Here is a 144,179-nt window from a genome sequence, read left to right on the forward strand (position 1 = left end):
CCCCGGCCGAATGGCCCCCCGCTCAGTCCCGCTCCTGAACTTCAACTCGCAGGGGGAATGGGACTGAGGGGGGTGGGGGAATGGGACTGAGGGGGGTGGGGGAGTGGGACTGAAGGGGGGTGACTGAGGGGGGGGGGGGGAGTGGGACTGAGGGGGGTGGGGGGAGCAGTCCTTTCGGCCTGGAAATCTTCCCTTGTTCCAAAAAGAGTTCCCTGTGGGGAAAAAAAAAGGTATTTTGTTGTGTATTCTTATTGCCTTGCTCCTATTCTGTTGTGCGCCGCGCCGATTCCTTAAGTTAACACACCGGTTTATTTTGTGCGGCTTTTGGGCAGTGTGCGCCACTCTGAAAAAAATTGTGGACCGTCAAAATCGATTAAGTCCACAGAAACGGCGCCCGATCCCGTTTTGACTCGTGTCTGCGCCAAAAAGTTTTAAACTGTTGCACATGGTCGCGCCAGTGTCCAAACATTGGCGAGAGTTGGAAAGTGAGTATTTCACGCCAAAACAACGCACAATTGTGGCAAAAATTGGCGCCCTAGTCTCTGCAAAAATAGGTATGTACACGTTCGGTGAATAAACAATCTTTTCCTTGGTCTTGGTTTTCCTCTCTTACTGTCTATTCTATTCAGCCTATTTGGGAGGATTTATATATTTTTTCCTACACTTATTTGGTAGGCCTATGTTCTTTGGTGGCCTAGGGCTGCAGCCCCACCCGCCCCACGGTTAATTCGCCCCTGCCAACAGCACTTTACAACAAATGAAGCACCGAAGCATTGATATCATAGTTCCATTCTCTCAATTCTGATAAAGTCCTTGTAAGCAAAGTGATGGAAGGAGTTATCAACTGTACAATCAAACATCTCTTCATCACCAATAACCTGCTCATCCATGCCCAGTTTGGATTGCGTCAGGGCCTCATTACAGGCTTGAAACAGGGGTAAGGTGAGAGTGACTGCCTGGACATCAAGGAAGCATTCGACTGAGGAGCCCTAGTAAAACCAAAATCAATGGGGAACAGGGAGAAAACTCTCCAGTGACTGGAGCCATACCTGGTATGAAGATGGTTTGGTTGTTGGAGATCAATCATCTCAGCACCAGGACATTGCTGCAGGAGTTCATCAGGATAGCATCCTTGGTCCAACTATCTTCAGCTGTTTCATCAATGACCTTTCCACTATCATAAGGTCAGAACTGGGACTGTTTGCTGATGATTGCACAGTGTTCAGCTCCATTCACAACTATCAGATAATGAAGCAGTACGTGTCTGCAAGCAGCAAGACCTGGCCAACATCCACACTTCGGCTGACATGTGGTAAGTAACACTTGCCCGACACAAGCGACAGGCAATAACTATCTCCAACAAGAATCTAACCACCTCCCCTTGACATTCAATGGCATTACCTCATTGAGTCCCCCACTTTCAATATCCTGGGCAGGGGCGTCACATTTGATGAGAAGCTCAACTGGACAAGCCACATAAATGCTGTGGGTACTAGATAGGTCAGAGGCTGAGTAACACCAGCCTCCTAGCAGCTTTGCTGATGCCACTCGGGGAGCACCTTGTAGGAATAACAGAGTTAGTAAATCTATTAAGTAAAGTATTATGGATTGATCACTTGCATGAGAAATGAATAGAGGGCAATTATTATGTTGGTCATTAAATTAATTACATTTGTCACATTTAACATTTTGGTCTGCAGTGTAGTATAATATGAGCTTGTGATTCTGCATTGTCAGTATGTTATTAATACAGAATTTGTCTGAATGATTTAAATGGTCTATAATACAGGATAAATGAAGTGGTGAAGGATGTAACACGGACTGTTAAGCAGAAGAGCTCTGTATGTTTTGAGGGCATGGGAATGGGCAGACCACCGAAATTGTTGAGCAATTAGCTCACCCCTTGCATCTCTTGCTGCAAGGCTTATTTGATACCCTTACCTAACAAATCTATTGCTCTCAGTCTTGAAAATTTCAATTGACCCAGCATCCACAGCCTTTTGGGGGAGAGATTTCTACTACCCTTTGCATGATCGGGGCCCAGGGGAGATGCCAGTTTGGTACCAGGGGCCCAGGGGCAGCACAGACAAGCCCACACTGCGATATGTGTGCGCACTAGGTTCGTGCAGCAGAGCTAGTCTCCAGTTGTCTTGGGTAATCCTTGCCATTGGACCAAGACCTAGCTCTGTCAAGCTCGTGTGGTGGCTGGTGTGTAATGGCCACCCCACATTAAAAAAAATGCACGCACAGACATCGTCCACCCTTCGGGATGTAGTTCGGGTCCTTCATTGAAACACCCGTGAACTCATCCTTTCTTTGGCGTGGAAGCAAGTCATCCTCGTTTCGAGGGACCACCGATGATGATGATGATGATGGCTCTAACTTTAAGATTATACCTCTTTGTTCTGGATTCTCCCACCAGAGGAAATAGTGGCCTAGAAATTCATTGGCGCCAAACCAGTTTGGCTGCTGAGCGCCTGAAGAAACTGACCAGCATGCATGGCGCATACTGCATTCATTTTCAGACAAATTTAGCTAAGGGGCCTGAAACAGGCATTAGGCCCCTGATTGGCATATACAACGGGCCTAATATCAGTTTCAGGTGCGTAACCGGACACCTACTGAACAGCCTTAATCGGCCTTCCGCGAGAGGTGGGCGCCGGAGGGACTGGAGTGCATCGTCACCCCCGGCAACCAAATTTTAATTTGATTTTATATGTTTTAAAGTTTAATTTGTTTTAATTGCCGGGTTCTTAGTGTCCCCCTCCCCTTTTATAGGGGGCACTTGTAAAATATATGGTTTTAATGCCCCCCAAAAAATCACACAAAAACCCCCAAAAAAACAAAAAAAAAACATTTATTAGAAAAAGGGGCAGTTAAGTGTCTGGAGTGTCCCCCAGATCGGGGGGCACTTGATCTAATGTTTATTTTGTTCCCCCCCCCCCCCCAAAAGAATTGTGGAGCTGTTGGAGGCATAAGAAAACGAACAGTCTTAATTGGCCTTCTGCAAGAGGTGGGCGCCGGAGGGACTGGAGTGCATCATCACCCCCCGCAACCAAATTTTAATTTGATCATGTAAGTTTAAAATTTAATTTGCCGGTTTTAGTGCCCCCATCCCCCCCACCCCCCTTTTAGCCAGGGGGCACTTGTATAATTTCTGTTTTTAGTGCCCTAAAACACCCCCCCCAAAAAATGGGGCACTGGAAATTTTTTTTGGAGTGTGCCCCCCTTGCAGGAGGCATTTGTTTAAAGTGTACAACTAAAATAGTTGAACAGCCTTAATCGATCGGCCTTCCGCGAGAGGTGGAGGGACTGGAATGCATCATCACCCCCGGCAACCAAATTTTAATTTGATCATTTAAGTTTAAAGTTTAATTTGTTTAATTTGCCGGTTTTAGGGTTTTAGTCCCCCCCCCCCACTTTTAGCCAGGGGGCACTTGTATAATTTCCCTCTCCCTTTCTTCCTCCCGCTCCCCTTTCCCCTCCGTCTTCCCCCCTTTCCCCACCCCTCCATCTCCCTCACTTTCCCCTCCCCTCCTCTCCCCTCCATCTCCCTCCCTCCCCCCTCCCCCCTCTCCTCTCTCCCCCTCCCCCTCCCCTCCCCTCTCCCCTCCCCTCTCTCTCCCCTCCCCTCTCTCTCCCCTCCCCTCTCCCTCTCTCCCTACTCCCTCCCTCCTCCCTCCCTCCTCCCCTCCTCCCTCCCTCCTCCCCCTCCCTCCTGTCTCCCTTTTCCCTCTCCCTCCTGCCTCCCTTTCCCCCTCCCTCCTGCCTCCCTTTTCCCCTCCCTCCTGCCTCCCTTTTCCCCCTCCCTCCTGCCTCCTTTTTCCCCCTCCACCCCCTCCCTTTCTCCCTCCCTCTCCCCTCCCTTTCTCCCTCCCTCTCCCCTCCCTTTCCCCTCCCTTTCTCCCTCCCTCTCCCCTCCCTTTCTCCCTCCCTCTCCCCTCCCTTTCTCCCTCCCTCTCCTCTCCCTTTCTCCCTCCCTCCTTCCTCCCTTTCCCCCTCCCGCCTCCTCCCTCCCTTTCCCCCTCCCGCCTCCTCCCTCCCTTTCCCCCTCCCGCCTCCTCCCTCCCTCTCTCTCCCCTTCCATCTCCCTCTCTCTCCCCTTCCATCTCCCTCTCTTTACCCCTCCCTCTCTCTCCCCTTATCCCTCTCTCTCTCTCCCTTTCCCCCTCCCCCTCTCCCCTTGCCCCTCCCTTCCTCTCTCCCCCTCCCCCTCTCTGTAAAGTCCTGTCCCCTCAGTACAGATTCACACAAGGCATGTAGTGAAGTCAAGGTCACTCTGGACCTGCACCTTTATTTCACAGCTCTGGAATGCTGCACTTGCCTGAGACCTGTCCTTATATATCTCTCTCTTGCATGTGCACCCCTGGTGGTAAGGTATGCTGGTGGTTTCAGGTCATATCTTATTACAGTCATGTATAGCATGTTAGAATACAATTATATATAATAATGTAAGATACATGATATCACCCTCCCCCAAGGGTGATGTTGTCTTTATAGGTTCAGTCTCTCAGGTGGTCTACGCTCTCGCGTGGAGCATCTGAGTTGTGGTTCAGTTGTTTGCCTTGGTGTCTGTTTTTCTTTGGGTGTGGTCGCTGGTATCTCGCCTGGGCTGTCTGTTTCGATTGGTGTGATTGTTGTTGACTTGCCTGGGCTGTCTGTTGGGATTGCCCTTTCCTCAGGTTGTTCCCTCTGTCTGTCCACCAGGTGTGGTGCGAGTTCCATATTGTAGTCTGCCTCTGGTTCCGCAGTGTTGTTGGTAAATCTGCATCTGACTTGGTCTACATGCCTCCGGCAGGTTTTGCCATTGTCCATTTGTACTACCAGTAGCCTGTTTTCTTCCTTGCCCATTACTGTCTCTGCAAGCCATTTGGGACCCTGCCATAGTTTAGTACAAACACTTTGTCTCCTATCTCATTCCATCTCCCCCTCGAATTTCTGTCATGGTACTCAGTCAGCTTACGGCGCTTTGCCTCAACGATTTCGTGCATGTCTGGGAGGATTAATGAGAGCCTTGTTTTTAAAGTCCTTTTCATCAACAGTTGCACGGGGGGGATCCCAGTCAAAGAGTGCGAACGAGATTTGTATGCCAGCAGCAGTCGCGACAGACGACCATGCAGCGTGGGACCTTGGATTTTAAGCATGCCTTGTTTAATGGCCGTTGGAGGCCGGCTTGAACGGTGCTGTCTTGACGTGATTTATGCCGTGGTCAATTATAAAGTCTTGGAATTCTGCGCTGGTGAAGCACAGACCATTGTCACTGACCAATATGTCAGGGATTCCGTGCGTTGCAACCATGGTTGCGAGGCTCTCCACAGTGGTGGAGGTTGTGCTCGAGTTTAAAATGGTGCATTCGATCCACTTTGAAAATGCATCTACAACTACGAGGAACATTTTGCCCATGAATGGGCCCGCATAGTCTACGTGCACGCGCGACCACAGTTTGGTAGGCCAGGGCCAGGGGCTCAGTGGAGCCTCCCTGGGGACATTGCTGAGTTGGGCACAAATGGTGCACCTTCGGACGCAGAGCTCCAAGTCCGCGTCAATACCAGGCCACCAAACATGGGATCTGGCTATGGCCTTCATGAGAACGGTGCTCGCGGTGGAGCTCCCGGACAAATGCCTCTCTGCCTCACAGAGGCATGACTATTCGGCTGCCCCACATCAGGCAGTCTGCTTGTAGTGATAGCTCATGCATGCGCCTGTGAAAGGGTTTTAATTCCTCGGGGCAGGCATCGCGAGCCTCTGCCCAGTCACCGGTTAGGACACATCTTTTTACTAAGGATAACATGGGGTCGCTGGCCGTCCAGGCTCTGATTTGGCGAGCCGTCATGGGCGAACCTGTGGACTCAAAGGCATTGATTGCCATGACTATCTCACAGTCCTGTTCGTCAGACCCTTCCGTGGTCGCCAGGGGTAGCCCGCTGAGCGCGTCGGCACAGTTGTCTGTGCCTGGTCTGTGCCTTATGGTATCGTCATAGGACACCAGCATGAGTGCCCACCGATGAATTCGCGCCGAGGCGTTGCCGTTTATTGCCTTGCTCTTCGATAGGAGGGACGTGAGGGGCTTGTGGTCGGTTTCTAACGCGAACTTGGCCCCGAAAAGGTATTGGTGCATCTTTTTGACACCGTACACACACGCGAGCGCCTCCTTTTCTACCATTCCGTACCCGTGCTCCGCCCGCGAAAGTGACCTGGAGGCATAAGCTATGGATTGTAATTTGCCTGCATTATTGACATGTTGCAAAATGCACTCGACCCCATATGCTGACGCAGCGCATGTGAGAACTAGCTTTTTACCTGGATCAAAGAAAGTCAAAACACTGTTGGAACACAGAAGGTTGCATGCCTTATTGAAGGCGCGGCCCTGGGCGTCCCCCCAAAACCAATCACACCCCTTCCTGAGTAGCACGTGGAGAGGCTCCAGCAGCATGCTTAAGTTCTGCATAAAGTTCCCAAAGTAATTGAGTAGCCCGAGAAAGGTGTGCAGTTCTGAGACATTCTGGGGCCTGGGTGCCAGGCGAATTGCTTCTATTTTGGACTCTGTTGGGCGGATTCCATCAGCGGCAATCCTTCTGCCCAAAAATTCAACCTCGGGTGCGAGAAACAGGCACTTGGATTTCTTGACTCGTAGGCCTACCCTATCCAACCACTCTAACACTTCCTCCAAATTACAGAGATGGGAGTCGGTGTCCCTGCCCGTGATAAGTATGTCGTCTTGAAATACAACCGTCCCCGGGATGGACTTGAGCAGACTCTCCATGTTGCGCTGGAATATGGCAGCTGCCGACCTGATGCCGAATGGGCATCGATTGTACATGAAAAGGCCTCGATGTGTGTTGATGGTGGTGAGTAGCTTGGATTCCTCGGTCAATTCTTGTGTCATATACGCAGATGTGAGGTCTAATTTTGAGAAAAGTTTACCTCCAGCCAATGTGACAAATAAGTCCTCCGCTCTGGGCAGCGGGTACTGGTCCTGTAGGGAGACTCTGTTTATGGTAGATTTTTAGTCCCCACAGATTCGTACGGATCCATCAGGCTTCATGACTGGGACGGTGGGACTTGCCAAATCGCTAAATTCCACAGGTGATGTAATGCCTTCCCGCAGAAGCCTGTCTAGTTTGTGTTCAATCTTTTCCCTCATCACATAGGGTACAGCTCTGGCCTTGTGATGGACCGGTCTAGCATCCTGTGTGATGTAGATTTTGACTTTGGCCCCTTTGAAAGTGCCCACACCTGGCTGAAAGAGATGTTCAAATCGCTTTATAACTGTTGAGCAGGAGGTCTGTTCCTCTAATGACATGGCATGGACATCATCCCATTTCCAGTTTAGTTTTGCCAGCCAGCTTCTCCCCAGCAGTGCTGGGGGGTCTCCAGGGACAATCCACAGGGGAAGTCGGTTCACTGTCCCTTTGTGTGTGACAGAGAGCATGGTGCTGCCGAGGACTGGTACGATTTCTTTGGTATAGGTCCTTAGTGTGGTGTTGACCCTTGTGAGTTTTGGTCTGTCTCTTTTATGCAGCCACAGTTGTTCAAATTGTTGAACGCCCATGAGAGATTGACTCGCTCCTGTATCCAGCTCCATGTTGACAGATATCCCGTTGAGTAGGACCCTCATCATTATAGGAGGCGTCCTGTTATAGGAGCAGCAGCCATTGATCGTGTTGACCCGCTGTACATCGGTGTCCCGGGTACTGTCTCTCAGCATTTCTCTCCTCAGTTCATCGGAGAACTCACATAAACTAGCCAACCTCCGAAGTTCCGCCACAAAGTCTGATATGCTCTGGCCCACACAGCGTCTGTAGTTGTAGAACCTGTGTCTGGCCATGTGTAGGCTGCTCGCTGGCTTCAGATGGTCTCTTACCAGTGTGCTCAATTCTTCAAACGACTTGCTTGCTGGTTTCTCGGGTGCCAACAGATTCTTCATCAAAGCGTATATTTTCGAGCCACAGCTGGTCAAGAGATGGGCTCTTCTCTTGTCTGCCTTATCGTCACCTAACCAGTCTTTGGTTACAAAGCTTTGCTGGAGCCTTCCTATAAAGTCCTCCCAATTGTCTCCCGCATTGTACTTTTCATCTGATCCGTTCGCCATTCTGTGGATTCTGTAATCCCGTAACTCGTCGCCACTGTAAAGTCCTGTCCCCTCAGTACAGATTGACACGAGGCATGTAGTGAAGTCAAGATCATTCTGGACCTGCACCTTTATTTCACAGCTCTGGAATGCTGCACTTGCCTGAGACCTGTCCTTATATACCTCTCTCTTGTAAGTGCACCCCTGGTGGTAAGGTATGCTGGTGGTTTCAGGTCATATCTTATTACAGTCATGTATAGCATGTTAGGATACAGTTATATATAATAATGTAAGATACATGACACTCCTTTCCTCTCTCCCCCTTCCCCTCTCCCGTTTCCCCCCTTCCCCCTCCCCCTCTCCCCTTCCCTCTCCCCTCCCTCTCTTCACTCTCCCTACATTAACCTCCCCTCCCTCTGTCCCCTCTCTTTTAAAGAAGGCTTGACAAACATAATCTGACATGCACATGGATTTCTGATGTTGTGCATAAAAGCTTTAAGAGCCAGAGAGTCGTTTTCTGGGATAACACAGCATTTACACATTAACTCTAATTTACACATTACTCATCACGAAATAACTGCAACACAGTGAATAATTTTGCCCCTAAATTGTTAACCCTGCTTCAATTAGTCCAAGTCAATTTCAAAGTGATTTAAGACGAAGTATCTAATACATCAGCAGCAGAAGGAATGTCTTCTTTAACAATGTTGCCCGTTGAGGAGGACTTTCGAAATGTGGATCACATAGAAACACAGACACTAGGAGCAATAGTAGGCCATTCGAGTCTGCACCGCCATTCAATATGATCATGGCTGATCTTTCTCAACACCATTTCCCCATATCCCCTGATGTCTTTTGTTTCTAGAAATCTATCTATCTCCCTCTTAAATATATTCAGTGACTTGGCTTCCACAACCTTCTGTGGTAGAGAATTCCACAGGTTCACCACCCTCTGAGTGAAAAAAATTCTCCTCATCTCAGTCCTAAATTTCCTACCCCGTGTCCTGAGACTGTATTTAATTGCAACTTTCTAAAAATTATTGCAAAAAGGATACCTGAGCCATGAATTCAGAGTACAGATTTTCTTTAATCCTCCATTTAATTCAGATCCCACAATCATGCGAAGAAGAACACATCAAAGTATAGGAATGCACTTAAACTTACTTGTTCAACCTTTATGCACAAATATAAAGCTTTATATTTGCCAAGCATGTTTGCTTTACACCATACAAACTTTAAAACAAGTGCTGCCAGTGGAAAGTGATTGAGGACTTTGACAACAAACACTTGTACACATTTTTGACTTTTTTGCAAATAAAGATTACGATTTGTCACTTGGCAACATATATACATAAACATGAGGAGTGGAAAAAAAGACAAACAGTCCATTTTTCAAAGAATGATTAATTTACTAAGATTCCCTTCCTGTTAGTCCAATTAACTCTTGGTGGGATCAATGTTTAGGGGGCACTAGGGTGAACGACAAGCTTGCATGATGAGATCCAAAAGATTTTAGTTTCCAGGCCTCAATTACACATGCACAATCAGACTCCCACCAAAAGTCACTGTCCGGTCAGCAGTGGGGAATTAGGGTGGCAGGAGGCCACTGTGGGGGACCCAACACAAAGTGTATCCATTGGGTGACTCCGGGAAGGGAATCCTCTTCAAGGGGTTTGGTGGGGAAGCCCGAGGCACGGGTGGTCCAAGGTTTCCTTGTGGGGCTCAGAGGAGCACTTCTGCTGCCCTGAGTGGAGCAGGTGTTGGGTCTAATCTTCTCAGGTTTTCTAGACATAAATGTGGCCTAGCCAGCGGTGGCCACCAAAAAGGTAACTTTAAATTCATGAGAAACCAGGAGGAGCAGGAATGCTCCTCTTGGCTCCACATCATCATCATCATCATAGGCAGTCCCTCAGAATCGAGGAGGACTTGCTTCCACTTCCAAAGTGAGTTCTTTGATGGCTGAACAGTCCAATACCAGAGCAACAGACCCTGTTACAGGTGGGACAGACATCCGTCGAGGGAAGGGGTCGGTGGGGCTGGTTTGCCGTGCTCTCCTTCCGCTGCCTGCGCTTGGCCTTTTCATGCTCTTTGCGTTGAGACTCGAAGAGCTCAATGCCCTTCCGGATGGACTTTCTCCACCTCGGGCGGTCTACGGCCAGGGTCTCCCAGGTGTCAGTGGTGATGTCGCACTTTACCAGAGAGGTTTTGAGGGTGGTCCTTATAATGTTTCCGCTGTCCTCCTTTGGCTTGTTTACCATGAAGGAGCTCCGCATAAAGCATTTGCTTAGGGAGTCTTGTATCTGGCATGCATACTATGTGGCCTGCCCAGCGAAGCTGATCGAGTGTGGTCAGTGCTTCAATACTGGGGATGTTAGCCTGGTCGAGGACACTGATGTTGGTGCACCCGTCCTCCCAGGGGATTTGCAGGATCTTGCGGAGACATCGTTGGTGATCTATCTCCAGTGACTTGAGGTGCCTTCTATACATCGTCCATGCCTCAGATCCATACAGGAGGGCGGCTATTACTACAGCCCTGTAGACCATGAGTTTGGTTTTTGAGGGCCTGGTCTTCAAACACTCTTTTCCTCAGACGGCCGAAGGCTGCGCTGGCGCACTGGAGGCGATGCTGAATCTCCGCATCAATGTCTGCCTTTGTTGATAAGAGGCTTCCGAGATATGGGAAATGGTCCACGTTGTCCAGGGCCACGCCTTGGATCTTGATGATTGGAGGGTAGTGCTGTGCGGTGGTGACAGGCTGGTGGAGGACCTTTGTCTTACAGAAGTTAAGCGTAAGGTCCATGCTTTCATATGCCTCAGTGAATACATTGACTATATCCTGGAGTTCAACCTCTGAATGTGCACAGGCACAGGCGTCGTCCGCATACTGCAGCTCAACGACAGAGGTTGGGGTGATCTTGGATCTAGCCTGGAAGCGGCGTAGATTAAACAGCTTCCCACTGGTTCTGTAGTTTAGTTCCACTCCAGCGGGGAGCTTGTTGATTGTGAGGTGGAGCATGGCGGCGAGGAAGATTGAGAAGAGGATTGGAGTGATAACGCAGTCCTGTTTGACCCTGGTCCGGCTCTGTAATGGATCCGTTGGTAAGGATCACAGCCTGCATGTCATCGTGAAGCAAGCAAAGGATGTTGACAAACTTTTGGGGGCATTCGAAACGGAGGAGGACGCTCCATAGACCCTCACGGTTGACAGTGTCAAAGGCCTTTGTAAGATCGAAAAAGGCCATGTGTAAGGTCTGGCGCTGCTCCCTGCATTTTTCCTGCAACTGGCGCGCTGCAAAGATCATGTCTGTTGTGCCCTGTAGGGGACGAAATCTGCATTGTGATTCTGGGAGGAGCTCCTCGGCCACAGGGAGAAGACGATTGAGGAGAACTCGAGCAACAAACTTTCCCAGTGGCTGAAAGCAGGGAGATTCGCCTGTAGTTGCTGCAGTCGGACTTGTCCCCCTTTTAAAAAATGGTCACAATCACTGCGTCTCTCAGATCTCCCGGCATGCTCTCCTTCCTCCAGTTGAGAGAGATGAGGTCATGAATCTGCGCCAACAGCGCCTCTCCGCCATATTTTAGCGCCTCAGCAGGGATTCCATCCGCACCCGTAGTCTTGTTATTCTTAAGCTGTTTTATTGGCTCCACAGCACTCCTGATGGCCACTTCCAGCTGCAATGTACGCCCGCCCTCCTGGAATTTACCTGAGGGCCACTGCTGATGCGGCAAGTAGCCCAAACTTTATTTCGCGAGATGGGAGAGTTTCCTGTGGATTGGAGCATCAATACAGAGCACCACTGAGCAGAGGGGTGATTATTTGACTACCTAGTCCAGTGAGTTTCTAATCCTAGTTCTGCTGTGAGGGAAGACATTAGGTGAAGGCAAGTCAGCTTCTCATAGAAATGAGGGAAAATCAAACAGGGGTGTCTCCACCAGATCATTCTTGCACACATCTGTTGGCAGTCGGTTAAGTGCAGAATTAGTAATGACCTGCAAAATAGGCTTCCCATCCACTCATCTGTGGGGTACCTGGCCCAAAGGGAACATGCAAGGAAATCAAAAAAGGAAAGGGATATAGAGCTAGATTTTCCATTATTTTTGCATGCATAATGCCCACTTAACGTCCATTTTAATGCTGAAATGAGGTATAATGCCCAGATATCGCCCATTTAGCCACAAAATAGAAACTTATGCCCATTTTTCGGACACTTATCGCCAAGCGCAACGCCGGGAAAAAATAATACCGCCTGCCCACTTTTTGTTGAGCGGAATCATCAGAATGGGCGAACCCAACGCCCATAATATCGGCCAGCATTACTTTCGGCACAAAATTAACGGCGAGATTCAATAATACCGACCGCCCACTTTTTTTGTCGTAAAGATCACATTTGCCGAAACTAGCGCCCAGTATATCGCCCAGCATCACTTTCAGCACCTCGCACACATCTCGCCCACAATATCGCTCGCCGAAAATACTGCTCCGAAAAAGTTGAACTGTTCTGAGCTAATCACAGCTGTGTGGACGCCATTTTGTAAATCGCAGGTCACTTCATTGAAAAGGCTGCTTCAACTTTGGGGGAGTTTGGATTTACTCTGGAGTTCTTCTCAGGTGATGTGACCATCTGAACAGACATATTTTCATACTGTGAACGGTTGGGTTTTACTGAAGGTGTCTTAGTGGGGAAATTTACTGCTTGTGAACAATCGGCATTATACTTTTATTGAAATGGGGCCAGTCATTTCTCAGCCTGTATTGATTACAACGCAGATGCTGCAGAGTGCAAATGGCACAACGTCTAATCCACAGCATTATGTGCCCAATCTATGACATGTCAGACTGATGACGAGGTCCAGACCATACACACCCCACACTTACAGGGAGAAGAGGTCTTACCACGACTTATCCAAGAACACCTGCCTTCGGAGACCGCGCTTCCACAATGTGGTCATCAGTGAGATATGCCAGCTCATCAGGGCAGATCTGCAGCCTGCCAGCACCTTCAGGACGTCACTGTCTGTTGAGATCAAAGTCACTCCGGCACTGTCGTTCTACGTGTCCAGTTCCTTTCAGGACTCCGCGGTCGACATTTCCCCTTTGTCTCAGCATGCCACACATTGCTGCATTAGACAGGTCACGGAGGCCCTGTACGCGTGTAGGATGGACTTTGTCAGCTTCCCTATGACCACGGAGGCTCAGACTGACAGGGCTGGAGCATTCTACCGCATTGCTAAGTTCCCCAAGGTGCAGGGAGCAATACAGTTGTCATGTATCCTACATGGCTACCATGTGTACTATCACAAGGTGTGCCACCAGAGGGCACAGCATTGGGAGACTTGTAGGTTACCTGTACAGGTGTGCCTGGCCTAGTATAAAAGGCAGGCCACCATGTGTGATCCTCACTCTGGAGTTATCAATAAAGGACTAAGGTCACTACAGTTCAAGTACAACACATTGCTACGTGGAGTCATTATCAGAGCATCTAAGGACATAACAATTGGCAATGAGATTATGGACTTTCACGCGAAAATGGCTACACTTGGTACGTTGCAAGCAGTTTGCCGATGGTAATGATTGGGACATCTTTGTGGAGAGGCTCGACCATTTCTTCACAGCAAACGACCTGGCAGACGACAATCCGGCCACACTGGCTGGTAAGCGCAGAGCTATCCAGCTAACCAGTTGTGGGCCCACCATCTATGGCTTCATCAGGGACTTGCTGGCACCAGCGAAGACAACGGCCAAGACGTACGAGCAGCTCGTAACATTGATCCAAGAGCAACTCAAGCCCAAGGAGAGCATCTTCACAGCCAGACACTGGTTCTACACCCACTGATGGCCCGAAGGCCAGGAAATCGCAAAATACGCTGCAGACCTCAGGAGGCTGGCGGTACCGTGTGATTTCGGCGACCACCTCACCGAAGCGCTGCAGGCCTTCTTCATAAGCTACTGTCGGTGGATAACACAGTCACACTGCAGAAGGCCATCTCTGTGAGCCAGGCATTCATGACCTTGACCTGAGGCTCTAGACTGATGACTCATCCTCAGGACTCAAACACGGCTGGACTGTAGAACACGAACCTTCTCAGGGAAGAGAGAATAGGCCCCCGAGTCCCTTAACTCAGAGTCCGCCGAGGGGGGCTAACTGAGTAGCCCCATGCTGGCGTTGTGGAGGGAATCACAGGGCTCACCAGTGCTGTTTTAAAGACTATGTATGTAAAGGCTGCAGCGCAAAGGGCCACCTCGAGTGAATGTGTAAGAGAAATATGACTCACTGTGTCGATAAAGAATCTGCAGATGGCCATTGTCATATATGTAACCACAATGTAACATCACTGTATTACTGTATACATTCAACCTAGATGCACACCTTGACCACAAGGGGTGAACTTGTGGGAGACACTCCTTACCTGATCACACAGGTATAAAAAGGGAGGTCTCATGCAGGGTCATCATCTTTGGAGTCCTGTGAATAAAGAGTTAAGGTCACAGAATGACCTTGTCCTCAGAATGTGCCTTGTGTGGTTTCATACGGTAGAGTAAGGACTTTACATTGGCGACGAGAAACGGGAATTCATGACCCACATGAATGGCCACCGGTAGCACAGAGGAATGGTACTGTGTTGGGGAGGACTGGGACGATTTTGTCGAGAGGCTTCAGCAAAGCTTCGTTATGAAAGAATGGCTGGGGGATGCAGCGGCCGACAAGCGAAGGGCTCATCTTTTGACCAGCTGCGGACCAAAGGCTTACGCGCTCATGAAGGACTTACTAGCACCCGAAAAGCCGGCGGACAAAACCTTTGAAGAACTTAGCAAATTGATCGGGGAGCACCTCAAACTGATGAGTAGCATACATATGGCCCAGCACAGATTCTACACCCATGAAGGACAGAGCATACCGGACTTCATAGCAGACCTCCGGCGTTTGGCCAGCCTCTGTAAGTTCACAGACACCTGCAGGGGGGAGATGCTAAGGGACTTCTTTATTGAGGGCATCGGTCATGCGGGAATTTTCTGTAAATTAATTGAGACCAAGGATTTGACCTTGGAAGTGGCGGCGTTGATGGCTCAAACTTTCATGGCGGGGGAGGAAGAGATGAAAATAATATACGCGCGCAATTCAGTCTCTAACGCGGCGATGGATCAGGGAGTCAACATCATTATTGCGACTCAGAGCCTCGCAGGCAGGCAGGGGCAGTCTGAAGCAATAGACCTCAGAGGACTTCAACACAGACAATGGCAGGCTGGACGGACATCCTCGCCATCACAGTGGACAATGCGGCCCGGGATGGGGCCACTGACACCCACCAATAGGGTACTTAAGAGCAGTCAAAGGGACAGTCAGCACGGAATGCCTGGCCATAGTCCCCTTGTTCCCAACAATGGAAACTTTAACTCATGCTGGAGGTGTGGGGGAAAACACTCAGCTAGATCTTGCAGATTTCAACAGTTTGTCTGCAGAAACTGCAATCTCAGTGGCCACTTAGCTCGAGTGTGCAGGAAGTCTGCAACCAGACTAATATATGAGGCGGATGGACCAGAAGAGGGTTCTTTGAGGCAGGATGACTTTTGGGGCGAATCGAAGGACGCTGAGGTTCAGCGAGCCCATGTGGCGAATATTCACAGTTCATACACCAAAACGCCACCAATGATGATGAGAGTTTTATTAAACGATATCCCTGTATGCATGGAGCTGGACACTGGGGCCAGCCAGTCAATCATGGGTGTTCAGCAATTTGAGAAGCTATGGTCACTTAAAGCCAGTAGACCCAAATTAGCACGTATTGAGACACAATTATGGACTTACACTAAAGAAATCATTCCGGTGCTAGGCAGTGCAATGTTGTCTGTCACACACAATGGGTTAGTGAATTGGCTGCCGCTCTGGATTGTCCCGGGCAATGGTCCCGCACTGTTGGGGAGGAGCTGGTTAGCCGAGATGAACTGGAAATGGGGGGATGTTCACGCAATGTCATCTGTGGAGCGAAGTTCGTGCTCACAAGTCTTACAACAATTCGATTCACTATTCCAACCTGGCGTCGGGACTTTCAAAGGCACTAAAGTAGTGATACACATCACCCCGGACGCCAGGCCAGTGCACCACAAAGCCAGAGCGGTGCCGTATGTGATGCGGGAAAAGATCGAGAGCGAACTGGACCGGCTGTTGAGAGAGGGCATCATCTCGCCTGTTGAATTCAGCGACTGGGCGAGCCCCATCGTTCCCGTCCTAAAAGCGGATGGCTCTGTCAGGATCTGTGGCGATACAAGGCCACCATCAATTGGGTGTCCCTACAAGATCAATACCCGCTCCCGAGAGCGGAGGACCTCTTCGCCACGCTGGCAGGCGGCAAGCTGTTCACCAAGTTGGACCTCACTTCAGCCTATATGACCCAGGAACTGGCCAACTAATCTAAACTACTGACCACCATCACCACACACAAGGGACTGTTCGTCTATAACAGGTGCCCATTTGGCATTCGATCAGCGGTCGCGATTTTTCAAAGAAACATGGAAAGCCTGCTTAAATCGATTCCTGGAACGATCGTATTCCAGGACGACATCCTCATCATGGGTCGAGACACCAAGGAACACCTCCACAACCTAGAAGAGGTGCTACGCCGACTGGACCGGGTAGGCCTGCGACTCAAGAAGTCTAAATGTGTGTTCTTAGCTCCTGAGGTTGAGTTTCTGGACAGGAGGGTTGCCGCAGATGGGATTCGGCCCACCGAAACCAAAAGAGAGGCGATTCGACGAGCACCCAGGCCCTGCAACACATCGGAGTTGCGTTCATTCCTGGGACTGTTGAACTATTTCGGGAACTTTCTGCCGAACTTGAGCACGTTGTTGGAGCTGCTACACGTGCTCCTGCGTAAGGGTTGCGATTGGTTTTGGGGGGACTGTCAGGAACGGGCTTTTGATTGGGCGCGAAACCTACTTTATTCAAACAAGTTGCTGACCCTGACGACCCCTGTAAAAAATTGATTCTGACATGTGATGCATCGTCATGTGGGGTTGGGTGCGTGTTGCAGCAGAGCAATGCTGAGGGTCAACTACAACCTGTGGCTTATGCCTCCAGGTCGCTCTCTCAAGCAGAACGGGGATATGGGATAGAAACATAGAAACATAGAAAATAGGTGCAGGAGTAGGCCATTCGGCCCTTCGTGCCTGCACTGCCATTCAATGAGTTCATGGCTGAACATGCAACTTCAGTACCCCATTCTTGCTTTCTTGCCATACCCCTTGATCCCCCTAGTAGTAAGGACTACACCTAACTCCTTTTTGAATATATTTAGTGAATTGGTCTCAACTACTTTCTGTGGTAGAGAATTCCATAGGTTCACCACTCTCTGGGTGAAGAAGTTTCTCCTCATCTCGGTCCTAAATGGCTTACCCCTTATCCTTAGACTGTGACCCCTGGTTCTGGACTTCCCCAACATTGGGAACATTCTTACTGCATCTAACCTGTCTAAACCCGTCAGAATTTTAAACGTTTCTATGAGATTCCCTCTCATTCTTCTGAACTCCAGTGAATACAAGCCCAGTTGATCCAGTCTTTCTTGATATGTCAGTCCCGCCATCCCGGGAATCAGTCTGGTGAACCTTCGCTGCACTCCCTCAATAGCAAGAATGTCCTTCGTCAAGTTAGGAGACCAAAACTGTACACAATACTTCAGGTGTGGCCACACCAAGGCCCTGTACAACTGTAGGAACACCTCCCTGCCCCTGTACTCAAATTCCCTCGCTATGAAGGCGTCCCTGACGACTACGTGTGCGGGAAGTGTGTCCACCTCCGGCTCCTGACGGTCCGCGTTGCGGAATTGGAGCTGAGGGTGGATTTACTCTGGAGCATCCACGATGCTGAGAATGACGTGAGTATCACGTGTAGTGAGTTGGTCTTACCGCAGGGAAAGGGTCCACAGCCAGATAGGGAATGGAAGACCAGCAGGAAGAGTAGTGCAAGGAAGGTAGTGCAGGGGTCCCCTGTGGTCATCCCCCTGCAAAACAGATACACCGCTTTGGGTACTGTTGAGGGGAATGACTCATCAGGGGAGGGCAGCAGCAGCCAAGTTCATGGCACCGTGGCTGGCTCTGCTGCACAGGAGAGCAAGAAAAAGAGTGGGAGAGCGATAGTGATAGGGGATTCAATTGTGAGGGGAATAGATAGGCGTTTCTGCGGCCGCAACCGAGACTCCAGGATGGTATGTTGCCTCCCTGGTGCAAGGGTCAAGGATGTCTCGGAGCGGGTGCAGGACATTCTGAAATGGGAGGGAGAACAGCCAGTTGTCGTGGTGCACATTGGTACCAACGACATAGGTAAAAAAAGGGATGAGGTCCTACGAAACGAATTTAAGGAGCTAGGAGCTAAATTAAAAAGTAGGACCTCAAAAGTAGTAATCTCGGGATTGCTACCAGTGCCACGTGATAGTCAGAGTAGGAATCGCAGAATAGCGCAGATGAATACGTGGCTTGAGCAGTGGTGCAGCAGGGAGGGATTCAAATTCCTGGGGCATTGGGACCGGTTCTGGGGGAGGTGGGACCAGTACAAACCGGACGGTCTGCACCTGGGCAGGACCGGAACCAATGTCCTAGGGGGAGTGTTTGCTAGTGCTGTTGGGGAGGATTTAAACTAATATGGCAGGGGGATGGGAACCAATGCAGGGAGACAGAGGGAAACAAAAAGGAGACAAAAGCAAAAGACAGAAAGGAGATGAGGAAAAGTGGAGGGCAGAGAAACCCAAGGCAAAGAACAAAAAGGGCCACTGTACAGCAAAATTCTAAAAGGACAAAGGGTGTTAATAAAACAAGCCTGAAGGCTTTGTGTCTTAATGCAAGGAGTATCCGCAATAAGGTGGATGAATTAATTGTGCAAATAGATGTTAACAAATATGATGTGATTGGGATTACGGAGACGTGGCTCCAGGATGATCAGGGCTGGGAACTCAACATTCAGGGGTATTCAACATTCAGGAAGGATACAATAAAAGGAAAAGGAGGTGGGGTAGCATTGCTGGTTAAAGAGGAGATTAATGCAATAGTTAGGAAAGACATTAGCTTGGATGATGTGGAATCTATATGGGTAGAGCTGCAGAACACCAAAGGGCAAAAAACGTTAGTAGGAGTTGTGTACAGACCTCCAAACAGTAATAGGGATGTTGGGGAGGGCATCAAACAGGAAATTAGGGGTGCATGCAATAAAGGTGTAGCAGTTATAATGGGTGACTTTAATATGCACATAGATTGGGCTAGCCAAACTGGAAGCAATACGGTGGAGGAGGATTTCCTGGAGTGCATAAGGGATGGTTTTCTAGACCAATATGTTGAGGAACCAACTAGGGGGGAGGCCATCTTAGACTGGGTGTTGTGTAATGAGAGAGGATTAATTAGAAATCTCATTGTGCGAGGCCCCTTGGGGAAGAGTGACCATAATATGGTGGAATTCTGCATTAGGATGGAGAATGAAACAGTAATTTCAGAGACCATGGTCCAGAACTTAAAGAAGGGTAACTTTGAAGGTATGAGGCGTGAATTGGCTAGGATAGATTGGCGAATGATACTTAGGGGGTTGACTGTGGATGGGCAATGGCAGACATTTAGAGACCGCATGGATGAATTACAACAATTGTACATTCCTGTCTGGCGTAAAAATAAAAAAGGGAAGGTGGCTCAACCGTGGCTATCTAGGGAAATCAGGGATAGTATTAAAGCCAAGGAAGTGGCATACAAATTGGCCAGAAATAGCAGCGAACCTGGGGACTGGGAGAAATTTAGAACTCAGCAGAGGAGGACAAAGGGTTTGATTAGGGCAGGGAAAATGGAGTACGAGAAGAAGCTTGCAGGGAACATTAAGGCGGATTGCAAAAGTTTCTATAGGTATGTAAAGAGAAAAAGGTTGGTGAAGACAAACGTAGGTCCCCTGCAGTCAGAATCAGGGGAAGTCATAACGGGGAACAAAGAAATGGCAGACCAATTGAACAAGTACTTTGGTTCGGTATTCACTAAGGAGGATACAAACAACCTTCCGGATATAAAAGGGGTCAGAGGGTCTAGTAAGGAGGGGGAACTGAGGGAAATCTTTATTAGTCGGGAAATTGTGTTGGGGAAATTGATGGGATTGAAGGCCGATAAATCCCCAGGGCCTGATGGACTGCATCCTAGAGTACTTAAGGAGGTGGCCTTGGAAATAGCGGATGCATTGACAGTCATTTTCCAACATTCCATTGACTCTGGATCAGTTCCTATGGAGTGGAGGGTAGCCAAGTAACCCCACTTTTTAAAAAAGGAGGGAGAGAGAAAACAGGGAATTATAGACCGGTCAGCCTGACCTCAGTAGTGGGTAAAATGATGGAATCAATTATTAAGGATGTCATAGCAGTGCATCTGGAAAATGGTGACATGATAGGTCCAAGTCAGCATGGATTTGTGAAAGGGAAATCATGCTTGACAAATCTTCTGGAATTTTTTGAGGATGTTTCCAGTAAAGTGGACAAAGGAGAACCAGTTGATGTGGTATATTTGGACTTTCAGAAGGCTTTCGACAAGGTCCCACACAAGAGATTAATGTGCAAAGTTAAAGCACATGGGATTGGGGGTAGTGTGCTGACGTGGATTGAGAACTGGTTGTCAGACAGGAAGCAAAGAGTAGGAGTAAACGGGTACTTTTCAGAATGGCAGGCAGTGACTAGTGGGGTACCGCAAGGTTCTGTGCTGGGGCCCCAGCTGTTTACATTGTACATTAATGATTTAGACGAGGGGATTAAATGCAGTATCTCCAACTTTGCGGATGATACTAAGTTGGGTGGCAGTGTGAGCTGCGAGGAGGATGCTATTAGGCTGCAGAGTGACTTGGATAGGTTAGGTGAGTGGGCAAATGCATGGCAGATGAAGTATAATGTGGATAAATGTGAGGTTATCCACTTTGGTGGTAAAAACAGAGAGACAGACTATTATCTGAATGGTGACAGATTAGGAAAAGGGAAGGTGCAACGAGACCTGGGTGTCATGGTACATCAGTCATTGAAGGTTAGCATGCAGGTACAGCAGGCGGTTAAGAAAGCAAATGGCATGTTGGCCTTCATAGCGAGGGGATTTGAATACAGGGGCAGGGAGGTGTTGCTACAGTTGTACAGGGCCTTGGTGAGGCCACACCTGGAGTATTGTGTACAGTTTTGGTCTCCTAACTTGAGGAAGGACATTCTTGCTAATGAGGGAGTGCAGCGAAGGTTCACCAGACTGATTCCCGGGATGGCGGGACTGACCTATCAAGAAAGATTGGATCAACTGGGCTTGTATTCACTGGAGTTCAGAAGAATGAGAGGGGACCTCATAGAAACGTTTAAAATTCTGACGGGTTTAGACAGGTTAGATGCAGAAAGAATGTTCCCAATGTTGGGGAAGTCCAGAACCAGGGGTCACAGTCTGAGGATAAGGGGTAAGCCATTTAGGACCGAGATGAGGAGAAACTTCTTCACCCAGAGAGTGGTGAACCTGTGGAATTCTCTACCACAGAAAGTAGTTGAGGCCAATTCACTAAATATATTCAAAAGGGAGTTAGATGAAGTCCTTACTACTCGGGGGATCAAGGGTTATGGCGAGAAAGCAGGAAGGGGGTACTGAAGTTTCATGTTCAGCCATGAACTCATTGAATGGCGGTGCAGGCTAGAAGGGCTGAATGGCCTGCTCCTGCACCTATTTTCTATGTTTCTATGTTTCTATGTTAACATGCCATTTGCTTTCTTAACCGCCTGCTGTACCTCCATGGCAACCTTCAATGACTGATGTGCCATGACACCCAAGTCTCGTTGCACCTCCCCTTTTCCTAATCTGTCACCATTCATATAATAGTCTGTCTCTCTGTTTTTACCACCAAAGTGGATAACCTCACATTTATCCACATTATACTTCATCTGCCATGCATTTGCCCACTCACCTAACCTATCCAAGTCACTCTGCAGCCTCATAGCATCCTCCTCGCAGCTCACACTGCCACCTAACTTAGTGTCATCTGCAGATTTGGAGATACTACATTTAATCCCCTCATCTAAATCATGAATGTACAATGTAAACAGCTGGGGCCCCAGCACAGAACCTGGTCGAGAAGGAAGCGCTTGCATGTGTCTATGGTGTAAAAAAAATGCATCAATACCTCTTTGGTAAGAAGTTTGAAATAGAGACGGACCACAAGCCATTAACATCCCTGTTGTCAGACAACAAGGCTATCAATGCCAACGCATCAGCTCGCATACAGCGATGGGCTCTCACACTGGCTGCGTATGACTACTCCATCCGGCACTGGCCCGGCACTGAAAATTGCGCTAACGCGCTCAGCAGGCTTCCACTGGCCACCACTGATGGATCAGTGGAGCAAAGCGCCGAGATGGTCGTGGCTATCGATGCCTTTGACAGTGCAGGCTCCCCCATCACAGCCCGCCAGATCAAAATCTGGACAGCGATCCCCTCCTATGCCTGATTAAGAAATGTGTCCTGACTGGGGATTGGGCGCCCGCACACGGAGCATGCCCTGAGGAGGTCAGATTGTTCCACAGACGGATGGATGAGCTCTCCGTCCAAGCCGACTGCCTACTATGGGGCAGCTGGGTAGTTATGCCCCAGAAAGGCAGGGAGGCATTCATCAGGGAACTCCACAGCGAGCACCCAGGCATTGTGCTGATGAAGGCCATTGCCCGGTCACACATTTGGTGGCCTGGAATTGATTCAGACCTGGAACACTGTGTGCGCAGGTGCACAACGTGTGCCCAGCTGGGTAATGCCCCCAGGGAGGCCCCGCTCAGCCGGTGGCCCTGGCCCGCCATGCCATGGTTATGCATTCATGTTGACTACGTGGGCCCGTTCATGGGTAATGTCATATTTGTAACCTTCACATAACTGGAACCCTTATGTAACAACACTGTACACTGTATACACCTGAGTAATGCACACCTTGACCACAGGGGTTGAACTTGTGGGAGACACTCCTCACCTGGTCATCCAGGTATATAAAGGGAGGTCCCACGCAGGGGCATTTCTTGGTCCTGGGAATAAAGGTTCAGGTCACGTACTGACTTTGTCTGCGGTACATGCCTCGTGTGATTCTATAGTAAGGTTTAAGGACACCACAGGTAAGATGTTCCTTATTGTAGTAGATGCATACTAGAAATGGATCGAGTTCATGCACGTCATCCACCACTGTGAAAAGCCTACGTGCGATCTTTGCAACCCATGGCTTGCCGGACATCCTGGTTAGTGATAATGGCCCATGTTTCACAAGCTATGAATTCCGAGAGTTTATGTCAGGCAATGGCATCAACCACGTCAGGACTGCACCGTTCAAGCCAGCCTCCAATGGCCAGGCGGAACGTGCGTTCCAAATCATTAAGCAAGGTATGCTCAGGATTCAAGGACCCCCACCTACAATGCCGCCTATCGCGCCTCCTGCTGGTCTATAGATCCCGACCGCACTCGCTCACGGGGGTCCCGCCTGCAGAGCTACTAATGAAACAGACAGTCAAAACTCGGTTGTCCCTCATTCACCCAGTCCTGACCGACATAGTTGAGGGGGAGATGTATAGAAATAAATGATCCTGTATTTGTCCTCAATTATGCCATGGGGCCCAAATGGCTTGAGGGCACTGTAATTGACAAAGAGGGGAGTAGGGTCATCATGGTAAAACTCAACAATGGTCAGATATGCCGTAAGCATCTGGACCAAGTAAAAAAAAGGTTTAGCATCGACACGGAGGAACCTGAAGAAGACCATGAGATGGAGCTCACAACACCGCCAGTGAACGAGCAACGAGAGCAATCAGAAGAATGCACAGTCCCTGCGGTCAGCCCGGACAGGCCAGAATCACTACAGGTGACAGACACTCACGTCAGTGTCCAACAACCAGAGCCCCAACTGCGGCGCTCCACGAGGGAGCGTTGACCACCTGAAAGACTAAACCTATGATTTCAAATAAGACTTTGTGGGGAGAGGTGATGTCATGTATGTAACCACAATATAACACCACTGTATTACTGCATACACCCAACCTAGATGCACACCTTGATCACAAGGGGTGAACTTGTGGGAGACACTCCTTATCTGATCATACAGGTATAAAAAGGGAGGTCCCACGCAGGGGCATCGTCTTTGGAGTCCTGTGAATAAAGAGTTAAGGTCATAGAGTGACCTTGTCCCCAGAATGTGCCTCGTGTGGTTTCACACTGTAGAGTAAGGACTTTACAGCTATGAATCCAGCGTGGATTATGAAATGATAGGCAGAGAGGCAGCTCAGCCCCACGTGTTTACCTGCACCACTGAGTGTTCCCCGTTGAGGATGGAAGTCGAGATAGATGGCGTTCCAGTCTTCATGAAAGTGGACACGGGGGCGAGCCAGTCAGTAATGAATCAAGAAGCCTTTGAGAGGCTATTGGACAATCAAGCTGAACAACCCAAATTGCTCCCGGTTCAGGCAAAGCTGCGCATCTACACCGATGAACTTATCCCAGTCGTTGGTAGTGCGGAGGTAAAGGTACTCCATGATAGCGCGGTGCACAAGTTACCTCTGTGGATTGTTGCAGGTGATGGGCCAACGCTACTCAGAAGAAGGTGAATGGAGAAGATCCATTGGAAGTGGGAAGACTTCACCCTTCAAGCGATCGACGTCCTCTGCACTCAGAGGCAAAGCAAGCCTCCACCTGAGGTTGGATCCAGCACCAGAGAGCAGACCAGCACAGCACCCGAGGCACAGACCGCTCAGCACAACTGCGTGGAGATGATCCAGCTGAGACGACCCGAACGCACCTTCCAGGCTCCAGCAGCAGGACTCCGGAGGAAGAAAATCGGATCCAAAGGCAACTCCCCAGCTGCGGTGGCAGAACCCGGGGAGAAGAGGATCACCGCAGTCGACATCGTGGATGATGGGAAGATGGCGCCCGAACCACGAGGTGATGCGCTGAAGAAAAAGATGGTGGTGGCCAGACCACGAGGTGCAGTGCTGATGGAGCAATACGTGGCACCAAACGGAGAAGAGGATTGGGGTAAAGAAAGCCAGGCTCTGTTAAAGGAGGCCTACAACTCACCACAATTAAAGGGACAGTTCCACATTCTCAATCAATGTAAGAACAACTGTGAGTTAGATGTAAAATGTGTAATTGATGATCAGAGTTGTGTACATGCAATAAGCAAGGAAAAGTCGCGCGATTGCGATCGGAGCTACAGGTTATTCACAATAAGTCATGAAACGTTGTGCGATGTAGGATTTCAACTGCATACAGCCAATGCAGCGGGCAAACACCCACTGGGGAGCACACAGGTCCAGTGAGCTACCCAACGCTGTAGCCTGCGTCCCTGGGACCAGAGTGATGCACCATGGAGAGTGGCCATAAGCAGCTAAAATATACAAGCTGCAGAGCAAGCGATCTCAGAAGGGCAACAGCACAGGTATCGATACCCTGCCCCCGATCGGCTCCACCTCTCAGGCACCCGATAGCACCAATTGCCACAAGCCTGAAAGACCAAAGTGTGCTAAGAGGCAGCCTCCAGACCCCGTCGCCACCAAGGCCATTTCTGGGAACAAAGGGCCACCCGCAACAGTTCCCCAAAAGGGGACCGGGACCAGCCAGGATCCCAACCGAAACAGTGCCCAGGCAAGCGAGTCAGCAATTCCCTGTGCACTGTTCAACGACAGCTCCTCAGGGATCAGCAGCAAACCAGGGCGCAAAGAAAGGACAGGGAGGTCACAGGCATCTGTGAACAGGCCCGACGATAGGAGCAACGGCAACAGCCCGAGAGCAGGCAACCTGAGCCAACTGGGTTCCCACTGCCAGCACTGGGCACCGCGCTACCACCAGACTATCTGGACACCATCCAGCAGTTCTGGAACTAGCCTGTCCTTACATACTTGTTACCGGCCCCCAGTATGTATCAATAATGTTTCTCACCAGTCGAATGTACTTGTCTCACAACTGAACCACAAATGCAAACTTGTTTTTCTGGACTTGAAAGTATATGAATGTAATGAGCCTCCGGCACAGTCGAAATGTGGTGGGGGCAGTGGGGAGAGAATGGAGTGGTCAGGAACACACACGAAACACCAACCACTCACCCAAGATAGAAACGACCTGCCAAGGGTCAACTAGATAGAGCTAAGCCCAGAGCACAGTCAATGCAGAGGCGATTTGCACTAAAGGCTTGGGGGAGAGTGATGTCAGTATCCTACATGGCTACTGTGTGTACTATCACAAGGTGTGCCCCCAGAGGGCACAGTAGTGGGAGACTTGTAGATTACCTGTACAGATGTGCCTGGCCTAGTATAAAAGGCAGGCCACCAGGTGTGATCCTCACTCTGGAGTTATCAATAAAGGACTAAGGTCACTACAGTTCAAGTACAACACATTGCCTCGTGGAGTCACTATCAGAGCATCTAAGGACATAACAACAGTGTACGCACATCGCCATGTGGGTACCTTCTCAGGACCCAGAGGTTTTTCGCAACAGAAAAGGATTTCACTCCCTGAAGGTCTAATTAGTTGTCGACCACAACCAGATAATTATGGCAGTGAATGCCAAATATCTGGGCAACTTCGATGAGGCTCACATCCTGCATGAGAGCGCTGTTTCTGACATGTTTACCTGTCAGCCACAGGGACAAGCTGGATGCTTGATGACAAACGATATGGCCTAGCCACCTGGCTGATGACCCCCCTGCGTGACCGCACACCGAGGCTGAGAAGCAATACAACGAGAGCCACAGAGCCACATGCAATGTGGTCCAGAAAACAATTAGTGTGCTTAAGCAGCGCTTTAGATGCTTAGAGCACTCAGGAGGGGAACTACAATATAACCCTAATCAGGTACCTCAATTCGTGGTCGTGTTCTCAATGCGGCACAACCTGGCTAACAGGAGGGGACAAGAATTGCCAGAAGAGACTGATGGTCCACCTCAGGAGAGAGAGGAAGAGGAGCACGAGGGGCTGGACACTGACCGAGGGCCAGACAATCAGGCTGACTATGCAACCATGCCCACGCCCTGCTCCAGACCGCAGGAAAGGGCCCGTGGTGGCTACATAGCTGCAAGACTCTTATGTCAGCAGCTCATAAATGAGCGATTTGCCTGAAAGAACATTGCTGTTATTGACAAAGCTGACACATTGCTGTGTGTGCAGCTCAGAAATCACTGGTGGGCATCACTTTGGTGCCAGTTAAAGTTTAAGTTGATTCAAGTTAACTGTAATTATACCCTTTCATGTTAAGGAATCATCAGTGTGTAACGGTCCAGCTATCTGAGACAATGCACAACAAGGTTATGTTGAATAAAAAAACATTTAATACGACCATTGGTCTTAAATCATAAGTATCACAGGCCAAAACATTCCATCCCCACCCCACTTTTTCGAACATTGACATCAATCAAATTGTCATGTATTCAACTGTCATTGTAATCCATGAATAAACTGACCTAAGTTGTACTCTGTGAGAACACTGACCACTAGGTGGTGAACTTGTGGGAGACACTCCTAACCTGGACTTTCAGGTCTAAAAGGGGAAGCTCCACCCACCTTCATCACTTGAGGTCTTGATAATAAAGATAACAGATCACAGAGTGACCTTCTCTCAAGTACGGGCCTCGTATGCATTTATATTGTATAATAAGGACATATCATTGGCGACGAGAAACTGGGATCTAAACCACGTGAGCATGGCCACTAGCAGCACAGATGAGAGATACTGTGTTGGTGATGATTGGGACGATTTTATTGAGAAACTACAGCAAAGTTTTGTCACTAAGGAATGGTTGGGACAGGATTCGGCCGACAAACGCAGGGCTCATCTCCTGACAATTTGTGGATCCAGGACGTACTCCCTGATGAAGGACCTTCTAGTGCCAGAGAAGCCGGCGGACAAGACTTTTGAAGAGCTCAGTAAGTTGATCGGGGAACACCTTAAACCGGCGAGCAGCATGCACGTGGTGAGACACCGGTTTTACACACACCGGCGGCGAGAAGGGCAAAGCGTTACTGACTTTGTGGCAGATCTCCGATGACTGGCGAGCCTATGTAAGTTCACAGATGCATGCAGAACGGAGATGCTGCGAGACTTTTTATTGAGGGAATCGGGCATGCTGGGGTTTTCAGGAAACTGACTGAGACCAAAGACTTGACCTTGGAAATGGCAGCTCTGATAGCCCAGACATTTATCTCAGGGGAGGAAGAGACCAGAATGATGTTTGACAAAAATCTTGGTTTAAATGCAGCAAATGGACAGGGAGTCAACATTGTTAACGCGGCACACAGTTTTCCAGGCAGACAGGGGCAATCGGACATGCCCGAGCATGTAGTCGAACCCAAAGGGGGAATTCAACAGAGACAATGGCTAGCTGAACGGCGATTCATGCCATCGCAAGGGACAATGCAGCCAGTAATAGGGCCATCAACACCTGTCAATGGTGCGCTTAAGGACAGTTACAGAGACAGTCAGAGACGATCGACTGGTAATGGACCTTTTGTTTCCAACAATGGCTCGTGTTGGAGGTCTGGAGGCAAACACACAGCCAGAGCTTGCAGGTATCAGCAATATACCTGCAGAAACTGCAACATCAGCAGTCACTTGGCGTGTATGTGCAGGAAGCCTGCAGCCAGGTTGATGTACGAGGAGGACGGGCCCGATGTAAGCCCTACGAGGCCAAATGGACACCGGGGGAAATCACTGGAAGCTGAAAGTTCAGCGAGTTCATGTGGAGCACATATACAGTTCATACACCAGGACGCCACCGATAATGATGGAAGTGCTCCTCAACGGCATCCCAGTATCAATGGAGCTAAAAACGGGGGCCAGCCAGTCCATGATGAATATCAAACAGTCCAAGGCCAGGAGGCCAAATTATTGCCGATTGACGCACAGCTATGGACATATACAAAGGAGATCATTTCGGTGTTAGGCAGCGCCACGGTAGTCGTGACCCACAAAGATTCAGAGAACAGGTTGCCACTCTGGATTGTCCCGGGGAACGGTCCCGCACTGCTGGGGAGGAGTTGGTTGGCTGTCATGAACTGGAAATGGGGCGATGTCAATGCAATTTCTTCTGTGGAGCGAATATCATGCTCACAGGTCCTGGACAAATTTGACTCACTATTTCAATCCAGCATTGGCACTTTCATGGGGACCAAGGTGGTGATTCATATAAACTCGGATGCCAGGCCAGTACACCACAAGGCCAGAGCGGTGCCGTATGTGATGCGGGAAAAGATAGAAGGCGAATTGGACCGCCTGCTGAGGGAAGGCGTCATCTCGTCAGTCGAATTCAGTGACTGGGCGAGCCCGATTGTGCCGGTGCTCAAGGTGGATGGGTCGGTCAGGATGTGTGGCGATTACAAGGCCACCATCAATTGGGTGTCACTCCAAGACCAGTACCCGCTACCGAGAGCGGAGAACCTCTTTGCGACGCTATCCGGTGGCAAACTTTTTTCAAAATTGGACCTGACCTCAGCTTACATGACCCAGGAGCTGGCGAGTGAGTCGAAGAAGCTGACCACCATCACGACACACAAGGGGTTGTTTGAGTACAACAGATGTCCGTTCGGGATTCGCTCAGCCGCCGTGATCTTTCAACGAAATATGGAAAGCCTCCACAAGTCGATTCCAAGGACGGTGGTTTTTCAAGACGACATCCTCATCACGGGTTGCGATACTAAAGAACACCTCCACAACCTGGAGGAGGTGCTACGCAGACTGACCGGGTAGGTCTGCGACTGAAAAAGGAGAAGTGCGTCTTCCTAGCTCCAGAGGTAGAATTCCTGGGGATGAGGGTAGCAGCAGACGGGATCAGACCTACTGCGTCCAAAATGGAAGCGATCTAGAGAGCACCCAGACCCTGTAACACGATGGAGCAGTGTTCGTTCCTGGGGCTCCTGAACTATTTTGGTAACTTTCTTCCCAAATTGAGCAGCTGTTAGAGCCGCTACACGTGCTCCTACGCAAAGGTCGCGAATGGGTCTGGGGGGGACAGCCAGGAAAGGGCTTTTGATAGAGCACGCAGTTTGTTATGCTCCAACAAACTGTTAACGCTATATGACCCATGTAAAAAACTTGTTTTAACGTGCAATGCGTCGTCCTATGTGGTCGGGTGTGTGTTGCAGCATGTTAATGCCAAGGGTCAATTACAGCCGGTAGCTTATGCCTCCAGAAGTTTGTCCCAGGCAGGAAGGGGCTACGAGATGGTAGAGAAGGAAGTGCTTGCATGTGTATATGCAGTAAAAAAAATGCACCAGTACCTGTTTGGCAGGAAATTTCAGCTCGAGACAGATCCCAAACCCCTAACATCCCTTTTTGGCCGACAACAAGGCCATAAATGCAAATGCGTCAGCCCGCATACAGAGCTGGGCACTCACGTTAGCCGCCTATGACTATACAATTTGGCACAGACCAGGCACTGAAAACTGTGCTGATGCACTCAGCAGGCTCCCACTAGCTACCACCGAGGGGGCAACCGAGTATGCTGCTGAGATGGTCATGGCTGTTGAAGCTTTCGAAAGCGAAGGCTCACCCGTGACTGCGCGTCAGATTAAAGTCTGGACAAATAGAGACCCGCTACTGTCTTTAGTCAAGAAATGTGTCCTTAATGGGGACTGGACAGCCACATACGGGGCATGCCCTGAGGAATTTAAACCATTTCACAGGCGCAAGGATGAACTCTCGATTCAGGCCGATTGCCTACTATGGGGAAACCGAGTAGTCATGCCCTAGATGGACAGAGATGTGTTCACCAGAGAACTCCACAATGAGCACCCGGGCATTGTCATGATGAAGGCAATTTGCAGGGTCACACGTTTGGTGGCCAGGGATAGATGCAGACCTGGAACTTTGTGTTCGCAGGTGCAACACGTGTGCCCAGCTGGACAATGCGCCCAGGGAAGCCCCCCTTAGCCCCTGGTCCTGGCCCGCCAAGCCATGGTCATGCATCCATGTGGACTACGCAGGTCCTTTCATAGGAAAAATGTTTTTGGTTGTAGTTGATGCCTACTCCAAATGGATCAAGTGTGACATTCTTAATTCAAGCACATCCTCTGCCATGGTAGAAAGTCTGCGGGCAATGTTCGCCACCCATGGTCTCTTGGACGTCTTGGTCAGCGACAATGGCTCGTGCTTTACAAGCATTGAATTCCAGGACTTCATGGCAGGAAATGGCATCAACCATGTCAGAGTGGCGCCGTTCAAGCCAGCCTCAAACGGCCAGGCAGAACGAGCAGTGCAGATAATCAAACGGGATGCTCAGAATCCAAGGGGGTTCCCTAAAAAGCCGCTTATCACGCCTCCTGTTGGCCAATAGATCCCGACCACACTCACTCACAGGGGTACCACCCATAGAGCTACAAATGAAAAGGATGCTCAAAACCAGGTTATCCCTTATACACCCCACCATGAAAGAAATTGTTGAGAGCAGGCGCCGGTAACAATGTGACTACCATGACGGGAATGCAAGGGTGCGATGCATTGCTGTCAATGACCCTGTCTTTGTCCTCAACTACGCTGCAGGGCCCAAATGGCTCGCAGGCACTGTGATTGCCAAAGAGGGAAATAGGATTCTGGTAGTTAAACTTATCAATGGACAAATCTGTCGCAAACACGTGGATCAAACAAAAAGGAGGTTCAGCAACCCCATAGAAGAAGCAGAGGAAGAACATGATGTAGAGTTTACTCCACCACAGGTGACCCAATAGAGGAACCAAAGGGAGGAGAGCCCAGTCAGTGTGGGCAGTCCAGACAGGCCTGAGGCACCGCAAACAACAACCGGAGCCCCAACTCAGGCGCTCTACAAGGGAGCGTAAACCACCAGAGACTTAACCTGCGATCCCAATAAGACTTTGGGGGGGAAGTAATGTCATGTATTCAACTGTCATTGTAATCCATGTATAAACTGACCTAAGTTGTACACCGTGAGAACATTGACCATTAGGTGGTGAACTTGTGGGAGACACTCCTAACCTGGACTTTCAGGTATAAAAGGGGAAGCTCCACCCACCTTCTTCACTTCACTGCTGGCTAATAAAGGTTACTGATCACAGAGTGACCTTCTCTCAAGTATGGACCTCGTGTGCATTTATACTGTATGGTAAGAACATATTACAAATGGTCAACATGTTCAGCAACACAGAAGACAAATGCAAACCAACAGGGTGGCCCCCTCCACCCATACATTACAACAAATTGCATACACCGAGATGGAGATATAACGCAGCCATCACCCGTGGACATGCACCTCACTTTCCTTCCCTCCTTCCTTTCTTCTCCCCACCTCTTTCCCTTCCCCTCCTTGCTCCCTGCCGCCTGGCCGAGGAGCTCCTCAGGTGGTGCCTCATTGGCGGGGGATGAAGGCAGAGCCGGTGGTTGCACAGATCCGAGAGCAGGCAGTACCGAAGTGGCAATATTATTGGATGCAGAAGCAGGATCTTGCTCCTGCCTCTCATGTGTCGTTGGCACTGGGGATGTGGAGCCTAGGGGTGGAGTGCCGTGTTCCGGGACCACTGGGAGGCCTGTGCCATGAGTGTTCCTGGCTATCGCCTCCGCCATCCGCGGAACATACTCCGTCATGGTGCTGAAGATTTTGGCCAGCTGACGGGATATGCCTCCCAATGCATATAGGATCTGGTCACCTATGTCTACAGTCCTCCTGCACAACTGTATCATCTCTCCGCTCTCATCTGGCGCTCGTGGAGCAGACCTGCCGCGTCCATGAAACCTCCGTGGGGTCGGCGCCGTCCGGGGGACACCTGGAGTGCCCTGTGGCGAGGTGCCTGGGCCCAGTACCTCCAGAGTGGAGGTGGGAATGGCCGGAGGAGCACTAGATGGCCTTGGGATGGAATGCCTTCTGGAGCCTGGTGATGCAGACTCCTCAAAGTCGGCGATCTCATCCGTAGAGAACAGACCCAGCAGATTGATGGACGAGAATCGGAGCTCCTCAGCAGCAGGTGTAGGAACGTCCGGCAAGTCCGGCCCCCCGCCCCCACCTTCTGACTTCTGTGTTCGAGCATGGAGCCGCGCTGCTGGCTCAGCTGCAAAACACAAACGAGGTTATTAGAGGAGAAGGGGGTGCTCGGGTCACAGGTGAGTCCAGCGCTACACACAGCATATGCACGACAAAAGCACCACCGCTATCAACATCATCGCAGACATCACATTTCATAACATTAACACATTCTGCATTACAATGATTCTCATGAGGCCAGCATTATTTATACGACACTTTTAGAAATCATCTATCATATATTATTGTTCAGATATGAGCAGGTGTGGCATCAATTGACTGTACATCACGCAATGGTGTATACTTTACTCACGTGGCATTACTTCAGGGTCTGCAGCTGACTGCATGGCCGTCCGGGAGTTGTTCTCCACTAGTGCGAGTACCCGCTCCTCCATGTCAGTGAGGTCGCTGATGACTGGTGGCCCTGCATTCATTCGCATCTGCTCGGAACTATTCATCTATAGCTTCTTCTGTAAAAGGTAACAGGACGACATGGCATGAAATAATTACATGATATCATTGCTAGGTACTGTCACAGAGACTGATACAACACATAACCGACAGATGTAATCCTGATTATTATGTTAATTATCATTCTTTATGTTTCATATGTAAACGTATTTACTCCAGCCACCAGAGGGCTCATCCCCTGGAGTCCCAAGTGATCCCATAATCCCTTGGGAGCACAGGTATTTAAGGAGGCCTCACAGGTTGGAGAGGCACTCTGGAGACCTGCAATAAAAGACTAAGATCACACTTTACTTTGAGCTCACAGTGTTCAGTCTGACTCTTTCTCCATACATAACAACTGGCAACGAGATACAGATAGCGAACTCAAAGATGCAGAGAACAGTGGGCATCCTGGAGAAATTCTCGGAGGGAGATGATTGGGAAACTTTTGTGGAGCGACCCGACCAATACTTCGTGGCCAACGAGCTAGATGGGGAAGAGAACGCTGCCAAACGAGGAGCGATCCTCCTCACCGTCTGTGGGGCACCAACGTATGGCCTCATGAAGAATCTGCTCATTCCAGTGAAACCCACGGAGAAATTGTACGACGATTTGTGCACACTAGTCCGAGAGCATTTGAACCCGAAGGAAAGTGTTCTGATGGCGAGGTACCGGTTCTACACCTACAGAAGGTCTGAAGGCCAGGAAGTGGCGAGTTATGTCGCCGAGCTAAGACGCCTTGCAGGACATTGCGAATTTGAAGGACATTTGGAGCACATGCTCAGAGACTTTTTTGTACTTGGCATTGGCCACGAAACCATACTTAGCAAACTTTTGACTGTAGAGACCCCAACCGTGAGTAAGGCCATAGCGATAGCCCAGGCGTTCATTGCCACCAGTGACAACACGAAGCAAATCTCTCAGCACACAAGAGCTGCTACAAGTACTGTGAACAAAGTGATGTTGTTTTCGAATCGTAACATACAGGGGAGGTCACACATTCCTGCAACTGCACGTCTGCAGATTTCTCAGAGTCCACCATCAAGGGTGATGAATGCAAAGCTATTAACACCTTGTTGGCACTGCGGGGGTGATCATCATTTCCATTCATGCCAATTCAAAGGGTACGTTTGCAAGGGCTGTTGAACAATGGGACACCTCCAATGAGCGTGCAGGCGAGCTGCAAATCCTGTTAAACCTGCAAACCACCATGTTGCAGAGGAGGACAGATCCACAGAGGATCACGACGAACCAGAGCCTTAGACCGAGGAGGCAGAGGTACATGGGGTGCACATATTCACCACGAATTGTCCCCCAATAATGCTGAATGTTAAACTGAATGGACTCCTGGTGTCAATGGAGCTGGACATGGGTGCGAGCCAGTCCATCATGGGCAAAAAGACTTTTGAAAGATTGTGGTGCAACAGGGCCTCAAGACCAGTCTTAACTCCAGTTCACATGAAACTAAGAACTTACACAAAAAACTGATTCCTGTAATCGTCAGTGCTAATGTAAAGGTCTCCTACGATGGAGCAGTGCACAAGCTACCACTCTGGGTGGTACCGGGCGATGGTCCCACGCTGCTCGGCGGGAGCTGGCTGGGAAAGATACGCTGGAACTGGGACGACATCCGAGCGCTATCACCCGCTGACGACACTTCATGTGCCCAGGTCTTAAACAGATTTCCTTCGCTGTACGAACCAGGCATCAGGAAATTCCAACGAGCAAAAGTGCAGATCCACCTAATTCCGGGGGCGCGCCCCTCCATCACAAGGCGAGAACAGTACCGTACATGATGAGGGAAAGGATAGAGATCGAGCTAGATGGGCTGCAAAGAGAGGGCATCATTTCACCGATCGAGTTCAATGAGTGGGCCAGTCCTATTGTCCCAGTCTTCAAGGGAGACGGCACCGTCAGAATCTGTGGCGATTACAAAGTAACTATCAATCGTTTCTCCCTGCAGGACCAATACCCACTACCAAAGGCCAACGACCTCTTTGCAACGCTGGCTGGAGGAACGACGTTCACAAAGCTGGATCTGACTTCAGCCTACATGATGCAGGAACTGGAGGAATCATCAAAGGCCCTCACCTGCATCAACACGCACAAAGGTCTTTTTGTATATAACAAATGCCCGTTTGGAATCCGATCAGCAGCGGCGATATTCCAGAGGAACATGGAAAGCTTACTGAAGTCAGTCCCGCTCACCGTGGTCTTCCAGGACGACATCTTGGTCACAGGTCGGAACACAGTCGAGCATCTGCAGCACCTAGAGGAGGTTCTTAGTCGATTCAACCGCGTGGGGCTCAGGTTAAAACGCTCGAATTGCATTTTCCTGGCACCTGAAGTAGAGTTCGAGGGAAGGAGGATTTTGACGGACGGTATCAGGCCCACCAACGCGAAGACGGATGCAATCGAGAACGCACCGAGGCCACAGAACATGACAGAGCTGCGGTCGTTTCTGGGACTCCTGAACTACTTTGGTAACTTCTTACTGGGTCTCAGCACCCTGTTAGAACCACTACATGTCTTACTACGGAAAGGGGACAAATGGGTTTGGGGCAAAAGCCAAGAAAATGCCTTTGGAAAAGCGAGAAAATTGTTATGCTCAAACAAATTGCTTGTGGTACTAGCATGTGATGCGTCGTCATATGGCGTCGGGTATGTATTGCAACAAGCTAATGATTTCGGGAACTGCAACTGGTTGCTTATGCATCCAGGAGTCTGCCTAAGGCTGAGAGAGCCTAAAGAAAATGCATCAATACCTGTTTGGGCTAAAATTCGAATTGGTAACTGACCGTAAGCCACTTATATCCCTGTTTTCCGAGAGTAAAGGGATAAATACCAACGCATCGACCCGCATCCAGAGACAGATGCTCACGTTGTCCGCATACAACTACGCCATCTGCCACAGGTCAGGCACAGAAAACTCCGCCGATGCTCTCAGTAGGCTGCCATTGCCGACCACGGGGGTGGAAATGGCGCAGCCCGCAGATCTAGCCATGGTTATGGAAGCATTTGAGAGTGAGTAATCACCTGTCACTGCCCGGCAGATCAAAACCTGGATAAGCCAGGACCCTTTATTATCTCTAGTCAAAAGCTGTGTGCTTCATGGGAGCTGGTCCAGTGTCCCAGTGGAAATGCAGGAAGAGATAAAGCCGTTCCAGCAGCGCAAAGATTAAATATCTATACAAGCAGACTGCCTTCTGTGGGGCAATTGAGTAGTGGTCCCCAAGAAGGGCAGAGACACCTTCATCAATGACCTCCACAGTATCCACCCAGGCATTGTAATGATGAAAGCGATAGCCAGATCCCATGTGTGGTGGCTCGGTATCGATGCGGACTTAGAGTCCTGCATTCACAGATGTAATACATGCTTGCAGTTAAGCAATGTACCCAGGGAGGCGCCACTAAGTTTATGGTCTTGGCCCTCCAAACCGTGGTCTAGGGTACACGTCAACTGTGCAGGCCCGTTCTTGGGTAAAATGTTCCTTGTGGTTGTAGACGCGTACTCCAAGTAGATTGAATGTGAGATAATGTCGGCTAGCACGTCCGCCGCCACTACTGAAAGCCTGTGGGTGATGTTTGCCACTCACGGCTTACCTGATGTCTCGGTGAGCGACAACGGGCCATGTTTTACCAGTGCTGAGTTCAAAGAATTAATGTCTCGTAACAGGATCAAACATGTCACATCTGCCCCGTTTAAACCAGCATCCAATGGTCAGGCAGAGAGAGCAGTGCAAATCATCAAGCAAGGCTTGAAGAGGGTAACTGAAGGCTCACTGCAGACTCGCCAATCCTGAGTCCTGCTTAGTTACCGCACGAGACCCCACTCGCTCACTGGGATCCCACCTGCTGAACTGCTTATGAAAAGAGCACTTAAGACAAGGCTGTCGTTAATTCACCCTGATCTACATGAACAGGTAGAGAGCAGGCGGCTTCAACAAAATGCAAATGTGTCACGCAAGATTGAAATCAATGATCCTGTATTTGTATTGAATTATGGACAAGGTCCCAAGTGGCTTCCCGGCACTGTCGTGGCCAAAGAGGGGAGCAGGGTGTATCGGGTCAAACTTTCAAGTGGACTCATTCACCGGAAACACTCGGACTAAATCAAACTCAGATTCACGGACTATCCTGAGCAGCCCACCTTGGACCCTACCTTTTTTGATCTCCCAACATACACACCAGTGGCAACCGGCACCATGGTTGACCACGAAGCAGAACCCATCATCCACAGCAACCCAGCAGGTCCCAACACACCAGGCAGCCCAGCAAGGCCAGATGCACAGCAGCCCAGCGAGGGCCCAACAAATGATTCAACAATACCAGCTTTCACACCGAGGCAATCAACCAGGGCAAGAAGGGCTCCAGATCGACTCACATTGTAAATAGTTACACTATTGACTTTGGAGGGGAGTGTTATATATGTAAACTTGTATTTACTCTGTACAGCCACCAGAGGGATCATCTACTGGAGTCCCAAGGATCCCATAATCCCTTGGGAGCACAGGTATTTAAGGAGGCGTCACAGGTTGGAGAGACAATCTAGAGACCTGCAATAAAAGATTACGGTCACACTTAACTTTGAGCTCACAGTGTTCAGTCTGACTCTTTCTCCATACATAACACTTTACCTAAAGACATGCACCATGATCGCAGGCTTTGAGCACAACATTCCTGGTAAAAGTGCAAGACCTCACATTTGATGATAGTCAGTCATGACGCTTACAAATCAAGTTATATAAATACATAATTACATATAAATAAATGTAATACTTATTCTTGCGGATCCGACAAGGTCGTTCCATTGCTTTCGGCATTGGTTGCCCTCACGCACCTTGTTGGTTGTCGACGAGACCACCTCTGCTATCTCAGCCCATCTCCTCTGGTAGGCCTTTGGGATGGGCTTCCTACGCCCTCCTTGTGTCAAATCACCCCAGCGTGACTCGACCTCCTGCATGAGGGAGGCATTTGCCTTGTCTGAGAACCTCCTCGCTCTTTTGCGTCCTCCAATGTGCTCCTCTCCCAGCTCACTGCTCTCCCCAGCGTCAGTCTCCACAGCGTGCTGTGTCGCCTCCTCCACTCCCTCCATTATAGGCACCAAATTTGAGAAAATATCTGGCTGGTAACAGCTAAGTTTTTTGGCACAATTTGCTACAAAGCTCGAAACTCTCCCTCCTTCCTCCCAAAGCAGCCACACCACACCCACATACGCCTTCACTCCCTCTCAGCGCCCTCTCTCTCTGTCTCCTCTTATGCGCATGTAATGATGACCCTTGACCACCTGAATCACGGGAATCGAATGTTGCCATGCCGTTGCTAAGGACGGCAACACTTTATGGCAGAAGGTCAGAGAGATTTAACACTACCGCCCATTTCAGATCGCTCGCGTTAACGTCCAATTTTCAAAATGGAGACTAGGGGCTTTGAAAATGGGCGACAAGCCGGCGGTCTGATAACCCATTTTTACCGCCCACACCGGAAATAACGCCCATTTTTGGGCGATCTGCACAAAAGTGTAACATCTAGCCCATACACCCTTATTGCACTGTGGCATACACTCAAAAATTTACAATATCTTTCTCTATTTAAATTTTTTTCCCATTAATTAACCCCAGTGCTCAAACATAACACATGAAGTTCAATTTATTGAAAAAAGTATCAGAAAATGATATCCTTATGATGATGATACAACAATTGGCCGCGTGGCTGATGATGAAGAAGAAAGCTGTAGACTGCAGGAAGATATCAATGGACTGGTCAGATGGGCAGAACAGTGGTAAATGGAATTCAATCCGGAGAAGTGTGAGGTAATGCAGTTGGGGAGGACTAACAAGGCAAGGGAATACAAAATAAATGGTAGGTCACTGAGAAATGTAGAGGGACAGATGGACCTTTGGAGTGCATGTCCACAGATCCCTGAAGGTAGCAGGAAAGGTAGATGAGGTGGTTAAGAAGGCATTCGGGATACTTGCCTTTTTTAGCTGAGCCGAGGCATATAAGAGCAGAGAAGTTATGCTTGAACTGTATGAAACATTGGTTAGGCCACAACTAGAGTACTGCAGTTCTGGTCACCACATTTACAGGAAAGATGTGATTGCACTCGAGACTAGAAAAGGTGCAGAGAAGATTTATGAGGATGTTGCCTGGACTGGGAAATTTTAGCTTTGAGGAAAGATTGAATAGACTGAGATTGTTTTCTTTGGAACAGAGGCTGAGGGGAGACCTAATTGAGTTAGAGTGGATAGGAAGGGCCTATTTCGTTTAGTAGAGGGGTCAACCAGGGGACATAGATTTAAAGTAATTGGTAGGAGGTTTAGAGGTGATTTGAGGAGAAATGTTTTCACTCAGAGAGTGGTGGGGTCTGGAACTCACTGCCTGAAAGGGTGGTAGAGGCAGAAACCCTCATAGCATTTAAAAAGTACTTGAATTGCCATAAACAATGGGCCAAATGGCTTCCTTCTGTGCTGTAAATGTCAAAGATTCTATGGGCCCAAACTTGGTCGAAGTTCCGCCCACAGCCGCCGAGGTTCTGCCGGAAATAGTTTTTTTTGGTGATTCCTCCGGTCCCGCCCATCTGCCGCCCGCCAGGAGATTCCTTGCGGAGATTCCATCAGCTGCTGCCCGCCCATGCCAGAGGCTGGAAATCCGGGATTTTCCTCAGGCACCATCGACTAAGATCGCCCTGCCGCCCACCAGAAGGACCGCTGGCAAAAAGCTGGTCTGAGCTGGCTGTGAGTTGGACGCGTGGGAGAATCGCTCAGAGTGCTGCAGCGCTTCACATCCCGGGAATCGTGCACAAGCAGCAGCATTATCAGTGGCACAGAAATAGTAAAGTGATGGACCTGAACCCGCACAGAAAGAGTTGTGATATGTAAATCCAGATTACTCTGTTGAAGGGAAGGGGTGGTAGAGGAAGCGACAATGAGTGTTGAAAGATGGTAAAGGGTCAATGGAAATGCACTAGAAGAGTTTTGACACCATTTCAGGGGGAACATATTTAGTGACAGATTGTGACTGCGCAGATGGTATGAGCTTATGTCAGAGTAAATACATGAAAGTTAGAAGATGTAAAGCTCTGGCATGTGATAGTGCGAACAGCATGACATGAGGTAGGGAAGGCGGAAAAATACATATAATGGACTGTAATGTCACTGATGCACGTCATCTTAGGGGTGGCACTACGCGATGTTTGGTGTCAGAAAAAATGGGCTGACGTGCAAGCCTTAATGTGTGCCCTGCAAGTAGTTCAACTGACTCTCATTGAATGGAAGCCTTCCTGCATTGGTGACCCTTACTTATTGTGTCGAGGTGGTCTGATGGCAGGACCCATTATACAGTAGAATCATATGTGGAGGGAAGATATTCCTCATACAGCAGAACACCTGAGGGAGAGCTGCGTTTTTCTCAGAAGGCACCACACATTATGTAAAAATGAGACACTGACCAAGAGTGGGTGATGTTATGTATTTACCCCCTTGCAACCTGTATCACACTACCACCAGAGGGCCTACCTGTTGGAGTCCCAAGAGGTCCCAGCATCCCTTGGGAGCATGGTATATAAGCAGGCCACCCATGAGGTACCTGCACTCTGGAGTCTTATTAAAGGAGCTAAGGTCACACTTGCTCATTGTTCACAGTACTCAGTTTCATCCTTTATTATGAACGCATCAATTGGCGACGAGGATACGAACAACTGCGCGAAAATGCAAATAACAGTTGGTATCCTGGAGAAGTTCTCAGAAGGGGACGATTGGGAGGCCTTCGTGGAGAGATTCGACCAATACTTTGTGGCCAACGAGTTGGAAGGGGACGAGAACGCTTCCAAATGAAGGGCAATCCTCCTTACTGTCTGTGGGGCAACAACCTATGGCCTCATGAAGAATCTTCTAGCTCCAGTAAAACCAACAGCTAAATCCTATGAAGAATTGTGTACGCTGGTCCAGGAGCACCTAAATCATAAGGAAAGCGTTTTGATGGCGAGATATCAGTTCTACTTTTGTACTGGACATTGGCCATGAGGTAATTCTTCACAAACTGTTGACTGTTGAAACTCCGAATCTAAGCAAAGCCATAACGATAGCCCAGGTATTTATGTCCACTAGCGACAACACCAGACAGATTTCGCAGAGTAAAGAAGTTTCGGTCAGTACTGTGCACAAAGTAACATCGTTTTCGAGCAGAAATATACATGGCAGAACTTACACGCCGGCTGCTGCTGCATGACCTCAGACGACCCAGAGTCCACCATCAATCGTTAATGCGAGGCAGTTAACACCTTGTTGGCGTTGTGGAGGTGATCATCGGCCCCATCAATGCCGCTTCAGGCACTATGCTGCAGAACAATGGGACACCTCCAGCGAATGTGCAGGCGAGCTGCAAACCCTGCAAATCACCACGTTGCAGAGGAAGATAGATCCACTGTGGATCAGGCTGAATTGGAGACTCGTACCAAGGAGGCAGAAGTGTATGGGCTACACACATTCATCACGAAATGTCCACCAATAATGTTGAAAGTTGAACTGAACGGAATTCCAGTATCTATGGAACTGGACTCAGTGCAAGTCAGTCCATAATGAGCAAAAAGGCCTTTGACAAGCTGTGGGGCAATAAGGCACAGAGGCCCAAGCTCAGCCCCATTCATACCAAACTAAGAACTTACACCAAGGAACTAATCCCTGTAATTGGCAGTGCAGAAGTCAAAGTCTCCTATGATGGAGCAGTACACGAACTCCCCTGTGGATCGTGCCAGGGGATGACCCCACATTGTTTGGCAGAAGCTGGCTGGGAAAAATCCGCTGGAACTGGGACGACATCCGAACACTTTCGTCCGTTGACGATGCCTCATATGCCAAGGTTCTGAGCAGGTTTCCGTCATTATTCGAGCCAGGCATTGGAAGCTTTTCAGGGGCAAAAGTGCAGATCCATTTGGTTCCCGGTACAACACCCATCCACCACAAGGCACAGGCGGTACGGTATATGATGCATGATAAAGTGGAAATTGAGTTGGACAGGCTGAAGTGAGAAGGCATCATCGCGCCGGTGAAATTCAACGAGTGGGCCAGTCCGATTGTCCTGGTACTTAAAGAGGACGGCACGGTCAGAATTTGTGGGGACTATAAAGTAATGATTAACCGTTTCTCGCTGCAGGACCAGTACCCACTACCCAAGGCAGACAACCTATTTGTGACCTTGGCTGGAGGGAAGACGTTCACCAAGTTGGAATTGACCTCGGCCTACGTGTCGCAGGAGCTGGAGGAGTCTTCAAAAGGCCTCACCTGCATCAACACGCAAAAAGGTCTGTTCATCTATAACAGATGCCCGTTCGGGATTCGGTTGGCTGCAGCAATCTTCCAACAGAACATGGAGAGCCTGCTAAAGTCGGTTCCTCGCACCTTGGTTTTCCAGGGTGACATACTGGTTACAGGTCAGGACACCATTGAGCACTTGAAGAATCTGGAAGAGGTTCTTAGTTGGTTGGATCACGTGGGACTCAGGTTGAAACGCTTGAAATGTGTTTTCCTGGTGCCAGAGGTCGAGTTCTTGGGAATAACAATTGCATCAGACGGCATCAGACCCACCGACGCCAAGACAGAGGCCATCAGGAACGAGCCGAGACCACCGAACGTGAAGGAGCTGTGGTCGTTCCTGGGACTCATTAACTATTTTGATAATTTCCTACCTGGGTTAAGCACCCTGGTAAAACCCTTACATGCAGTACTGCGCAAATGAGACGACTGGGTATGGGGGAACTCACTAGAGGCTGCCTTTGAGAAAGCCAGGAATCTGTTGACTACAAACAAACTGCTTGTCCTGTATAACCCTTGTAAACGATTAGTGCTTGCTTGCGATGCGTCGTCATAAGGGGTCGGGTGTGTGTTACAACAGGCTATCGAATCAGGGATTTTGCAACCGGTCGCTTATGCGTCCAGGAGTTTGTCCAAGGCCAAAAGGACCTACAGCATGATTGAAAAAGAGACTCTGGCGTGCATTTACGGGGTAAAAAAAATGCACCAGTACTTGTTTGGCCTCAAGTTTGAACTTCAAACTGACCATTAACCACTCATATCGCTGTTCTCTGAGAGCAAAGGGATTAACACCAATGCCTCTGCCTGCATCCAAAGATGGGCGCTCACGCTGTCGGCATACAACTATGTAATCTGCCACAGACCGGGCACAGAGAACTGCGCAGATGCTCTCAGTCGGCTGCCATTGCCGGGTTGGAAATGGCACAACCTGTGGACTTGCTCATGGTAGTGGATGCATTCGAAAACGAAAAGTCATCCGTTACGGCCCGCCAGATCAGGACCTGGACCAGCCAGGATTCTTTCCTGTCCTTGGTAAAAAACTGTATTCTCCATGGGAGCTGGTCCAGCATCCCAGCGGAGATGCAGGAGGCGATTAAGTCATTCCACAAGCGCAAAGACTAAATGTCCCTGCAGGCAGACTGTCTTGTGTGGGGTAATTGCATGGTCTTGCCCAAAAAAGGCAGAGATACGTTCATTGGTGAACTGCACAGCACCCATCCAGGCATTGTAATGATGAAAGCCATAGCCAGATCCCCATCTGTGGTGGCCCGGCATCAACTCAGATTTAGAGTCATGCGTGCGCCAGTGCAACACTTGCTTTTAGCTGAGCAATGCACCCAGAGAGGCGCCGCTAAGTTTGAGGTCGTGGCCCTCCAAATCATGGTTGAGGATCCACGTGGACTATGCAGGCCTACTTCTAGGCAAAATGTTCTTGGCTGTCGTGGATGCTTACTCGAAATGGATTGAATGTGCAATAATGTCTGTAAGCACGTCCACGACCACCATTGAGAGCTTACAAGCCATGTTTGCCACGCATGGCCTGCCTGATGTCCGAGTCAGCGACAATGGGCCGTGCTCCACCAGTGCTGAATTCAAGGAATTCATGACCCGCAATGGGATCAAACATGTCACATCTGCCCCGTTCAAGCTTGCATCCAACGGCCAGGCAGAACGGGCAGTTCAGACCATCAAGCAAAGCTTGAAACGCATGTCGGAAGGCTCCCTGCAGACCCAACTGTCCCGAGTGCTGCTCAGCTACCGCACCAGACCCCACTCACTCACCGGGGTTCCCCCAGCCGAGCTGCTCATGAAAAGGACGTTCAAAACAAGGTTTTCTCTTGTCCACCCTGATCTCCATGATCATGTGGCGGGCAAGCGGCATCAACAAAGTGTGTACCATGACCGTGCAAATTTGTCACGCGATATTGAGGTCAATGACCCTGTGTTTGTACTCAGTTATGGACATGGTCCCAAATGGCTCGATGACACAGTCATAGCCAAAGAGGGGAGTAGGGTGTTTCAGGTCAAATTGGCCAATGGACTAATATGCAGAAAACATTTGGACCAAATCAAATTGCGATTCACCAAGAGCTACGAACAACCCGAAGAAGACACCACCAACTTTGACCCTCCAACACACACACAAGTGGCAACCGACATCATGGTTGACCACGAAGCCGAACTCAACATCCCCAGCATCCGGCAAGGCCGGCTGCCCAGCAGCCCAGTGAAGAACTAACCAACTCACCCACACTAACATTTGTACCAAGATGATTGACAAGGGAGCGAAAAGCCCCAGAACGTCTCACCTTGTAAATAAGTGTACTGTTAACTTTACAAAGGAGAGATGTTATGTATTTAACCCCTTGCAATCTGTATCTCACTACCACCAAAGGGCCTACCTTTTGGAGTCCCGAGGGATCCCGCATCCTTTGGGAGCACGGTTTGTAAGCAGGCCACCCACAAGGTACCTACACTCTGGAGTCTTATTAAAGGAGCTAAGGTCACACTTGCTCATTGTTCACAATACTCAGTTTTATCCTTTATTATGAATGCACCAGGTGAACAATGTGACTGTATTGAAAAGTGCAGCATTCCAAAAGTGACAGGACATAATAACATTAACGGCCATATGCACCACCAACACCCACCACTCTACCCACCACAGAGCAGGAGTAGGCTGTTAAGTATCGAATAACTCCACGAGGCTAAGAACAGTGAGCTAGTTCAGGCATGACCTTACGCCAGTTTATTTATTCTCAAAGTGAGGATTCAACATGGCTGCCAACATTATATACACGGCTTGCACGTGTCTGCCAGTGACCATTTGGACTCCAACAGTCACGCCTTTCAGTAGCAGGTAAAACCCAGTTAACATACATAACATTATTCCCCCCAAAGTCCTTGGTACAGGTTGTATTTACAAGTTAAGACGGTCCGGGGCCTTCCGCTCCCTGGTTGATCTTCTCAGTTCGAACCCAAGCTTGGGTGAGTTAGTAGGACCATTGCTGCATTGTGGCACAGTCTCAAAATATGGGGGGGCCAATTTAAAACCGAGTTGAGAAGGAATTTCTTCTCCCAGAGGATTGTGAATCTGTGGAATTCTCTGCCCAAGGAAGCAGTTGAGGCTAGCTCATTGAATGTATTCAAATCACAGATAGATTTTTAACCAATAAGGGAATTAAGGGTTATGGGGAGCAGGCGGGTAAGTGGAGCTGAGTCCATGGCCAGATCAGCCATGATCTTGATGAATGGCGGAGCAGGCTCGAGGGGCTAGATGGCCTACTCCTGTTCCTAATTCTTATGTTCTTATGTGGAGCAGTTAGTCTGACAGGACTGTCGGGGATGGTAGGTTCATCTTCGTGAATGACACAAGGGTCAACTGATGGTTGGATATGTGTTGGTTGGTCGATGATGATGTCATCTTTAATTTGTTCTGGGTTGTCTGTGAATCACAGTTTGGTTTGGTCGATGTGCCTCTTGCACGTTTGGCCAATTAACAATTTGATTACAAACATCCTGTTCCCATCCTTGGCCAAAACTGTGACAGCAACCCACATTGGACCATGACCATAATTCAGGACAAACACAGGGTCATGAACAGCAATGTCACGTGATACGGCCGCGCGATCATGGTACCATTGCTGCTGTTGCCTTCTGGCTTTGACATGATCATTGAGATCCGGGTGTACAAGGGAGAGCCCGGTTTTGAGGCCTCTCTTCATTAATAGCTCGGCAGTGAGTGAGTGGGGTCTCCTCCGGTAACTGAGCAGAATGCAGGACAAACGGGTCTGTAGGGAGCCGTGAGTCACACATTTTAGGCTTTGTTTAATGGTTTGGACAGCCCGCTCCGCTTGACTGTTAGATGTGGGTTTGAAAGGGGCAGACCTGACATGCTTGATGCCAATACAGGTCATAAACTCGTGGAACTCCGAACTGGTGAAACACGGTCCGTTGTCGCTGACAAGGACGTCGGGCAGGCCATGGGAGGCGAACATGGCCCGGAGCCTTTCAATAGTGGCTGTGGACGTGCTGGATGACATTATTATGCATTCAATCCATTTGGAGTAAGCGTCCACTACCACTAAAAACATTTTGCCGAGAAAGGGGCCGGCAAGGTCTATGTGTATCCTTGACCACAGTTTGGATGGCCATGACCACAATCTTAACGGAGCCTCCACAGGTGCATTACTCAATTGCATGCAAGTGTTGCACTGACGCACGCATGACTCAAGTCCGAGTCAATGCCGGGCTACCAAACGTGAGACCTAGCAATGGCCTTCATCATGGCAATGCCTGGGTGGGCACTCTGTAAATCTCGCACAAATGTTTCCCTGCCTTTTTTTGGCATAACAACACAATTACCCCATAACAGACAATCAGATTGAATAGACAATTCATCTTTGCAGCGGCTGTAAGGCTTAATTTCATCCTCCATTTCCCTGGGAATGGCAGACCAATTTCCATTCAGGACACACCTTTTTATGCTTGACAGTACAGGATCCTGGCTGGTCCAGGTCCTAATTTGGCGAGCCGTGACAGGTGACCCCTTGCTCTCGAAGGCATCCATGACCAGCAGCAAGTCTGCGGGCTGAGGCATTTCCACCCCGGTTGTGGGCAATGGTAGCCGGCTAAGCGCATCAGCAGAGTTTTCAGTGTCTGGTCTGTGGCGGATGACGTAATCATAAGCGGATAATGTCAGTGCCCATCTTTGGATGCGGGATGAGGCATTGGTGTTTATACCTTTGCTCTCAGAAAACAATGAAATGAGCGGCTTGTGGTCTGTTTCAAGCTCAAAACGAAGCCCAAACTGGTATTGGTGCATTTCCCTAACCCCATATACGCAGACTAAAGCCTCTTTCTCTACCATACTGTAGGCTCTTTCAGCCTTAGACAGACTTCTGGATCCGTATGCAACTGGTTGGAGTTTGCCTGATACATTGGCTTGCTGGAGCAAACAACAGACCCCAAAAGATGAGGCGTCGCAGGCCAGTACTAACCGCTTACATGGGTCATAGTGTACCAGTAATTTATTGGAACATAGCAGGTTCCTGGCCTTCTCAAAGGCTCTGTCTTGAGATTTGCCCCAAACCCAGTCGTTACCCTTTCTCAGCAACATGTGCAAGGGCTCTAGCAATGTGCTCAAACTAGGTAGAAAGTTACCGAAATCGTTGAGAAGACCCAGGAACGAACGCAGCTCCGTCACACCCTGGGGTCTGGATGCATTCTTGATGGCCTCTGTCTTCGCGTCCGTAGACCTGATGCTGTCTGCTGCAATCTTTCTCCCCAGGAATTCGACTTCTGGAGCCATGAAAAGGCACTTGGAGCGTTTTAACCTGGGTCCCACTCTGTCCAGACAACGTAGAACCTCTTCCAGGTTGTGTAGGTGTTCGGTGGCGTCGCGACCGGTGATCAGGATGTCATCTTGGAACATGATGGTTCTCGGGACGGACTTCAGCAAACTCTCCATGTTTTTCTGAAATATGGCTGCTGACAAGAAAATACTGAAAGGGCATCTGTGGTATATAAACAGTCCTTTGTGTGTGTTGATGCACGTCAGTTTTTTCGACGATTCGACCAGCTCCTGTGTCATGTAGAGGTCAGGTCCAATTTGGTGAACGACTTCCCTGCCCCGCTAGCATTGCAAACAAGTCATCAGCCTTGGGTAACGGGTACTGATCCAGTATCGAGACTCGGTTGATCGTTACTTTGTAGTCATCGCAGATCCTGACCGTGCTATCACTTTTCAACACTGGGACAATTGGACTGGCCCATTCGCTGAACTCGACTGGTGATATGATTCCCTCCTGTTGAAGTCTGTTCAGTTCGTTCTCGACTTTCTCCCTCATCATGTATAGAACCGCCCGAGCCTTGTGATGGACGGGTCTTGCATCTGGGCCTAGATGGATCTGCACCTTGGTTCCCGTGAAGTTGCCGATGCCTGGTTCGAACAACGAGGGAAACTTGCTCAGCATTTGAGCACACGAAGCATCATCCACTGATGATAAGGCTTTAATATCGTTCCAGTTCCATTTCATTTTCTCAAGCCAACTCCTGCCGAACAGCATTGGGCCATTGCCTAGAACGATCCACAATGATAAATCATGCACAGCTCCATCGTACGATACCTTTACTGCCGCGCTGCCAATGACTGGTATGAGCTCTTTGGTGTAGGTACGCAGCTTCGCATTGATTGGGCTCAGTTTGGGTCTTTTTGCCTTAGAATCCCACAGCTTTTCGAAAGCCCTCTGGCTCATTATTGACTGACTCGCACCCGTATCCAATTCCATGGATACTGGAACCCCATTTAATTTAACTTCCAGCATTATCAGAGGACTTTTGGTAAAAGAATGTACCCCATACTCTTCTTCATCCTGTACCTTGGGTTGAGTTGCCTATGTCGCTTGATCCACGCTGGATCGATCATCCTCAGCCATGTGGTGTGTCGCAGCATGCTTGCTCGGTTGCGGACACATTCGCTGAAGGTGCCCCATTGTTGCACAGCCTTTGCACACATATTGCTTGAATCACCATTGATGGGCCCGATGATAGCCCCGCAATGCCAACAAGGCGAGATTTAATTCACCCTCGATGGCAGACTTTGAGCAGTTACAGGTCATACGAACGCGGACGAGTAGGCCCTACCATGTGCAGCTCTGCCTGCTGATGATATTATTTTATGCACAGTACTTGCCGGTGAGTTACGATGCTGGGAAGATATCTGTTTCGCGTTTTCGTCCGTGGAGACACATGCCTGTGTGATCGTGATGGCCCTGCTCAGGTCTAGAGATTCAACAGCCGGCAGCTTTCAAAGGCCAATGCCAAGCAGGAAAAAGTCCCGCAGCATTTCCTCCAACGCAGCTCTGAAGTTGTACCATGACCATAATTCAGGACAAACACAGGGTCATGAACAGCAATGTCATGTGATACGGCCGCGCGATCATGGTACCACTGCTGCTGTTGCCTTCTGGTTTTGACATGATAATTGAGATCCGGGTGTACAAGAGAGAGCCTGGTTTTGAGGCCTCTCTTTATTAACAGCTCGGCAGGAGGGACCCCAGTGAGTGAGTGGGGTCTCGTCCGGAAACTGAGCAGAATGCAGGACAAACTGGTCTGTAGGGAGCCCTGAGTCACACGTTTTAGGTTCTGTTTAATGGTTTGGACAGCCCGCTCCGCTTGACCGTTAGACGCGGGTTTGTAAGAGGCAGACCTGACATGCTTGCACGGTCCATTGTCGCTGATAAGGACGTCGGGCAGGCCATGGGAGGCGAACATGGCCCGGAGGCTTTCAATAGTGGCTGTGGACGTGCTGGATGACTGATTAAGCATTCAATCTATTTGGAGTAAGCGTCCACTACCATTAAAAACATTTTGTCGAGAAAGGGGCCAGCAAAGTCTATGTGTATCCTTGACCACAGTTTGGATGGCCATGACCACAATCTCAACGGAGCCTACACAGGTACATTACTCAGTTGCATGCAAGTGTTGCACTGATGCACGCATGACTCCAAGTCCGAGTCAATGCCGGGCTACCAAACATGAGACCTAGCAATGGCCTTCATCATGGCAATACCTGGGTGGGTACACTGTAAATCTCGCACAAATGTTCCCTGCCTTTTTTTGGCATAACAATACGATTACCCCATAACAGACAATCAGATTGAATAGACAATTCATCTTTGCAGCGGCGAAAAAGGCTTAATTTCATCCTGCACTTCCCTGGGAATGGCAGACCAATTTCCATTCAGGACACACCTTTTTACGCTTGACAGTACAGGATCCTGGCTGGTCCAGATCCTAATTTGGCGAGCCGTGACAGGTGTCCCCTTGCTCTCGAAGGCATCCATGACCAGAAGCAAGTCTGCGGGCTGCGGCATTTCCACCCCGGTTGTGGGCAATGGTAGCCGGCTAAGCGCATCAGCAGAGTTTTCAGTGCCTGGTCTGTGGCGGATGACATAATCATAAGCGGATAATGTCAGTGCCCATCTTTGGATGCGGGATGAGGCATTGGTGTTTATACCTTTGCTCTCAGAAAACAATTAAATGAGCGGCTTGTGGTCTGTTTCAAGCTCAAAACGAAGCCCAAACAGGTATTGGTGCATTTTCCTAACCCCATATATGCATGCTAAAGCCTCTTTCTCTACCATACTATAGGCTCTTTCAGCCTTAGACAGACTTCTGGATGTGTATGCAACTGGTTGGAGTTTGCCTGATACATTGGCTTGCTGGAGCACAAAACCGACCCCATATGATGAGGCATCGCAGGCCAGCACTAACCATTTACATGGGTCATAGTGCACCAGTAATTTATTGGAACATAGCAGACTCCTGGCCTTCTCAAAAGCTCTGTCTTGAGATTTGCCCCAAACCTAGTCTTTACCCTTTCTCAGCAACATGTGCAAGGGCTCTAGCAATGTGCTCAAACTAGGTAGAAAGTTACCGAAATCGTTGAGAAGACCCAGGAATCAACGCAGCTCCGTCACGCTCTGGGGTCTGGGTGCATTCTTGATGGCCTCTGTCTTCGCGTCCGTAGGCCTGATGCCGTCTGCTGCAATCTTTCTCCCCAGGAATTCGACTTTTGGTGCCATGAAAAGGCACTTTGATCGTTTTACCCTGAGCCCCACTCTGTCCAGACGACATAGAACCTCTTCCAGGTTGTGCAGGTGTTCGGTGATCAGGATGTCATCTTGGAACACGATGGTTCTCGGGACAGACTTCAGCAAACTCTCCATGTTTTTCTGAAATATGGCCGCCGCCGAGCAAATTCTGAAAGGGCATCTGTGGTATATAAACTGTCCTGTCATGTATTTCACCATCTTGCAATGACAATAGTTATGTAACTGCAACTCATGCACACTGTACCTGTACCCTTGAAATGCACACCCTGACCACAGGGGGTGAGCTTGCGGGAGACACTCCTCACCTGGGTTTCCAGGTATAAAAGGGGAGGTCCCACCCAGGGTCAGCACTCTTTGGTCCTGGGAATAAGGTGAAGGTCACAGAGTGACCGTGTCTGATATATACATGCCTCGTGTGAGTTTGTAACAAGATGCAGAGACACTACATTTGGCGACGAGGAACGGGAATCACCGAACCACGAGGATGGCCACCGGTGGCACAGAGGAATGCTACTGTGTGGGTGAGGACTGAGACAACTTTGTGGAAAGACTCCAGCAGAGCCTTGTCACAAAGGACTGGCTGCAAGAGACAGCGGCTGACAAGCGGAGGGCGCATCTACTGACCAGCTGTGGTCCACAGACGTATGCGCTGATGAAAGATCTGCTCGCACCCCAAAAGCCAGCGGACAAGTCCTTCAAAGAGCTCAGCCAGCTGATCAGTGAGCATCTCAAGCCGGCAAGTAGTATACACATGGCCCGGCACCGGTTCTACTCTCACCAGCGTCGGGAAGGTCAAAACGTCTCAGACTTCGTGGCGTTTGGCCAGTCTCTGTAAGTTCTCCGATGCCTGCAGGGGGGAGATGTTAAGGGACATTTTCATTGAGGGCATTAATCATGCCGGCATTTTCAGGAAGCTTATAAAGACCAAGGACCTGACTTTAGAAGGGACAGCGTTGATAGCTCAGATCTTTATGGCAGGGGAAGAGGCGACCAAGCTAATTTATGCACGCAGCCCTGGTTTTAACGCTGCGATGAACCAGGAAGTTAATGTTGTAAAAGTGATACAGAACCCTGCAGGCAGGCAAGGGCAATTCGACACCGCCCAGACAGGCAAGGGCAATTCGACACCGCCCAGGCAGCAACAAGCTCCAGGGTGGGCCCACAACAGGGACAATGGAAAGGGGTTCGGCAATTCACGGCGTCACGAGGAACAATGCATCCCGTGATGGAACCAGAGTGCTTAGAAACAGCCAAACTGGCCATCAGAGAGGAATGCCTGGGAATAGTCCTTTTGTTAACAGCAATCTCAGCTCATGTTGGAGGTGTGGGGGTAGACACACTGCCAAAAGCTGCAGGTTCCAGCTTTATACCTGTAGGATTTGTAATGTCAGTGGACACTTGGCCAGGATGTGCAAAGAGGCAGTAGCGAGGCTAGTCTGCGAGACAGAGGAACCAGACGAGGGGTCTGCAATGCAGGATGAGGCCTGGGGAACAACCATGGATGCGGAAGTTCAGAGAGTTCATGTGGCTGACGTCCACAGCTCATACACTAAAACGCCACCCATGATGATGAAAGTCTTACTGAATGGCATCCTGGTGCACATGGAGCTGGATACAGGAGCTAGCCAGTCACTCATGAGTGCCCAACAGTTTGAGAGACTATGGCCACACAGAGTTAGCAGGCCCAAACTGGAACGCATTGAGACGCAGCTACGTACGTACACCAAAGAGATCATCCCAGTGTTTTGCAGTGCAAACTTGGTGGTAACACATAATGGATTACAGAACCGGCTGCCACTCTGGATTGTTCCGGGAAATGGCCCCGCACTTTTGGGGAGGAGTTGGTTAGCTGAGATGAATTGGAAATGGGGGGATGTGCACGCCATTTCATCCGTGGAGTGAAGTTCATGCTCGCAGGTCTTGCAAAAATTCGAGTCACTGTTTCAACCCGGTGTCGGTACGTTCAAGGGCACTAAAGTAGTGATACGCATCACTCCGGACGCCAGACCAGTGCACCACAAAGCCAGAGTGGTGCTGTACGTGATGTGTGAGAAAATTGAAAGTAAACTGGACAGGCTGCTCAGAGGGCATAATTTTGGCCATTGAATTCAGCGACTGGGCAAGTCCCATCGTTCCCATCCTCAAAGCGGATGGCTCGGTTAGGATTTGTGGCGACTACAAAGCCACCATCAACCGAGTGTCACTGCAAGACCAATACCCGCTTCCGAGAGCGGAGGACCTCTTTACCACGCTGGCAGGTGGAAAGCTGTTCACGAAGCTGGACCTCACTTCGGCCTACATGACTCAGGAACTGGCGGATGATTCCAAGCTTCTGACCACCATCACGACGCACAAAGGATTATTTGTCTACAACAGGTGCCCATTTGGCATTCGTTCGGCAGCAGCTATCTTTCAGCGAAACATGGAAAGCTTGCTCAAGTCCATCCCTGGAATGGTCGTATTACAAGACGACATCCTTATAACGGGTCGAGACACCGAGGAACAGCTGCGCAACCTGGAGGAGGTGCTACGCCGATTGGATCGGGTAGGCTTGCGGCTGAAAAAGGCCAAGTGTGTGTTTTTGGCCACAGAGGTCGAGTTCCTGGGCAGGAGGGTTGCTGCAGACGGGATCCGGCCCACTGAATCAAAATCTGAGGCAATCCGCCAGGCGCCCAGGCCCAGCGACATGTCGGAGTTGCGATCATTCCTGGGACTTTTGAACTATTTTGGGAACTTTCTGCCGAACTTAAGCACATTGTTGAAGCTGTTACACATGCTCCTCCATAAAGGTTGTGAATGGTTTTGGGGGGATTGTCAAGAACGGGCTTTCAATAAGGCGAAGAACCTGCTGTGTTCCAACAAACTGTTGATTTTGTATGACCCCTGTAAAAAACTGGTTTTAACATGCGATGCGTCATCCTACGGGGTTGGGTGTGTGTTGCAGCAGGGTAACGATGATGGCCGACACCAACCGGTGGCTTATGCCTCCAGGTCGCTCTCCCAGGCAGAGCGTGGATACAGCATGGTCGAGAAGGAGGCACTCACATGTGTGTACGGTGTGAAAAAGATGCACGAGTACATTTTCGGTAGACAGTTCGAGCTAGAGACGGACCACAAGCCGTTAACATCCCTGTTGTCTGACAGCAAGGCTGTCAATGCTAACGCGTCAGCTCACATACAGCGATGGGCCCTCACGCTGGCTGCGTATGACTACACCATACGGCACCGGCCAGGCACCAAAAATTGCGCTGACGCACTCAGCAGGCTCCCACTGGCCACCACCAAGGGGGCATTGGAGCAGAGCGCCGAGATGGTCATGGCCGTTGAGGCTTTTGACACTGCGGGCTCCCCCATCACAGCCTGACAGATCAAACTCTGGATCAACAGGGACCCCCTTCTATCCATGATAAAGAAATGTGTCCTGACTGGGGATTGGTTGCCCGCACACAGGGCGTGCCCCGAGGAAGTCAGGCCGTTTCAGAGACGGATGGATGAACTCTCCATCCAAGCCGACTGCCTGTTATGGGGCAGCCGGGTAGTCATGCCCCAGAAAGGAAGGGAAGCGTTCATAAGGGAACTCCACAGCGAGCACCCTGGCATCGTGTTAATGAAGGCCATTGCCTGGTCACATGTATGGTGGCCGGGGATTGACTCAGACCTGGATCACTGGGTTCGCAGGTGCAAGACATGTGCCCAGCTGGGCAATGCCCCCAGGGAGGCTGCACTCAGCCCGTGGCCCTGGCCCACCAGGCCATGGTCACGTATTCAGGTAGACTATGCGGACCCGTTCATGGGGAAAATGTTCCTGATCCTAGTCGATGCATACTCGAAGTGGATCGAGTGCATCATAGAAACATAGAAACATAGAAACATAGAAAATAGGTGCAGGAGTAGGCCATTCGGCCCTTCTAGCCTGCACTGCCATTCAATGAGTTCATGGCTGAACATTCAACTTCAGTACCCCATTCCTGCTTTCTCGCCATACCCCTTGATCCCCCTAGTAGTAAGGACCTCATCTAACTCCTTTTTGAATATATTTAGTGAATTGGCCTCAACAACTTTCTGTGGTAGAGAATTCCACAGGTTCACCACTCTCTGGGTGAAGAAGTTCCTCCGCATCTCGGTCCTAAATGGCTTACCCCTTATCCTTAGACTGTGACCTCTGGTTCTGGACTTCCCCAACATTGGGAACATTCTTCCTGCATCTAACCTGTCTAACCCCGTCAGAATTTTAAATGTTTCTATGAGGTCCCCTCTCATTCTTCTGAACTCCAGTGAATACAAGCCCAGTTGATCCAGTCTTTCTTGATAGGTCAGTCCCGCCATCCCGGGAATCAGTCTGGTGAACCTTCGCTGCACTCCCTCAATAGCAAGAATGTCCTTCCTCAGGTTAGGAGATCAAAACTGTACACAATACTCCAGGTGTGGCCTCACCAATGCCCTGTACAACTGTAGCAACACCTCCCTGCCCCTGTACTCAAATCCCCTTGCTATGAAGGCCAACATGCCATTTGCTTTCTTAACCGCCTGCTGCACCTGCATGCCAACCTTCAATGACTGATGTACCATGACACCCAGGTCTCTTTGCACCTCCCCTTTTCCTAATCTGTCACCATTCAGATAATAGTCTGTCTCTCTGTTTTTACCACCAAAGTAGATAACCTCACATTTATCCACATTATACTTCATCTGCCATGCATTTGCCCACTCACCTAACCTATCCAAGTCGCTCTGCAGCCTCACAGCATCCTCCTCGCAGCTCACACTGCCACCCAACTTAGTGTCATCCGCAAATTTGGAGATACTACATTTAATCCCCTCATCTAAATCATTAATGTACAGTGTAAACAGCTGGGGCCCCAGCACAGAACCTTGCGGTACCCCACTAGTCACTGCCTGCCATTCTGAAAAGTACCCATTTACTCCTACTCTTTGCTTCCTGTCTGACAGTTCTCAATCCATGTCAGTACACTACCCCCAATCCCATGTGCTCTAACTTTGCACATCAATCTCTTGTGTGGGACCTTGTCGAACGCCTTCTGAAAGTCCAAATATACCACATCAACTGGTTCTCCCTTATCCACTCTACTGGAAACATCCTCAAAAAATTCCAGAAGATTTGTCAAGCATGATTTCCCTTTCACAAATCCATGCTGACTTGGACCTATCATGTCACCTCTTTCCAAATGCACTGCTATGACATCCTTAATAATTGATTCCATCATTTTACCCACTACCGATGTCAGGCTGACCGGTCTATAATTCCCTGTTTTCTCTCTCCCTCCTTTTTTAAAAAGTGGGGTTACATTGGCTACCCTCCACTCCATAGGAACTGATCCAGAGTCAATGGAATGTTGGAAAATGACTGTCAATGCATCCACTATTTCCAAGGCCACCTCCTTAAGTACTCTGGGATGCAGTCCATCAGGCCCTGGGGATTTATCGGCCTTCAATCCCATCAATTTCCCCAACACAATTTCCCGGCTAATAAGGATTTCCCTCAGTTCCTCCTCCTTACTAGACCCCCCGACCCCTTTTATAACCGGAAGGTTGTTCGTGTCCTCCTTCGTGAATACCGAACCAAAGTACTTGTTCAATTGGTCCGCCATTTCTTTGTTCCCTGTTATGACTTCCCCTGATTCTGACTGCAGGGGACCTACGTTTGTCTTTACTAACCTTTTTCTCTTTACATATCTATAGAAACTTTTGCAATCCGTCTTAATGTTCCCTGCAAGCTTCTTCTCATACTCCATTTTCCCTGCCCTAATCAAACCCTTTGTCCTCCTCTGCTGAGTTCTAAATTTCTCCCAGTCCCCAGGTTCGCTGCTATTTCTGGCCAATTTGTATGCCACTTCCTTGGCTTTAATACTATCCCTGATTTCCCTTGATAACCACGGTTGAGCCACCTTCCCTTTTTTTTTCTATGCCAGACAGGAATGTACAATTGTTGTAGTTCATCCATGCGGTCTCTAAATGTCTGCCATTGCCCATCCACAGTCAACCCCTTAAGTATCATTCGCCAATCCATCCCAGCCAATTCACGCCTCATACCTTCAAAGTTAGCCTTCTTTAAGTTCTGGACCATGGTCTCTGAATTAACTGTTTCATTCTCCATCCCAATGCAGAATTCCACCATATTATGGTCACTCTTCCCCAAGGGGCCTCGCACAACGAGATTGCTAATTAATCCTCTCTCATTACACAACACCCAGTCTAAGATGGCCTCCCCCCTAGTTGGTTCCTCGACATATTGGTCTAAAAAACCATATTGAACTCATGCACGATATCCATCACAGTGGAGAGTCTGCGTACGGTTTTCGCGACCCACGGCTTGCCGGACATCCTGGTCAGGGGCAATGGTCCGTGTTTTACCAGCCATGAATTCCAGGAGTTTATGTCGGGCAATGGGATCAAGCATGTCCGGACAGCGCCGTTCAAGCTGGCTTCCAATGGCCAGGCGGAGCGGGCAGTCCAAGTCATAAAGCAGGGCATGCTACGCATCCAAGGACCCTCCCTTCAGTACCACCTCGCGCCTCCTGCCGACCGCACTCACTCACGGGAGTCCTGCCAGCGGATCTCCTCATGAAACACATGCTCAAGACGTGGCTGTCCCTCATTCACTCAGACCTGGCAGACATTGTTGAGGGCAAGCGCCAGTCCCAAACCGAGCTCCATGATCGAGGCTCAAGGGGGTGGTATATAGAAATAGATGACCCGGTATTTGTTCTTAACCATGCTTTGGGACCCAAATGGCTTGAGGGCATCGTAATTGGCAAAGAAGGAAACAGGTCATGGTGGTCAGACTAAACAATGGGCAGATATGCCGCAAATACTTGGACCAAGTAAAGACAAGATTCAGCATAGACACGGAGGAACCGAAGAAGAGCATGATGAGATAGCACCCACACCACTGCCAGCGTACGAGCAACAATGACAGCCCTCAGCATGCACAGTCCCTGCGGCTAGCCCGGACAGGCCGGAATCACCTCAAGTGACAGAGACATGTGCTGAGGCTCAGCCACCAGAGCCACAACTGCGGCGCTCCACGAGAGAGCGCCGACCACCCGATAGACTTAACCTCTGAAACTAAAAGACTCAAGAGGGGAGGTGATGTCATGTATTTCACCATCTTGCAATGACAAAGTTATGTAACTGCAACTCATGCACACTGTACCTGTACCCTTGAAATGCACACCCTGACCATGGGGTGAGCCTGCAGGAGACACTCCTTACCTGGGTTTCCAGGTATAAAAAGGGGAGGTCCCACGCAGGCTCAGCACTCTTTGGTCCTGGGAATAAGGTGAAGGTCACAGAGAGACCGTGTCTGATATATACATGCCTCGTGTGAGTTTGTGACAAGGTGCAGAGACACTACAAGTCCTTTGTGCGTGTTGATGCACGTCAGTTTTTTCGAAGATTTGACCAGCTCCTGTGTCATGTAAGCCGAGATCAGGTCCAATTTGATGAATTACTCCCCCCCGCCACCCCCCCCCCCCCCCCCCGCTAGCATTGCAAACAAGTCGTCAGCCTTGGGTAACAAGTACTGATCCAGTATCGAGACCTGGTTGATCGTTACCTTGTAGTCGTCGTAGATCCTGACCATGCCATCACTTTTCAACACCTGGACTATTGGACTGGCCCATTCACTGAACTTAACTGGTGATATGATTCCTTCCCGTTAACGTCTGTTCAGTTCGATCTTGACCTTCTCCCTCATCATGTACGGAACCGCCCGAGCCTTGTGATGGACTGGTCTTGCATCCGGGCCTAGATGGATCGGCACCTTGGCTCCCGTGAAGTTGCCGATGCCTGGATTGAACAACGAGGGAAACTTGCTGAGCACTTGAGCACACGAAGCGTCATCCACTGATGATAAGGTTTTAATATCGTTCCAGTTCCATTTAATTTTCTCAAGCCAACTCCTGCCCAAGAGCTTTGGGCCATTGCCTAGAACGATCCACAATGATAAATCATGCACAGCTCCATCGTACGATACCTTTACTGCTGCGCTGCCAATGACTGGTATGAGCTCTTTAGTGTAGTTACGCAGCTTCGCATTGATTGGGCTCAGCTTGGGTCTTTTTACCTTAGTATCCCATAGCTTTTCGAAAGCCCTCTGGCTCATTATTGACTGACTCGCAACCGTGCCCAATTCCATGGATACCGGAACCCCATTTAATTTAACTTCCAGCATTATCGGAGGACTTTTGGTAAAAGAATGTACCCCGTACACGTCTTCATCCTGTACCTCAGGTTGAGTTGCCTGTGTCGCTTGATCCACGCTGGATCGATCATCCTCAGCCATGTGGTGTGTCGCAGCACGCTTACTCGGTTGCGGACACATTCGCTGAAGGTGCCCAATTGTTGCACAGCCTTTGCACACGTATTGCTTGAATCGGCATTGATGGGTCCGATGATGGCGTTGGGGGGCTAACAAGGCGAAATTTGATTCACCCCCGATGGCAGACTTTGAGCAGTTACAGGTCATATGAACGTGGACGAGTAGGCCCTGCAATGTGCAGCTCTGCCTACTGACGATATTATTTTATGCACAGTACTTGCCGGTGAGTTTCGATATTGGGAAGATATCTGTTTCGCGTTTTCGTCCGTGGACACGCATGCCTGTGCGATCATGATGGCCCTGCTCAGGTCTAGAGAATCAGCAGCTAGCAGCTTTCAAATGATGAGCTCGTGGCCAATGCCAAGCACGAAAAAAGTCCCGCAGCATTTCCTCCAACGCAGCTCCGAAGTTGCATGGCCCAGTGAGACGTCTCAGGTCAGCGACAAATTCCGCCACGTCCTGGCCCTCGGAGCGATTGTGTGTAAGGAAACGGTACCTCGCCATGATGATGCTTTCCTTCGGTTTAAAGTGGTTCCGAACCAGTGTACACAATTCATCGTAAGTCTTATCCATTGGTCGAGTCGGTGAGAGTAGCTTCTTGATAAAGCCATAAATGTTTGACCCACAAACGGTGAGGAGAACTGCCTTGCACTTAATTGTGTTATCGGTTCCTTCCAATCCGTTGGCTACGAAGTACTGCTTGAGGCTGTAGTGTATGAAATGATACAATGAACTCCGCACTGTGAGCCAATGACTAGGTGTATGTAGGCACCTGATCAGTCTTTAATGGCTTCCAGAAGTGAAGATAGAAAGGTGAAGCTCAGGTTATATACTGGACCCAGCACGAGTGTACCTATGACCCTAGGACCTCCGACGGTAGTACCCCCTGGTGGTGGGCAGACCTTAGGTACATACATTACATCATTTCCCACCCCCCTTGGCACAAGTCCATATTACAAGTTCAGATGGTCCGGAGCCCTTCGCGCCCTAGTTGACTGTCTCAGTACAATCCCAGTGCTTTCCGAGTCTCTCACAACTTGGGGCTGGGCGTTGACCACACTGGGTTCTTCTGATGCCTGGACATGAGTTGTTGGTCATCTAATCTCACAGTGTCTTCTTCCAACTGTTCCGGTTCGTCAGTGTGTCTTAGCTTGATTTGATCAATGTGTTTCCTGCACATCTGCCCATTCTTGAGCTTAACCATATACACCTGGTTACCCTCCTTATCCGTAACATTGCCCAGGAGCCACTTGGGCCTGTGGTGTATGTAGGCACCTTTAGTAATGACTCCACGAGGCAGGGTATGGTATTTAAACTGTGCAGACCTGCAGTCCTTTATTAGCAGTTCCTGAGTGCTGACAACAAGCTGTTTGTTCCTTTTTATACTGGGTTACCTGCCATGTGCAGGCAATCCCTGGGTCTCCAGCAACAGCACCCTCTAGTGTACCGGTAAGGTGTGCACAGTGCAAGGGTATATTCAATGTTGCATGACAGTGTTACAGACATCACACAGTGAACAGGCATGCCTACATAACATTACACCCCCTGAGCATTTTTCATATCCTAGTTGCCATGATCAGGGGAGGTGATCAGTGGTGGGCTATGGGAGGTTGTGGTGAGGGTTGTGTGGTTGCCAGGTGTGACCCCTGTGCTTGAGGCTGGCCTCGTACGTTTCCCCTCCCTCACACACAGACCAAGTGGGTGTCACTGTTGTGGGATCCCTCGGGGAAGTAGCCACGGCAGCAGTGGGTGGTGTGTATACACTGTGATGTGGGTAGTTATGGGGTGGTGGGCAGGGCTACAAGACTGGGTGGGCTCCTTGTCCACCAATGGGGATGAGGGTCAGGTCTGGTGCCGGTTGCCATTGGTGGTGGCTGGGCTGCCCATTGACCCTGTAGTGGGTCTGCTCCCACCGCCTGTGTATGTGTCCTGCAGGGGGCATCACATTTGTTCCAAAGGTCCAGGCTACATGGTCAGGTAGCCTGCTGGACCTGGGGGTCTCCCACAGGGGGATTCCATTGGCATCAGCATGGTCCTTGTAGGACCCAATGCCCTTTGGCAGTGTCCTACCGGTATACATGACACCTTGGCTCTGATCACACATAGTCGAGCCTGCATTATACATTCTAGCATTTGCATCACTTTTGGGTGCCCTGGTTTCAACAGACATGGTTACATTAGGCATTTCACAATCTCTATCATTATTGTTAAGCATATTAAACTTGTTCTTAACCTTACTGACACCTGCATTCATCTCATTAGTCACATTAATTAAACCAGCATCACAATTCATGGTTACATTGCATACATTTTTATACTTGCACCCTTTAATTGCATCTTTAGCTTTAAAGTCCATGTAGTCAAATAGTTGGAACTTCCCCTTAAAATTTTTTTAGTTACCGGTCTCCTTTAAGGGAGCTTTCAAATCCGATTGGCCGCTCGATATCACATGATGCTCCTCCATGTTGACTCGTGGCATGGAGGTGGCCATTTTGAATGCAGGTCTGCTGCTTGTGGTACTGCAGCTATTTTGTGGTGCTCTTTTCTTCCACATGCTTGTGGTACTGCAGCCATTTTGTGGTGCTCTTTTCTTTCACATGCTTGTGGTTCTGCAGCCATTTTGTGGTTTTGTTGCAGGCAGGCTGTGGTGCTCTTTTCTTCCACATGCTTGTGGTGCTGCAGCCATTCTGTGGTCTTGCTGCAGGCAGGCTGTGGTGTTTTTTCCTTCCACAGGGCCACTTCGCCTGATGTGGACCTGGTTCATCCAATTCCTGCCTAGCAGCATGGGACCATCGCCGGCTACAATCCACAAGGGGAGTTTGTGCAACACGCCGCCCTGGGAGACCTGGATGTCTACACTGCCAACAATTTGGATTTTAGCTTTGGTATAGGTGAGCAGCTTTGCCTGGACAGGAGATAGTTTTGGTCGAGTGGCAGGATTCCTCTAAATTTTTTCAAAGGTCTTTTGGCTCATCACAGACTGGCTCGCCCCTGTGTCGATCTCCATGGAGACTGGGACCCCGTTGATGTCCACTTCCATCATCCACGGAGAACTTCCGGTGGAGCAGGTAAAGATTCCAAACTCTTCTCCCAGGGTTAGAGCAGCTTCATCTTCATCTGTGTCGGAGCCCTGGTGATTAGTCAACTCATCAGAGACACAGTGAGTACAGCCTTTTCTGCACATTCTCTGAAGGTGCCCTTTTTCTTTGCAACCTTTGCATGCATAGTCTTTGTAGCGGCACTGGTGGGCCCTGTGGTTTCCTCCACAGCACCAGCACGGGGCTATCCGGTTTGCCCCATGTGGCGGACTCAGGGTTGCGGGACTCGGGGCAGCATTTCTGCCTTTAAAAGTGTCCATGCGGTGCACTGCGCCAGTATTCGCCTGGAGTTGCTGGCTGAAACCATGTAGGCCTGGCTCACTTGAATTGCTTTCTGCAGGGTGACCGTGATGTCAGCCGAGAGCAATTTGTGTAGGAGGTCTTCGTGGCCGATTCCAATGACAAATATGCCCCTTAGTGCTTCATTAAGGTGGTTGCCAAACTCACACGGTGCAGCTAGTTTTCTTAAGTGTGCAGCATACTTGGCAATTTCTTGGCCCTCAGGTCGCCGGTAAGTGTAGAACCGGTGCCTGGCTGTGAGGATGCTTTCTTTCGGTTTTAGTTGTTCCAGTATGATTGTTACAAGTTCCTCATAGCTCTTGGTGGTTGTCTTCTCCGGGGCTAGTAAGTCCCTGATGAGACCGTAGATGGTGGGCCCACAACTGCTCAGCAGGATGGCCCTGCGTTTGTTCAGTAGTGTAGCCGGTGTGGTCCCCGTCCAGGCCGTTGGCTATAAAGAAGTGTTCAAATCTTTCCACAAAAGCATCCCAATCTTCCCCCTCTGTAAAATGCTGAAAGTTGCTGAGGTTAGACATGTTGAATGTGTAGTTCGTGATCCCGTATTCCCGTCGCCAGTTGTGGTGTAAGTAGGCACCTTTAGTAATGACTTCACGAGGCAGGGTATGGTACTTAAACTGTGTAGACCTGCAGTCCTTTATTAGCAGTTCCTGAGTGCTGACAACAAGCTGTGTGTTCCTTTTTATACTGGGTTACCTGCCGTGTGCAGGCAACCCCTGGGTCTCCAGCAACAGCACCCTCTAGTGTACCGGTAAGGTGTGTACAGTACAAGGGTACATTCAATGTTGCATGACAATGTTACAGACATCACACAGTGAACAGGCATGCCTACACAACAGGGCTCTTGACCATGGTTAAGTACATACACTGGGTCATTTACAGGTATGTCGTGTGACACTGCACGGGCTTCGACATGATCGTTAAGGTCAGGATAGGCTAGAGAGAGCCTGGTTTTGAGGCCCCCCTTCATCAATATTTCCGCAGGCAGGACCCCAGTGAGCGTGTGTGACCTTGTCCTGTAACTGAGCAGTATGCATGACAGGCATGTCTGCAAGGAACTGTGAGTTACGCGTTTCAGGCTCTGCTTGATGGTTTGAACTGCCCACTCCGCTTGACCATTGGACGCGTGTTTGAATGGGGCTGACCTCATGTGTTTTATGCCGTTGCGTTTCATGAACTCTTGAAAGACCAGGCTCTTGAAACACGGTCCGTTGTCGCTGACAACGATGTCTGGCAGACCATGTGTGGCAAACATGGCTCTCAGGTTTTCAATGGTGGCAGTGGAAGTGCTGGATGACATGATCACACATTCTATTAATTTGGAGTATGCATCCATCACCACAAAAAACATTTTACCGAGGAAGAGGCCCGCAAAGTCGATGTGGATTCTAGACCACCGTTTAGAAGGCCATGACCACAGACTGAGTAGAGCTTCCTTTGGGGCATTGCTTAACTGCATGCAAGTGCTGCACTGATGCACGCATGACTCTAAGTCTGATTCAATGCCAGGCCACCAAACATGGGACCTGGCGATGGCCTTCATCATGACAATACCGGGATACGTACCATGTAACTCCTGTACAAATCTCGCCCTGCCTTTCTTGGGCATTACAAAATGATTATCCCACAGTAAACAGTCGGACTGGATGGAAAGCTGCTCTTTGCGACAGCTGTACGGTTTGGTTTCATCACCCATTTCCTTGGGGATGGTCGACCAGTCCCCGTTAAGAACACAACGTTTTACAACCGATAGGGTCAGATCCTGGCTGGTCCAGGTCTTAACTTGTTGAGCAGTTCGACCAGCCGTCGATACAATTTTGTACACAATACTTGCCGTGAAATTCCTGTTTTGTTGCGATATCTGCTTTGTACTTTTCTGCGTGGACATGCAAGCCTGGGCGATGGTGATGACCTTGCTGAGGTCCGGCGTCTCCGCAGCCAGCAGCTTACTTAAGATCGCCTCGTGGTTGACCCCAATCACGAAAAAGTCACGCAGCATGTCTTCCAATGCAGGCCCAAATTTGCAAGGCCCTGCAAGACGTCTCAGGTCGGCAACAAATGCCGCTATGCCCTGGCCTCTGGATGAACGTGCGTATAGAAGCGATATCTGGATATGAGGATTCCTTCCGTGGGTTTAAGGTGTTCCCACACTAGAGCACACAGTCCTTTGTAATCCTTTTCTGCTGGAAGAGTGGGTGAGAGCAGATTCTTGATGAGTGCATAGATCATGGGGCCACAGACGGTGAGAAGAACTGCCCTGCGCTTCTCTGCATCCTCGTCTTTGTTTAGGTCGTTTGTCACGAAATACTGGTCAAGACGATCCGTGAAATCTCCCCAATCCTCTCCCTCATTGAATCTCTTGAGAATTCCCACAGTACTCGATTGTGCTGTGCTCGCCATACTTTTGCATGGGTTCGTATTTGCCTCGTCGCCAGTTGTAGTGTATGAAATGGTACAATGAACTCTGCACTGTAAGCCAGTGACTAGGTGTAACCTGGTCAGTCTTTAATAGCTTCCAGAAGTGAAGATACAAAGATGAAGTTCAGGTTATATACCGGGCCAGAACGAGTGTACCTATGACCCTAGGACCTCCGACGGTTGTGCGCAGACCTTAAGTACATACATTACAGAGGTGATCAGTGAAATCCTCCCAATCTTCCCCTTCCACGAATCTCTCTAAAATTCCAACAGACCCGGTCGCGTGAAAGTTCATATTTTTAACTCGTCGCCAATTGTTAAGTATCGAATAACTCCATGAGGCTAGATATGGTGAGCTAGTTCAGGCATGACCTTACTCCAGTTTATTTACTCTCAAAGTGAGGATTCAACATGGCTGCCAACATTATATACACGGGTTGCACGTGTCTTCCGGTGACCATTAGGACTCCGACAGTCGCACCCTCCGGTGGCAGGTAAAACCCAGTTAACATACATAACATAGGCCATTTGGCCCTTCGAGCCTGCTCCACCATTCAATATCATGGCTGATCTGATCATGGACTCAGCTCCACTTCCCTGCCTGCTCCCCATAACTCTTTACTCCCTAATCACTCAGAAATCTGTCTATCTCCGCCTTAAATATATTCAATGACCGACCCAGCCTCCACAACTCTTGCATAGATTTACAACCCTCTTTCAGAAGACATTTCTCCTCATCTCAGTTTTAAATGGGCGGCCCTTATTCTGAGACTATGGGCTAGAACCTCCACTTTTGTGGTTATCGCCCAAAAATGGGTGATATTTCCGGCGTGGGCATTAAAAAAGGGTTTTCAGACTGCCTGCTTCTCGCCCATTCTCAAAGCACCTAGTTTCCATTTTTGAAACTGGGCGTTACCGCGAGCGATATAAAATGGGCGATAGCGGTAAATGTTATGTCTGTAAGCACTCTAGTAATGACTCCACGAGGTAAGGTATTGTACTTGAACTGTTATGACCTTAGTCCATTTATTGCAGCTCCTGTATGAGGATCCAGTGAGGTGAGCTCCCTTTTATACTTGGTTACCTGCAGTGTGCAGGTGACCCTTAGGTCTCCACCAGTAGCACCCTCTGGTGGTACAGGCATAGTGTATACTGTGTGAAGATACATTCAGTGGTCTAATGTAACTGTACATACATTATACATACATCACTCCCCCCTAAGTCTTGTACCACTGGCCTTTGCACTGTGTGCTCTGGCCCTCGACTTAAGTGCCCAAAGCCCTTGCACTTTGTCTGTGCTTGGGAATGGCTCTTTCCCTGTAAATCCCCAAGTCCTCATTGCCACGACATTGGGAAATGGTCAGCAGTGGACAGTTGGAGGTTGAAGTGAGGGTTGTGTGGGTTCTGGGTGTGATCCATGTGTGTGGCTCGACATCTGAATTGGCATACATGTACAGAGAATAAAAAATAGGATTAGTTATAACACAGTTTGGCTTCAGCAGTAGTGGAACAAGTACATATTACAGGTAAGGTACATACGTGGTATCACAGTCTTGCCCCCGGGGTGTAGGTGCAGGTGGGTGAGGACGCTAGTTCCAGAGCAACTGGACTGTGTGCAGGTTGTCTGATGGCGGCACTGCGCCCCCTGCCAGCTGGGTGAGCTCGGATCGCTCACCTGGCTGAGTTTCAGGGCCTTTGCCATTGCCTAGTGGTGGGCAGAGCCACAGGAATGTGTGGTCTCCCTGTCCTCCTTTGAGGGCTGCAGGGTCTCCCTGCTGCCCTTCAGCGGTGGTGGAAGTCTGATCATCCCAGGTCCCGTTGGGAGGGCTGGAGGGTGCTAGCCTCTTGCTCCCGGTGCTGGTCCTGGTGGCCAGAGGGGTAGGGCTGATCTCGGGCAGGGTGCCAGTGGTGGTGCCTGTGCTGTCCACTGATCGCTGGCCCTGCAGTGGGTATGCTCCCTCTGTGTGTGTGGCCACACTCCCTGGGGCATCACATTGGTCCTGGATGTGCAGACTACATGATCGGGTAGCCCGCTGGACCTGGGTGCTTCCCACAGGAGGTTGCCCTTAATTTTGTCGGTGTACATATAGAACCCAGCATCACACATCATTTCATCATTTACATTCATGATACATTGGCTCCGACCGCAATCAGCTGACTCGACATTGTTAGTTATCTTTGCAAATTCGCATTTGTCAATTACATCTTCGCATTTGTCAATTATATCCCTTGCCTGTGTACTACCGACATCGCTGTACAAGGTTACATTTAGATACTTGCATTTGTCAATTACATCTTTTTCATTAGTATCACTGGCATCGCTGTACAAAAAGTGGAACTGTTCCTTTAATTGTGCTGGGTTGCCGGTCTCCTTTAAGAGGGGCTTGCCATCTTTACCCCAATCCGGTTCGCTACTCGGCATCACATGTTGTTCTCTCAAAGCTGCCCCTCGTGGTCTGGTCGCAGCCATCTTGATTTCAGGTGCTTCACCTCGTGGTGTGGGCGCCATCGTATCTCTCTCCACGAGGTAGACTGCGGTGATCCTTTTCTCCCCAGGTTCTGCCACGGAAGCCGGGAATTTACCTTTTGCGCCGATCTTCTTCCTTCGGAGTCCTGGGGGTGAGACATCATTCTCTTGGAATTGCAGGCCGAGGCCATGAATGCCTGGCTGACATTGAATGCCTTCTGCAGGGTGACCGTAGTGTCCGCAGAGAGCAGCTTGTGGAGGAGGCCCTCGTGGCCGATTCCAATAACAAAGATGTCCCTCATTGCTTCGGTGAGGTGGTCGCCAAAATCACACGGTGCAGCCAATCGTTTCAGCCCGGAAGGTGAGATCTGATCGTTTGGGTTGGATCGTCTAGCCGTTGGGTTGTGCGGTCTGTGTCGTTGCCGCGCAGTCGAGTTGGACGGTAGGATCTTCAGGTGCTGTAATAGATCCAAATTTGTGGCCACGTAGGACGTCGATCACCGGGCCCTGGAGGCTTTCCCAGCTCCAACAAATTTGGATTTGTTTCATCCATCTTGTGCCCAGCAGCGTTGGACCATCACCAGCAATGATCCACAAAGAAAGCTTGTGTATCGTGCCGCCGTAGGGCACCTGGATATCCACGCTGCCAACGACTGGGATGGTGTCTTTTGTGTAAGTGAGCAGCTTCGCCTGGATTGGGAGCATTTTGGGTCGTTGGCGGGTTCGCCCCAGTGTTTCTCGAAGGCCGCCTGATTCATCAGCGATTGGCTCACCCCTGTGTCGACCTCCATCGAGACTGGAACATCGTTGATTTCGACTTCCATTTTCAACGGGGAACTCTCGGTGGAGCAGATAAACACTCCGTACACCTCTTCCTGGGGCTGAGCTGCCTCCTGGACTCTCTCTTTGTCTTCATCAGCGCTGGAGCCCATGTGATCGGCCAACTCTTCAGTGACTCAGTGAGTAAAATTTCTTCTACACATTTGCGAGAGATGACCTTTAGTGTTACAGCTTTTGCAAGTATAGTCTCTGTATCGGCACTGGTGGGCCCTGTGATTTCCTCCATAGTGTCAGCATGGTGCTGGCCGGTTGGCCCCATGTGGCGGACTCCGGGTTGCGGGACTCGGGGTAGCAGCCTTGCCTCTGAAAGGCACCAGTCGGTTCACGGTACTTGCCGGGTTAGAGTCCTGGGGGTGAGACATCATTCTCTTGGAATTGCAGGCCGAGGCCATGAATGCCTGGCTGACATTGAATGCCTTCTGCAGGGTGACCGTAGTGTCCGCAGAGAGCAGCCTGTGGAGGAGGCCCTCGTGGCCGATTCCAATAACAAAGATGTCCCTCATTGCTTCGGTGAGGTGGTCGCCAAAATCACACGGTGCAGCCAATCGTCTCAGGTCTGCAACATATTTTGCGATTTCTTGGCCTTCGGGCTGCCGGTGTGTAGAGAACTGGTGTCTGGCTGTGAGGATGCTCTCTTTAGGTTTGAGCTGTTCCTGTATCATTGTTACGAGCTCTGCATATATTTTGGTTGTCGTCTTCTCTGGGGCTAGCAGGTCCCTGACAAGACCATAGACGGTGGGCCCAAAACTGCTGAGCAGGTAGCTCTGCACTTATCAGCCAGCGAGATCGGGTCGTCACCAGCCAGGTCGCTTTCAATGAAAAAGTGTTCGAGCCTTTCCATAAAGACATCCCAATCTTCCCCATCAGCGAATTGTTGAAAGTTGCTAAGGTTAGCCATTTTGCGCGTGGAAATTCGTAATCTCGTCGCCAGTTGTTATGTCTGTAAGCACTCTAGTAATGACTCCATGAGGTAAGGTATTGTACTTGAACTGTTGTGCCCTTAGTCCATTTATTGCAGCTCCTGAATGAGGATGCAGTGAGGTGAGTTCCCTTTTATACTTGGTTACCTGCAGTGTGCAGGGGTGACCCTTAGATCTCCACCAGTAGCACCCTCTGGTGCTACAGGTTTAGTGTATACAGTATGAAGATACATTTAGTGGTCTAATGTAACTGTACATACATTATACGTACACAACAGTAAATTGTTTTGACCTTCTGCCGTAAAGTGTGGCCATCCTTAGCAACGGCATAGCAACGGCATGGCAACGCTCAATTCCCGATATTCAAGAGGTCAATGGTCCTCATGACCTGCACAGAAGAGGAGACAGAGAGAGAGGGAGCTCAGAGAAACTGAAGGCGTGTCTGGGTGTGGCTGCTTTGGGAAGAAGGAGGGAGTCTTTAGAGCTTCACAGCAAGTAGTGTCGAAATCTCGACCTCAGAAAAGAATGACTCCGACACTTACAGCTCCGATGGAAGTTTCCCTTTTAATTTACTTGCTCGCAAGGGGTAAGTTTCACTCAGTCAAGGGCCAAATGAAACCTCCGCAATGGTACAGCTTCACAAGATATTTATACAGTAAAACCCAAGTTCTGGCCTCTCCCTGTGTATTGCTCTGTCTCACAGTCAGTGAATACAGATAAAGAGTTAATTACTATATCCTGGACTGAAATGGTGTCAAGATATTTCCTTTTGTCAGGGTTATCAGAAAGCCAAACGGCCATTACTCCATGAGTCATAGGTAATGGGCTATCACCTGTCTTGTATTGTATCAGGATTATCCAATTTCCTGGTCAGTTTACCTGTTTGCTTCAAATGGATGAGGTAAAGGAAAGAGATAATGGCTAGAAGATAAGGGTGGGGTGACATGGAACTCCTGTAGTGTAGACAATAGGAGAGCACCATGGGGGGTTACTTGTCTCAGCATGACTTGTCTCCTAGCTGTCTGATAACCATCAGCCATCTAACAGCAGGTTTAGCTGTTCATAATAAGCTGGCTGCTAAAATGCAGAAAGTTCTGGAAGGGCCAGGACTCCATTTTAATCAAAAGGCACACAAATACCGTATGGTATCAGCTTAGATAAAAATACATTTCCACAGTAGGCAAACAAAAATTAGCTGTTCTCAGCCACATATTTGCCCAAATTTGGCCTATAATGGTGAGAGAGGAGGAGGCATCACAGCACGCTGTAGAGACTGATGCTGGAGAGAGCAGTGAGGTGGGAGAGGAGCACATTGGAGGGTGCAAAAGAGCCAGGAGGTTCTTGGACAAGGCAAATGCCTCCCTCCTGCTGGAGGTCGAGTCACGCTAGGGTGATTTGACACAGGGAGGGCGTGGGAAGCCCATCCCAAAGGCATATCAGAAAATATGGACCGAGATAGCAGAGGTGGTGTCGTCGGCGACCAACGAGGTGCGTGAGGGCAACCAATGCCGCAAACGATGGAACGACCTTGTGGGATCTGCAAGATTAAGTATTACATTGATTTACATGTATTTATGTATTTATATAATTTGATAGTCATGAGTGACCATCAACAGATGCGAGATCTTTCACTTTTACTGGGAATGTTTTACTCAAAGCCTGCGGCCACGGTGTATGTCTTTAGGTAAAGAATGATAATTTTCATAATAATTATGATTACATCTGTCGGTTGTGTGTTGTATCAATCTCTGTGACAGTACCTAGCAATGATACCATGCAATGATCTCATGCCATGTCGTCCTGTCACCTTTTACAGAAGAAGCTATCGACGATGAGTTCCGTGCAGAGGCGAACGGGTGGGGGCCACCAGTCCCCAGCGACATCACTGAGATGGAGGAGCGAGTGCTTGCACTCATGGGGAAGCACCCCCGGACAGTCACTGAAGCATCTGCAGACCCTGAAGTGATGTCACGTGAGTAAAGCTTACACCATTGCATGATGTAAAGTCAATAGATGACACAACCACTCATATCCAAACAATCATATATGATAGATGATCTCTAAAATTGTCATAGAAATAATGATGGCCTAATGAAAATCATTAGAATGCACAATGTGTTGATGGTCATGAAATGTGATGTCTGCGATGATTTTGAGAGCGGTGGTGCTTTTGTCGTACATATGCTGTGTGTAGCGCTGGACTCACCTTGTGACCCTAGCACCCCCTTCTCCTCTAATAACCTCATTTGTGTTTTTCAGCTCAGCCAGCAGCGCATCCCAAGGCAAGACCACAGAGACCAGAAGGTGGGGGCACGGGGCAGGAGTCAGCGGACGATCCTACGACATCTGGTGCTGAGGAATTCCAATTGTCGCCCATCAATCCGCTGGGTCTGTTCTCCACGGATGAGAGCGCGGACTTCGAAGAACCTGCATCGCCATGCTCCAGAACCCATTCCACTCCAAGACCATCTAATGGTCCTCCAGTCACTTCCGCCTCCACTCTGGAGGTGCTGGCCCCAAGCACCTCGCCATAGGGCACCCCATTTGTCCCCAGGACGTCGCTGACCCCGCGGAGGCCTCGTGGATGCGGCAGGTCTGTTCCACGAGCGCCACATGAGAGCAGAGAGATGGTACATTTGTCCAGGAGGATTGTAGACATTGGTGACCAGCTCATCGAAGCATTGGAGGGCATAGCTCAACAGCTGGCCACTATGACCAAGTACATTCCGTGGATGGCGGAGTCCCTGGATGCGATAGCCAGGAACACTGCTGCCACAGGCCTCCCAGTGGTCCCCGAGCGCGGCACTCCAACCCTAGATTCCGCACCGGCACTGCGAACGACAGATGAGAGCAAGGACCAAGATCCTGCTTCTGCATCAGAGAATGTTGCCCCCTTGGCACCCCTCGCTCCCGTACTCGTGCAACGACCGCATCTCCCTTCATCCCCCCCCAATGAGGCACCACCTAATGAGCTCCTTGGTCAGGTGCTGTGGAGTGAGGAGGGGAAGGGATAGAGGTGGGGAGAAGAAGGGGAGGGGGGAAGGAAAGTGAGGTGCATGTCTGCAGCTGATGACTGTGTTATATCTCCATCTGGATGTATGCAATTTGTTGCAATATATGGGGGCTGGGGACCACCCTCCTGCTTTGCCTTTGTATTCTGTGTTGCTGGACATGTTGAACATGTGATTTATGTCAATGGTGGAAAAAGTGGGGTGTGGGTGGGGGCTGGGTGTTATTGCCTGTGATACTTATGATTTCAGACCAATGTTGGTATAGCATTTTTGTTATTGAAAATAACCTTGTTGCGCATTGTCTCAGATAGCTGCACCGTTACACACTGGTGATTCCTTAACATTGAAGGGTTAAATACAACTTAACATCAATCAACGTAAACTTTAACTGGCACCAAGGTGATGGGCACCATTGATGTCTGAGCTGCTCACACACAGCAGTGTTTCAGCGTTGTCCCTCACATCACCGCTCTTTCAGGCAAATCATTCAGATCTTAGCTCCTCATGTAAGAGTGAGATTTTAAAAATGCCAGCCACACCACTGGTGTTCGTTCAGAACTGTTCCACTTTCTCTGGGCGTTTTTTTGGGCGAGTGATATTGTGGGCGATATGTGTGCGAGGTGGTGAAACTGATGCTGGGCGATCTCATGGCCGCTAGTTTCGGTAAATATGCTATTTACAACAAAAAATGTGGGCGGGCGGTATTATTGAATCTCGGCGTTAAATCAGTGCGGAAGTTAACGCTGGACGATATTATGAGCATTTATTTTGCTCATTCTGATGATTCCGCCCCCAAAAAGTGGGCGGGTGGTAATATTTTTTCTGGCGTTAAGCACATGGGGAAAGTAACGCTCAGCGATAAGTTTCCTAAAAATGGGCGTCAGTTTCCAATTTGTGGCTAAATGTGCCATACCTGGGCATTATACGTCATTTCAGCGGTAAAATGGGCGTAAAGTGGGCGTTAAGCATGCAAAAAAAGTGCAGATTCTAGCCCTATGTCCCCTAGTTTTAGTTTCCCCTATGAGTGGAAATATCCTCTCTGCATCCACCTTGTCAAGCCCCCTCATTATCTTACATGTTTCAATAAGATCACCTCTCATTCTTCTGAACTCCAATGTGTATAGGCCCAACCTACTCAACCTATCTTCATAAGTCAACCCCCTCATCTTCGGAATAAACCTAGTGAACCTTCTCTGAACAGCCTCCAATGCAAGTATATCCTTCCTTAAATACAGAGACCAAAACTGTTATGTCTCAAATAGAGCAATGTGACTGAGTACTGTAGACTTGAGTAAGTGTGACTATAGTGGATGCTGGGATCCCCTGGGACTCCAACAGATGCGCCCTCTGGTGGCGGTAAAATGCTGGTTACAAGGTGTTGCATACATAATAAAAACTGTACGCACTACTCTTGGTGTGGCCTTACTAATACCCTATACAGTTGTAGCAGAACTTCTCTGCTTTTATAATCTAACCCCCTTGCAATAAAGGCCAACATTCCATTTGCCTTCCTGATTGCTTGTTGTACCTGAATACGAACCTCTTGTGTTTCATGCACAAGGACCCCCAGGTCCCCCTCTACTGCAGCACTTTACAATTTTTCTCCATTTAAATTATAATTTGCTTTTCTATTATTACTGCCAAAGTAGATAACCTCACATTTTCCCACATTATAATTCAACTACCAAATTTTTGCCCACTCACTTAGCCAGTCTATATATTCGCAGATTATTTGTGTCTTCATCACAATTTGCTTTCCCGTCCATCTTTGTATCATCAGCAAACTTAGCTACATTGCACTTGGTCCCTTCATCCAAGTCATTAATATAGATTGTAAATAGTTGAGGACCCAGCACCGATCCCTGCGGCACCCCGCTAGTCACTTTTTGCCAACCGGAAAATTACCCATTTATCCCGACTCTCTTCCCAACCCCCTTCGATGTGAGGCCCATCCTCCTCTTTGTCGCTTCATCTTCAACATGGCGTGCCACACCCCTGCCTCTCACTGCCTCTGCTTGATCAGGTTGTGCAGGAGGCCAGCCGGATCTCTGCCGACATGTCCGTCTTGGCGAGAAGATAGGGGGCGTGATTGAAGGCACTGACATCTCCGACTCCTCCGGATCTGTGTACCTTGAGGGTGTGAGGTTGGGGGCTTGCACAACCTGCCCAGAAGCCATCGCTTGCCTCCTCGCCTCAACTGACTCGGTATTGCACTCCACTGCACTAATAAACCACTCCATGCTGTCAGTATGGTGCTGGGCGGTCGCAGTAAATGTTATGTCTGTAACACTCTAGTAATGACTCCATGAGTTAAGGTATTATACTTGAACTGTGGTGACCTTAGTCCATTTATTGCAGCTCCTGAGCAAGGATACAGTGAGGTGAGCTTCCTTTTCTACTTGGGTTACCTGCAGTGTGCAGATGACCCTTAGGTCTCCACCAGTAGCACCCTCTGGTGGTGCAGGTATAATGTAAATAGTGTGAAGATACATTCAGTGGTTTAATGTAACTGTACATACATTATACATACACAATATCACTCCCCCCTAAGTCTTGTGCCACTGGCCTTTTCACTGTGTGCTCTGGCCCTCGACTTGAGTGTCTCTGCTTGGGAATGGCTCTCTTCCTGTAGAGCCCCAAGTCTTTATTGCCACGACATTGAGAAATGGTCAGCACTGGACGGTTGGAGGTTGTGGCGAGGGTTGTGTGGGTTCTGGGTGTGATCCATGTGTGTCCATGGCTACATACATCCACTTCCCCCCCATACATAGACCATGTGTGTGGCTCGCAATCTGCATTGGCGTACATGTACAGACAGTAAAAAATAGGATTAGTTATATCATTGTTTGAGTTCAGCGGTAGTGGAACAAGTACATATTACAGGTAAGGTACATACGTGGTGTGTAGGTACAAGTGGGTGAGGATGCCAGTTCCAGAGCAACCGGACCATGTCCAGGATGTCTGATGGCGGCGCTGTGCCCCCTGCCAGCTGGGTGGGCTCAGATTGCTCACCTGGCTGGGTCTCAGGGCCTTTGCTGTTGCCTAGTGGTGGGCAGAGTCACAGGAGTGTGTGGCCTCCCCATCCTCCTTTGAGGGCTGCAGGGTCTCCTTGCTGCCCTTCAGCGGTGGTGGAAGCCTGGTCATCCCAGGTCCCATCAGGAGGGCTGGAGGGTGCTAGCCTCTTGCTCCCGGTGCTGGCCCCGGTGGCCAGGGGGGTAGGGCCGATGTGGGGCAGGGTGCCAGTGGTGGTGCCTGCGCCATCCATTGATTGCTGGCCCTGCAGTGGGTATGCTCCCTCTGTGTGTGTGGCCACACTCCCTGGGGCATCACATTGGTCCCGGAGGCGCAGGCTACATGATCGGGTAGCCCGCTGGACCTGGGTGCTTCCCACGGGAGGTTGCCTTTAGTTTTGTCGGCGTACATGTAGAACCTGGCATCACACATCATTTCATCATTTACATTCATGATACATTGGCTCCGACTGCAATCAGCCGACTCGACATTGTTAGTTGTCTTTACAAATTCGCATTTGTCAATTACATCTTTGCATTTGTCAATTACATCTCTTTCCTGTGTACTACCGACATCGCTGTACAAGGTTACATTTAGATACTTACATTTGTTAATTACATCTTTTTCGTTAGTATCACTGGCATCGCTGTACAAAGAGTGGAACTGTCCCTTTAATTGTGCTGGGTTGCCGGTCTCCTTTAAGAGGGGTTTGCAATCTTTACCCCAATCCGGTTTGCTGCTCTGCATCACATGTTGCTCCCTCAACGCTGGTTGCAGCCATCTTGATTTCAGGTGCTTCACCTCATGGTGCGGGCGCCATCTTCTTTCTCTCCACGAGGTAGACTGCGGTGATCCTTCCCTCCCCAGGTTCTGCCACAGAAGCCGGGAATTTACCTCTGCGCTGATCTTCTTCCTTTGGAGTCCTGCCACTGGAGCCCGGAAGGTGAGGTCTGGTCGTTTGGGTTGGATCGTCTCGCCGTTGGGTTGTGCGGTCTGTGTCGTCACCGGGTAGTCGAGTCAGACAGTAGGATCTTCAGGTGCTGTAATAGATCCAAATTTGGGGCCACGTAGGATGCCACGGGGCCCTGGAGGCTTTCCCAGCTCCAACAGATTTGGATTTGTTTCATCCATCTTCTTCCCAGCAGCGTTGGACCATCACCAGCAACGATCCACAAAGGAACCTTGTGCATCGCACCGCCATGGGACACCTGGACATCCATGCTGCCAACGACTGGGATGGTGTCTTTTGTGTAAATGAGCAGCTTCACCTGGACCGGGAGCATTTTAGGTTGTTCAGCGGGATTGTCCCAGAATTTCTCGATTCAGCCTGCTTCATCAGCGATTGGCTCACTCCTGTGTCGACCTCCATCGAGACTGGAACACCGTTGATTTCGACTTCCATTTTCAACGGGGAACTCGCGGTGGAGCAGGTAAACACTCCATACACCTCTTCCTGGGGCTGAGCTGCCTCCTGGACTCTCTCTTCATCTTCATCAGCGCTGGAGCCCGGGTGATCGGCCAACTCTTCAGCGACTCGGTGAGTAAAATTTCTTCTACACAGTCGCTGGAGATGACCTTTAGTGTTATAGCCTTTGTATCAGCACTGGTGGGCCCTGTGATTTCCTCGACAGTGCCAGCATGGGGCTGGCCAGTTGGCCCCATGTGGTGGACTCAGGGTTGCGGGACTTGGGGCAACAGCCTTGCCTCTGAAAGGCACCAGTCGGTTCACGGTACTTGCTGGGTTAGAGTCCTGGGGGTAAGTCATCATCCTTTTGGAATCACAGGCCGAGGCCATGAATGCCTGGCTCACTTTAATTGCCTTCTGCAGGGTGACCATAGTGTCCGCAGAGAGCAGCTTGTGGAGGAGGCCCTCGTGGACGATTCCAGTAACGAAGATATCACTCATTGCTTCGGTGAGATGGTCACCAAAATCACACAGTGCAGCCAATCGTTTCAGGTCTACAGCATATTTTACGATTTCTTGGCCTTCGGGCCGCCGGTGGGTGTAGATCCGATGTGTGGCTGTGAGGATGCTCTCTTTAGGTTTGAGCTGTTCCTGTATCATTGTTACAAGCCCCGCGTACGTTTTGGTTGTCGTCTTTGCTGGGGCTAGCAGGTCCCTGACGAGACCATTGACGGTGGGCCCACAACTACTGAGCAGGATAGCTCTGCACTTATCAGCCAGCGAGGTCGGTGTGTCTCCAGCCAGGTCTTTCACGATGAAAAAGTGTTCGAGCCTGTCCACAAAGGCATCCCAATCTTCCCCATCAGCGAATTGTTGAAAGTTGCTAAGGTTAGCCATTTTGCGTGTGGGAATTCGTAATCTCGTCGCCAGAGTTGTGTCTGTAAGCACTCTAGTAATGACTCCACAAGGCAAGGTATTGTACTTGAACTGTTGTAACCTTAGTCCATTTATTGCAGCTCTTGAGTGAGGATACAGTGAGGTGAGCTCCCTTTTATACTTGGTTACCTGCAGTGTGCAGGTGACCCTTAGGTCTCCACCAGTAGCACCCTCTGGTGTACAGGTATAGTGTATACAGTGTGATGATACATTCAGTGGTCTAATGTAACTGTACATACATTATACATACACAACATGAGTGTTACACACACCGGAGATTAGTATAACCTTACCATGCTCTAGCACGGGATTTGCATCACCCTTTGTAGTTGCACGGTGGTAGTTACCCACCAATGCCAAGACTTGCTCCTCCAGGCTGCTCAACTCTATGACCTCTGCTGGGCACCCTCTCGTGGCATTCAGGCTAGCTGCTATGTATGTATTTTTCTTCTGCAGAAAGAAACGTTGCAGCCTTGATCCCTTTTGCTCATGCCCCCTCCGCCCCCCTGCCCAACCCCCGCCCACCCCACACAAACACACGCACACACACACACACACACACACACACATCTGGCACAGAACCTTTTGGAGTTGTACAGGAGGGCTCCAATAAATGGTTATTCACGCTTGCTGATGCCAACACATCGTTCCAACGTTTCCTACACTGGGCTGCATCCCGCGCAATGTTGCCCATTGAGGACACAGCCTCACCAATCTCTCTCCAAATGTGTCTGTATTGGGGTGGTGGAGGCTTGCCACAGCCTTTATACCTGGGTCTTTATACCTGCGCTCCACCTCTGATACAAGCTCCTCCCGTTCTTCATCATTAAACCAGGGAGCTCTGGGCTTGGTTTTAAGAGTCTTCCTTGAAGCTTTTTGTCCATTCATTTTAATTCCCTTGATGGATCACTGCTGTACTTTATAGCTCTGTATTTTTAACACTCTCCACTCTCCAACTGGCAAGTGCAAGGGAGTGATCATCGTTTAAGCGCATGCGCAGATGTCCTTCAGAGAGCTAATTCAACAGAACCCCCCCCCTGTGTTTGGGCTCATTCGAAAGGAAATTTAATTTGGGACTATCTACCAGAAAGTTTGGAACTCTAAAGTGCTTATGGAAGAAACTACGAACTTTAATAGAATTATGAACTTTTACAAAACAAATTCAAGCCTTTGGGCGGACCTAGGGAACAAAAGAAGTCCACTTGATTATTGGAACTGTCTGGGTGTGAGGACTGAGCTAACCTGACTGGAAGAATGAGTATTTGGAAATCTTCCTCCACAAGAGACATTACCATCACAAAATCATCCAGAGGTGGCTCCCCATCAACGTGGGTCTGGACAAACCATTTCAGCATATACATCACAAAGAGGCCCAATCCAGCCTGTATGCGAAAGACTAAGCACAAAAGAACATTGCAATTACCAAACTAATATTTCCATCAGGAAACAGCTTTTTGAACATCAACCCACCCAAGGCATATCAACTTTAACGAGCCTGACAAAATATTACAAAGAAGAACCAAGCCCGCCAAAATTATGCAAAGGATTGTGAACAGATTGGGCGGCAAGATTAGAACACTGAAATCGTATAACTGGCCACTGTTTTCAACAGAGGTTAGAGAGAGGAGAGAGGAGAGGGAGGAGGGAGAGAGGGGAGAGGAGAGAGAGAGGAGAGAGAGGGGAGAGAGAGGGGAGAGACTCTCCAGCCTCGAAGTCTTGAAGTCCTGAAGGAAGGAAGAACATTACCATCTACCATTAACTATGAAAAGGATTGGTAAGCATAAGTCCCTGCCTGCCCTGGAGTCTAACCTAGCTAGAATTAGGTATTGGGAGGTGGGAGGTATAATTTCACTGCAACCCCCTTTGAATGTGTAGTGTATGGTACTTTATTAGAGTGATTATAAGTTTGACCTTGTACTTTTCCTTGTATTGTTCATTATTAGAGTGTTTTTCTTACTAGAGTAATAAGCCTGTATTACCTTGGCTGGAATAAAACCAAAGTTCTTTGCATCAAACCAGCGTCTTCTGCACTTTTGTCACATCCCCCAAATAAATCCAGAGTACAGAACCCAAGGGAGGGGGAGTGATTCGAAACCGCTCAAGTTGGTCAGAAGGGAACCTGACCCCCTCATAGAGACCACCCCCCCCTTACAAAATGGCGACCGTGGCACGACTCTGGTACACGGGGTGTGATGTAGAGAGTGCTGGTTTGGGGCAAAGAACCAAAATGGAAGAGAGAATTTCCTCCTATGTGTATAAGAAAGTGAATGTAACTAAGGAATGGGTGCTTAGTCTACCACATTGAGCATCCGTCTGATGCTGCAGCCCAGTGGACAGCAAGTAAAGATCACAAAGAAGCAGTAGAGAAAGCAATTTGGTTGGTCTGTCTACAGCGACAGTCCAACTGCTAGACAGAATGAATGAAACATTACAGGCAGATTTATGGGAATGCGCAGAGAACTATCAGGAAAGCGTTATGTCAGAAGAAAGATTATCAGGAGAACTCCGTAAGCTAAAACAGGAAAGGACCCAAATAATGGAAAGGTTTAAAAACAGTCAGGACTATTTTCAATGTCAGGTTACCGAGGCCAAAAGTAATGAAAAGTCGCTGAGGGAGGAAAGCACTCGCCTCACCCTACCAGTAAAAGAGCTCCAGGAACGATTAAAAGATGTACAAACAGCGCATAAAGTAGCTAGCACTAATGGGTTTGAATCAGGAGACCACGGTCCCTGCCAACAACAAATTAAAAGTCTAAACCTTGCTCTGTCCAAGGCAAAAGGCATGGTATATCTAATGAGCCCGGGTATGCCCCAGGTAAACCAGGAAGAGAAGGAAGAAACTACCTGGCCACTACCTGTGGCACCGGTGACTACACCGGTTTAGCAGCAGGAGCGGCAAATCAGTTGCGGGGCGGACAGAGATAGTGAACCGCCACCACCTGTAGCACCGAGTTTCAGCTTGGCTTGGCCGCAGGGAAGAGAGGGAGGCGAGCCAGAACAGGGAGAGCCAGAACTAGGGCCAATGTGCCCGGTCCGGCAACAGAAGTTTGGTCCGCCCACCCTTAACGGGGGTCCAGGGCCCCTGGAAAATTAGTTTGTGGTCCCCCACACTCCCCAGCAGCTTAGGGCCACCTGGGCAAGCTAACTCCAAAGGGAGACCCCTCGGTTCACTTTGTGGAAGTGGAACAGGCAGGGGATATTAATGGGTGCGATGACAGCAAACTGTACCAGTCCCTCTCTACTGAGAGCAAAAGAGGACAGAAAACACTTGCTGCTGTTCATAAGAACATTTTAGAAGCTATGGGCTGCAATGACGGGAGTCCCTTCTCTAGAGTAGAGAAAATGGTGCAGCTCACAGGAGAAACCCCACAGGCTTTCGCAGACCAACTGTGGCCGGTGTACAAAAGTGCCTGTAGTGGGGACATAGACAGAGATCACCTAAACCCGGACGAATTGGCACACCGGCTCCGAAGCCGAGTAGCCATCAGTTTACCCAGAATAAGAACCAAGGCTGAGGCCAGGTTCGACCCCAGAGATCCCCAAGCCACAGAACAGGGAGTGCTTAGGCAGCTGACCCGAGCTTACAGAAATGGCAGAGGGACAGAAGAGTACCCACAAAAGGGAAGAGTTCACAAAATCCGACCTAACCAAGACAAGAGGGAATGGCGTCACGAGTGGGGCAACTCCTCCGATACAAAACCTACCTAATTTGGGTGCGGAATGAGTGGGCACTGGAGAAGGAATTGTAAAAATCCTTGGAAGAATAGCGCAGGAAAGAATTCTCCAGCCCCTGCCAAAAAGACCGAGACAGATAAACCAGTCCCTCGCCACTCATTTGAGAGCTTTTTAACTGCGCTCCGAGCCATGTTAGGTGGCCCAGGGAAGGTAGCCACCGCCACCGATACCGAAATCCCATCTGCCCCCTTACAACCAAAACCGTGACTAGGACAGGCACAGCCTGTCCACCTGTGTGCCCTCGAGTATGATGCGTGGGGGAGACCGACCGTCCAGATGGAAGTGGAAAAGGTGAAAGGGGACTTACCTGCTGGACACCGGTGCCTCAAGAACCCTTGTCTATGCAGCTAAGCCCGCCGCCTCACCTCTGTCTAACGGGGTCCGCTACAGCTTGGTGGGTTTCACAGGCACTGAACAGACTGGCTCATTCTCCGTTCCGCTCTCCATTCAGTTAGGTACACTTCACACTAAGTGGACTTGTGTCCTGATGAAGTGGGAGCAGGAAGGGAGAGGGATCCTGGGGGCTGACTTCACCCTAGACCACGGGATCCTAGTGGATGTAAGAAACTACTGTCTTTGGGGGTCAGTCTGTACAGAACAGGAAAGTGAGGTGATGGTTATCCCAGGAAAACAGAGAAAAGGGATGGTGTGCACCATGAAACCAAAGGAGGGTTACGACCTTGAATCACTGATCAGTAACACCCCTGTAGAATATCAAGAATATGTGAGGAAAAACCTTGCAACTTTTGCCACTCATAAACACGACTGTGGAAGAATAAATGGGGTCGAGGTTAGCATAGATAGGGACCCCATGACCCGTCCACAGAAGCAGTACAACTTCCCCAGGGAAGTGGAGGCAGACATGGAAACAGCCTTGGGTTCTCTGGTTAAACAGGGGGTATTGAGACCAATTGCTACCCATGTGAACTCTCCATTGTGGCCGGTTAATAAACCGGACAACTCCTGGAGAGCCACGGTGGACTATTGAGTACTCAACCGTAACATCCCCGCCTGTGCACCCATTGTTGCTGCTATCGCCGACCACCTTCACGGTGCTGGATATTTCCAACGGGTTCTGGTCCATACCTTTAAGAAGGGAAGATCAGTACAGTTTGCTTTTACCTTTAAAGGGTAGCAATACACTTGGAATTGTCTCCCTCAGGGTTTCCACAACAGCCCCAGTATTTTCCATCAGTGTATGGCCAACTGTTTAAAGAGTTTCAGCAGCCCCCAGCAATTAGTACAGTATGTAGATGACCTGCTCCTGTTCACCGGTGAGGGAGAGGAGCATGGCCCACTGCTGGCTGAGCTGCTGGAGCTGCTGAAAGAAGAGGGATTTAAAGTAAACCCCAAGAAGGCACAGATCGGCCTGAAGGAAGTAAAATTCCTGGGACTGGCTGTGCACGCAGGGGAAAGAGCCATAGACAAAGCTAGAAGGGAAGCAGTGCAGAAGTTATCCGCCCCCAACACAGTATCAGGAGTAAGATCTTTTCTAGGGCTAACCGGGTACTGCAGAGATTTCATTGAGGATTATGCAGCCACAGCAGCCCCTCTGCTCTGACTCCTACACAAGGGAGTGGAGTGGGAATGGGACGAAGGTTGCGAGGCAGCATTTATCCAACTCAAAAAAGACCTGCAGACTGCGCCAGTTCTAGGGGCCATAGATGGGGGTAAAGAATTTTTCCTGGAGGTAGCAGCCAGTGGAGACAGCCTGAGTGCAGTACTGCTCCAAGAGCGGCATGGCCGGCTGAGACCAATCCTCCAGGATACTCATGGATGTGGAGAAGGGATACTCCACAGCGATACTCCACAGCGGGGTGAGCGGCACCTCCTAGCCACTCACCCCGCTGTGAAAAGATCACTGATCTTCACAGGGGGGTCCCCTATCACACTCCTTACCCACCATATGCCCACCCAAACGCTCCTGGACGTGAGAATCAAGGACTGGACAGTGAACAGTGCCCGCATTGCTTGCTGGACCCTGCTCTTCTCTCAAATGGACCTATGGGTAAAGGGTCTCTACGAGCCAAGACCCGCAGCCAACATGATTTATCCAGGGACAGCCCACCGGTGTTCCATAGAAGGGGTATGGGAAATTAACATAGGCTTTCGGGCTGGGTTACACCCTATAGGCCGAGAGATCTATGTGGATGGTTCAAGCACAGTATCTACGGGTGAACGACTCACAGGCTGCGGAGTTTATGACCCCGAGACAGGCATTGCCCTGGCGATTAAACTCCCCAGTACTATGAGTGCCCAGCACCCTGAACTGTCTGCGGTGGTGTATGTAGTCACACACCCCGAAGAATTCCCTATCCCATACACGATTTGCTTGGACAATATGTTCACATGCAATTCGTGTACGGAGTACCTGGCTATTTGGTCCCGCCGCGGATACACATCCGCAGACAGGAGACCCGGCAATTAAGCCCCTACTGGAAAAGATCATGAAAGCCGTAGGGGAGGAAGGGAATATCTATATACATAAGGTGAAGGCACATTCCACCACAGAACCCCATAGCGAGGGAAACCAGCAGGCTGACATGTTAGCCAAGCAAGGGGCCCGCACGGGCAAGCTCTGGGATCCGTACAACCCAGGACCCATCGCAGCAGTCAGGGGCAGGATAGGGATGGCAGGGAAGGCAGGGATAGCTTTGCCCCCGGACCTAAAAACGGTCCAGACCCAAGACCCCATTCTCAAAACTGTCCTGAACATGCTAGCTAAAAGGGAAAGGATAGACGACCCGTAAGGCACCGCAACAATTGCCATTAAAGAAGGCATGCTGCTCAGGGAGGAGCAATGGGTAGTACCGCAACAACAGCGGAGAGAATTCCTCCAGCTGGCCCACGAGGGTCCAGCAGCAGGATACCCCGGACCTGAGACCACTTGGCAACGAGTGGAACAGGCAGGGTGGTGGCCAGTACTCAGGGAAGCCATCCGCGAGTTCTGTGCTGGCTGTCTGGTGTGCGCGGCCAACAATCCCGACCCCCAGAAAAGAAAGGTATCTATGGGACATATCAGGAGGGTAGAGGGACCCTGGCAGTCGATCCAAATCGATTACATCGGGCCCCTACCCACTGCCCAGGGAGGCTACAAGTACTGCCTAGTATTGGTGGACGTATTCACCAAATGAGTGAAAGCCTTCCCATGCCGAACAACGACTGCCCTGGGAACAGCTAAGATTCTGGACAGAGAAGTGTTCTCCCGATGGGGATGACCACAATACGTGGAGTCCGACCAAGGGAGTCACTTCACCGGGCAGGTGAAGCAGGAGACCCTTAAGGTACTCAGCATCAAAGGAAAATGGCATGTCACCCACAACCCGCAGTCATCCGGGTCTGTGGAGCGTTTAAACCATACCATCAAAGAAAGGCTGCGCAAAGAGACAGGGGACTCACCCAAAGGGTGGGTAGAGATCCTACCGCTAGTCCTCATGGGGATCCGGGCCAGCCAGTCAAAGAGCACGGGGTACTCCCCGTATGAGCTCATGACCGGCAGAGCCATGAGAACCCTCACCCATGTGTTAGCCCCGATACTCACGGAAGGTCAGCTGAGGAAAGCGAACCGGGACAGCTTTGTCAGGAATCTGTTTGAACACCTTAAACAGATTCACTGGCAGGCTGCTAACATGGGAAAACAGCATTGGAGCAACCGACTGCTGCTAGAACCCTGCAAGCACCATGAGTGGGAGATAGGGGACCAGGTTATGGTAAGGAACTACACTAGAGTAGGGGTCTTTGAGGCACTGTACATGGGATAGTACCACATTGTCGACAAGGCAAACCCCATAGTCTATGCCATAAAATTGCCCCGCCGAACAAAGTGGTTCCACATAAACCAGTGCAAACTTTTCAACCCAGGGCAGCTGCAAAACATAGAAATATAGAAACATAGAAAATAGGTGCAGGAGTAGGCCATTCGGCCCTTCGAGCCTGCACCGCCATTCAATGAGTTCATGGCTGAACATGCAACTTCAGTACCCCATTCCTGCTTTCTCGCCATACCCCTTGATCCCCCTAGTAGTAAGGACTACATCTAACTCCTTTTTGAATATATTTAGTGAATTGGCCTCAACAACTTTCTGTGGTAGAGAATTCCACAGGTTCAGCACTCTCTGGGTGAAGAAGTTTCTCCTCATCTCGGTCCTAAATGGCTTCCCCCTTATCCTTAGACTGTGACCCCTGGTTCTGGACTTCCCCAACATTGGGAACATTCTTCCTACATCTATCCTGTCTAAACCCGTCAGAATTTTAAACGTTTCTATGAGATCCCCTCTCATTCTTCTGAACTCCAGTGAATACAAGCCTAGTTGATCCAGTCTTTCTTGATATGTCAGTCCCGCCATCCCGGGAATCAGTCTGGTGAACCTTCGCTGCACTCCCTCAATAGCAAGAATGTCCTTCCTCAAGTTAGGAGACCAAAACTGTACACAATTTCCAGGTGTGGCCTCACCAAGGCCCTGTACAACTGTAGCAACACCTCCCTGCCCCTGTACTCAAATCCCCTCACTATGAAGGCCAACATGCCATTTGCTTTCTTAACCGCCTGCTGTACCTGCATGCCAATCTTCAATGACTGATGTACCATGACACCCAGGTCTCGTTGCACCTCCCCTTTTCCTAATCTGTCACCATTCAGATAATAGTCTGTCTCTCTGTTTTTATCACCAAAGTGGCTAACCTCACATTTATCCACATTATACTTCATCTGCCATGCATTTGCCCACTCACCTAACATATCCAAGTCACTCTGCAGCCTCATAGCATCCTCCTCATAGCTCACAGTGCCACCCAACTTAGTGTCATCCGCAAATTTGGAGATACTACATTTAATCCCCTCGTCCAAATCATTAATGTACAATGTAAACAGCTGGGGCCCCAGCACAGAACCTTGCGGTACCCCACTAGTCACTGCCTGCCATTCTGAAAAGTACCCATTTACTCCTACTCTTTGCTTCCTGTCTGACAACCAGTTCTCAATCCATGTCAGCACACTACCCCCAATCCCATGTGCTTTAACTTTGCACATTAATCTCTTGTATGGGACCTTGTCGAAAGCCTTCTGAAAGTCCAAATATACCACATCAACTGGTTCTCCCTTGTCCACTCTACTGGAAACATCCTCAAAAAATTCCAGAAGGTTTGTCAAGCATGATTTCCCTTTCACAAATCCATGCTGACTTGGACCTATCATGTCACCTCTTTCCAAATGCGCTGCTATGACATCCTTAATAATTGATTCCATCATTTTACCCACTACTGATGACAGGCTGACCGGTCTATAATTCCCTGTTTTCTTTCTCCCTCCTTTTTTAAAAAGTGGGGTTACATTGGATACCCTCCACTCGATAGGAACTGATCCAAAGTCTATGGAATGTTGGAAAATGACTGTTTCCAAGGCCACCTCCTTAAGTACTCTGGGATGCAGTCCATCAGGCCCTGGGGATTTATCGGCCTTCAATTCCATCAATTTCCCCAACACAATTTCCCGACTAATAAAGATTTCCCTCAGTTCCTCCTTCTTACTGGACCCTCTCACCCTTTATATATCCGGAAGGTTGTTTGTGTCCTCCTTAGTGAATACCGAACCAAAGTACTTGTTCAATTGGTCTGCCATTTCTTTGTTCCCCATTATGACTTCCCCTGATTCTGACTGCAGGGGACCTACTTTTGTCTTTACTAACCTTTTTCTCTTTACATATCTATATACATAACGTAAGGGATAGCCAAAAACTGTAAACCGCACTAAAGACAGGGACCCCCAGCCAACAACCCCCGACTGTGGAGCTCCCACAGGGGACGTGGCAGACCCACAGACTGTACCTAGAGGAGCGGTGAACTGTGTTAGCGGAGGAGCTGTCCCCCCACTCATTTGGGACTCGGACGCACCTCCAGCAGCCAGAGCCTTAAGAAGGATTCCCCGCACACCACGGCCAAAGACACCGTGGTCACCAGCGCTCTAATTTGAATGGTTCAGCCCTGGGAGAGGGACCAGCCGCAAAAGGGCACCTAAGGTCAGAGACCAGCCCGCGAGCAGGGACACCCAGCCGGTAGCCTCGGGCAACAAGGGACCCCCAGAAGAGATAGTGGTGGAACAGCCACCAGGTGAGAGTCCCCAGTCTGCAGCCCTCAGCCAAGCAGAACCCCCAGGGGAAGAAACGAACCAGGCAGCCACCCTCAAAGGATTGTTGTGCTGCAGCACCAGAGGGGATGTTCCCCCAATAGTGTGGGACTCAAACCCACGTCCAGTCATGGCACTTAGGGTTAGACGGTGCAGACCGATCTATCACCTACCTCGTTGGACACCCAGCGGGAGAAGAAGAAAGAGAGAAGGCAGGAATTAACCTGGCCACCCGGAGACGGATGTACATATATAGCGATGTGAATTTAAGGATGGTGAGCAATATGAATTTAAGAATGTTTAGTGAATAAGTTAGAATAAAGTAAGATTATCTGTGTAATGATTAAGTATATATGTATTAGTAACTGGGGTAAGGAAAAGAATCTACCTGTAATCCCGGGAATAAGAAGAATCTACCGGTATGGCTAGTAAGGAAGCACCGGTAAGATAACAAGCAGAATGACTGTGAGATAAAGTTAAAAGCAATCAGTCCACAAGGAACTGAATAAGATAGCCAATCAATTAAAGACTATGAGCCCAACTTGGAACTCAGTCACCTTTGTCAAGCCAGAGAGCTTTCTCAGGGCTAGACAATCTGTTTTATGTGCCCCTACAGGAAAGAGGACAGTATGAGAAGGATCCTGTTCCTGCTCGCTTTGATAAGGATGAGCAGCAGCGACCGAGGAGACATGGAAGAATCCCTCATTTATGGGTGTTCAGGAGGGAGAGCACCGATCGTAACCGCCGGGGGTGGCCCCCGAGACGTGGAAGAACTCGCCGTTTACGCCCACGAGGGAAGATGGCCAGGGTGGCTGGGATCTAATTCTACCCGCTACTCTAGCCAGGAAGGTTTTACCTATGGGGAGGCCTCACTTCCATGCCCTCAGATGCGGATCATCGCTGCCCGAGTCAGTGTTACAGAGTGAAAGCGTGTGTGTTTGACTTGCAAAGGAAACATTCCCCTGGGAAGATGGTGGTGGCTCAGAAAACTCAGCAAGGACACATGGGACCAGGAATCGGACTGGAAAAGACTCGGTAATGATATGTACCGCACCATCACTGGGACACGGGGAGGAGTAAAAGTGTGTTGGGACAAATGGTGGGAATCCGAACAAGGAATTTATGTTTGCAGGTGGGGATCAGAGAGTATTTGTCCCGCAGGCATATCGATCACCTTCACCAGGCAATGGCAAGATGAAGGGGATGGGATGGGGTGGGATTCTAGCCTACACGGGTGATCGGTCCCACGCTCCCCATTCCCAATTAACGCCACATAACTAAGAGCACACATTAAGAAACCCCTACCCACAACCCCACCAATACGAACAGTAATAGAAAGGTGTCCTACCACCACCAAGGGACCTGGGAACAGATTAGTATTGGTACCGACCGAAAAGGTGTTATATCAGGAGGTACATTATGCAGTAGCTTCAGTAACATTAAACCTTACCAAGGTACACCTGCCTGCATGGTGCCCGAAGGAAACAGAGCTGCTACACCAGACCCTACTTGGAGACATGTTCAAGAAATTTTATGAGTTAGACTTTGGAAATGTAGACAAAGCAGACCTATACACCCTAAATGTTAGGGACACCATGGGCTCAGGGAGACCTAGAAGGGGAATCATAAACGATGCTTTCACTACCTACAATACAACATCCTCTGTAATAAATAACCTAGATGACATAGAGCTGCAAACACAGATAAACAGTTTAAAGACCCAATTGAGAAAAATCCTAAAACAGGAGAATACCGTAGTAGGATCAGAACTACACGAGGACCAGGCTATGACTGTTCATTTAAAAGAAATAGCGGCTGAGCTGGAAAAACATGCACAGGCAGTGAATGCACTTACGCGGGAGGATAGAAATGCTTTTGACCAGGCTGCACAGAACGAGGTGTGCGTATTATATGGGGCATGGTTGTTGGGCGAGGGCCGCAACAACCTGGAGGATTTAAAACAAGGTTGTGATATATTCACAGAGCACACCACACACAGCTTCCTAACATGGCAGGCAGCTCTCTCGGAAGTCTCCAGAATCTGCCTGGTTCTGTTTATTATTAACCCTGCACTTGCAGTACACAATACGTCCACATCCACATTGTGGCGCTACAAACATTACAAGCTTACAGACATTACAAAGGTGTAGTCCCCTCTTGGATAAGGAACCAAGCACCTCGCAGCCCTCCACCCATACAGCAATTCACTAAGCCTGTGCCAGCTCTGCCTAGCCTCTGAAGCCTACCCTGTCCCAGTATACTATGGGAAATCTAACCACACTATTATGGGGATAGTATTAAGAATGCCGGTCATGGGTGGGACAGCCTGACCCGCACCGATATACCGGGTGGAGAACATTGGAGTTATTCAGGGTCATAGAGTGGGACCGTTTCGCAGCGGTCCCACCTATGTCATAAAGTGGGAGCACGCTGTAACGGGTACTGACCTCTCTGGGTGCCGGAGCCGGGGTGCACACGTAATACTGTGTCCCCAGTACTTGAGTGCCTATTCAAAGTCACAGTGTGGGTTTAAAGCTGCTGGCTCACAGCCTATTAATTGCACCATGGAGGTAATGACACAAGACCATGTCCCTCCACAGGTAACATACATAGGGGCTGGGTCATATTGTGTCACCACCAGTGTGCCCCACTACCAACATGGACACTTCTGGTGTCCAGTAAGTGACAGCAGTTTTTGCTTCAAACCTGAGGCATCAGGTCAAGTGGCTCAGGAACAGATTGTCCCCATTCCTGAACCCACCACTGTCCACCTCACTGTGAAGGAAAACATTACAAACCTGTAGGATTATGTTGTACATTTTGGCTATGCAATTCCCCCTCTACCCAAACACCTTACCGCTCTGCTAAAAGCTGTAATTATCTCACAAAAACACTTCTATACTCTCGAACAGAAAGCCATTGAGATAGGGAAAAAGATTCTTGAGATCACCATTCCGCCTTGGTGGGACCTTTTCAGAAATATTGAAGTCCCAGTCTGGATCTGAATCGCTTTCCACACTTCAGTTATTTGTCAACTCGCGATTATACTTTACTTATGGTGTCTCACTTGCCGAGTGAAACGCAGAGGCCGTCAGGTCAGGCACCAAAGGGTGCTATATGCTCCTTGGCCGAACTTGGGAATCGTGCAGGGAGGGGTGACACCATACTACCATGTTTAATTTGTGATTGATTTTACCTGCTGTAAACCGCAACATCGCGAGTGTTGTAAGAGTGTTACTTAAATGTTTTGACTATGTACCTTTATTTTACTGAACTTAAAACGTGTTTGACTATGGACCTTTTATGCGATTTGAGAATGTTTTACTATGTGTTTTTATTTTACTTTACTTAAAGTTGTGTATGACTGTATACCGTCATTTTACTGTGAAAACCAAGTAAAAGAGGGGCATCATACCCCCTCTATGCTATAACCGAATTGTAATGACTGTGTTCGCCTGTATATTGCATTGCATTTCAATGGGGGATGCAGGGTAATGTTTAGCCAGTATAAATGCAGGGAAGGTTGACTCTCAGGAGCAGGAATTTTGCTTATCTTGATTGACACTCAAGGAGTGTAGAGTGTCAACAGGGGGGACTGCAGAGAGCAAAATTCACCAGAACCCCCCCTGTGTTTGGGCTCATTCAAAAGGAAATTTAATTTGAGACTATCTACCGGAAAGTTTGGAACTCTAAAGTGCTTATGGAAGAAACTACGAACTTTAATAGAATTATGAACTTTTACAAAACAAATTCAAGCCTGTGGGCGGACCTAGGGAACAAAAGAAGCCCACTTGATTATTGGGACTGTCTGGGTGTGAGCACTGAGTTACTGTCTGGAAGAATGAGTATTTGGAAATCTTCCTCCACAAGAGACATTACCATCACAAAATCACTCAGAGGTGGCTCCCCATCAACATGGGTCTGGACAAACCATTTCAGCATATACATCACAAAGAGGCCCAATCCAGTCTGTATGCAAAAGACTAAGCACAAAAGGACATTGGAATTACCAAACTAATATTTCCATCAGGAAACAGTTTTTTGAACATCAACCCACCCAAGACATATCAACTTTAACGAGCCCGACAAAATATTACAAAGAAGAACCAAGCCCACCAAAATTATACAAAAGACTGTGAACAGATTGGGCGGCAAGATTAAAACACTGAAATTATATAACTGGCCACTGTTTTCAACAGAGGTTAGAGAGAGGAGAGAGAGGAGAGAGAGAGGAGAGACTCTCCAGCCTCGAAGTCTTGAAGTCTTGAAGGAAGGAAGAACATCACCATCTACCATTAACTATCAAAAGGATTGGTAAGCATAAGTCCCTGCCTGCCCTGGAGTCTAACCTAGCTAGAATTAGGTATTGGGAGGTGGGAGGTATAATTTCACTGCAACCCCCTTTGAATGTGTAGTGTATGGTACTTTATTAGAGTGATTTTAAGTTTGACCGTGTACTTTTCCTTGTACTGTTCTTTATTAAAGTGATTTTAAGTTTGACCTTGTACCCTTCCTTGTATTGTTCTTTATTAGAGTGATTTTCTTATAGAGTAATAAGCCTGTATTACCTTGACTGTAATAAAACCAAAGTTCTTTACATCAAACCAGTGTCCTCTGCACTTTTGTCACATCCCCCAAATAAATCCAGAGTACAGAACCCAAGGGAGGGGGAGCGATTCAAAACTGCTCAAGTTGGATAGACGGGAACCTGACCCCCTCATAGAGACACACACACCACCTCCCCCCCTTACAGTCCCATCAGCCCAAATCGCGGTAACACCGATGCCAGCTGGCAAATAAAACGACAAAAAAAAATTCCCCAAGTCTCGCGCACGCCTCCGAAGTTTTCCGAATCGAGAGGCCTGCACCTATCGCCCACTGTTGCCACCGCCCGCTGACGCCCACTCCCACCTGCCGACTCCCGCTGCCTGCCGCTGTCGCTGCCGCCGACACAACCATGACGAAACTCGCTCCAGACTGGCCCCAGCGGCAGTGGGCGGCAAAAATGTCGGTGCCGTCAGGGGTCCCCCGAGAAATGGGTGGGCCTTAGAGTCGACCACGCGGGCCCTATGATTCTATGCTCATTGTTTTCCCTTGTAAGATGTGCGGAAATAATCCCTCGCCTCGTCCAACAGTTTATAGTGTAAGGGAACTAAATTCCACACCGCGTCTGAGAACAGTGAAGGAAATTCACAGTTTATTCGTGCAAAGCACTTTGGGAGAAGTGGGGAAACTCCACAGTTTCGCCACCCCTTCTCTCCGAGCGAAGTATTCAAGTTACAATTATGCCATTGGGGGCGGTCCCGCCCCCTTACACCATTGAGCAATTATCTAACATTTTTGTAACGTCTTACCCTATATGGTAATGCTATGACAATCTATCTTTATATTGTGGTAAGTCAAAGGTTAACTAGCATATGTACACACAAGTGGGGTTAGTTCCCGAATCAGCAGACTATCTTCCTGTTATTAGTACAAGCGATATACATCTGTCTGCCTCTCCAACTGCCCACTATCCCACTTCCCCTATCTCCATGACTCAGGGTCAGCAGACATTGGAGACTGAATATGTTTTTTTGCTTAAGCATACATTTCTTACTTTGACCACTTTCCCTGTCCCATAATTCATCAGAGAGAGAGAGAGAGACAGCGGAGCTGGTTACACATTATAAAAGTTACAAAGGTTATAGGTTAAGAAATTTTCTCCTACAATAGAATTTGGACCCGTGGAACAAAACAATTCAAAAACCAATGAATCTAAAAAATATCTTTTTCCTTAAAATCAGCAACAAATTATAAGTAAGTTTACATAAAACCGTTGTGTATAATACTTCCCTGATTATACTTCAGCATACACAGGTTTATTCCCTTACTTTTAAAATCAAGAAATAACAAGTAAACACTACATACGTACTAACACGGAGTGCTCGGTTTGATGATGACTAGACGCACGACTTTAACTGGCAACTGACCAATTTGCCCCCAACTGCAGCCCAGAATACCTTTCACAGCACTATTTATACCCCAAAACTTGGTAACTTGCCCACTGCATGTGTGTAGTAGTTGTTTTCTTCATTTCCTTCTGATCAATAGTCAGTTAATTAAATGTTTTACATCAGTAGCCTCAAATAAATCATTGTCTACACATGGTCTTGATTCCCTCATGATAGCTCGACAATTCGTTCTTGTCCAAGGTCAGTTACTTCCCTTATCTGTAAAAACAGTTTGCTGCTTCAACTGTTTTATAAAGGTTCTCACAGCTCAGTATCTTGGCTTCCCGAAGCATGCTGGTTCATTAAATTTGGTCAAGCTTTTAAGTTTGGTCAAGTTCTTCGCAAATTTACAGCAAAAATGGTGTACCCTGGGTGATGTTGTGCTGCACATATTGGAGCACTAATCACAGTGCCACCGAGTGGTGAGACATGGGTGTTGACAGCGGTCTGACGAGGTTGACGGGACTGGCTCTGCAAGGGCCGGGCGTGGAGGTCGTCCTCTCGGCTTACGCCGATGACGTGCTCCTCACAGTAGAGGATTCCGTTGACCTGCGGAGGATGCGTGAGTGCCAGGAGATTTACTCGGCCGCATCCTCCGCCAGGATCAACTGGGAGAAATGTTCCGGACTCTTGGTGGGTCAGTGGTGGGTGGACTCCCTGCCGGAGGAGCTCAGGCCTTTTGCCTGGAGCACGACCCATTTCCTCTATCTGGGAGTCTACCTTAGCCCCGACGAGGAAGCCTGGCCGCCGAACTGGTAAGAGCTGGAGGCCAAGGTCGCCGCTCGCCCAGGGCGCTGGACAGGACTGCTCCGAGTGCTGACCTACAGGGTCGAGCGCTAGTCATAAACCAGCTGGTGGCCGCTATGCTGTGGTACTGGCTGGTCACTTTGACCCCTCCCCCTGCGTTTGTCGCCAAGATACAGAAGAAGCTGGTGGACTTCTTCTGGAACAACAGGAAGCACTGGGTCTCTGCCGCGGTCTTGAGTCTCCTGCTTAGGGAGGGCGGTCAGTCGTTGGTGTGCGTCAGCGCCCAGCTAGCGACTTTCCGTCTTCAGACCCTGCAGAGATACCTTTACGTCGAGCCCTCTCCTAGGTGGCATGCGCTGGTGACGTATTTCTTCCGCCAGCAGCACGGCCTCAACTACGACATGCAGCTCCTGTTTGTGAACTTGGGGGGCGTCAGGACCGCCGTCCAGGGGCTGCCTGTCTTTTACAAGGAACTCACCAGGGTCTGGAACAAAGTCTCCACCAAGCGCAGCTCTCCACCGGCTGGAGTGGCGGCTGTCCTGCAGGAGCCGCTGCTCGGGAATCCGTACCTCCATGACCGAGGTTTTAGGTGGCAGTCGGACGAGAGGGCTGTGGCTGGTGAGGTGACCAGGGTCAGGGACCTGCTCGATGGCGGAGGAGCGGGCTGGATAGCACCAGACATGCTGACACGGTGCCTAAATTCGGCCGACGTCCGCCGCGCGGCCGATGCCATCGAGTCGCTAAAAACAGCTTTGGGCCCTGACTTCGTTGGGTGTGTCGAGGAGGCTCAAGCACGTGGGGAGATCCCGTCCGAACTGACCCCCGTCCGGACGGAATTCCTCATCGGCACCAAACCCAGAAAGCTCCCTCGGGAGCCGGCGCCTCACAACTTGAGCCGCCTCGGGGAAATCCCCTCCGTGCCTTTCAGTTCTGCGCGGAGGGGTTTCCTGTACAGGCTGCTCCTGCACACTCTCAACCTTGCCATCCTCGTCTGCCGTCCGGACACGCCATGGCGTACCATCTTGCCGTCCCCGGTGGGGGTCCCCGATGGAATGCACTCGACACGGGAGTCCTCCCACTATTTATCGGGGACTTAGCCTGGAGGGTGGTGCACGGAGCAGTCCTATGCAACAAATTTTTAAGTCGGTTCACGAGCTCCCAGGCCGCCTGCAATTTCTGCGGTCTGGAAGAGTCCGTGTTCCACGTTTTTACTGAATGTGCGAGGTTGCAGCCCCTGTTTTATTATTTAAAGGGGCTGCTCCTCAATTTCTGGTTGCACTTCAGTCCCACACTCCTGATCTTTGGGCACCCTGTGCAGAGGGGAGCGGGTAGGTCCGAGGGCATCCTCGTAGGACTGCTCCTGGGCACGGCCAAGGGTGCCACCAGCCGGTCCAGGCAGCGGGCGGTCGAGGGCGTCGTTCAGCCTGACTGCCTGCCTCTCTTCCGCTCTTACATCCGGTCCAGGGTGTCCTTGGAGATGGAGCACGCGGTGTCCACCGGTACGCTCGCGGCCTTCCGCGAGAGGTGGGCGCCGGAGGGACTGGTGTGCATTATCACCCCCGGCAACCAAATTTTAATTTGATTTTATATGTTTTAAAGTCTAATTTATTTTAAATGCCGGTTTTCGTGTCCCCCTCCCCTTTTATCGGGGGCACTTGAAAAAAATATGATTTTAGTGCCCAAAAAACCCCCCCAAAAAAACCCTCAAAAAATACAACAAAACAAAAAAAAACCCACAAAGAAGGGCCTTGAAAAATGTTTGGTGTGTCCCCCAGATCGGGGGGGCATGATTTAATGTTTAATTTAATGTTAATTTTTCCTTCCAAAAGAGTTGACAGCGGTCTGAAATCCTACTCAATTGCCAATCTCAGCTGTACTGTTGTGGGGAGTCACCAAACAACTGCAGGTGCTTCCGCATAGGAAGAGGTAAAACTGGAGGACAAGTTGTTATTGGATCACTCTCAAAACTGCTTAGCAGTTGGCTCTAGATTGTGCTAACAGAGGCCTAATAGCGGATTACAAGCCTACTTGAGGTTATTGTGCTACCTGGGAAGACTTGATCAACAGTAGGTAAGAAAATATGTTGAAGACAGTTTCAGAGGTCAGTTTCAAAGGGTTAGATGTTCAGTTAATTTGTGCCCTATTTAGTGCCTTAGCGGGGCGCAAAAATGTTTTTTGGGCGTCAAACGAGGTTAACTAGATTTTGCACCTGGGCGGAACTTTCGCCAACAGTTTTGGGGTGGTGTTGGAACCTGGGCAGGACCGGAACCAATGTCCTAGGGGGAGTGTTTGCTAATGCTGTTGGGGAGGAGTTAAACTAATATGGCAGGGGGATGGGAACCAATGCAGGGAGACAGAGGGAAACAAAAAGGAGGCAAAAGCAAAAGACAGAAAGGAGATGAGTAAAAGTGGAGGGCAGAGAAACCCAAGGCAAAGAACAAAAAGGGCCACTGTACAGCAAAGTTCTAAAAGGACAAAGGGTGTTAAAAAAACAAGCCTGAAGGCTTTGTGTCTTAATGCAAGAAGTATCCGCAATAAGGTGGATGAATTAACTGTGCAAATAGATGTTAACAAATATGATGTGATTGGGATTACGGAGACGTGGCTCCAGGATGATCAGGGCTGGGAACTCAACATCCAGGGGTATTCAATATTCAGGAAGGATAGAATAAAAGGAAAAGGAGGTGGGGTAGCATTGCTGGTTAAAGAGGAGATTAATGCAATAGTTAGGAAAGGCATTAGCTTGGATGATGTGGAATCTATATGGGTAGAGCTGCAGAACACAAAAGGGCAAAAACGTTAGTGGGAGTTGTGTACAGACCTCCAAACAGTAATAGTGATGTTGGGGAGGGCATCAAACAGGAAATTAGGGGTGCATGCAATAAAGGTGCAGCAGTTATAATGGGTGACTTTAATATGCACATAGATTGGGCTAGCCAAACTGGAAGCAATACGATGGAGGAGGATTTCCTGGAGTGCATAAGGGATGGTTTTCTAGACCAATATGTCGAGGAACCAACTAGGGGGGAGGCCATCTTAGACTGGGTGTTGTGTAATGAGAGAGGATTAATTGGGGAAGAGTGACCATAATATGGTGGAATTCTGCATTAGGATGGAGAATGAAACAGTTAATTCAGAGACCATGGTCCAGAACTTAAAGAAGGGTAACTTTGAAGATATGAGGCGTGAATTGGCTAAGATAGATTGGCGAATGATACTTAAGGGGTTGACTGTGGATGGGCAATGGCAGACATTTAGAGACCGCATGGATGAATTACAACAATTGTACATTCCTGTCTGGCGTAGAAATAAAAAAGGGAAGGTGGCTCAACCGTGGCTATCAAGGGAAATCAGGGATAGTATTGAAGCCAAGGAAGTGGCATACAAATTGGCCAGAAATAGCAGCGAACCCGGGGACTGGGAGAAATTTAGAACTCAGCAGAGGAGGACAAAGGGTTTGATTAGGGCAGGGAAAATGGAGTACGAGAAGAAGCTTGCAGGGAACATTAAGGCGGATTGCAAAAGTTTCTATAGATATGTAAAGAGAAAAAGCTTAGTAAAGACAAACGTAGGTCCCCTGCAGTCAGAATCAGGGGAAGTCATAATGGGGAACAAAGAAATGGCAGACCAATTGAACAAGTACTTTGGTTCGGTATTCACTAAGGAGGACACAAACAACCTTCTGGATATAAAAGGGGTCAGAGGGTCTAGTAAGGAGGAGGAACTGAGGGAAATCTTTATTAGTCGGGAAATTGTGTTGGGGAAATTGATGGGATTGAAGGCCGATAAATCCCCAGGGCCTGATGGACTGCATCCCAGAGTACTTAAGGAGGTGGCCTTGGAAATAGCGGATGCATTGACAGTCATTTTCCAACATTCCATTGACTCTGGATCAGTTCCTATGGAGTGGAGGGTAGCCAATGTAACCCCACTTTTTAAAAAAGGAGGGAGAGAGAAAACAGGGAATTATAGACTGGTCAGCCTGACCTCAGTAGTGGGTAAAATGATAGAATCAATTATTAAGGATGTCATAGCAGCGCATTTGGAAAGAGGTGACATGATAGATCCAAGTCAGCATGGATTTGTGAAAGGGAAATCATGCTTGACAAATCTTCTGGAATTTTTTGAGGATGTTTCCAGTAGAGTGGACAAGGGAGAACCAGTTGATGTGGTATATTTGGACTTTCAGAAGGCTTTCGACAAGGTCCCACACAAGAGATTAATGTGCAAAGTTAAAGCACATGGGATTGGGGGTAGTGTGCTGACGTGGATTGAGAACTGGTTGTCAGACAGGAAGCAAAGAGTAGGAGTAAATGGGTACTTTTCAGAATGGCAGGCAGTGACTAATGGGGTACCGCAAGGTTCTGTGCTGGGGCCCCAGCTGTTTACATTGTACATTAATGATTTAGACGAGGGGATTAAATGTAGTATCTCCAAATTTGCGGATGACACTAAGTTGGGTGGCAGTGTGAGCTGCGAGGAGGATGCTATGAGGCTGCAGAGTGACTTGGATAGGTTAGGTGAGTGGGCAAATGCATGGCAGATGAAGTATAATGTGGATAAATGTGAGGTTATCCACTTTGGTGGTAAAAACAGAGAGACAGACTATTATCTGAATGGTGACAGATAAGGAAAAGGGGAGGTGCAAAGAGATCTGGGTGTCATGGTACATCAGTCATTGAAGGTTGGCATGTAGGTACAGCAGGCGGTTAAGAAAGCAAATGGCATGTTGGCCTTCATAGCGAGGGGATTTGAGTACAGGGGCAGGGAGGTGTTGCTACAGTTGTACAGGGCCTTGGTGAGGCCACACCTGGAGTATTGTGTACAGTTTTGGTCTCCTAACTTGAGGAAGGACATTCTTGCTATTGAGGGAGTGCAGCGAAGATTCACCAGACTGATTCCCGGGATGGTGGGACTGACCTATCAAGAAAGACTGGATCAACTGGGCTTGTATTCACTGGAGTTCAGAAGAATGAGAGGGGACCTCATAGAAACGTTTAAAATTCTGACGGGTTCAGACAGGTTGGATGCAGGAAGAATGTTCCCAATGTTGGGGAAGTCCAGAACCAGGGGTTACAGTCTAAGGATAAGGGGTAAGCCATTTAGGACCGAGATGAGGAGAAACTTCTTTACCCAGAGAGTGGTGAACCTGTGGAATTCTCTACCACAGAAAGTAGTTGAGGCCAATTCATTAAATATATTCAAAAGGGAGTTAGATGAAGTCTTTATTACTGGGGGGATCAAGGGGTATGGTGAGAAAGCAGGAAGGGGGTACTGAAGTTGCATGTTCAGCCATGAACTCATTGAATGGCGGTGCAGGCTAGAAGGGCTGAATGGCCTACTCCTGCACCTATTTCCTATGTTTCTATGTTTCTATAAGAACATAAGAAATAGGAGCAGGAATAGGCCATCATGCCTCTTGAGCCTGCTCCGCCATTTAATAAGGTCATGGCTGATCTGATCATGGACTCAGCTCCACCTCCCTGCCCGCTCCCCATAACCCTTTACTCCCTTATCGCTCAAAAATCTCTCTATCTCCGCCTTAACTCTTTTCAATGACCCAGCCTCCACAGCTCTCTGGGGCAGAGAATTCCACAGATTTACAACCCTCTGAGAGAAAAAATTCCTTCTCATCTCAGTTTTAAATGGGCGGCCCCTTATTCTGAGATTATGCCCCCTAGTTTTAGTTTCCCTTATGAGTGGAAATATCCTCTCGGTATCCACCTTGTCGAGCCCCCTCATTATCTTATGTTTTGATAAGATCACCTCTCATTCTTCTGAACTGCAATGAGTATCGGCCCAACCTACTCAACCTATCTTCATAAGTCAACCCCCTCATCTCTGGAATCAACCTAGTGAACTTCTCTGAACTGCCTCCAATGCAAGTATATCCCTCCTTAAATAAGGAGACCAAAACTGTACGCAGTACTCTAGGTGTGGCCTCACCAATACCCTGTACAGTTGTAGCAGAACTTCTCTGCTTTTATACTGTATCCCCCTTGCAATAAAGGCCAATATTCCATTTGCCTTTCTGATTACTTGCTGTACCTGCATACTAACCTTCCTCACAATTTGCTTTCCCATCCGTCTTTGTATCATCAGCAAACTTGGCTACATTGCACTCGGTCCCTTCATCCAAGTCACTAATATAGGTTGTAAATAGTTGAGGCCCCAGCGACCCAGGCACCCCACTAGTTGCTGTTTGACAACCGGAAAATGACTCATTTATCCCGACTCTCTGTTTTCTGTTCGTTAGCCAATCCTCTATCCATGTTAATATATTACCCCCAATCCTGTGGAGTTTTATCTTGTGCAGTAACCTTTTATATGGCACCTAATCGAATGTCTTCTGGAAATCCAATGACCGTTGGGATGACGTAAATCATCATGTATCGCTGCGCTAGCGCCCCGGACGGAACTTTCGAGCATTTCTTATTATTTAGCGTCCACCCGAGGACCCGCCCAGAAAAACCAGACGGACCCAGGGCACACCAGGCACTAATGGCGCCATGTTGAAAGCGAAGGAGGAAGTCACAGTTGTGAATGAATAAGACAGTTGGGAGAAGAACGCTGCGTTACTGCATACTTTTGATTGTGAAGTTTCATGTGAGTTTCTAGTTTGTTTTATAAAGGACATTTAAGGACATTTTAAAAGATGTCATGTGCCAGGTCGGGAGACGTTCATCCTGGCTGCTATTGCCATACGGTTTCCAGCTGGAAGCAGGCTTATTGTTAATCATTTGCAACGTAATCGAAGAAGCAGATGTATGGGGAGGAGGCCTTATCCCCCAGGAGTTTACAGGGAACATCGCTCATACCTCCAGCTCTCTGAGGCACAGTGCGTTAGAAGGCTGCGCTTCCGAAGAGAAGTGCTGACAGAGATATGCCAGCTCATACAGGCGGACCTACAACCTACCAGCGGCAACAGGACTGCACTACCTGTCGAGGTGAAGGTGACTGTGGCACTTGCCTTCTATGCCTCCTGCTCATTTCAGGCATCAGCGGGGGACATGTGCTCCATCTCACAGAACGCTACACATTGCTGCATTTGCCAGGTGATTAACGCACTGTACGCACGCAGGATGGAATTCATAAAATTCCCAATGACCAAGGAGACCCAAAATGAGAGGGCTATAGGTTTTGGACAATTTGCCAGCTTCCCCAAGGTTCAGGGTGTCGTTGACTGTATGCACATAGCCCTGCGAGCACCCTTAGAGAATTTAGAGATTTTCCATAACCGAAAGGGATTTCACTCCCTGAACGTACAAATCGTCTGTGACCATACCCAGTGCATCATGGCAGTCAATGCTCGATATCCAGGGAGTATCAATGAATTTTTCATCTTGCGTGAGAGCACTGTCTCACGCATGTTGCAGCGTCAACCACAAGGCCAGAGCTGGATGCTCGGGGACAAAGGTTACAGCCTCATCACCTGGCTCATGACCCCCCCTCCGTAACCCTCAGACAGAAGCTGAGTATCGCTATAATGAGAGCCATGCAGCCACACGCAACATTGTCGAACAGACAATTGGAGTGCTGCAGCAGCGCTTCTGATGCCTGGACCACTCTGGAGGTAGCCTACAATACTCCCCTCAGCAGGTCTCTGGGTTCACTGTGGTGTGCTGCATGCTACACAACTTAGCCATCATGAGGGGACAGGAATTGCCAATGTGGATTACAGGACCACCTCAGGAGAAAAAGGAGAAGGAAGACGAGGAATAGGAGCCTGGCAAGGAACCCATGCCACCACCACCACCAGCACCACCACCACCACAACCACAGGGGAGGCATCATGGAGAGTTCGCCGCTGCAAAAGCCTTACGTCGGCAGCTCATAATTGAACGCTTTGCTTAAAGAGTGAACGGCAGGTTTGAACGTTGCCTGGCCACTCTATCCCACCATGTTGACTATTCCCCCTCTTACTCTGCAAATGAGACACTACACAGGAATGGTTAAGGTGAAGAAAAAATGTATTGAACATTGTAACATTGTAAACTTTGTAACCTTCATTGTGATACTTATATAAAATAAAACAATGAGCTGCATCCAGCAGTGTGATAATTCAAGAACATAATAAGAACAAAATCCAGCATCAAGAACACAGTCCAGCAGTGTGATACTATAACATAAATAAGCTGCATCCAGCATCAAGAACATAATCCAGTAGTGCGATACTTAAATCAAATGTCAGCCTAACATAGAAACATAGAAACATAGAAACATAGAAAATAGGTGCAGGAGTAGGCCATTCGGCCCTTCTAGCCTGCACCGCCATTCAATGAGTTCATGGCTGAACATGCAACTTCAGTACCCCATTCCTGCTTTCTCACCATACCCCTTGATTCCGCTAGTAGTAAGGACTTCATCTAACTCCTTTTTGAATATATTTAGTGAATTGGCCTCAACAACTTTCTGTGGTAGAGAATTCCACAGGTTCACCACTCTCTGGGTGAAGAAATTCCTCCTCATCTCGGTCCTAAATGGCTTCCCCCTTATCCTTAGACTGTGTCCCCTGGTTCTGGACTTCCCCAACATTGGGAACATTCTTCATGCATCTAACCTGTCTAACCCCGTCAGAATTTTAAACGTTTCTATGAGGTCGCCTCTCATTCTTCTGAACTCCAGTGAATACAAGCCCAGTTGATCCAGTCTTTCTTGATAGGTCAGTCCCGCCATCCCGGGAATCAGTCTGGTAAACCTTCGCTGCACTCCCTCAATAGCAAGAATGTCCTTCCTCAGGTTAGGAGACCAAAACTGTACACAATACTCCAGGTGTGGCCTCACCAAGGCCCTGTACAATTGTAGCAACACCTCCCTGCCCTTGTACTCAAATCCCCTCGCTATGAAGGCCAACATGCCATTTGCTTTCTTAACCGCCTGCTGTACCTGCATGCCAACCTTCAATGACTGATGTACCATGACACCCAGGTCTCTTTGCACCTGCCCTTTTCCTAATCTGTCACCATTCAGATAATAGTCTGTCTCTCTGTTTTTACCACCAAAGTGGATAACCTCACATTTATCCACATTATACTTCATCTGCCATGCATTTGCCCACTCACCTAACCTATCCAAGTCGCTCTGCAGCCTCATAGAATCCTCCTTGCAGCTCACACTGCCACCCAACTTAGTGTCATCCGCAAATTTGGAGATACTACATTTAATCCCCTCGTCTAAATCATTAATGTACAGTGTAAACAGCTGGGGCCCCAGCACAGAACCTTGCGGTACCCCACTAGTCACTGCCTGCCATTCTGAAAAGTCCCCATTTACTCCTACTCTTTGCTTCCTGTCTGACAACCAGTTCTCAATCCATGTCAGCACACTACCCCCAATCCCATGTGCTTTAACTTTGCACATTAATCTCTTGTGTGGGACCTTATCGAAAGCCTTCTGAAAGTCCAAATATACCACATCAACTGGTTCTCCCTTGTCCACTCTACTGGAAACATCCTCAAAAAATTCCAGAAGATTTGTCAAGCATGATTTCCCTTTCACAAATCCATGCTGACTTGGACCTATCATATTACCTCTTTCCAAATGCACTGCGATGACATCCTTAATAATTGATTCCATCATTTTACCCACTACCGATGTCAGGCTGACCGGTCTGTAATTCCCTGTTTTCTCTCTCCCTCCTTTTTTAAAAAGTGGGGTTACATTGGCTACCCTCCACTCCATAGGAACTGATCCAGAGTCAATGGAATGTTGGAAAATGACTGTCAATGCATCCACTATTTCCAAGGCCACCTCCTTAAGTACTCTGGGATGCAGTCCATCAGGCCCTGGGGATTTATCGGTCTTCAATCCCATCAATTTCCCCAACACAATTTCCCGACTAATAAGGATTTCCCTCAGTTCCTCCTCCTTACTAGACCCTCCGACCCCTTTTATATCCGGAAGGTTGTTTGTGTACTCCTCAGTGAATACCGAACCAAAGTACTTGTTCAATTGGTCCGCCATTTCTTTGTTCCCCGTTATGACTTCCCCTGATTCTGACTGCAGGGGACCTACGTTTGTCTTTACTAACCTTTTTCTCTTTACATATCTATAGAAACTTTTGCAATCTGTCTTAATGTTCCCTGCAAGCTTCTTCTCGTACTCCATTTTCCCTGCCCTAATCAAACCCTTTGTCCTCCTCTGCTGAGTTCTAAATTTCTCCCAGTCCCCGGGTTCTCTGCTATTTCTGGCCAATTTGTATGCCACTTCCTTGGCTTTAATGCTATCCCTGATTTCCCTTGATAGCCACGGTTGAGCCACCTTCCCTTTTTTATTTTTACGACAGACAGGAATGTACAATTGTTGTAGTTCATCCATGCGGTCTCTAAATGTCTGCCATTGCCCATCCACAGTCAACCCCTTCAGTATCATTCGCCAATCTATCCTAGCCAATTGACGCCTCATACCTTCAAAGTTAACCTTCTTTAAGTTCTGGACCATGGTCTCTGAATTAACTGTTTCATTCTCCATCCTAATGCAGAATTCCACCATATTATGGTCACTCTTTCCCAAGGGGCCTCGCACAACGAGATTGCTAATTAATCCTCTCTCATTACACAACACCCAGTCTAAGATGGCCTCCCCCCTAGTTGGTTCCTCGACATATTGGTCTAAAAAACCATCCCTTATGCACTCCAGGAAATCTCAGTGGTCGGAAGGTTATTGGAAAAATTCCTGAAAGACAGGATAAATCTACATTTGGAAAGGCAAGAATTAATTAGGGATTTGTTATGGGAAGATCGTGTTTGACTAACCTGTTTGAATTTTTTGAGGAGGTAACCTGGAGGGTTGATGAGGGTAGTGCGTACGATGTAGTGTATATGGACTTTGCAAAGCTTTTGATAAGGTCCTACATGGTAGACTGGTCACGAAAGTTAAAGCCCATGGGATCCAGGGCAAAGTGGCAAGTAGGATCCAAAATTGGCTTAGAGGTAGGAAGCAAAGGGTATTGGTTGATGGATGTTTTTGTGACTGGAAGGATGTTTCCATTGGGGTTCTGCAGGCTCAGTACTGGGTCCCTTGCTTTTTGTGGTATACATCAATGATCTAGATTTGAAAATAGAGAGTATGATTAAAAAGTTTACAGATGACACTAAAATTGGCTGTGTGGTTGATACTGAAGAGAAAAGTCATGAACTGCAGGGGGATACCTATCTACTGGTCAGGTGGGCAGAGCAGTGGAAAATGGAATTTAATTCGGAGAAGTGTGAGGTAATGCACTTTGGGAGCGCTAATAAGGAAAGGGTATACACATTAAGCGGTAGGCCACTTAAAAGTCTGGATGAGCAAAGAGACCTTGGAATGCTTGTCCACAGATCCCTGAAAGTAGCAGGCCAGGTGGATAAGATGGTTAAGAAGGCATATGGAATGCTTGCCTTTATTGGCTGAGACATAGAATATAAGAGCAGAGAGGTTATGCTTAAATTGTATAATACTCTAGTTAGGCCACATTTGGAGTACTGGGTACAGTTCTGGTTACCGTATTATAGGAAGGACGTGATTGCACTAGAGAGGGTGCAAAGGAGATTTACTAGGATGCTGCCTGGAATGGAGAATCTTAGCTATGAGGATAGATTGAATAGGCTGGGTTTGTTCTCATTGGAACAGAGGAGGCTGAGAGGAGACCTCATTGAGGTGTACAAAATTTTGAGAGGCCTGGATATAGTGGATAGCAACGACCTATTTCCATTAGTGGAGGGGTCAAATACGAGGGGGTATAGTTTTAAGGTGGTTAGTGGAAGATTCAGAGGGAATTTGAGGGGAGGCTTCTTCACACAGAGGGTTGTGGGGGTCTGGAACTCACTACCTGGAAGGATGGTGGATGCAGAAACTCTCACCACATTTATAAAGTGCTTGGATGGGCATTTGACATGCTGTAACCGGCAGGGTTACAGACCTAGAGCTGGTAAGTGGGATTAGATTGGATAACCTCTTGTTGGCTGGCACAGATACAATGGTAAGCACTGCAGGGAATCAATTATGGCCAGGGTGATCTCCTGGACTAGTTTCTATCACCTGGATGGGTCGGAGATGAATTTTCCCAGATTTGTTTCCCCCAATTGGCTTGGGTTTTTATCTGGTTTTTGCCTGTCTCAGGAGATCACATGGCTCTGGTTGGGGTGGCGTGTAGAATGCAAGGAGTGTCGCAGTTATGTGGGGCGGACTGGTTGGGCTGGGTGTTCTTTACCTTTTCGCCATTATCCATTGTTTGTAGGTTTATATGTAACCTTCAGGGCTGCTGACCAAGGGTCGTGTGGCTCTTTGTCGGCCGGCATGGACACGATGGGCCGAAATGGTCTCCTTCTACGCTGTAGATTTCTATGTTTCTATGAGCTAGAACCTACACTTTTTTTGCCTGCTTAACGCCCACTTAACGCCCATTTTACTGCTGAAATGACGTATAACGGCCATATATCACCCATTTTGACATAAAATGGAAACTGGCGGGCATTTTTCAGAAACTTATCGCTGAGCGTTACTTCCCCATGTGCTGAACGCCGAAAAAAAATATTACCGCCCGTCCTCTATTTTTGGGCAAAATCAGCAGCATGGGCGAATTCAACGCCTACAATACCGGCCAGTGTTACTTTCTGCACGGAATTAACGCCGAGATTCAATATTAACGCCCGACGACTGTTTTTTGTCGTAAAAAGCATACTTACCCAAACTAGCGGCCATAGAAGTCGCCCATCGTCAATTTCACCACCTCGCACACATTTCGCTCACAATATCGTCGCTCAAAAAATCGCCCACAAAAAGTGAAACTAACCGGGCTGAATCACAGTGTTATGGATACCATGTTGTCGATCACAGGTCGCGTCCTTTAAAAGGCTGCTGTGCTTCAACCTCGGCGGAGTTCGGATGTACTCTGCAGGTCGTTGGAGTTGATGTGAACATCTCTAAATACATCTTGACCACACTGTGACCAATTGGAATTGAAGAGGTGCTCATTGGTGTTATGTACGTAAACCAGTAATTACCATGTCTAAACACCAGAGGGCTTATCCCCTGGAGTCCCAAGGGATCCAACAATCCCTTGGGAGCACCTGTATATAAGGAGGCCTCACAGGCTGGAGAGGCACTCTGAGATCTGAAATAAAGGACTACAGTCACACTTACTTTGAGCTTGCAGTATCTAGTCTGACTCTTTATCTAAGACATAACAACTGGCGACGAGATACAGATGACGAACCCCAACACAATGATGCAGAGAACTGTGGACATCCTGGAGAAATTTTCAGAGGGAGATGATTGGGAAACCTTCGTGGAGCGACTTGACCAATACTTTGTGGCCAAGGAGCTGGAAGAAGAAGCGAATGCTGCCAAACGAAGGGCGATCCTCCTCACCGTTTGCGGGGCATCAACGTATGGACTCATGAAAAACCTGCTCGCTCCAGCCAAACCCACAGACAAGTTAACGATGAATTGTGTACACTGGTCTGGGAACATCTAAACCCGAAGGAAAGCGTTCTGATGGTGAGGTATCGGTTTTACACGTACAAGAGGTCTGAAGGCCAGGAAGTGGTGAGCTACATCGCCGAGCATATGCTCAGGGACTTCTTTGTACTTGCCATTGGCCATGAAGTAATACTTTGCAAACTTTTGACTGTAGAGACCCCAACCTTGAGTAAAGCCATAGCGATAGCCCGGGCGTTAATTTCCACCAGTGACAATACTAAACAAATTTCCCAGCACACGAGTGCTACTGCAAGTTCTGTGAACAAAGTAACGTTGTTTTTGAATCGAAATGTACATGGCAGAACTTACACACCTGTAGCTGCATGTCCGCAGATGACTCAGAGTCCGCCATCAAGGGTGGTGAATACAAGGCAATTAACAGCTTGTTGGCGCTGCGGGGGTGATCATCGATTCCACTCATGTCGCTTCAAAGGATACGTTTGCAAGGGCTGTGGAACAATGGGACACCTCCAATGTATGTGCAGGTGAGCTGAAAATCCTGCTAATCCTGCAAACCACCATGTTGCAGAGGAGGACAGATCCACGGTGGATCATGATGAACCAGAGCCTCAGACAGAGGAGGCAGAGGTATATGGGGTGCACACATTTACCACAAAGTGTCCCCCGAGAAAGCTGAAGGTTGAATTAAATGGACTCCCGGTGTCCATGGAGCTGGACACAGGCGCAAGCCAGTCCATAATGAGTAAAAAGACTTTCGATAAGTTGTGGTGCAACAAGGCTTCAAGGCCAGTCCTGACTCCCATTCGTACCAAATTTAGAAAGTACACAAAGGAACTGATTCCCGTAATTAGCAGTGCTACCATAAAGGTCTCCTACGATGGAGTGGTGCACGATTTATCACTCTGGGTGGTACAGGGCGATGGCCCCACGCTGTTCGGCAGAAGCTGGCTGAGAAATATACGCTGGAACTGGGACGACGCCCGAGTGCTTTCGTCCGTCGACGACACCTCGTGTGCCCAGGTTCTAAGCAAATTCCCTTAGCTGTTTGAATCAGGCATCAGAAGTTCCAAGGAGCAAAAGTGCAGATCCATTTGATTCCAGGGGCACGACCCATCCATCACAAGGCGAGTGCGGTACCGTACATGATGAGAGAGAGGGTGGAGATTGAGCTGGACAGGCTGCAAAGAGAGGGCATCATTTCACCGATCGAATTCAATGAGTGGGCCAGTCTGATTGTTCCAGTCCTCAATGGAGACGGCACTGTCAGAATCTGTGGTGATTACAAAGTAACTATCAATCGTTTCTCACTGCAGGATCAATACCCACTACCAAAGGCAGACGACCTATTTGCGACGCCGGCGAGAGGGAAAACGTTCACGAAGCTGGACTTGACCTCGGCCTACATGACGCAGGAGCTGGAGGAATCTTTGAAAGGCCTCACCTGCATCAACACGCACAAAGGTTTCTTCGTTTACAACAGATGCCCGTTTGGGATTCAATTGGCCACGGCGATATTCCAGAGGAACATGGAAAGCTTGCTGAAGTCGGTCCCATGCACCGTGGTCTTCCAGGATGACATCTTGGTTACAGGTCGGGACACCGTCGAGCACCTGCAGAACCTGGAGGAGGTTCTTAGTCGGCTTAATCGTGTGGGGCGCAAGCTAAAACGCTCGAAGTGCATTTTCCTGGTGCCTGAAGTGGAGTTCCTGGGGAGAATTGCGGTGGACGGCATCAGGCCCACTGATTCGAAGATGGAGGCAATCAAGAATGCACCGAGACCACAGAACTTGATGTAGCTGTGGTCGTTTCTAGGACTCCTGACCAATTTGGTAACTTCTTACCAGGTCTTATCACATTGTTAGAACCCCTGCACTCTTTACTGCGTAAAGGAGATGAATGGGTGTGGGGCAAATGCCAAGAAAATGCCTTTGAGAAAGCTAGGAAGCTGTTATGTTCAAACAAATTGCTTGTGTTGTGCGATCCATGTAAACGTTTGGTACTAGCATGTGATGCGTCGTTGTACGGGGTCGGGTGTGTATTGCAACAAGCTAATCAATTTTGGAAATTGCAACCGGTTGCTTATGCATCCAGAAGTCTGTCTAAGGCCGATAGGGCCTACAGTATGATCGAAAAAGAAGCCTTTGCGTGTGTTTACGGGGTAAAGAAAATGTATCAATATCTGTTCGGGCTCAAATTCGAATTAGAAACCGATCATAAGCCGGTTATATCCCACTTTTCTGAAAACAAGGGGATAAATACGAATGCATCGGCCCGCATCCAGAGATGGGCGCTCACGTTGTCTGCATACAACTACGCCATACGCCACAGGCCAGGCACAGAAAACTATGCCGATGCTCTCAGTAGGCTACCATTGCCCACCACTGGGTGGAGATGGCACAGCCTATAGATTTAGTTATGGTAATGGAAGTATTTGAGAGTGAGCAATCACCTGTTACCGCCCGACAGATTAGAACCTGGATGAGCCAGGACCCCTTACTGTCCTTAGTAAAAAACTGTGTGCTCTACGGGAATTGGTCTAGTGTCCCTGTAGAGATGCAGGAAGAAATAAAGCCGTACCAGTGGCGCAAAGATGAAATGTCTATTCAGGCAGACTGCCTCCTATGGGGTAATCGGGTAGTTGTGCCAAAAAAGGGCAGGGACACTTTCATTAGTGATCTCCACAGCACCCACCCAGGCATTGTAATGATGAAAGCGATAGCCAGATCCCACGTGTGGTGGCCCGGTATCGATGCAGACTTAGAGTCCTGTGTGCACAAATGTAATATATGTTCCCAGTTAAGCAATGCACCCAGGGAGGCGCCACTAAGTTTATGGTCTTGGCCCTCCAAACCGTGGTCCAGGGTTCATGTCGACTATGCAGGCCCATTCTTGGGAAAAATGTTTTTAGTGGTTGTAGATGTGTACTCCAAATGGATTGAATGTGTGATAATGTCGGCAAGCACATCCACTGCCACCAGTGGAAGCCTACGGGCCATGTTTGCCATGCACGGCCTGCCTGATGTCCTTTACAAGCCATGCTTTACAAGTGTCGAATTCAAGGAGTTAATGGCCTGCAATGGGGTCAAACATGTCACGTCTGCCCCGTTTAAGCCAGTGTCCAATGGTCAGGCAGAACGAGCAGTTCAAACAATCGAGCAGAGCTTGAAAAGGGTAACTGAAGGCTCACTGCAGACTCACTTATCCTGTGTCCTGCTTAGTTACCGCACAAGACCCCACTTGCTCACCGGGGTCCCTCCCGCTGAACTGCTCATGAAAAGGGCACTTAAGAGAAGGCTCTCATTAGTCCACCCTGATCTACACGAACAGGTAGAGAGCAGGCAGCTTCATCAGAATACATATCATGATCACGCAAATGTGTCACGCGAAATTGAAATAAATGACCCTGTATTTGTGTTGAACTATGGACAAGGTCCCAAGTGGATTGCTGCCACTGTTTTGGCCAAGAGGGGAGTAAGGTGTTTGTGGTCAAACTCGCAAATGGACTCACCTGCAGGAAACACTTGGACCAAACCAAACTCAGATTCATGGACTATCCAGAACAACCCACAATAGACTCTACCTTTTTCGACCCTCCAACACACACACAAGTGGTAACCGACCCAGCGGTTGACCACGAAGCAGAACCCATCATCCACAGCAGCCCAGCAAGGCCAGCTGTGCAGCAGCCCAGCGAAGGCCCAACAAACAACTCACCAACACCAGCATTTGCACCGAGACGATCAACCAGGAAAAGGAAGGCCCCAAATCGAACAACATTTTAAATAGTTACACTATTGACTTGGGGGAGGGGGGGGAATGTTGTTATGTATGTAAACCTGTAAATACCATGTCTAACCACCAGAGGGCTTATCCCCTGGAGTCCCAAGGGATCCCACAATCCCTTGGGAGCACCTGTATATAAGGAGGCCTCACAGGCTGGAGAGGCACTTTGAGATCTGTAATAAAGGACTATGGTCACACTTACTTTGAGCTTGCAGTATCTAGTCTGACTCTTTATCAAAGACAAAACAATTGGGACATTCCTTGTTTGTGTGCAATCGGTGGAAAACAGAGAACTGCTGCAATGGAGCCTGTTCTTTCTCACCCTCTCTTGGTGACCAAATACATGCAGCAGAAGGAACGCTGCACTGCATTATGTGCCCAATGAATGAAGTGACTGACAAATGAGGAGGACCAGAAATTACCCCCCCCCCCCGCAAGTACAAGGAGAAGCATTTTTACATCGACTTGCCCGACACCACCTGCATTCGGAGACTGTGCTTCCACAAAGAGGTTATCACTGAGGTATGCCAGCTGATAAGAGCAGATCTGCAGCCTGCCAGCACCATCAGAACTGCACTGTCCTTCGAGGTCAAAGTCACCGTGGCACTGTCGTTCTGAGTGGTCCAGGCATCTAAAGCGCTGCTTAAGCATTCCAGTGGTTTTCTCCACGATATTGCGAGTGGCTCTGTGGCTCTCATTGTATCGCCTCTTGGGTGTGGGTTTCACGGGGTCTTCAGCCAGTTGGCGAGGCCGTATCCTTTGTCACCAAGCATCCAGCATTGACCTTATCGCTGATTGTTAAACAAGTCAGATACAGTGCTCTCATGCAGGATGTGAGCATCATGGATGCTGCCCGGAAATTTAACATTCACTGCCATAATAATTTGCTGGCGGTTGACAACGAGTTGCACATTCAGGGATTGGAATCCCTTGTGGTTCCTGAAAACCTCAGCATCCTGAAAAGGTGCCCGCATCGCGATGTGCATACAGTCTATTGCTCCCTGCACCTTGGGGAAGTTAGTAATTTGGTAGAATCCTAAAGCCCTCTCAGTCTGAGCCTCCCTGGTCATAGGGAAGCTGATAAAGTCCATCCTGCATACATACAAGGCTTCAGTGACCTGTCTAATGCAGCAATGTGTGGCATGCTGAGACATATCGCAAATATCGCCAGCTGAGGCCTGAAAGGAACCGGACGCGTAAAACGACAGTGCCTCGGTGACTTTGACCTTGACGGAGAGTGCAGTCCTGATGGTGCTGGCAGGCTGCAGATCTCCCCTGATGAACTGGCATAGCTCAGTGATAACCTCTTTGTGGAAGTGCAGTCTTCGATGGCAGATGGTGTCGGACAAGTTGAGGTAAGACTGCTTCTCCCTGTACTTGCGGGGGGTGTAACGTCTGGTCCTCCTCATCAGTCTGTCACGTTGGGCCCATGATGCTGTCGAGCGTACCTTCTGCCATCTCGAGTCTGCGGCATGTAAGTGGTCATCAAGAGAGGGTGAGAAAGGACAGGCCCCATTCCAATAGCTCTCTGTTTCCCACCGATTGGTCACAAAGAATGAATGTCCTCACTAAGACACCTATAAATTCCAATCATTCACAGTATGATAAGATATTTGTTCAAGATGTTCACATCACCTCCAAAGACCTCCAGAGTACATTCAAACTCCCGAGGTTGAAGCAGAGCAACCTTTTAAATGATGCAACATGTGATTTGGAACATGGCGTCCATACCGCTGTGAGTAGCTCCGGCTGGTTCCGGCGAGATGTGTGTGAGGTGCCGAAAGTAAGGATGGGCGATCTACTGAACGTTAGTATTGTGTTCCTAACACAGATGAGACTGCACACAGGGAAGTTAAAATAACAGTGACCTCAGTCTTTATTAAGACACTCCAGAGTGAGGAACAGGCCTTAGGGGCCGGCTTATATACAGAGCTCCCAAGGGATGCTGGGATCCCTTGGGACTTCAGGGGATGCGCTCCCTGATGGCGGAACATGGGAGTGCATGCTTTACAGATACACAACATTACTCCCCCCCCAAAGTCAAAATGAGAACTATTTACAAGGTGAGGCGGTCGAGAGCTTTTCTTTCCCTGGTGGACTGCCTCGGTACAAATGTCTGTTCTGGTGTGTTGTTGACCCTGCAGGGCTGCTGGGTGAGCCTGGCCTTGCTGGGCTGTTGGGCGTGATGGGTTTGATTTCTTGGTTCGGGGTGGTGTCGTTGATCCTTTGGGTGTGTGTTGTGGGCTCAAAAAAGGTGGTGCCTGATGTGGGTTATTCAGGGCAATCTGTGAACCGCAGCCTCGTTCGGTCCAGGTGCTTTCTGCAAATTTGTCCATTGTCTAGTTTGACTACAAACACCCTATTCCCTTCTTTAGCTAACACTGTGCCCGCGATCCACTTGGGACCATGTCCATAGTTTAGCACATACACAGGGTCATTCAGATCAATTTCCCGTGACACAGCGGCGCGACTATCGTTTACATTTTGTTGCTGCTGCCTGCTCTCTACCTCATCATGCAGGTTGGGGTGAACCAGCGAGAGTCTGGTTTTAAGTGTCCTTTTCATGAGTAGCTCAGCCGGGGGCACCCCTTTGAGCGAGTGGGGTCTCTTGCGGTAGCTGAGCAGTACTCAGGACAGGAGGGTTTGGAATGAGCCTTCTGTGACTCGTTTAAGGCTCTGTTTGATGGTTTGTACTGCCCGCTCTGCCTGCCCATTGGCGGCTGGTTTAAAAGGGGCCGAGGTGACATGTTTGCTCCCATTGCGGGTCATGAATTCTTTAAATTCGGCACTGGTGAAACATGGCCCGTTGCCATGGCCAGTATGTCAGGCAGGCTGTGGGTGGCAAACATGGCCCTCAGGCTTTCAATGATGGCGGTGGCGGTGCTTCCTGACATTATTTCACATTCAATCCATTTTGAAAAAGCATCCACCACCACCAGGAACATTTTACTGAGAAACATAGAAACATAGAAACATAGAAAATAGGTGCAGGAGCAGGCCATTCAGCCCTTCTAGCCTGCACCGCCATTCAACGAGTTCATGGCTGAACATGAAACTTCAGTACCCACTTCCTGCTTTCACGCCATACCCCTTAATCCCCCGAGTAGTAAGGACTTCATCTAACTCCCTTTTGAATATATTTAGTGAATTGGCCTCAACTACTTCCTGTGGTAGAGAATTCCACAGGTTCACCACTCTCTGGGTGAAGAAGTTTCTCCTTATCTCGGTCCTAAATGGCTTACCCCTTATCCTTAGACTGTGACCCCTGGTTCTGGACTTCCCCAACATTGGGAACATTCTTCCTGCATCCAACCTGTCCAAACCCGTCAGAATTTTAAACGTTTCTATGAGGTCCCCTCTCACTCTTCTGAACTCCAGTGAATACAAGCCCAGTTGATCCAGTCTTTCTTGATAGGTCAGTCCCACCATCCCGGGAATCAGTCTGGTGAATCTTTGCTGCACTCCCTCAATAGCAAGTATGTCCTTCCTCAAGTTTGGAGACCAAAACTGTACACAATACTCCAGGTGTGGCCTCACCAAGGCCCTGTACAACTGTACAAGAAACGGGCCCGCATAGTTGACATGGATCCTCGACCATGGTCTGGAGGGCCAGGACCACAAACTTAGTGGTGCCTCTCTGGGTGCGTTGCTCAACTGAGCATACACGCTGCATTGCCGTACACAGGACTCTAAGTCAGAGTCGATACCGGGCCACCACATGAGGGATCTGGCTATCGCTTTCAACATTACTATTCCTGGGTGCGTGCTATGGAGATCCGAGATGAACGTCTCCCTGCCCTTTTTGGGTAGCACTACGCAGTTACCCCACAACAGGCAGTCTGCCTGAATGGACAGCTTGTTCTTTCGCTGCTGGAATGGCTTGATTAGCTCTTGCATTTCAACTGGGATGCTGGCCCAGCTCCCATGCAGTACATAGTTTTTTAATAGGGACAGCAGAGGATCTTGGCTGGTCCAAGTCCTAATCTGGTGGGCCGTGACAGATGATTTATCATTTTCAAATGCTTCCATGACCATCAACAAGTCTGCGAGCTGCGCCACCATCAACAAATTTGCAGGCTGCGCCATTTCCACCCTCGTGGTGGCCAATGGTAGCTGACTGAGAGCATCCGCACAGTTCCCGGTGCCTGGCCTGTGGCGGATGGTATAGTTATATGCTGATAGCGCGAGTGCCCACCTTTGTATGCGGGCTGAGGATTTTGTATTTATCCCCTTGTTTACAGCGAATAGGGATATGCGTGGTCTGTGATCGGTTTCCAGCTCAAATTTGAGGCCAAACAGGTACTGATACATTTTCTTTACTCCGAACACACACGCTAATGCCTCTTTCTCAATCATGATGCAGGCCCTCTCGGCCTTAGACAAGCTCCTGGAGGCATAGGCGACAGGTTGCAACTTCCCCGCAACGTTAGCTTGTTGAAATACACACCCGACTCCGTACGACTATGCATCACATGCTAGCACAAGTCTTTTACACGGGTTATACAATACAAGCAGCTTTTTGGAGCATAAAATGTTTCTGGCTTTCTCAAAAGCAATTTCTTGTTTTTTTCCCATACCCAGTTCTCACCTTTACGCAATAACACATGTAGGGGCTCTAAGAGGGTGCTTAACCCTGGTAGGAAGTTACCAAAATAGTTGAGGACTCCCAGGAACGACCGCAACTCCGTGATGTTCTGTGGCCTGGGCGCGTTCCTGATAGCCTCTGTCTTGGCGTCTGTGGGCCGAATGCCATCCGCCGTGACCTTTCTCCCCAAAAACTCCACTTCTGTTGCCATGAAGATGCATTTCGACCTCTTCAGCCACAGCCCTGCATGACCCAGTCGCTGGAGGACCTCCTCCATGTTTTGTAGGTGCTCGACGGTGTCCCGACCCGTGACCAATATGTCGTCCTGAAAAACCACCGTGCGTCGTACCGACTTGAGTAGGCTCTCCATGTTTCTCTGGAAGATAACTGCAGCCGACCGAATTCCAAATAGGCATCTGTTGTAGATGAACAGTCTCTTGTGCGTGTTGATGCAGGTGAGGCCCTTCGAAGACTCCTCCAGCTCCTGCGTCATGTAGGCCGGTCAGGTCGAGCTTGGTGAACGTCTTGCCTCCTGCCAGCGTCGCAAATAGGTCGTCTGCCTTAGGTAGCGGGTATTGGCCCTGTAGCGAGAAACAATTAATAGTTACTTTATAATCGCTGCAAATCCTGACCGTGCCATCACTTTTGAGTACTGGAACAATCGGGCTGGTCCACTCGCTGAATTCCACTGGGGAGATGATGCCCTCGTGTTTCAGCCTGTCCAGCTCGATTTCCACTCTCTCCTTCATCATGTGAGGTACCGCTCGCGCCTTGTGGTGAATGGGTCATGCCTCTGGGACCAAGCTGATCCGTACCTTCACCCCGGAAGTTTCCAATGCCTGGCTCAAAAAGGGAAGGAAATTTGTTAAGAACCTGGGTACATGAGGCCTCATCGATATGTGATAGCGCTCGGATGTCATTCCAGCGGATTTTGCCCAGCCAGTTCCTTCCAAGCAGTGTGCGGCCATCGCCCGGGACTATCCTGAGTGGCAATTCGTGCACCGTGCCATTGTAGGTGACCTTGACTATGGCACTGCCCAGGACAGTGATAAGCTCTTTGGTGTGCGTTCTCAGTTTCGTGTGGATGGGGCTCATGGCTGGTCTGAGTGCCTTGTTCCACCACAGTCTCTCAAACATCTTTTTACTCATGATGGATTGGCTAGCGCCAGTGTCCAGTTCCATGGCTACGGGTAAGCCATTCAATTTTACATTTAGCATTATAGGTGGACATTTTGTTGAAAATATGTGCACCCGGTGTACTTCAGCATCTGCCTCCTCTCTCTGAGGCTCAATATTGCTTTGATCCACCATGGACCAATGTTCCTCTGCCACGTGGTGGTTAGCAGGTTTTGCAGAGCTTGCAGCTCGTCTGCAAGCTCGTTGGAGGTGTCCCATTGTTCCACAGCTCTTGCAAACATACCCTTTGAAGCGGCATGAATAGGCTGAATGGAAGCCTCCACAACGCCAACAAAGTGTGAATTGCCTTGCATTCATCCTTTTTTGTGAACTCTGAGTCATCTGGGTCACCTGAGGCCTGCTGGCAGTTGCAGACTCGTGGTTTCTGCCGTGTACATTTCTGCTTGCAAACCTGTTCTAGTTAATTTATGAACATTGCTAGCACTTGTGTGCTGAGAGATTTGCTTGGTGTTATCACTGGTGGACATAGACGCCTGTGCTATTGCAATGGCCTTGCTGAGGGTCGGTGTCTCTACAGTCAAAAGTTTTTGTAGGATGGTCTCATGGCCAATGCCCAGTACAAAAAAGTCTCTGAGCATTTGCTCCAAGTAGCCATCAAACTCACATTGTCCTGCAAGTCGCCTTAGCTCGGCAATACCTCGCCATCAGCACGTTCTCCCTCGGGTTAACATGCTCCTGAACTAGTGTACACAGTTCCTCATACGACTTATCTGTGGGTTTCACCGGAACCAGAAGGTTCTTCATGAGGCTGTAGGTCGGTGCCCCGCAGACCATGAGGAGGACCACTCTCCTTTTTGCAGCGCTTCCTTCTCCGCCCAGCTCATTAGCTACAAAGTACTGGTCTAGCTGTTCGACATAGGCTTCCCAGTCCTCACCCTCCGAGAACGTCTCCAGGATGCCCACAGTTTGCTGCATCTTTGCGTTGGATTCGTATACTCGTCACCAGTTATTGTGCTCCTAACACAGATGAGACTGCACACAGGGAGGTTAAAGTAACAGTGACCTCAGTCTTTAATAAGACACTCCAAGGTGAGTAACAGGCCTTAGGGGCCGGCTTATATACAGAGCTCCCAAGGGATGCTGGGATCCATTGGGACTTCAGGGGATGCCCTCCCTGGTGGCGGAACATGGGAGTGCATGCTTTACAGATACACAACAGTTAGCTTCTGACAATTTGATGTTTACGACAAAAAACAGTGGCCAGGTGGTATTATTAAATCTCGGCATTAATTACGTGCCGAAAGTAACGATGGCCGATATTATGGGCGTTGGAATCGCCCATCCTGATGAATCCGCCCAAAAAAAGTGGGCGGGCGGTATTATTTTTTCTCAGTATTATTTTTTCTCATGCACATGGGGAAAATAACACTCGGCGATAAGTTACCGAGAAATGGGCACCAGTTTCCATTTTGTGGGTGATATCTTGGCGTTACACGTCATTTCAGCGTTAAAATGGACGTCGAGTTCTCGGAACCTGTCATAAGCTTGCCTTTTTTTCTTCATCTTACCCTCTATGTCCCTTGACATCCAGGGGGTTCTAGATTTTTTTTAAGGGAACATACTTGCTCTGTACCCTCAGGATCTCCTCCTTGAATGCCTCCCACTGCTCTGACACTGATTTACCATCAAGTAGCCATTTCCAGTCCACTTTGGCCAAATCCCATCTCAGCTCAGCAAAATTGTCTTTACCCCAGTTGAGAACCTTTTTCCCTGGTCCACCTTTGTTCTTTTCCATAACTACCCAAAATCTTACTAAATTGTGATCACGAGCACCAAAATGCTCTCCTACTGATACCCCTTCCACGTGCCCCTCTTCATTCCCCAAAACCAAGTCCAGAACCGCCCCCTCCCTTGTTGGACGTTACATATTGGCTAAAGAAGTTCTGAATGCATTTTAGAAATTCCGCAGCCTCTGTACCATTCACACTGCTTTTTCCCCAGTTAATATTAGGGTAGTTGAAATCCCCCACTACCTGTATTACAGCACTATCATTTTTGCACTTCGCAGCAATTTACCCACATATTTGTGCTTCTATCTCCCTCTGACTGTTTGGGGGTCCTTAATACACTCCCAGTAGTGTGATCGCCCCTTTTTTGTTCTTTAATTCAACCCATATGGCCTCGTTTGATGACCCCTCTAACATATCATCCTTTCTTTTAATTAATACTGCGACACCCCTTTCCTTTTTTATCCCCCTCTCTATCCCACCTGAAAACCCTGTAACCAAGAATGTTGAGCTGCCATACCTGTCTTTCTTTCAGCCATATCTCAGTAATGGCTATAATATCATACTCCCAAGTGTCTATCTGTGCTCTCAACTCATCTGCCTTATTCCCTATACTCCTTGCATTGATGTATATACCATTTAGTGGTGCCAAACTCCCCTGTTGTCTATTTTCCAGTTTTTGTTTCCTCAGTCTTCCAAATTCACTTTCTACTTTTCTGCTGCCCAATTCCAGCTTTGCTTCTCTCCCCACTGAATGTATTCTCCAGTTCCCATCCCCCTGCCAAATTAGTTTAAACTCTCCCCATCAGCACTAGCAACCGCCCCCCCCCCCCGTGAGGATACTGGCCCCGGTTCTGTCCCCCAGCAATGGTCCCAATGCCTCTGGAATCTAAAGCCCTTCCGCCCACACCATCTCTCCAGCCATGCATTCATCTTCTCTATCCTCCTATGTATGTACTCACTAGCACGTGGCACTGGCAGTAACCTGGAGATTACTACCTTTGAGGTCCTGCTTTTTAATCTCTCTCCTAGCTCCCTAAACTCTGCCTGCAGACCTCATCCTTCTTTCTAACAATGTCATTGGTACCGATATGGATCACGATCTCTGTTTGTCCACCCTCTTCCCCCCAGAATGTCTTGCAGCCGCTCAGTGACATCCTTGACCCTGGCACCAGAGAGGCAACATGCCATCCTGGAGTCATGTCTGCAGCCGCAGAAACGTCTGTCTGCTCCCCTGACTATCGAATCCCCTACCACTATTGCTCTTCCATTCTTCTTCCTCCCCGCCCCCTCCCCCCCCGTGCAGCTGAGCCACTCATGGTGCCGTGGACTTGGCTCTAGCTGCATCCCCCAGAGGCACCAAGGCCCTCACCAGTACTCAGAACAGAATACTGGTTGGAGAGGGAGATGCACTCAGGGGACTCCTGTCCTACCTGCCTAGTCCTCCTCTTCTGTCTGGTGGTCAACCACTTCCTCCCTGCCTGCACACTCTAGAAACATGCTATCCACGTAGCTTTCAGTCTTGCAATGCACCGCAGTGACTCCAGGCGCTGCTCAAGCTCTGAAATGTGGAGCTCAAGTTGCTGCAGCTGGAGACACCTCCTGCACATGTGGTCATCCAGGCTATGCGAAGCATCCAGGACTTCCCACATGCCACAGGATGTGCACTCCATGGGACTGAGTTGCCCTGCCATTCCTCTAGTAAATAGAGTATAAACGAAACTATGAAATAAACTTAACACCCGAAGACCAAAAAAAAACTGACCGGCAACTCATCAACCAGCTCCTTCCCTTGTGCTGATGTCACTTTTAGTTGCTGACGTCACTCCTGTGTTGAGTTGCTATTGGCTCTCTGCCCACTCGCTGCCGCCACTGCTTCGATCTGTGCTGTCTCTGCACCTCCCGCTCAATTTATGCTCTGCCCGCTCGTTGCTGCTGCTGCTCCGGTCTGCTGGAGGGTTGCTAATGTTATAACCGCTATTCAAGAAAGGGGAGAGGAATAAACCAGGAAACTACAGGCCAGTCAGCCTAACATTGGTGGTGGGGAAGTTTTGGGTTCCTTACTTCCTTCAATTTTTATAAACGACCGAGACTTAGGTGCAGAGAGCAGCATTATAATGTTTGCAGATGATATGAAACTTGGCAAAGTAGTGGATAGTGATGAAGATAATTATAGGCTTCAGAATGACAGGATGGTGAAATGGGTAAAAGCATGGCAGCTGGAGTTTAATGCAGAGAAGTGTGAAGTGTTGCACTTTGGGAGGACTAATATGGAAAGACAGCATACTATAAAAGGCACAATTTTGAAAAGTGTAGATGAGCAGAGAGACCTTGGTGTTCATCTACACAAATCCTTAAAGGGGGTACAGCAAGTTGAGAAGGTGGTTAAAAAAGCATATGCGTTACTTGGTTTATAAATAGAAGAATAGAATATAAAAGCAAAGAGACCATTGCTAGAATTTTATAAATCACTGATTAGGCCTCAGTTGGAGTATTGTGGTTAAGTCTGGGTACCACACTTCAGGAAAGATGTAAAGACTTTAGAAAGGGTACAGAGGAGGTTTACCAGGATGTTATCAGGGATGAGGGACTTAAGTTTTGAGGAGAGGTTGGAAAAGTTAAGACTGTTCTCCTTGGAACAGAGAGGTTTTCAAGATGATGAGAGGTTTTGATATAGTTGATAGATAAAAACGATTATGTATGAATAAAGAGTCTGACCAGATATTGTGAGCTCAAAGTAAAGTGTGACCGTAGTCTTTTATTACAGGTCTCCAAAGTACCTCTCCAGCCTGTGAGGCTTCCTTAAGTACAAGTGTTCCCAAGGGATTGTGGGATCCCTTGGGACTCCAGGGGATGAGCTCGCTGGTGGTTAAACAAGGTATTTACAGGTTTACCTAAATAACAACACTCCCCCCCAAAGTCAATAGTGTAACTATTTACAAGGTGAGTCGATCTGGGGCCTTTCTTTCCCTGGTTGATCGTCTCGTGCAAATGCTGGTTTGGTGAGTCATTTGTTGGGCCCTCGCTGGGCTGCTGTGCAGCTGGCCTTGCTGGGCTGCCTGGTGTGGTGAGTCCTGCTGGGCTGCTGCAGGTGATGGGTTCTGCTTCGTGGCCAACCGTGGTGTTGGTTGTCACTGGTGTGCATGTTGGGGGGTCAAAAAGGTAGGGTCTAATGTGGGTTGCTCTGGATAGTCCATGAATCTGAGTTTGGTTTGGTCCAAGTGTTTCCTGTAGATGAGTCCATTTGAAAGTTTGATCTGAAACACCCTACTCCCCTCTTTGGCCACGACAGTGCCGGGAAGCCACTTGGGACCTTGTCCATAGTTCAACACAAATACAGGATCATTGATTTCAATTTCGCGTGACACATTTGCGCTATCATGATATATACTTTGTTGAAGCCGCCTGCTCTCTACCTGTTCGTGTAGATCAGGGTGAACTAACGAGAGCCTTGTCTTAAGTGCCCTTTTCATGAGCAGTTCAGCGGGTGGGATCCCAGTGAGTAAGTGGGGTCTCGTGCGGTAACTAAGCAGGACTCAGGATAGGCGAGTCTGCAGTGAGCCTTCAGTTACCCTCTTCAAGCTCTGCTTGATTGTTTGCACTGCTCTCTCTGCCTGATCATTGGATGCAGGTTTGAACGGGGCAAATGTAAAATGTTTGATCCCATTGCAGGTCATGAACTCTTTGAACTCGGCACTGGTGAAACATGGCCTGTTGTCGCTCACAAGGACATCAGGCAGGCCGTGCGTGGCAAACATGGCCCGCAGGCTTTCAGTGGTGGCAGCAGACGTGCTTGTCGACATTATCTCACATTTAATCCATTTGGAGTATGTATCTACAACCACTAGGAACATTTTACCCAAGAACGGGCCTGCATAGTCGACATGGACCTTAAACCACGGTTTGTAGGGCCAAGACCATAAACTTAGTGGCGCCTCCCTGGGTGCATTGCTTAACTGTGAACATGTCTTACATTTGTGCACGCAGGACTCTAAGTGTGCATCGATACCGGGCCACCACACGTGGGATCTGGCTATCGCTTTCATCATTACAATGCCAATGTGGAGATCACTAATGAAAGTATCCCTGCCCTTTTTGGGTACCACGAACCGATTACCCCACAGAAGGCAGTCTGCCTGTATAGACATTTCATCTTTGCGCTGCTGGTATGGCTTTATCCCTTCCTGCATATCTAATGGGACACTGGACCAGCTCCCATGAAGCACATAGTTTTTGACTAAGGACAGTAAGGGGTCCTGGCTCATCCAAGTTCTAATCTGTCGGGCAGTAACGGGTGATTGCTCATTCTCGAATGCTCCCATTACCATGACTAAATCTGTGGGCTGCGCCATTTCCACCCCCGTGTGGGCAATGGCAGCCTACTGAGAGCATCGGCACAGTTTTCTGTGCCTGGCCTGTGGCGGATGGCGTAATTGTATGCGGACAACGAGAGCACCCATCGCTGGATGTGGGCCGATGCATTCATATTTATCCCCTTACTTTCAGGAAAGAGGGATTATCAGTGGTTTATGGTCAGTTTCTAATTCAAATTTGAGCCAAACAGATATTGATGCATTTTCTTTACCCCATAAACACACGCTAATGCTTCTTTTTCAATCATGCTGTAGGCCCTCTCAGCCTTAGACAGACTTCTGGATGGATAAGCAACCGGCTGCAATTTCCCAGATTCATTAGCTTGTTGCAAGACACACCCGACACCGTATGACGACGCTTCACATGCTAGTACCAAACGCTTACATGGATCATACAACACAAGCAATTTCTTTGAGCGTAAGTTTTCCAGCTTTTACAAAGGCATTTTCTTGGCTTTTACCCCATACCCATTCATCTCCTTTATGCAGTAAGGTGTGCAGTGGTTCTAACAGTGTGCTGATGCCCAGTAAGAAGTTACCAAAGCAGTTCAGGAGTCCTAGAAACGACTGCAGCTCCGTCACATGCTGTGGTCTCGGTGTGTTCTCGATTGCCTCCGTCTTCGAATCAGTGGGCCTGATCCCGTCCGCCGTGATTCTTCTCCCCAGAAACTCCACTTCAGGTGCCAGGAAAACGCACTTCGAGCGTTTTAACCTGAGCCCCACGCGGTTAAGCCGACGAAGAACCTCCTCCAGGTTCTGCAGATGCTCGACTGTGTCCCGACCTATAATCAAGATGTCATCCTGGAAAACCATGGTGCACAGAACCGACTTCAGTAAGTTTTCCATGTTTCTCTGGAATATCGCCGCGGCTGATCGAATCCCAAATGGGCATCTGTTAGAAATGCAGAGACCTTTGTGTGTGTTGATGCAGGTGAGGCCCTTCAATGATTTTTCCAGCTCCTGCGTCATGTAGGCCGAGGTCAAGTCCAGCTTCGTGAATGTCTTTCCTCCCGCCAGCGTAACAAAAAGGTCATCTGCCTTTGGTAGTGGGTATTGATCCTGCAGGGAGAAATGATTGATAGTTACTTTGTAATCACCACAGATTCTGACGGTGCCGTCTCCCTTGAGGACTGGAACAATCGGACTGGCCCACTCATTGAATTCGATTGGCGAAATGATGCCCTCTCGTCGCAGCCGGTCCAGCTCGACCTCCACCCTCCCTCTCATCATGTACGCTTCTGCTCTCACCTTGTGATGGATGGGTCACGCCCCCGGAATTAGGTGGATCTGCACTTTTGCTCCTTTGAACTTCCTAATGCCTGGTTCGAACAGCGAGGGGAACTTGTTTAAGACCTGGGCATGAGAATGTGAAAAAGGATTGCGAAAGTGGTAGATGGCTAGAGAAGGTAGCAAAAAGATGGAGATAGGGAATCATGGGAAAATGGCTAAAAGAAAATGTCAAGCTGCGATATTTGCCCTGTCGAGACAAACTAAGGATTACTCAGAGTTGTGGTCAAACACGAGTTACGTGAAAAAGCAAAAGTCAGACATGAGTCAGACAGGGGCTGCTATATCCAGCCATGAAATAGGGAAGTGTGATGAGATTCAAAACAATAAACACATCCCTGGAGCCCGCCCTATTTGAAGAGTTGCTAGCCTGCAATTGGGTATGCTATGGGGGAAATCGACCAATGATTGTATAAACTAAGTGTCACTCAAATGTGTTCTGCTGTAACAATGTATAAGTGTTGAGCTTTTGTACTGTTACGTAGCTTGTCAGGACAGGGGTGGACAAACTCGACTCGAGTGTGTTCCCCTTTATCTTAACAGGTCCCGGCCGGGAGAATCTACAGAATCAAGGTCTTATGTTGCTAAGACTAAAAGTGTTCGTGTGTCAGTGAATTCGCTGAAACAGATTGAAGGGAAAAGAATCCAGTATCAACATTTGGTGTCAGAAGTGGGATCTCAACGGATGACTGCCGAAAACTTGCGAATTAAGAGCTAGACTAGCCTTGGACGAGACGAGAGGAAAATGGCCACTGGAGTAAGTATAATTTCAATACTGCTCCAGTTTCCTCCGGTTTCAAAAGTCTGAGGAAAGTTTAGCCACTCGCTGGTTCTCAGGCGGTGTCTGAACGAGATCCAAGTCAATCTGGCAAACACGTTTTAAATTTAATAAATAGAAAATCGGGAACCTAGAAAAAGTAAAGAGTGGGTTAGAGGCCCAAGTAAAGAGTGGGTTAGAGGCCCAAGTAAAGAGTGGGTTAGAGGCCCAAGTAGTGGGTTAGAGGCCCAAGTAAAGAGTGGGTTAGAGGCCCAAGTAAAGAGTGGGTTAGAGGCCCAAGTAAAGAGTGGGTTAGAGGCCCAAGTAAAGAATTGTCGTGCGGCGTCACGAACAGGCTGTGTGGGTTCGAGGCCCCAGTAAATAAAGAATCGCGCGAACCGCGTAGGGAAACGCGGAGGTTAGGGAATTACGTAAAATTAAGCTGCGGGACTACGCGGGACTGTGTAAATTTTAAATTGTACTTACGCCAGGTGCGGTGTCGATCTTGTATATCACTTGGTCCACCTAGGCTCTGGGTAAGCTAAACTGAGATCACCACTGCGCGGCGTGGGGGACGATTCGGATTAATTAGGACCCCGATCCAACGTGCGGCGACACAAGGATGGGTAATTTAGATAAAACTACGAATTCCCTGAAAGGTCATGGATCCAAAAAAAAAAAGAATCTTGTGAACGTCTGTTTTAAATGCTTGTATGATTTTTACTGTGGATGAGAAAGCTTGTGTTGGGGAAACCGGGGAGTTGTGGTTTGCTTTAGCTCCACCCACTTTTTCAAACAGTGAAAGTTTTTTTAACCCTTCGTAGTGTTGTCCTGTATGTGGGAAGTTTAAGAGTGTAAACCTTATTGAATTACGTATAGTCGAATGATAAGTTACGGAGCCAGGAAATGCACAAAGGATAGGTTTGTTGAGTAAAAACAAAATATATGGTCCCGGTGGTTTAAAAAAAGGGATAAGGATTTAATAGCCAAATGGAGACAGTACTGTCAAAAGCTAAAAGATGAGTCCCTTCTGTCAAGCTGGCAGGAGAACGCCACTAAATTAGGGCTGTCCTTGACAGAAGGAGGACATGTTAAAACTGTAGACATCTTAAAGAAAGAGTGCGTGCACGAGAAACATACTAGGAGTTCCCCTGGGACCTCTGAGAAGGGTACCGATAGACCACGTGGTCGAAATGGTTGGTTTTGCATTGACCGAGGCTGATGATGAATTTGATGAATGGTCACTGATTCGGCGCCCAAACCCAACAGCGCCTCCCGCAGCACCAGGCCCCTCACCTCGGTCCCCTTCCCGCTGACCTCCACCCTACACTCCGGTGGTAGGAGTTGACGATAACCGTAACCCCACACCAATGAACCAACAAGCCCAGACAGACTCTTCCTCTTCAGATAGTGACTCCTACCATGACTCAAGTCCTCAGTTCATAGAGCCTGTAGCCGCTCGGACTAGAAGACGTAGCCTGACCATTCGGAAAAGAGCTACCCCTAGTCCAGGGAGGAGACGCGGGCGCTCTCATCAGCCCCGCTCTCAGTCCGAACCTCGGGGCCATTGGCGACGACCCACTCGTCATAGCTGAAGCTCCAGCATTAGTTCTACAGGCTCGGAGTGCTCTTCAGATAGAGAAACGGCCTGAGGAAATAATACTTCTGTCCAGAAAACTAGGGTAGGAACTAGGCAGTTCCCAGTTCGACCCATGCCTAATCCAGATGCAGCACAGGCTGCGGATCACCCCACCATAAATGTATATGTACCCTGGAAGCCGAATGAGATTATGGCTATCCTGGCTACCATACCAGATCGAAAAAAAAAATAACCTGTCAAGTTTATAGATCGCCTCCGACTCACCATTGGAGTTTATAATGCAGAATCAAGAGACTTGTGGTCCTTAGTGCAGCAGACCCTGAGCCCAACTGAACACGTCCGGTTCTTAGAAATTTTGAGGCGACCCACCCACGATGAGTTAGTGACTGCTCATCCTTTAGACCCGGATCGTCTAGACGCCATTTTCAATGCTCTCAGCAAGACCCTTCAGAAGTCCATCAGTATGGCAGCAGTATTAGAAACTAAACCCAAACGAGAAGAAACTGCCGATGAATTCATGGAAAGATTTATTGAAATATACGGAGGTCAATCAGGAAATAATGCCTTCAGGGCGGGGGACAATTCACCTCAATTCTGCGCTATTCCACTTCAGTGCCTGCCCTATTCGATTGCTCACGCTATCCGGACAAATAATATGAATTGGGCAGATAACAGTAGAGCCCAAATGGAAAGAGCGGTAAAATATTATTGGCAGGAGAAGAAAGGAGGGGAAGGAGGAGGCGCACCCCTGACCCGGGTCAAAACCGAATATGTGACTAGAAAGGAAGAACCCCCACGGAGAGGACCCTGGTCTGACCCGAGGGGATACCAGATGGAACCACAGTACTGTGTAAAGGGATGGGTGGATAACCAAGGATACGGATATACCCAACACCCAAATGGCCCAGGGCCCTGCTAATTACGGACCGCCCTACTGTCTCCGGCCTGGTATGGGAAGAGGTCGGGGCTGGGAAAGACGAGATGGATGCTTTAATTGTGGGCAAGAAGGACAGTGGAGTAGAGAGTGTCCCTCCCGTCGGCACGAAAGAAGAAGAGGAGGAAGAGGAGGGGGGCAAGGGGGGAGAGGACGGGGATCTTACACTAACTTCTCCCAGAACAACGCCTTTGGCCAACCGTCCCCCGATTACGTAGCTTGATTGTGCAGGGACCATCCCGGGATGACGAACCAATTTGCCAGTTTCCAGTCCCTAGCACGGCTAAACAAATGCGACAGTGGTTGGGGATGATCAATTACTGCAGATCCTGGATCCCTAACGTTGCCCTGATGACTAAGCACCTTACCCCGTATACAAATAAGGAAGGCAGCTTTGAAATAGAAGCCACAGATGTTCAAGCCTTTAAGGAACTAAAGACAGCCCTGCTGCAAGCTCCGGCTTTGGGCCGACCCCTTTATGACCGGCCCTTTCAACTGTGTTGTACAATCCTGAAAGACTGTGCTACTGCTGTGTTAACTCAGAAACACGGGGATAAGCATAGGCCTGTTGCTTACTACTCTTCCAAAATAGACCCCGTTGCCTTGGGGCACCCTGTATGTACTCAAATATTAACCACTATCTACAATAGCCTTCAATCCGCTGCCAACATTACCCTCCAGCAGGATATTGTTGTGTACACCTCTCATTCCGTAGCTGCCCTCCTGGGCCAACTGCAGACTCAACACCTTACCATGGCCAGGCAAAGCAGATATGAGATCTACCTACTGAGTAATCCTAAACTGACCTTTCGGCACTGTACTGCCATTAATCCGGCCTGTTTTCTTACTGAGCCACCCCAAGATGAGGAAAAACCCAGTCATGATTGTTTATCTTTAATTCAGGAGGCCTCGTCGGTAAGGGAAGATTTAGTCGACGTACCAATGGAAGACCCAGACTGTATTATGTATGTTGACAGAAGTTCTTCTATTAATCTCAGGATACGCCACAGTAAACCAGGAGAATCAGGTCTTGGAATCTGCCGCTTTTGAAACCGCCTATTCTGCCCAACAAGCTGAACTATTCGCCCTCACCCGAGCCTATATCTTGGCCAAAGACCTCAAAGTCAATATCTATACCAACTCTAGGTATGCCTTTGGGGTAGCCCATGATTTTGGACAGTTATGGAAAAATAGGGGATTCCTGACCTCACAGGGAAACGAGATATCTCATAGGCAACTAGTATCAGATTTGTTGCAAGCCCTCATGCTCCCTAAACATATTGCTATTGTCAAGTGCACTGCCCACACTACCGGAAACTCTCCGGTTGATATAGGAAACCGCTGTGCTGACAGAGAGGTTAAAAAGGCCTCTCATGGACAACAAATGGTAGTGCCCAGAATGATAAGTCAAACTAAAAATCCTGCTAAGGATAAGTTAGCCTCGGAAAAACCAATGCCAACCATCCAAGATGTCATTAAAGCACAGGAGGACGCTCCTGAAAAAGATAAACTGTTGTGGAAAGATTATGGATGTACTTATGACAATGTTTCTAAACTCTGGACCACTCCCGCGGAACAGACTTGCATGTCTGACGAGTTGGCTCTATGGGTTATTGAATGTATGCATTTTGCTACTCATTGTGGAGCAAGGACAACAAGTGACACGCTTTTGGCTACTTGGTGGCACCCTGGACTCCAGATGCTAGCCCAGAACATCAGTAGTCGCTGCCTTGTTTGCCAACAGCATAATCCAGGGAAGGGAGTCCCCTGTGATTGGGGTAAGACGCCCCTACCAGAAGGCCCCTTTGAGACCTTGCAGTTGGACTACATTGAGTTGCAAAAAGTTCAGTGTTACAAATATGTGTTAGTAATAGTAGATGTGTTTAGCAGATGGATTGAAGCCTACCCTACCCTGGACAATAAGGCTCAAACTGTTGTTAAGGTGTTAATGAGGGAAATTGTTCCTAGATATGGTATCCCAGCTCGACTGATGACCACCTATGTTCTTTCTCTGACTCAGGCTCTGCGACTAGCTCACAACCAGGTTCGAGAGGCTCACCTCGACCTCCCAGTTTTACCCGAATCATCCCTCGTGGCACCAGGGAAGTATGTCCTGATTAAGAAATGGATTCGAAAGGGACTAGAGCCACGATGGGAGGGCCCTTTCAGGTGTTACTCACTAACCCCACTGCAGCTAGGGTTGAAGGGAGAAGTGCCTGGGTTCACTTGCACCACTGTAAACTGGCTACTACATTAGCCTATGTTATCAGCCGTCCTAACCCTTGTTTCTGTTCCAGACTTCCTCTCCACCATAGCTGAATAAACCACATCCTTGGGGCAGGTAGAAAAATGCCAAGAACACGGGAAAAGAAAGGAACAAACAGACTTAGCTGTTTTTGATTTGTCCTTATCTTATTGTTAACTAATGTATAGTATCGTCTAAAATTATTTAAACATGTGTAAGCTAGCAGGTGTATTTGTGCTATCTTGTGCTATCCTAGCAGAATTAGAAGGGCTACAGGATAACTTATTTTATCAGACCCATACCTGATTGCATGGCAATCGAACTGTATGTTACCCACTAGCCCAATCAGTAGAGGCCCTGTTCGTGGTAATCCCTGGGTGGACTCCCGCGACTTATATACGACAGATACCTCGGATGCACCCTGTGAGGGACAAACGGGCGAATATAGAAAGGGTATACCGGGAAGATGTGTGGAATGAATCCTGAGTGCAGAGGATCCCAGGGAAAGAACGGAGCGGTATGCTCGGACATTGCAAGCTACCCGCTTTGCTTCTCAGGACAAGGGTGGGGTTGTGTATATGCCCTGGTCCCCGGGAACGCCACCCATGTGCAGACGCAGTGTACCCGTCAGCACTGTCGAGTGCGTAAGGGCCAGTTTACCTGTACCTGTAACGAGCATAGATGCCTGAACGTGACCAGGAAGGCAAGTTATCTGCGGTCAGTATAACGGAATTCATGTCAGCTCAGAAACATGGGCATACCCGTTTGATGTATAACACATGTCACGGATGAATCATACAATATCACCCAGGCCATTGATGCCATAAAAAAGCAGCTGGATGAGTTTAGGCAGGGCCCAAAGAAAGGAGATGGTTGGTTACTCGGAGGATCATGGGGATCCTATTTACTCGAGAATCAAGAAGAGTATGAGAAACAAGAATGCGAACGGCTGAATGCGATACTCCTGGAATAATCACCAGAGTTATCATAGAATGATAAAAGGGGGGAATGAGAATGTGAAAAAGGATTGCAAAAGTGGTAGATGGCTAGAGAAGGTAGCAAAAAGATGGAGATAGGGAATCATGGGAAAATGGCTAAAAGAAAATATCAAGCTGCGATATTTGCCCTGTCGAGACAAACTAAGGATTACTCAGAGTTGTGGTCAAACACGAGTTACGTGAAAAAGCAAAAGTCAGACATGAGTCAGACAGGGGCTGCTATATCCAGCCATGAAATAGGGAAGTGTGATGAGATTCGAAACAATAAACACATCCCTGGAGCCCGCCCTATTTGGAGAGTTGCTAGCCTGCAATTGGGTATGCTATGGGGGAAATCGACCAATGATTGTATAAACTAAGTGTCACTCAAATGTGTTCTGCTGTAACAATGTATAAGTGTTGAGCTTTTGTACTGTTACGTAGCTTGTCAGGACAGGGTGGACAAACTCGACTCGAGTGTGTTCCCCTTTATCTTAACAAGTCCCGGCCGGGAGAATCTACAGAATCAAGGTCTTATGTTGCTAAGACTAAAAGTGTTCGTGTGTCAGTGAATTCGCTGAAACAGATTGAAGGGAAAAGAATCCAGTATCAACAGGCACACAAAGTGTCATCGACGGACGAGAGCGCTCGGACATCGTCCCAGTTCCAGCGTATCTTCCCCAGCCAGCTCCAGCCGAGCAGCATGGGGCCATCGCCCGGTACTACCCAGAATGGTAGCTTGTGCACCGCTCCATCGTAGGAGACCTTTATGGTAGCACTGCCGATTACGGGAATCAGTTCCTTTGTGTACGTTCTCAGTTTAGTTCCAATGGGAGTCAGGACTGGCCTTGCTGCTCCACAATTTATCGAAAGTCTTTTTGCTCATAATGGACTGGCTCGCGCCCGTGTCCAGCTCCATTGACACCAGGAGTCCATTTAATTCAACCTTCAGCATTATCGGGGGACACTTTATGGTAAATGTGTGCACCCCATATACCTCCACCTCTTCAGCCTGAGGCTCTGGTTCGCTGTGATCCGCCATGGATCTGTCCTCCTCTGCAACATGGTGGTTTGCAGGATTAGTAGGGTTTGCAGCTCTCCTGCACATATGTTGGAGGTGTCCCATTGTTCCACAGCCCTTGCAAACGTATCCTTTGAAGCGGCATGAATGGAAACGATGATCACCCCCGCAGCGCCAACAAGGTGTTAATGGCCTTGCATTCATCACCCTTGATGGTGGACTCTGAGACATCTCCGGACGTGCAGCTGTAGGCATGTGAGGCCTGCCTTGTACATTGCGATTCGAAAACAACATTACTTTGTTCACAGTACTTGTAGCAGCACTCGTGTGCTGTGAAATTTGCTTGGTATTGTCACTGGTGGCAATGAACGCCTGGGCTATCGCTATGGCTTTACTCAAGGTTGGGGTCTCTACAGTCAAAAGTTTGCCAATGCCAAGTACAAAGAAGTCCCTGAGCATGTGCTCCAAATGTCCTTCAAATTCGCAATGTCCTGCAAGGCATCTTAGCTCGCCGACATAGCTCGCCACTTCCTGGTCTTCAGACCTTTTGTACGTGTAGAAGCCGTACCTCACAATCAGAACGCTTTCCTTCGGGTTAAGATGCTCCCGGACCAGTGTGCACAAATCATCATACAATTTCTCTGTGGGTTTCGTTGGAGCAAGCAGATTTTTCATGAGGCTATACGTTGGTGCCCCGCAATTGGTGAGTAGAATCGCCCTTCGTTTGGCAGCGTTCGCTTCTCCTTCCAGCTCGTTGGCCATGAGGTATTGGTCGAGTCGCTCCACGAAGGTTTCCCAATCATCTCCTTCTGAAAATTTCTCCAGGATGCCCACTGTTCTCTGCATCGTTGCAGTGGGGTTCGTCATCTGTATCTCGTCGCCAGTTATTATGTATGAATAAAGAGTCTGACCAGATACCGTGAGCTCAAAGTAAAGTGTGACCGTAGTCTTTTATTACAGGTCTCCAGAGTGCCTTTCCAGTCTGTGAGGCCTCCTTAAGTACAGGTGCTCCCAAGGGATTGTGGGATCCCTTGGGACTCCAGGGAATGAGCCCTCTGGTGGTTAAACAAGGTATTTACAGGTTTACATATATAACAAAAACTATTCCCTCTGGCAAGTGGGTCAATAACCAGAGGTCATAGATTTAAAAACATTGGCAAAAGATCTAGAGGGGTGATGAGGAGACATGTTTTCACTCATAGAGTTGTCGGAATTTGGAATCTTCTACCTGAAATGATGGAAGCTGGGTCCATATGTTGTGTATCTGTAAAGCATGCACTCCCATGTTCCGCCATCAGGGAGTGCATCCCCTGAAGTCCAAGCGATCCCAGCATCCCTTGGGAGCACTGTATGTAAGCCAGCCCCTAAGGCCTGTTCCTCACTCTGGAGTGTCTTAATAAAGACTGAGGACACTGTTACTTTAACCTCCCGGTGTGCAGTCTCATCTGTGTTAGGACTGGCGACGAGTATACGAATCCAACGCAAAGATGCAATAAACTGTGAGCATCCTGGAGAAGTTCTCGGAGGGTGAGGACTGGGAAGCCTATGTCGAATGGCTAGACCAGTACTTTGTAGCCAAGAGCTGGATGGAGAAGGAAGCACTGCAAAATGGAGAGCGGTCCTCCTCGCGGTCTGCGGGGCACTGACCTGCAGCCTCATGAAGAACCTTCTGGCTCCGGTGAAACCCACAGATAAGTCGTATGAGGAGCTGTGTACGCTGGTTTTGGAACATCCTAGCCCGAGGGAGAGCATGCTGATGGTGAGGTATCGGTTCTACACGTGCCAGCGATCTGAAGGTCAGGAAGTGGTGAGCTATGTCGCCAAGCTAAGGCGACTTGCAGGACAATGTAAGTTTGATGGCTACCTGGAGCAAATGCTCAGAGACTTTTTTGTACTGGGCATTGGCCACGAGACCATCCTACGAAAACTTTTGACTGTAGAGACACCGACCCTCGGTAAGGCCATTGTGATAGCACAGGTGTTTATGTCCACCAGTGATAACACCAAACAAATCTCTCAGCACACAAGTGCTAGCAATGTTCATAAATTAACTGGATATGTTTGCAAGAGCTGTGGAACAATGGGGCACCTCCAACGAGCTTGCAGACGAGCTGCAAGCTCTGCAAAACCTGATAACTACCACATGGCAGAGGAAGATCAGTCCATGGTGGATCAAATCAATTTCGAGCTTGAGAGAGAGGAGGCAGATGCTGAAGTACACCGGGTGCACACATTTGAGACGAAATGTCCACCTATAATGCTAAATGTAAAATTGAATGGCTTACCCGTAGCCATGGAACTGGACATTGGCTCTAGCCAATCCATCATGAGTAAAAGATATTTGAGAGACTGTGGTGCAACAAGGCACTCATACCAGCCCTGAGCCCCATCCACACGAAACTGAGAATGTACACCAAAGAGCTTATCATTGTCCTGGGCAGCACCATGGTCAAGGTCACCTACGAGGGCACGGTGCACGAACTACCACTCTGGATTGTCCCGGCCGATGGTCCCACACTGCTTGGAAGGAGCTGGCTGGGCAAAATCTGCTGGAACTGGGATGACATCTGAGCGCTATCACATGTTGATGAGCCTCATGTACCTAGGTTCTTAACAAATTTCCTTCCCTTTTTGAGCCAGGCGTTGGAAACTTTTCCGGGGCGAAGGTGCGGATTCACTTGGTCCCGAGGCACGACCCATTCACCACAAGGCGCGAGCGGTACCTCACATGATGAGGGAGAGAGTGGAAATCGAGCTCGACAGGCTGCAACTCGAGGGCATCATCTCCCCAGTGGAATTCAGCGAGTGGGCCAGCCCGATTGCTCCAGTACTCAAAAGTGATGGGCAGGCAGAGCAGGCAGTACAAACAATCAAATAGAGCCTTAAACAAGTCACAGAAGGCTCACTCCAAACCCGCCTGTCACGAGACCCACTCGCTCACAGGGGTGCCCCCGGTTGAGCGACTCATGAAAAGGACACTTAAAACCAGACTCTCGCTGGTTCACCCCAACCTGCATGATCAGGTAGAGAGCAGGCGGCAGCAACAAAATGTAAACGATGGTTGAGCCACTGTGTCACGGGAAATTGATCTGGATGACCCTGTGTATGTGCTAAACTATGTACATGGTCCCAAGTGGATCGCGGACACGGTGATAGATAAAGAAGGGAATAGGGTGTTTGTAGTCAAACTAGACAATGGACAAATTTGCAGAAAGCACCTGGACCAAACGAGGCTGCGGTTCACAGACTGCCCTGAACAACCCACAGCAGATACCACCTTTTTCGAGCCCACAACACACACCCAAAGGATCAACGACACCACCCCGGACCAGGAAATCGAACCCATCACGTCCAACAGCCCAGCAAGGCCAGGCTCACCCAGCAGCCCTGCAGGGTCAACAACATGCCAGCCCAGCGAGGGCACAGCCAACACACCAGAACAGACATTTGTACCGAGGCGGTCCACCAGGGAAAGATAGGCTCCCAACCACCTCACCTTGTAAATAGTTTTCACTTTGACTTTGGGGGGGGGGGGGGAGTGATGTTGTGTATCTGTAAAGCATGCACTCCCACGTTCCGCCATCAGGAAGTGCATCCCCTGAAGTCCCAAGGGATCCCAGCATCCCTTGGGAGCACTATATGTAAGCCGGCCCCTAAGGCCTGTTCCTCACTCTGGAGTGTCTTAATAAAGACTGAGGTCACTGCTACTTTAACCTCCATGTGTGCAGTCTCATCTGTGTTAGGAACACAATACCATGAATAATTTTAAAAGGGTATTGGATACTTAAGGATGAGGATCTGACTGTACTGTCTTACGGACAAAAAGCGTGGACGTGGGACTAAGCACAATTGCTCTTTTTAAGAGCCAGCACAGGCACAACAGGCTGAATGGCCTCCTTCTGTGCTGTAAATTTCTATGATTCTATGACAAAGGGGTAATTGTCTCAATAAAGAAAATTGCTGCATATGTACCTCTGTTCTGTCTCTCCCTCTTGCTCTCACTGTTCCTCCTGCTCTGCAACCTGATCATTCTGAATCTTCCCTTCCCCTTGTCTGAGAATGAAAGAAAAGGAGTGACTTGAGGAATAATGGTATTTTTATTGCAGAGAAAGCAGCAGTTTCATAAAGCAAGAGATGTTGGAATAGCTACCTATGATATTTCATTATATTTTCTTTCTGTAAACATTTACTTTAATTATAGCTATTATTCATGTCAACTCTGCCATCTACCAGAACTGAAAGGGAGTTTACTCCAGCAGTGTGCAGCTGGTGTGTGACCATAGGCCGCATATCATGCAGGTCAATGCCCAGTATCCTGGCAGCAGTCAAATGAAAAGGTGGCTACTGGGCGACAAGAGCTATCCACTGAAGACACGGCTCATGACTCCGGTTCACAACCCCTGCACACATGCGCAGCAAGCATACAATGAAAGCCAAGTCACAAGAAACATAATAGAGCACATCATTGGTGTGCTAAAGCAACGATTCTGCTGCCTGGACTGCACTGGAGGAGCCCTGCAGTACTCAGCCGAGCGGGTCCCAAGATTTGTCATGGTCTGCTGCATGCTGCACAACCTTGCCATCATGAGGGAACAGCCCTTGCCACCACCTATCAAGTGAGAAGCTGAGGAGCAGGAACATGAGGCGGAGTAGGAGGAGGAGTCAGAGGATGATGTGGAAGAGGAAGATGTGGAAGAGGAGGAGGCAGAAGAGGAGGTAGAGGAAAGGAGGCTACAACTGAAACAGCCGTTTTTGCCTGGACTGTACGTGAAGAAGTAATTCAAGTGTGATACTAGTAACCTCAACCCAGTTCCCCATTCACCATCAGTCCCACACTCCTTACCTTCCCTCTGTCACTGATCATCACAATGACTCAGTCGCAATCTCTCCAAGTCAATGGGATTTTTCAGCGGAATACAGCAAGTGTACTATGAGGTCTTTGTGGAGAACTTAGTTTATTTTAATACAGTTGCTGTCCATCTATCACTGCAGATGTTAGGCTATGGTAGTTACGCTGTTTTCTGGCAATAAAACATTAAGGGGGTTATTTTGGCCAAAGGGTGAAAACAGGCACTAAATGAGTGTAGTGCTAATGAGGCACACCTGTTTGAAAAGCTTGATTTAGCACACAATTTTGGTCCTAAGTGCTAATTGCCATAATTTTAAATTGCCTGGAAGTGCTAAACCAGACATCTACAGGTTTAACACTCAAGTGCTGATTAGATTTTGTGGAGCAGTATATGTGAGCTCCTTGCACTCACTTTCACTGAAGGTGTGCAGTGCTCTGGCTGGCATACAGCAGCTGTTGCAGGATTCTCAGGGACCAAGGGAGAGGGTGCACAGGTTCTCGGATGCTGCACTGGAGGTCCTGGTGGAGGAGGGATGTCCTGTAGCCCCAGGGAGGAAGGACACCACCTCGCCATCCTGTCCCTCTCTCCTGCAGCAGCTGGTGCTGTTGTGTCTAGCCTTGTGTCCTCCTTCCATTCCTCATCCAGACCAAGGGGGCCCCGAGCAAGATACCCATGACAGAGCACTCACTTTCTCCTGGTGACTCCTATAAGCTGGAGTAGCACAGCACTTATTCTTTTTAGATGAAGTCCTCAGAAATGTTTTGGAATAAAGTAAATGTTGATAGAGCATTGGTGAAGTCTTGACAAAGTGTCTCAGAAAGTCTCCCGATGTATTTCAGAGGTCCTCTGCACAGCTCCAGCAGCAAGTGAACATGAAAAGGTGAGTATCCCTTTAAGTAGTGCTTGAAATCACCATCAGCAGAATGGATAACTAGCTTCAGAATGTATAACTCGCTGGCTTCAAGACCGAAAGCAGAGAATAGGGTTAAAATGTAGCTACTCAGAGTGGCAGAAGGTGGGAAGTGGTGTTCCAAAAGGATCAGTACTGGGACCACCGTTGTTCACAATTTATATTAACGATTTAGACTTTGGAATCAAAAACACTTCCTAATTTGTGGGTGTCACCAAATTCAGATAGTCAATACTGAGGAGGATTTCAACAAATTACAAGAAGACATTAATAAACTTGAAGAATGGGTGTATAAATGGAAAATGAATTTCAACACCGATTTTAAAAATAGGGAGATCACATATTGGAAAATTGGAAAATAAGTGGGGTAGAAGAGCAAAGGGATCTCAGAGTACAAATACACAATTCACTGGAAGTAATGACACAGGTTAACAAGGCCATAAAAAAGCTAACCAAGCAATAGTGTTTATTTCTAGAGGGATTGAATTGAAAAGTAGAGAAGTTATGCTTAGCCTGTATTGAACCTTGGTTAGACCACAATTGGAGTACTGCATACAATTCTGGTCACCAAATTATAGAAAGGATCCCCACTGGAGAGGATGCAAAAAAGAATTACAAGGATGATACCAGAAATGCGAGCGTATACCTATCGGGAGAGGATGAACAGGCTGGATCTCTTTTGTCTTGAAAAGAAAAGGCTGAGGGGTGATCTAATAGAAGTCTTTAAAATGATGAAAGATTTTGATTGAATAGCTACAGCAAGAATGTTTCCACTTGAGGGAAAGAACAAAACTAGAGGCCATCAATATAAGATAGTCACCAAGAAATCAAATAAGGAATGCAGAAGGAACTGCTTTACCTAGAGAGTGGTGAAAATGTGGAACTTGTTACCACAGGGAGTGGTTGAAGTGAATAGTATAGATGCATTTAAGGGGAGGCTAGACAAGCATATGAGGGAGAAGGGAATAGAGGGTTATGCTGATAAATTTAGATGAGGAAAGACTGGAGGAGGCTCGAGTGGAGCATAAAACACCGGTATGGACTGTTTCTGTGCTGTATATCCTATGTGTTTACTCCCAAATAGCTGGTTGCTGTTAGGAGAGGGCATTAGGACAAGCGCTAGCCACCAAAATGCAGCCTCTGTAATGAGCACGAGCAGGCAATTTAAGTGGCAATCAGCTCCTTAACGAGCCTCCGGGCAGCCATTCCTAGCACAGGCTTCAACTCCTTTAGCAAGATGGCTAAACTCGTGTTTTAGCTCAAGACCCCATCTTGGCCACCTTGGAGGATCATTAGCGCCTGAATGCTCTGCCAAAAATTACCCCCACATATTTTGGGATCTTTTCCAGGCACGAAAAGAATCAATTTTACAGCGCAACATCCTATGCCCAAATTGTGCCTGTGCTACAATCGTCACCATATTGGTAAAGGCAGCTTTCCAGACGTCCTTGATCGTCACCTGAAACAGGCAAACAGGCCGCTTGAATATGGTACTGATGACCTAATGCCTGTTCAAGGACATTTCCTGGAAACTTGTCGATGCTGAGCAGAGTAGGTATTGGGCCTGCTCTGCTCACTTTTTTTGGTTTCTAATGCAGCCTAACCAGCAGTCCTTAAGGGACCACTGGAGGTCGCCATCAAAAAGGTAAGTATATTTTTTTAAGCTTACCTTTGTGTGGAGCCAGAGAGTGCTCCTCCCTGTATCACAGTACTACTGCTGGCCAGCTCACACTCATTCCCCTGTTCACTTTCATTGTTATATGAAGAAGATAGTGAAGATAATGATCCTGATTTCAAACTGTAATTAGTGCTTATGAATACTGAAGATTTGTTTTTTGAGCTGAGATTCTATGCAATGTTATGTAGACTAGTAGAAACAGTGCACAATGTTGTTATCCCACCAAAAACATACTAGAATAGAGAAGTTTACTGTTGTTCCAAAATCACTATAAAAATAACAGATTCGGTAACCATTTTAATAACATTAATGGTTGGATGATTGTGTGGGCCTGTGATTTGTTCTTGAAAACGTCAAGCTCTCCCATTACAGCACTTGTACTGTGCAAGGTCATCACAGTGAGGATTAATTTACGTTTCAAAATAGCAATCCTGCATCTGTAATTTGATCTACAAGGCTATTTGAGGTACAACAGAGGGTCTGTCTCAAAGAAATGGAATTCCCTTATGGTTTTTTAAAAAAAAAAGTGTAATGTTACAACTATGTGCAATGGCAATTCCCTTTCAGGGACATAACATTATTTGTTTAAAACACAGGGCTATATTATTCTGTTAATTTTAACAAAAAGTAGACATGAGTAAAATGGGATGTAATGCTGGTAGAAAGCACTAATGGACTATTCATTAGTACTGATCTGAGGAATTGCACTCCTCCAAAATGGATAAATGATTATTAGTGAAACGTTAATTAAGGTCTCTCTCTTTTTAGGGCCACTAATGATGAACTTGTGCAAATCAAAAAATAGTATTTACTCCAAATCCGATCTGAGAATGAGTTTAGTGAAGGGGAAGATTTTGAAATATTACTGTAATGGCACAGAAGTAAATGTTGGGGCAGAGTTTAAATGCATCCATAAATTTGATGGCTATTATTCCGTGACTCCGGATCATTTCACTTTTGTCAACAGTCCTATAAAATGCTTAGATATTTTCTGTCTGTATATGAGGCGCACAGCAGTTTAAATGATGCTGCCATTTGCTATTGTGCCAGCTATTCTAGCAATATCCTAGTTTTATGACAAGTTAAAACAATGACTGAAAATAGGTTTCTATAGGAGATCACGTCAATCGAATAAATTGACAATAATAAGGAAGAATAAATATGTTTTAAAACCTCACCTGATCACCATGGTAAATGTTTATCCAGCAAGTTTTATACCATCATGTGCATCATACCCTAAAACATCTAGAATCGAATGCAGTTAGGGATGTATGAAGACATTCTAATATTAATTACTGACCATATTGGAAGCACTCTCTCCTCTGGGTCACAAGGCAGTGAGTTCAAACCCCACTCCAGAGACTTGAGCACATATTCTACACTGACATTTCTATGCAGTGCTATGGGAGTGCTGCATTGTCGGAGGTGCCGTCTTTCGGATGAGACGTTAAACCACGGCCCCATCCGTTTTCTCAGGTGGACTTTAAATATTCCATGGCACTATTTGAAGAAGATTGAACGTGCTGACATTTATCCCTCACTCAACATCATCAAAACAAACTTTCTGGTAAATGATCACATGGCTGTTTGTGGGATGTTGCTGTGCGCAAATTGCTGCTGTGCTTCCCTATATTACTATACTTCAAATACTTCGTTGGCAGTGAACCACTTTGAGACATTCTGAAAGTATTAATGTTACATTTTAGGCATAAGTTAGGTTGGTGAGATAAACCAAGATATTGTTTTATAACAATGCCAATGAACAGCTAGCAAATAACAACAAAGAGTGGCCATTAAGAGAGCACAGAACAAGGAGTAGGCTGGTGTTAGAGGATTGGTGGGTTTGCATGGCAATATACAGTGGGAGGAGATCATTATGGTAGGGTTGGGTAAGGCCCTTTGTAGGCAAGTATATGGATCTTAAAATTAATTTGCTAGGCACATTGAGTTAGTGGAGCTCAAGGAGAAGAGGATGATGTGGGCATGTGGGTTTGTACGGGTGAGGTTGTAGGCTGCAACATTCCATCTGAGCTGTATTTTATGGAGAGTGGAAGCAGAGAGACTGACAAGTACAGCATTGGAGAAATCAAACGATATTGCAGAGGTGAAAGGAATTTGTTTTGGTAACAAATCAGATGTGGGAAGGAAACTGAGCTTGGGCAGTATACCATCTCTGGAGTTAGCCCGAGATAGGAGTTTTAGGAAGGTTGGTGAAGTCGAGATCAGAATATGTGGGGTTGGCCTTTGCACAGAGCTATTATTTACTACTCCAGTAGAGCTAAATAACCATAGTAAACATTCAGATCTGTACTAGGGCAGAACATTCCACTGAAACTCTGAGGTAACTGATTGTAAAACTCTGAGGTAACTTTATTTTTTCACTGAATCCAATGACCAATAAGGATGAGAACCTTTCAGCCAGACAACTCGGCTCCCATGCCAACATTAAAACACTCTCTAAGCCACACACACTCACACACACACTTGCCTCTAAACTTAGCTACTGTGACCAGGTGACTGGATTGTCACTGTACATACGATGTTTCAGTGATTTCACTAAAGTTTAATTGTATATCCATAAAAAATACTGTGTAAATGGAATATAAATGGACTGAATGATTTGTTTGTACTAATAAAAGACTGTAAGGAAAAAGGAAAAATTTAAAGGTATGCTAACAAAAACAAAGAGATTGGAAAATAGAGATGAAAGATTTAAAGAATAGATGGAATCAGGTTACATTCATCAGATTTAATTGAACTCCCTGATCCCGTCGAATAGTGCACATGTGGACTTTGGCTCAGAACGGGATCAAGCCCACTCACAATTGTGTAGACTACCATCAGTGATTGTCTAGACTGACACACAAACAATGGTCCCTTCAGCAAGGTAATGGAGGATTGCCGATTGATGTGGAACCATACCTCAGCAAAAGTCAATGCCTTCAATGGAGGAGAAAATGAGTGGGGAAAAAAAGGGCCCAAGTTTTGGGCCACGCCTAGAACGGCGCAGCCCCGATCTGGACGCCCGTTTTTCGCGCCACAAAGTGCGCCTAAAAAATAATTACCAATTCTCCGGCTCCCTGCAGGTCCTCTGGAGTTGGGCGTGGCAGCACGAGCTGTGGGGGGCGGAGCCAGGTCTCTGCGCTGAAAACAGGGCCGGGACCTCTGCACATGCGTGCTACAGTGGCCACGCATGTGCAGTAGCTCCAGGCGCCCAAAACTGTATGGGAGGGGCCGAAGCACGCAGCTCCTAGCCCTGGCCGAATGGCCCCCCTGGGGCTGCGTGGATATGGCTGCACCTCCCACGTCCAGCTCCTGCTTCCTCCCGACCCAAACCGACTCCCCTCCCCCCCCGCCCGACCCCGGACCGGAAACGACCGCCCCGCCCCCCCCTCCCCCGGACCGGACCCGAGCCCTGCTCCCCACCCGCCCCCCCTCCGAACCCGGACCCGACCCGACCCTGGACTCACGTCCGCCGCCCCCCCACGTCCCCGGACCCGAGCCGACACCCGACCACCCCCCCCTTCCGCTCCCCGGACTGGACCCGACCCCCCCCCCCCCCCATCCCCCCGCCGGACCGGACCCCGGACCCGACCTGACCTGATTTTTCCCCCCGACCCGACCCGACGCCCGGCCACCTACCTGTAAATCTGGTGCTGGGCCCGAAGTCTTGGGCCCGGCCCGTTCGGCCTCCCTCTCCTCTCTCTTCCCCCCCCCCCCCCCCCGCCCCCTCCCTTCTCTCTTTTCCCCCCCCCTCCTCCTCTCTCCCTCCCCTCTCTCTCTAACCCCCTCCCTCCCCCTCCCTCTCTACCCCCTCCCTCCCCTCTCTCTCTCTACCCCCTCCCTCCCCTCTCTCTCTCTCCCCCCCTCCCTCCCCTCTCTTCTACCCCTTCCCTCCCCTCTCTCTCTTCCTCCTCTCCCTCCCCTTCTCTCTCTCTCTCTCTCTTCTCCTCCTCTCCTCCTCCTCTCTCTCTCTCTTCCTCCTCTCCCTCCCCTCCCCTCTCTCTCTCTCTCTCTCTCCTCTCTCTCTCTCTCTCTCTCTCTCT

Source organism: Pristiophorus japonicus, chromosome 9, assembly GCF_044704955.1.
Source record: "Pristiophorus japonicus isolate sPriJap1 chromosome 9, sPriJap1.hap1, whole genome shotgun sequence".
Taxonomy (NCBI): domain Eukaryota; kingdom Metazoa; phylum Chordata; class Chondrichthyes; family Pristiophoridae; genus Pristiophorus; species Pristiophorus japonicus.